The sequence below is a fragment of the Peromyscus californicus genome, unplaced genomic scaffold, assembly GCF_007827085.1.
Source record: "Peromyscus californicus insignis strain IS unplaced genomic scaffold, ASM782708v3 Scaffold_7__1_contigs__length_154581171, whole genome shotgun sequence".
In the NCBI taxonomy this organism is placed as follows: Eukaryota; Metazoa; Chordata; class Mammalia; order Rodentia; family Cricetidae; genus Peromyscus; species Peromyscus californicus.
The window spans coordinates 140,155,973-140,296,707 of NW_026294595.1; the positions used below are offsets into that span (position 1 = coordinate 140,155,973).

Consider the following 140,735-nt stretch of genomic DNA (forward strand, 5'->3'; position numbering starts at 1 on the left):
TTGGGCTTTTGATTCCAAAAGGGATAAAGAATCCACCACCATTTAAAAATAAAGAATATAAGTAATGGTTTGCTTTTTAATCATCTACCTCTCCTAAGGGTTTGAAAGTAAATGTAAGTAACAAATATAGGTACAAAATTGAACCAAAAAATTTAAAAATCTCACCCATAACAAAAGAGAAATCTCTGAACAGATTTTGTTTATAGCAGTCTTCAGAAATTCCTGATCTACATTATTTAGCGCTAACCTTCGGTAGGACCCAGGATGGGTGGGCCACCCTCAGGAGTGGGAATTGGCATTCTCTGTGGAAGGCATCACTCTAATGTTACCTCTTTAATTTTCCCAGTGCTATCTTGATGTATTTAGTGTTTGCTGCTAAATTAACTGCACAGTGCATTACATTGCTTGTTTAAGTGTCTTTGTTGTGCATTATGGCACCTAATTTCCACTTCAAAGTAATTGGCCTCCGTGAGTCTTTTTGTTTCAGGCCCCTAAAAGCACTATCACTTAATGACTTTGAATGAGGCTGGTGTAGTGATGAAGTGATTTACAGTTTTAGTAAAAGTGAATGCTAAAATGATTAACCAAGTTACTGAATAACTCAAAATATTCCAAGACACCGGCACAGTGGGTTCCTTGATGGCAGTAGCACTCACGGGCCCAGCTGCTGAATAGGTGCATCTTGGTTTATACTAAAGACAGGCAGTCACGCGTCACAGCACACACTAAGCTCACAATTATCGCTCATTGTTACTTTTATATTATGGTTCTACAGGAGCGTGGGAACTTCCAGGAACTTGGGAAGACTTGTGCTGAGTTGGAATTTGTACCCCAGGACCAGACATGGCCATGCCTTGGTATCATTTCCAGTCTGTACACCTGGAATTCCTGGGCACTAAGTGGCACTGCCCTCCATATTTTCTGTGGTGCCATTCCAATGTGTGGATGCAAACACTTGGAAGTAAAGGAGAATGGGTACTGACCTTGTGATAGTCCTTATCTCTCTGCAAATGACTGACTGTCGATGGTCAAGGGGACTGTGATAGTTAATACTGCCAACTACACAAAACCTAGACCCCCCCCCCCCCCGGGTGATGGGCCTGTAAGGATTTTCCTGACTGGGGTGGGGACCCATCCTGGGTGTGTGTGGTACTGTGTCCTGGACTGAATGAAAAGGAGAGAAGGTGCTGAATGGTGACCCTGCAGTGACCCTTGCTTTCTGCTTCCATACTGTGGGTGTAATTCGGCCAGTTCCCTCACGCTCCTGTACCTGGACTGCACCATGATGGGCTGCACCTTGAACCGTGAGCCGAAATAAAACCTTTTCCCTTTAAGCTGTTTGTGTTCAGATATTTTTATCACAGAGACGGGAAAAGAAACCAAGACAGAGACTGATGACCGATGTTTTACTTTTTATTGGCAAAAGTGCATTTATTGGTGTATACAGGTATGTGCCACATAATATGCTTCGATTGACAGAGGCCATATAGACAACAGTGCTGTGGGCCGCAGGAATATCATAAGAACTCAGCTGGTTATGGCAAAGTCACTACCTGGAGGGATCAGGAATTCCTCCAAAGGAAGCCAAATTCCAAGGAGCTTTTGGTGTTACTTGACTTGTTATATATCAGCTGTCTTCTGTTATGAAAATCATGTGTGCCTTCATAGTTTTCCCAATTGACTTTTCCCTAAGAAGGGCTAACTGGGCTAATCACTCTCTGGACATACACATTCAAGGTATGTGGAGAACAGCCTCAGGAAAGGCTTTCTCTGGAATCAGATTATCTCCCTTAGCCACTTTCAAGGACTAACAGTAATAACAGTCCACATGCAAGTCTCCTGATTTAAGGTAAATTCCACAAGGAGACATCACCTAAGTCAGGTGGACGTTAAGTAATAGCTTTACACAATTTAGCTTGGACCCTCCTTTCTTACAGCCTTACTAACTTTATAGACCTCTAATTCCTTACCTAAACACTTTTAGGAATATTTAGATAATCTGCGCTGACAGCTATGCTCAACCTGAACCCCAGTTCAAGCCTCCCTGTAATTATCATCATTGGCAGCATCCGGTCAGGTCCATCCCCAGATGGAGGAAAGTACTTTATCAGAGATACCTCTGTACTCTCTAAGAACAGACTTAAGCATCCAGGCTACCTGTTTGAGAAGGCCTGGCGGATGTGCCAATTAAGTTTAACTTCCTCCTTTCCCAAATCTTACCTCTAGTTCCAGATCTCCCTTTAACTATCACCAGAGGCATCTAGCTGTACACAGGTTGCCTAGCGACTGAGCTAGGGTAGCACACTTTCCCCTACCCTGCAGAAAAACAGCAGATAGCTTGAACAGATAGGAGCCACAGGAAAAAAGAAGGCAGTTTTATTTTCTCCCATTGACCTAGGAACTTATAGATTCTTAACATTTTCTACCAATCACGTTTAAGACTATAGTTGAGCACATAAGATCTCTCTTCTTAGATATTACCCAAATTTAGCCTTTAGTTAATTCATTTCCCCATTGGTCACTTCCCTTTGGGGTTGCAAACGATGATTAATGGTTATTGCCTCCCTATGTGATTCTTATCACCCCTCCGTTTGACCCTGGAAGCCTGTCTTTGCACTGCCAAGGGAATACTGCTTGGAAGTGTATATGTACCAGGACTTCCAGGGCACGTGGAGGACGGAGAAGAGAAAAGAGAATGGAAGAACTAGATGGGTAAGAACTTGAGAGGAACAAACTGAGATGGGGAAGAACTAGATTGAAGGGCTAGAAGAGAGTACTAGAGGAATGAGATGGAAGATGAGGAAGAGCCAGATGGGGAAGAACATGATGAGAGAAAAGGAGATGGGAGAGGAGCTGATATGGGAAAGAACTAGATGGATAAGAACCTAGAAGGGGCAGAACTAGATGAAGGAATTAAGATAGAACCTGGAGGGGACAACAGATAAATGTAGAGAGAAATTGGGCAAGAAAGGAGCTAAAAATGAAAGCAGAGTATAAGCTTGTAGAAAGAGAACTGACAGAATAATAAAGTGTATGGACTAAAGAATTTTGTGTACATAGATTCATTTCTTTTCTTCAAAGATTAATTATCAGCTGGTTGTAGATTCTTCCCGGACCCTAGGAGGGGACTATCAAGGGGCTGGACCCCCATGGTCCCCGATACAACAGTGGGCCCACAAGAATGTAATGGAGCTGGAAACTCCTATTGTAGTGTCAATGTGAAATGGCCCCTATTGGCCAATGTGGCTGAACACTTGGTTCCCACCTGGCGGTGCTGTTTGGGAAGCTTCTGGAACTCCCAGGAGGTGGGACCTGACAGGAGGAAGTGGGTCACTGGGCACAGGCCTTGCAGTTTCATAGCCTCCAGCTCCTACCACACCAGCTGCCACATCTTCCTGACCATGGTGGACTATGTCCCTCTGGAACCTAAGCCAAAACAAACCTTTTCTCCCTTAACTTGCTTTTAAAGGATGCTTTGTTACAGCAATGGGAAAGTAACTAAGTCAGGCAGCTCCTTTCCTGCGTCTTTTTTGTTTGGCTACACACAGTTGTTAAACTGCATACTGTGCTCCGCACCGTGTCTCTGTTGGCCTCATACTGCACAGGTTTGTAGCCTGTGATATATAGATTAGGTGTGTGGCAGGTGACATTATCTGGGCTTCTGGAAGCGTTTTCTAGAATACCAGCAATGGTATTCCGGTCCTCAGTTCTGTCTCTCTGGTGCTTTCTAGGCTGAGGAAGTAACTATAGAAACAGCTTTGAGCGAACCTTTGAGGGGACTCAAGGCAACTGTCCCCTGTCCCCTGGTCACTGCTTAGGTCAAGTTGTTCAGTGTGTCAATGTGTGGTTTAGGGACTGTCCCTGCTCTAGAACACTCACACCATGCAGTTTGAAGACACAAGTTCATCCGTCTTTGTGGGGCTGGTGCGACTTCGTCATCCGACGCTCACTTTCTCTTCCTGACTGCTCAGCCTGTAGATTTCAAGCCAAGCGTTAGACGTGGGCTCAGTCATGTCACAGCTCCCCCACAGTTGCCTACTGCCAAACCTGTGTGTGTGTGTGCGTGCGTGTGTGTGTGTGTGTGTGTGTGTGTGTGTGTGTGCATGTATACATTTTTCAAAAGAAAAAAGCTAACAAATTTCAGCAGCTTCTGGGATGAGAAGGAAGGCAGCCGTGCATCTGGAGTTAGGGTCAGCACCAGACCCTGCAAACAACTGTAGTCTCTGCTTTTGACTAAATCTAGAATAGCACAGGAAAGGCACAACTTGGGGACCTAGAGAGAGCTCAAACTATAGCAAGGTTCTGACTGGGACACCCAATCAGACATCTGGTGGCCAGCGATCCATTCTGATACAGCTCCTGTGTGTGTGGAGCAGTTCTAGGGGACAGAAGGCATCGGATGCAACTTTTGAACACTTCACACTAGATCTGCTGTGCAGGAGGAACTCAAGACTTTCCTAAGTAGACCCACTGACTTCACACCCAGTCCAGACACATATTGCGAGCAAACAGTCCGTTACGGGGCGCTGTGCCCATCTTTAGACAAGAGAATGATTGGTCCATTAAGCTAGCTTCCAGGTGAACCACAAGGAACGATGAGATCATCAAGTGGTTTCAACGTGGTCTGTTTGTAGTTAGTGGACAGTGTTCTCCCTGCATTCCTGCAATCAACAAGGCACTTAAGGCATCCCACGAAAACATTAGCTGAGAAAATGGAGACTTCCCTACACACTGAGGGACTCTCCACAGTAGCATGCTATGAAGGATAGGTGGATTTATAAATGCAAAGCAATAGGGCAGAACTGAAGGCTGTCAGCTGCATCAATAATGAACAATTTCTAAAACCAGCCTCCTGCTTTCAGAGACTCAATTTACTCTCCACTTCACTGACAGATTAGGAGCGATTGTAATGGGAGTCCACCAGCTTCCTCCCTGTCCACCCACTCACTGCCAGTGTGCATCATGTAGATGAACCGGCAGGGGACACCATTTCTATCATTAAGACTCCTCTCCCCAGGCACCTGTGGTGACATTGTGTTCCCCAAAATATTGTGCACCCTAATAAACTTATCTGGGGTCAGAGAACAGAACAGCCACTAGATATAGAGGCCAGAAAATGGTGGCACACACGCCGTCTGGATCTCTGTGAGTTCAAGGCCACACTGGAAACAGCCAGGCATAATGACTCACACCTTTAATCTGCAGGAAGCAGAAAGATATTTAAGGCGTGAGGACGAGGAACTAGAGCCTGGTTAAGCTTTTAGGCTTTTGAGCAGCAGTTCAGCTGAGATCCATTCAGATGAGGACACAGAGGTTTCCAGTCTGAGGAAACAGGATTAGCTGAGGAACTGGCAAGGTGAGGTGGCTGTGGCTTGTTCTGCTTCTCTGATATTCCAGCATTCACCCCAATACCTGGCTTCAGGTTTGTTTTTATTAGTAAGACCTTTTAAGATTCATGCTATGCTACAGGCACCAGACTCCAGCTACTCACCACTCCATGCAGGACAACCTTCCACTCTTGTGCTGGTCAGCTTGACACAGACTAGGGTCATCTGGGAGGAGGGAACCTCGGTTAGAGGTTGCCATCACCAGACTGACCAGTGGGGAATTTTGACTGCTGTGGAGGGGCCTACCCCACTAGGAGTGGTACCATCCCTGGGCAGGTGGTCCTGGGTGGCATAAAAAAGCAGGCTGAGCCAGCCAGTAAGCACTGCTACTCCATGGCCTCTGCTTCAGCTCCTGTCCTGACTTCCCACGGGTATGGACTGCAAGCTCTAAGGTGAAATGAGCCCTTTCCTTCCCAAGTCGCTTTCGGTCATGGTGTCTTTATCATAGCGACAGAAAGAAAACTGTGACCCACTCCCTTCCTGGAATGTCCTGTCAGCACATAAACATGCAAGTAACCCAATCTTTATGAAGAAACCTTCATTTAAAAAACTGCATTTACTTGTGTACATGGGGGGTGGATACTGGCGGATTTGGATGTGTGTACCAGAGTTGGGCGGGGGGAGTGGATGGCAAGAGGACAGCTGTGCAGGAGTTGCTTCTCTGCCTCTACCACGTGGGGCCTGGGGATCAAATGTAGGTTGTCTGGCTTGGTGGCAAGTGATCTTACCCCAATTTTATACCACATTGTCCAGGAAAGCTGAAACTTGGGAGAGTCTCAGATTCTTTTTAGATGCAGTTTAGAAGTAAATGCTAAGGAGACTGAGCAGCCACGCTGCAGATTCTGACTGCTCAGCTGCCTGCAAGCTGTGCCGGGGGCTCCAGGGTTACAGCTTTCAGGCCCATGCTGGGGTGGGATTCATCACCCATGCTTCTGGGTCATCCCCACTCCCCCAACAGACTCACTGGCTCACCAAGCTGGACTTTGGTGTAATGGTTACTTTGGTTTGGAATAGGTTTCCTTTCAAGGGTGAGTAGGTGTGCTGCATCTCCCCAGTAAAAGTCTCACACAACAAACATCTATTGTTATTTTAATCTGGTTAACATGGGGGTCATTTTTAGGATACCAAAAGATACCTCACAGCCTCTAATACTTCCGAATGTGACCTTATGGAAATAAGGCTGTTACAGATGTCAGTCATTAAGGTGAGGCCATGCTGGAGTAAGATGGGACCCTGATCAGACGTGTCCTGATAAAAGGGAAACGTAGACAGATATCCACATTGGCACAAGCTGCAGGCAGACGATGCAGCAAAAACCCAGGCAGTCTCTAGCAGTCACAAGAAAGCAGGCTTGCAGGACTGGGCCTGACTTGCTGCCCTGGGTCCTGTGAGATGAGATCCACTCTTCTGATCAGTGTGGCAGTTTCTTCCAGTAGCTGTAGGACTCTTGCAGACCCTACATGTGACTATTCTCTTCAGCTGCTTTTAAAGACTTTTTTCCATTTTAATTACTTTTGATTTTTGTATCTTAAAGGTTTTTTTTTTTTTTTTAAAAAAAACAACTTAAAAAATATATTGTTGTTGTATGTGTGCATGGGTGCACCACAGTCCATGTACGGTCAAAGGACAACCTTATGGAGTTGGATCTTTCTGTCCACCTTTCCAAGTGACCTGGGTTGCTGGCTTGCAGAACAAGCCCCTTTACCAGCTGAGTCCTCTACAGGACCTTCAAGTTTTACTTGGATGTGTCTTGTTATTTTGTGTTTGGGGCTCACTGATCCTCTATTTGCGGACATACATTTTTTTCATCAGTTCCCCCCAGCATACAGCACCCCTATATACTAAGTCACACTAATAAAGGCCAACAATTCAGTAATCACAGAATTGTGATTTGCTGCATCACTCAATGGTAAGCAGAAGGCACAACTAGACAGCTAGGGCACAGATCTTCAGAGGGCAAAAACATCTACACAAAACAGCCCACAGACTTCCTTTATACAGAGCTCAGAGCTCTGAGTGTTAGAAGACCAAGAAAAGAAAAGTAAGTATAAGGGACATATTCTGACCAACTTGATAAAAATGCTTAAGAATTCTATCAGTGAGTTTTTAAACTTTTTTTTTTTTTTTTTTTTTTTTTTTTTTTTTTTTGGTTTTTTTCGAGACAGGGTTTCTCTGTGTAGTTTTGCGCCTTTCCTGGAACTCACTTTGTAGACCAGGCTGGCCTCGAACTCACAGAGATCCGCCTGGCTCTGCCTCCCGAGTGCTGGGATTAAAGGCGTGCGCCACCACCGCCCGGCTGAGTTTTTAAACATTTTAACCTTTATTTATCTATCAATGAGTTTTTAAACATTTTAACCTTTGTTTATTTTTGTGTGTGCATGCCATACCACACCTGTGGAAGCCAGGGTAACTCTCCTATCATGTGGGGCCCAAAGATTGAACTCAGGTCGTCAGGATGCTAGTTCTATCGGGGCCTCTGTGAGTAATTTTAAACAGATGATAAAATTCCATTCGCAACAGCAACCAATCTTTAAGTAATTATTAAAAATCTCAGGAAATATTACTATTGATATACACATATATTCATGTTTCAGTATATATTATATACATCGAATACATGTGCATTCACAAATACGTTAACCTTACTGAAGGATATAAAATACAAACTGAATAAATAGACCACTCTTGTTCTCACTGGGATTTCTGATGAGTCTCAAACAAAGGGCAGCTTTCCCCACCCAAGAACCCAACATCACAACTAGAAGCAGCGGACAAGCCAGAGAGAGACTCTCATTTCCAAGACTGAGTTGGATGATACAACTTAGTCTGGCCACTTCAGGGGCTGTTTAGCCGAGTGACAGCATTTTGTCACTTTTCCAGCTTCGTCACAGGCAAGGCCCAGGACAGGATACCCAGTGGCCCTTCTTTGTCAATGAAATAAACTCACTTCACTGTCCTAGGATATGACAATACATCAGAGAGCAGGACTGGGTTAGTAGAAAATTCCACTTGTGGCTGGCTACTAGGACTTGACATTAGCCTCACATGAATGGCATTCTGGCTGGATGCATACTATGAGACTCTATTTGGCACCATTGAGACCTTTTCTCAGAAGCTGATAGGTAAATTCTAAATAACACCTCTATGGACATTTAAAACAAACAAACAAACAAACCAAAACAAACAAAAAAACACTGACACAATCAAACCACTAAGGGAACAGAAGTATTTAAGAACACTAAACGGAGAGACACTTTTGATTCGAACACTCCCCAAATCCTCTTCACTATTCAAACCTGCTTGTTACATCTTTGCTGTTCTTGTTACGGTACCTGCAACTGCTGTTTTCCTTAGCTCTCCTGAAAGCTCCAGGAGGCCCTTACATGCTGCATTGCGCCCCTCATTGGAAAAACCCAGTGACTGGCTGCAGCAAATGCTCGCTCACGTGAGGAGTCACTGCAGGTAGGCAAAGGACCTCCTCACTTTTGCAGATAAAGGGAACAGGGTCTGTCACTAGACAACAATGAGGACAGAAGACGAGCAGCTTGAATAGTCTGAGCTATAAATACTGTAAATTCATTTATCACAGTAACAACTGGTGGTGGCCTGGAATCAAGACTGGATCCTCACATCTGGCAACACACACCATAAACTGACTGTGGAGGGTAATGGAGTAGGGATTAATACTTGTTTCATGATCTGAAAGGGAAGCAGGCACACCTGGTGTAATGTTTGAGATGCTGAATGTTCTCATAGTAACACTGAAAGTTTGACATTCATAAAATAAACTGTGTATCTTGCCTATGTGAGCTCTCTAGTTACAGGGCTGAGGTCAGCAGACAATCTTCCAATAGTCCACCTGCTGACGAGGTCTCACTCCTTTATGCATAACTCAGGATTTGAGCATTATGTAAATTAGCTGTGGCCTTGTTGGAGTTTACTTCTTGTGAGTTTTCTGATGTAAAAGGAAGTTTGATTTATGGCGAAATGTTTTCTTACATATGCTACACTCATAGGGTTTCTCCCCTGTGTGTATTTTCTGATGTTCAGTCAGAGTCCAGAGCCGACGGTAGCTTTTCCCACATTCATTACATCCGTATGGTTTCTCTCCTGTGTGAATTCTCTTATGCACTGTGAATGCTGACTTGTGGCGGAAGGATTTCCCACATTCCTTGCATTTATGTGGTTTTTCCCCAGTGTGAGTCCGCTGATGCTCGGTAAAGGAGACTTTCTGACAGAAGGTTTTCCCGCACTCTTTACACTCATAGGGCCTCTCTCCCGTGTGTGTCTTCTGATGGTGCCTGAGAGCTGACTTCCGGCAGTAGGTCCTCCCACACTCGGGACATTCGTAAGGTCTCTCCCATATGGTTCTCTTATGTGCGAAGCGGCGGGAGCTTTTGTGGACTGTGCGCTTGTGGTCGTGACACTCATGACTCTCCTTTGGGTCCATTCTTTTCTGTTCGCTGCAGTTTGACTTCACAGTGGATGGTCGACCCCATTTACTGAGCACACCAAGCTTCTCTCCTGTGTGAGTTCTCTGATGTATCGTGAGTGTTGTCTTAAGGTAGAAAAGCTTCCCGCATTCATTACATTCGAAAGACTTCTTCCCTCTGTGGATTACCTGATGGGCCACGAGAGCAGACTTAGTGCACAAAAACTTGCCACACTGGCGGCATTTGTAGGGTTTCTCTCCGGTATGACTTCTCAGATGCACATTGAGGGCCGACTGACAGAAGAAAGTTTTCTCACACTCACTGCACTCATAGGGTTTCTCCCCCGTGTGAATTCTCTGATGTGCCGTCAGGGCTGACAGACAGAAGAAGGTTTTCCCACACTCCTTACATTCATTCGGCTTCTCTCCTCTGTGAGTTCTTTGGTGTACAATGAGGTAAGACTTCTTGCCAAAGGCATTCCCACATTCCTTGCATTTATAAGGCTTCTCCCCTGTGTGTGATCTGAAATGCTCAGCCAGGGCTGACTTCCGGAAGAAGGTCTTCCCACATTCGTTACACTCGTAGGATTTCTCCCCTCCATGGATTCTCTGATGCACAATGAGGGCAGATTTGTCAATGAAGGCTTTCCCACACTCTTTGCATTGATAAGGTCTCTCTCCAGTGTGAATTCGCTGGTGTCGAGTGAGGCTTGCTTTTATACGAAAAGTTTTCCTACAGTAATTACAAGCATAGGGTCTCTCTCCTGTATGGATTCTCTGATGGACAATGAGGGTGGACCTCTTAGAGAAGGTTTTCCTACACTCAGCACATTCATTTCGCTTTCTTTCAGCATGTTCCTCCATTCCTGCAGAGTGGGCTGACTTCTGGAGGAAGGGTTGCCCACTCTTATTAAGCTCAGAGGGCTGACTTACAGACTGGATATTCTGGTAGGGATTAAGATCTTCACCTTGACTCCTAACATCCCTAACTTGATCACATTTGTTCTGTTTTGTCCCAGAATGGCTCTTGTCAGGCCTTGTGTGGAGCAGTGGCTTCTCACACCCACCAGGCTCAGCAATTACCTTTGCATTTGCTTGGCTAGACTTAGCAACGGTTTCTTCTGAATTAGTTTTCAAGCCATTTCCCCCTGGATCATATTTATGGAACATTTTTTCTGAAGAAACAGTATTCATGTCAAGAGCAACTGTTTCCTCAAACAGAATGGCTTTTTCTGGCATCTTTTTGTTACTGAAGACTAAAAATTGCTTCAAATGTTTGTCTTGTATTCCCTTGTCCTTCTCTAAGGCATCATCATCTTCTGGAAGGAAGGAAGGAACAGAACTGACATTAATATGTGAGTTCTGTGCACCTCTGAATGACAATCTGTACAAAGTCTTCAGGGCTGGCTTTCCATTGTTAAAGAGATTCAGGTGTAAATATCTCCTACTTGATGCATTTATAAGGAAAATAAAGAAACAATAACACAAAGGATGAGAGGAAGGGGGCAAGCAGATTGAACTATACCAGCTTATTTAACTGTGTCAAAGAAAGAAGAAACTGGCAAAGAATACAAGAGCTTTGGACACTGACAGAAACATTCCAACATGGAACAGTCCCCAACATCCCCTGGAAGGATGGCTGACGGGGTGACGTGCACAAGGATCTGGTGGGCACCAGGCAGAGACCAGGTGAAGCAGACCTCAGGAAGCCAGTGTCCAAAGACCCCCAGGAGGAAGGGTGACCTGGAGATGTTCCCAGTGACTTGAGAACCTTGGAGTTTGTACACATGCAATGGATAACAGGAGGCACGAGTGGAGGTGAGTGGAGGTAGACTGCAAGGAGGCGGGGCACTCTGGTGGGCATGGTGGGGAGAAGGAAGGCGTCAGTGTGTGCTGAGGGGTGGGTTCTGTGGACAGAGAGCATAAAGCCAAACGTTTTTCTATGAATACATTTATTTGGGAAGAACATTTAGGTATATACAGCACAGGTCCTAGAAGATTCTAGACAAAGGATCATACAGGGGCCAGCTGCGATCACTGATCAGCCTGGGACTCGAATTCTTTTGTTTTTACCTGCTTGGTCAACACACTTGCCTGCACGGTTCTGACTCGGTGATTCTTCCACTATCCAAGGCTCTTTTCCTTGCTCCAATTTTAAGATCACATCTGGTTTGCTAACACGAAACCCTGTTAATGAGAAGTAGTATGGAACTTGGACCAAGCTCTGTGGACTTCAAGGACTTACGGATGGGGAAACTGAGCAACAGAGATGCCCAACAACAGCTCAATGAGGCCGGTACAAATTAGTGAAGGGCAGGTACATGCGTGCACATGCATGTGCATGCAAACTATCATCTTTCTCCCTTGTTATTCAAGGAGAGAGATTTCAATTCTAATATTTGCCCATGTTCTTGTGACACAGAAGAAAGGCTAGCCCTGGGGTGCCATGTGGAGACTGCACTCACCCACTGAGAGGAGGTTCCTGTAGTTCTCCAGCATCACATCCCTGTACAGGAGGCGCTGTGCAGGGCCCAGATATTGCCACTCCTCATGGGTGAAGTCCACGGTCAAATCTATGAAGGAAACTGACCCCTGAAAGAACATGTTTCATCTGAGATAATTAGAACTGAGCAACAGCAAATCTGTGGGACTACCAAAGATCAGGAGGGCACTGCCATGGCCAATGTTAGGCTATGGAGAGATACTTCATGGGAGAACAGAAATCACTCACTATTTATGAATGAGATTTTTAAATGTGTGGAGTTTATATTGTGCCCTGGAATTCCCAGATTACTGGCTCATGTGCAATATGGCTCTTGTTCTCCAGGAGCGCCCAGCATGACAAGTGACACAAGCAGACACCGCACTTCAGACAGGAACACACATGCCAGACAAAGGGGACCACAAATGGCTCTGTTTTGTGCCATCAGACTTCTGGGAGATGATCGTTTTAGTCCGCACATAGGTGTGTCTTGCCACAGTGTGTTCATTGAGAAATACACTGAGGCAAGCCGCAGACATGACAGTCGGGGAGCTAGTGCTGCAGGGAGAGACCCACAGGGCAGAGCACACAAGCACCCTCCCCGAAAATCAGTCATCCAGTTGTTGCTACGGCAACCCATCAGTAAAGCACTCCTGAAGTACAAATGACCCATGTGTTTACCTGGAAATCATAATGTAACTCGAGGTTAAGCAACATGTTAGTACCGATAACCATGTCAGTACCATTAACGATCTGTTGTTTTCCCATGCTCCTGGCCAAGAGATCAAAATGAACAGAAGTACAGGGGCTGCTGGGGTGTTCCTTGTCCCCACTCTGGAGACCACTAGTGTAAAACATGCAAATCTGTCACAGAGGTGTTTGTACACACCAGAGCAGCAGGCCCCGTGTACACTCTGGAAGCAACACTGTAGCATATGGGTGATGGCACGCCATTGCCTAGGGACCAAACCAGCCACAGCCGCTGAATCTGCCCGTGCCTGGTTCACACTTCGCCCATGACATTTTCACACAGCAACTGCTGCACTCAGAGCTAAAGAGACTGTACCCAAGCAAAACTGTAAACAGTACTATCTGCTCCCCTGGAAGAAGTTTGCTGTTCCATACCTGAAAACAGGGGAAATGGCTAACAGGTCCAAGCAAAGGGGGAGAAAGCCAGGATGGTCTTCTACAGGAAGCATCAGGGTGGTGAGATCAAAGGACTCCACTCCCTGAGGACCAAGAGGGACTGAGCGCATGTGGGCTGGGGACCACCAGAGCTGGGCACATGCCAACATCATATGCCAATGTAGGAAGAAGGCAATAAACACCCCCACCTACTCCCCAGCACAGGAAGCCAAGGCGACAACCTGCAATGCTGAGCTCAACGAATTTGTGGAGAAAAGGGGTAAAGACAGCTATCCTGGCAAGTGGACATTTGGTTTTGGCTCAAAGGAGAAAGAATGGTAAAGGGAGACAGTATCTGAGAGCAAAGGAGGAGGTCTCTAGACTGACCCGGAAGGAGCTCTAGGTCGCACTGTGAAGGGGGAAAAGGCGCAATGATCTCCACAGGGTAAGGTCATGTAAGAAAGGAGGAGATGAGAGAAGACACACATAGAAAGGGCCAACCAGGAATGAGTAACTTGTCACCTTCAGGAGGACGACAGAGGGAGAAAACGGGGTGGGGAAGGGCAGAGGAGAGAGGGCAAAGGCATTTCACTACACAGACTGCAGTACACAGGTCTGACTCAGCTCTGCAGCAATGTGCCCCCACCACCACCAACCTGAGTAAGTGAAATAAACAGGATATGGAGGGGAACTACAAATAAGACAGACAGCAGCTGCCTGGCTGGACAAGTCGAGAGTGCAGTGACGAAACAGAGGAGTCCCAGGTAAGGACAAGGGACAGTCAGGATGTGCTCCACAGGGTAACCGGCCACTGAAAGGTCATGAGAGACAAGGACCATCCCAGACTGCAAGAGGCCATGGAGACCTGTTATGGTACGGCACTCGAGAGGCCTTGGCGGGTGGAGCTAAGGTGACCCATGGCGGGTGAGAGACAGAGACACCACGCAGACAGTGTGCAGTGGAGGGTTTTGTTTGGTGAAGGTAAGAGAGAAGGGAGAGGGAAAGAGAAAGAGAAAAAGGGGGAGCAGGGGGGTACTACCTCATGGAGAGGGGGAAAAGAGAGAGAGAGCCAAGGGGGAGGAGTCCCTTCTTAAAGGGAACAGGAACGTAGGATGACGTCAGGACGCTGGGCAGGCCAGGTGTGAATGCTAACAGACATGACAACCAAATGTAACCCTGGACCCCTGAACTGAAGACAGTCCGGTCTGTGCTGCTGTCTGTACAGTACCAGGACTGGATCAACAGTTTTTCCTGGTCCTGATCACTGCACTTTGGTACTGACAGGCCAAGGGAAGCTGGGACGTGTGTAGAAAAACTGTCTGTGACTTGTTGGTACTTACACTTGTCTGAATTCATTTTGAAATGCAGTGGCAAGACTTGGGCTTCCCCCAGCTCTGCAGAAGCCCACATGCTCCCTGAGCACGAGGCCTGCTACATGCTCCACCTCACGCATAGCTATTGCGGGTCACTGAGCCTTTTCCTCATCTTGCCACACATCTGCACATACGCAGCATGGCACCTTTCCTTCAGGATGGCATACCTCTCTCCTAGAGGTAGCTTACTACCCATATTAAAGATTCTCTATGAATCACTCCCTCCAAAATAAGCACCCTGGTAATAAACAGTACTTTAAAATTTCCATTATAGCCTAGGCAAGATAGTGAATACATACGCTCCTGATAACCACAAAGGGTGATTGCAAGGAATGGTAGAAGGAAAAGGCCAGTGAAAGTCGGATGAGGAGAGCTGACTCGTGAGTCCTCTGCCACACAGACAGACTCAGCTGCCCTTAACAGCATACAGCCCACCGCAGAAGAGATGTTTCCAGTGGGAGAGACTGAATGGTGTCATAACAAAAGACAAAAAACATACTCTGGTGACTCAGGTCAACCTTATGCACTCTGGGAAGAAAACAAAGGAAAGCTAAAAAGAAAATGAGAAACCTCGCTACAAGGAGCACAGGGGTAGAGAGGCAGGCAGAGAGAGAGAGGCGTGGCCACAGCTCCTACTTTCACATGGAGGGAGCCCCACGGGTGATGTGCAGACCCTACACGGATGCAGAAATGGAGACAGCGACTCTGCTCCATGAACACACAGCCTGGAGGATAGAGGGAAGGGACAGGAATGGGTTCTACAACAGCTCTGTCCCTGGTCTCAAACAACATGAAGTACTAAGGATCATTTAAATAGGAGGGGACCAGTTCAAAGTAAAATCTGGTGCATGATCTGGAAACTAGAGGCACAATACTACCCTTCAGCACTGGGGCTCAACATGGCTGAAACCTGCTTCCCGGGGCACAGTACACAGCTCTGCACAAATGTCTGGCTGTTGCAGTTCAGTGGGATGTAACAGGCTTCTGGTAAAGGGACACAGGGCAAGGGATGATAGGTGTGTGGTATGTCCCACAGTGTGTGGAACATTCTTACAGAGAAGAGGTGCCCCAGGTCTCACGTAACTTTCTAATGTCCTGGTCATACCAACAGCAAATCTGTTTATTATGAACTGAACCTTGCCTAGGTGTCAATCACAGGAAAGCCACTCCTCCACCAGCTTGAGCTCCACAGGGCAGAGGTGTTAGCTTTTGCCAAACTACAGGTACAGCATCTGGTGCAGTGTTTGATACATAACAATATGGTCGATACACAGTGCTTGGTACATAACATGATTGACACACAGCTGTTAAACGAAAGGTCTGGAGTGGCAGGGACTAAAGAAAAGTAGAAAACTGGCCTTGCTAAGTCAAACGTAGGATGCTGAACTTTTATCCTGTAAGTAGTGTGGACCTGCTGGGGTACCTCCAGCACTGAGACATTAATGGGTATTGCTAGCAAGACAAGTGCAAACCACACACTTGAGAAAGGTGGGCAGACCATTGAAAAACCTATCATGATAACTCTGAAGACAGGAATTGAGGCAGGGGAAGTAGGGCCAGAGAACTGATACTCATGATACCTTAGCAAGGCTTGACAATTGCCTGTGACTAGAAGTAAGGAACAAGAGACTTAACACATACTCATCCCCCGCCCCCGCCCCCTGCCCCCATTTGAGACAGTTTCACACTGTAGCCCAGGCTGGCCTCAATCCATAGCAACTCTCCTGCGTTAGCTTCCTGAGTGCTGGAATCACACGCATAAGCTGCCACATCTGGCTTTGTGTCTCATTTTCTTTTGAGTCCGTGTAACTGAAGGATTAGTGACATTGGCAGGGACCGATGAGGAAGAAGCACACTGAGCAGACAGATGTCAACATCATTTCTTTTCTGCACAGCAGGACTCCAGGTGCCTTTCGAAGACCCTTGCAGAGAAGAACAGCAAAAATCCCACACAGAGATTCTTAGAGGAAGAAGATTTCAGAGCTCAAAGGGCTGCAAGTGAAAACTCTAAATGAGAGGAAAAGAGAGTCGTGTGAAGGCTAGAAACGATCAGAAGAGCATCTGAGGAAGGGATGGTCACACTGCCAAGTGCAACAGAGTTTGGTGAAGCAGAGTGGAAATGTTATTGGGTTTGAAAATGTGAGATCTGATCACTAATTCTGATCACAACAGGGGTCAGACATGGAGTGAGTTGACAATAGACAAGTAAGTGAAATAGTTTTACCACAGGTTGAAAGTCAAATTGAGCCCTGGATACCTGTTTCAAAAGTAGAGTTGAAACACTCAGGAGGCCGCAGGAGAATTATCAGTTTGAGGCCCATCTGGGCTTTATAATAAGTATCTTCCTCTCTCTCCCTCCCCGCCCCCCCCAAAAGAAAAAAACTACTAAAAAGAAATAGTAACAGGGCATCATTTGAGGCACATGCAACCCATTTATTCTAGGTTTTATCACCACACCAAGGAGAGTGAGCAGAAGGCTGTATATGCCCCTGACAACAGACTAGAGACATCTGTAATTATGAGGCCTTGCCAAGGTGTAAATCACAGGAAACCCACAGCTGTTGTTGGTAAAGCTGACTTGGCATCCTCTGCTCAAAGATTCTCTAAAAACATGTTTATAAACAAATGACAAAAAACCATGGTAACAGCCTATTTCCTATCACTTGGGTCTTTCTTGTACAACCCGAATAAACATACAGGGATGTATAACTTCTCTTTATTTTTCAAGACATGTTTTCTCTATGTATCCCTAGCTGTTCTGGAACTCTATAGACCAGGCTGGTCTGGAACTCAGAGATCCACCCACCTCTGCCTCCCAAGTGCTAGGATTAAAGTCATGCACCACCATGCCCCGAAATAATTTCTGTTTATTCTGTTTATTGAGGTTCATTTTTCTGGTACTGATCTGATTCCCTTATTTTCCTTGATGTTGAATTTTATATATTCCTATCATTTTATCTGAGTGTATACACTGCAAATCTATGACAAGCCGCTGCCCAAGATGAGAAGTGACTCTCTCAGTGACTTACCTGGAAACTGTCCATTTTCAGGTACTCTCAAGGGCCAGGGATGGTGATCGAAGGGCTGGGTGAGGAAGAATGGAGAATAGAATCAGCAGACTGACAGCTCTTAGTGACTCACAGACACACCATGGAAGGAAAGGACCCTTTGACCAGTATTGTACAGGAAGCAACTGCTTGAGGGAATGCCCACTAGTAGCTCTGAATGGACCAGTCAGAACTTTTCTTACTGTGTGAATGGAAACAAAGGTGTTAAAGTGAATTACTGTTTTACTTAAGCCTCCTTAAAAAAACAAACAACACTTACAAGCGGTCCAGCAAGAAAGAAACTCTAAGATTAAGATATTAATTAATTTTTGGAGTCAATTACCTATTTTCCTACTGATGCGTTCAGCAGATGAAATCAGAAAACCCAGACAGAAGGAGTGAGGGTTTTTTTTTTTTTTTTTTTTTTTTTTTTTTTTTTTAAAGATTTATTTATTTATTATGTATACAGCATGTATGACTGCAGGCCAGAAGAGGGCACCAGATCTCATTACAAGTGGTTGTGAGCCACCATGTGGTTGCTGGGAATTGAACTCAGGACCTCTGGAAGAGCAGTCAGTGCTCTTTAACCTCTGAGCCATCTCTCCAGCCCCCCGGAGGAGTGAGGGTTTTAAGAAGGTCACCACTCCGCTCCCCTGCCCTGACCTTAACTGCAGTTTCACGAGAGGCCTCTGCTTAAATGTAGCAGAGGACAAAGGCCCGACCTGGCAACCAACAGACCAGAATTAAATTCTTGACTCTGTCACCAGCAAACTACCTAATAGCTGCCTTGCTCATTTGAAAAGAAGTTTTAATATCTCCCAAACCTTCTCTGTAGGTACACTGTGTCATTCTATATGAAGGGAGTCAATAAACCCTGGGGTGGGGATGGATGTGGTTTGACAACTCAGGAGAAACGGAATGGGGACTCTAAGAAACGACATACGGGTGGTGGTGGCGCACGCCTGTAATCCCAGCACTCGGGAGGCTGAGGCAGGTGGATCTCTGTGAGTTCGAGGCCAGCCTGGTCTACACAGCTAGTCCAGGACAGGCTCCAAAGCTACAGAGAAACCCTGTCTTGAAAAACCAAACAAACAAACAAACAAACAAAAACAGAAACGACATGCGTTTGTTCGAAGTGATGGAGAGACCCTGTCCTCAGTCATGGCTGGCATCCCTTCCCTCCAAACGACAGACCCTCCAATGAAACGCCATTCTGCCTAACATGGACCTGCTCATCCCCTCGAAGATTTACTGGTCCAAGGGCATCCGCAGGACTTACTGCGATCCTGTTTTTGCACGCACACACACACCTCTCCTTCCCAGGATGCCCGCCCGGAGGCCTGCAGCCCGGTGACATCCGGTGGCCTCGCCCGGCCGCTGGACGCCTGCGAGCCTCCGCAGGCCCCGGGTAGGCTCCGGTCCCTCCGATCCTGCCCTGAGCTCGCTACCCGGTCTTTCTGTGGCTCCCGGGAATCCTCGCTCCTCTTACAGTTCCCAGGAGGCCCCGGGGAACCCTAGGAGCACTGGGAGCCTCGCCTAGAAGAGCTCGGAGAACCGGAAGCGCGTCCATCGAGGCTAGGAGACGGCGCATGCGCAGAGCCTCGGTGCCGCCATTCCCACGGTTTGGAGAAAGGCTCCTGCAGTCTGTCGGGGACTACATTTCCCACAAGGTGCTGCGGCCTCCGCCCAGCCGATTTCCTCTCAGTCGCTTGGGTTTAATCAATGGGCTGTGAAACGTAGTACAAAGGAACTGTGAATAACTGCAGACCTGGAAAGAAATTCCAACAGTGTATTAAGAAAAAAAATAATGATTAAAGAGTTCTCTCAGAATGAAAAAATAATGGCGAGCTTCCCAAAATTACAGAAAACACCTAATAATTAAAGATTAATCAAACCGTCTCTAAATGTCTTAAAATAATAGCTGTACTGCTTACTCCTAGCTGTCTGAGTTTATCAACAGGTGCACACTTTTCTGCCAATTTTACAGAAGGGGAAATCACAATAATTAACGACAAAATATCTTACCAGTATACTTGTTTCAACTGTTTTATTTTATATGTATGGGTATATTGCCTGCATGTATGTCTCTTCATCACTTGTGTGTCATGACCAGTGCTTGAGGAGGCCAGAAGAGGGTATCATGTAGGTGCTGAAAATTAAACTCTGGTCCTCTGGAAGAGCCATCAGTGTTCTTAACCACTGAGCCATCTCTCCAGTCCCTTAACGATATAGTTTAACAGCACCAATTATATATAATGCAAGAAATGTAGAAACTAGACCTTCGTCCATTGGGGACAAATTGTATACACGTATACATATTAGAAGAGTAAAGCTATGTAATATGTTTTCCTCGCTGGAGGGCCTGGAGGTTTCTGACACAGTTATCTGTTATCATTAATACCAAAAGGAACACCGAGGTTCGGAGGCTGAGAGTGAGCTAGACTTCCAGGGATTCAATGCTTGTATATTGGCCCCCACATTGAATGTGGCTGTGTCGTGATTTTAAACAAAGGGGACATCAGAAGGGACACCACCGGTTTTAAAAAAAAACAACCTGTGACATCCTGGCAGTCAGGTTTGTCTTCAATGTTTCTAGAACCTGTGCAAGACTTTAAATTACCTAGTTACCAGAGACCAAGCGGAAATCAAAAGAAGCAGAGAGGCAACATGGAGAAACAGGTGAATTCTTCCCAGCAACCCAGCATGTCTCACCTTCCAGGCATCCTTGTCACAACTTCAGACTCAAGGAGTGAGCCATCTTGAGCACTGTACACAGTCAAGTCCTTGGGCGGCTTCAGCTGCATAGAGAATTACGTGAAGCAGAACCATACAGGCAATACCAGTAAACATATAGCAAAAATAAAATAACCAAGGCCATCATTTTAAGTCACCAAGTTTTGAGGGTAGTTTACTATGGAGCAATAAATAACATGGTGGACCTTGGAGATGATGCAGTGGGTAAAGGCACTTGCCAACAAGCCTGGTGACCTCAGTTAGATCCTAGGGACCGACATGGTGGAAGGAGAGAACCGGCCCCTGAGAGCTGGCCTCTGAGCTCCCCAGGTGTGCCCTGGCCTTCTCACAGTAGCATGGGCACACATATACATACCAAGCAAATAAATAAAGATTTTCTTAGAAAAAGAAAACCGGAATGTCTTTGGGGAAAGATGGATTTCAAAAGCAAATGTATGGGGGAAACACTGTTTGTGTCTATATGGAGTAAATGTAAAAATGTGTCAATTTATTAAAATGCTTTTAGAAACTGTTTAAAATTAGTATCTTAATTATTTTTAAAAGGTGGAGTAAGGTATGAACAAGAAAATTAATTAGAAGATTTGGAAATGAATTAGAAATTAGCCATATATATGTGTGTGTGTGTGTGTGTGTGTGTGTGTGTGTGTGTGTGTGTGTGTGTGTATATATATACACATATACATGTAAATGTATATATAATGGCCAATCACACTATAGGTCAAAGAAGTGAAAAAATATTTTTAAAATTACATACATTTTTGGCAAACTAGCTCGGTAAGGATAAAAAGAAATCAATTTGGTCACAGAATTGGGAAAATGTTCCTTGTCAGGTTGAGTAGGGTGGCCGTTCCTGTCACATTTCTGGAACACATTCTGCACCCAAATTGGAGGTCACATGCCTTTTATCTAACAATTCAGGAGAATATTAAAGAAATAATTGAACTTGTGTATAAAGATATGTAGCAACATTCCCAAAATGTTGTGTTTTAATTTTGAGCCAGAGTTTCACTATGCAGCCTGGGCTCCCTTCAATTTAGGATCGCTTGTCTCTGCCTCCCGGGGATTAGGAACTGAACAGTGATGGAGTGATGCAGTTTCCCACAGTGACCACTAGATGGCAGAAGACTCCCCTGCCAACTTTCCTGGGAGGCTCCTCATGAACTTCATTGGCTAGGAAGGCCTCTGTGTGAAGTCTCAGTAGCTTAAGGGTCTTAGTCAAGAAGGCCTGATGACAGCCAGCCTGAGGAAGGCTGTGGTTCTTCCTGATACTTCAGACAATTTACCCAGCTGCTGTTAATGTGGGTCAAGCAATTTGTGGGGATTTTTTTTCCTAGCCACATGAAACTGGCACCTTGTTCTGACAATACTTGACCATCGAGGACTACCCCAACCTTTACTCAAGAATGCCGATTTCCATTGTATGAGAAGAACCCACTAGACAGAGCTTTACTCGACCTGTAAAACTGTCAAGATCATCTAAAAAGTGATGGCCTGTCTTTTTCCTAGCCAAGCATGTCATGAATCTGAACTTGAACCCTGAGCAGAATGGGAAACTGATTCATTCTGGCATGGATGCTGTAAAGCCTGCCCGTGATCCTTGCTCATGGATCTCCAGGACTCTGCAGATTCTGGACCTTCCCAACGCCTACAGCTTGCCTTTTCAGTCACTCAGAGATACTTTCTGTTACCGGCAAACAAGGAGCCCCTGCGAGTCAGTCTACACTTCAGATTTGCTAAGACAGGAGCCAGATCTGTGTGAGAGGTTCTGTGTTAGGAGGAAGGCAAGTCTTCATTCACCACACCCACTTATTCATCCGATCGACATTCGGGATGTCTGTGCTCAGCCCTGCTGTAGTCCATTTATTTACTTGTTATGATATTCTGATTTAATCGTTGGGAATTTCATGGGTATATACAATGTATTACAAACCCAATTAGTGCTGCCAGTAAGAGCATGGTGTGGGGCCATCCTCTGGAGTGTGGGCAACCCCCAGGAGCCACGCCCCTGAAGAAGAACTCCCCCACCCCAGTAGCCACTGGCTGCTAATAGCTCCCCCTCCGCTAAGAGTGAGGCCTGTGTGCCCCTCCCCAGTCCATTCCAGGATGTTGATAGGCTTACTTTGGATAGGCAACCACAACTGCTGTGAGTTCAGGAATGCAATGCATTTATTTACCGTGGTTTTTTTTTTTTTTTTTTTTTTTTTGTGTGTGTGTGTGTGTGTATGAGTGTGTGCACACGCACGTGCCATAGTAAACATTTGGAGGGCAGAGGTCAACCTCAGGGGAGTTGGTTCAATTCTTCCACCTTGCGAGAGTTTAGAATAGAGCTCATGTTGTCCCAAAATGTCCCCCTGCTTCCCACAGGACTGTCTAGCTATTGTAAGGTCCCTGAGGTGACTGGTCTGTGTGCCCCAAATTCAGATGCTGATATCCTAGCTTCTCAAATAATGGTGTCAGGAGGCGGGTCTTCAGGGATTCCTGTGGGAAGGCCTCCATGGATAGGTTAGTGGCCAGTGAAAGGCAGCCTCAATCGCTCTTTCCCAGCTCAGTTGTGCAGTGGATCTCAGACTGGCAACCACAAATCTGTTTATCTAGTCCGAACTTATTCTCCTTTTCATTTTCACTTTTAATACTACTGGATGTACTTAATTCAGAGAAGTTATATTAAATATAATAATCTGAGTCTATACCGGAAAGGAAAATATCTAAACTTTCCCCCTTTCTTCCTTAACTCCTTCCTTCTCTTTTCTTTTCCCTGTGTGCACAGTTTGTGTATGTATGTGTGTGCGCACATGCACACACAAGGTCCTATGAGCACCTCTGGGAAGATGCAGGGCACAGCACGCATGTGGAGGTCAGAGGATAGCCTCTGGCCTTGGTCGTCCCCTTCCCCTTGATTGAGGTTGGCTCTCCCTTCCTCTGCTCTGTATTCTGGGCTAGTTGTAATTCTAGCATGTGGGAGGTGGAAGCAGGAGGATCAGGAAGTTCAAGGTTATCCTTGCCTGCATGGTGAGTTCGAGGGCAGCCTGGGTTACATGAGACCCTATCCCAAGACAAAATAAACAAAGAAAAGGGAAAGAAAAGAAGTGATACCATCATAGTTACTTTCCTATTGCTGTGATAAAACACCTTGACCAAGGCAATTTATAGAAGAAAAAGTTCATTTGGGACTTAAATTTCCAAAGGGTCATGACGGGGAGCATGGCAGCAGGCAGGCAGGCAGGCATGGTGCTGGAGCAGTAGCTGAGAGCTCACAGCTTCATCTACAAGCATGAAGCAGAGAGAGCTAACTGGGAATGGTCTGAGTCTTTTGATACCTCAAAGTCCACTGCCAGCAACACACCTCCTTCAACAAGGCCACACCTCCTAATCCTTCCCAAACAGTTCCACCAACTGGGGACCAAGCATTCAAATATATGGGCCCATGGGGCCGTTCTCTCTCAGGTCACTGCAGATGCTAAAGAATCTGTTGTAGCCACAGTCATAGTGATGTGGTTCATCGCCTGTATGTTTATTATGGTACTGATGCTGTGAAAATAGATATGAGCCTCGTGTTTGCACAATATACAGGCTTTGGGGCTACTTCTCCTTATGTTTCCCATCCTGCTTTTCTCATACCCTCCCTCTCCACAGAGCCAACTCAGAACACTTGATTCTCACTTGAAATTTGTCATTTTATTATTATTCTACTATGGGGAACTCAAGGCCATGCATGGCTAACCAGAGGCCAAGTTCATAGCCACGTGTCACTGGATACTAAACAAATGTGTCCCTTCTCTGAAATTCAAAATTGAGCATTGTTGAACAAATTCCTAATGGGTCTTAAAATAATAAACCCAGAGCTAGATATTGGGGTAAATGCTGAGAGATCAAAAGACAAAGAAACAAGTCATTGCCATGTCTCACCTCGCCAACTCCACAAATCCTCTGAATGAATGTCTCTAAGTCCTCAGCCAAAGGGGTCCAGCGGAAAAGCCTTTAGTTCCTGTCTCCTCACACCTTATATACCTTTCTCCGCCCAGCCATCACTTCCTTCTTAGTGCTGGGATTAAAGGCATGTGACTCCCAAGTATTGGGATTAAAGGCATGTGCCACCACTGCCTGATGGATCTCTGCCTCCTGAGTGCTAGGATTAAAGGTGTGTGCCACCACTGCCTGGCCTCTATGTTTAATCTAGTGGCTTGTTCTGTTCTCTGATCTTCAGGCATATTTTACTAGAGTACACTACATATCACCACAGAGCATCTTGTATTTTTATTTACTAAACTTGGTAAGTCTAGACAGAAAGGCCCCGAAGGAACAGGAAACAGCAAAACTATTTACTCTTATATTTAATAAATATACTCATTTATAAACTCAAACTTTTAGATTACTGTAAATTCTGAGGATTCAGAGGCTTCTAAGTCAGAGGAGTGCTGAGGTAAATCCACAGGCATAATCTCCACATGGATGTTACCAGGTCATTTCTCCATCTACTGGGAAGGAACTGAGCTGTCCTGGTCCTCCCAGCCTTCCCAGCCTCTTTACTACGCAGGTGCCTTCCCTACTCTTCCAGGCCTTCCACTCGCCAGGATTTCAGCACATCCCACGTGAAAAGCAGATCAAGGTTACCATGCATGATCATTATGCAGATGCGGAAAGCGAGGCTCCAAGACGTGCAGTGACCTACCCAAGGTCACACGGAGGCCAAAGAGGGGCCAAGCGACTGAGGTCCCTGTGACTCCAGAGCTCTCATCTCCTGCACGGGTTCCCTGGGTTCCCAGGTGCCCATGGTGCAGGCCTGTCTGTCCAGGCGGTCACTCCGGTCGTGTCTCCTCTGGAGTCGGTCCTTCAAGTGGCTAACCCTCCTGGCTTCCTGGGCCGGGAAGAAGGAGGCGGCGATGGCGTGCCGCAGGCGCCAAGCGTAGGCCTGCAGCACTAAGGTGGCACCTGCCAGCAGCTGCAGGGCGCCCGCGGCCAGCGCGGCAGTGACTCGGGGCGGCTGAGCCGGAGGCAGGTGGCAGTCGTGGGGCAGGGAGTACAGTTCCCATTGAAAGGAGCTCTGTGCTGAGGCAAACACGCTCTCCACCGGAGGCTGGTTGAGAACGAAGTGGATGAAGTCTAGGAGTTTATAGGAGGCCTTCAAAACAGAAAAGGATCGAGTCAGAGGTGCCCTCAGGCCGTTCCCTATCCCTGCCACCTACAGAATGGGTTAAGAGAGGGGCAACTGTGACTCGGTAGCCACAAAACCGGAGCCACACAAATGTTACCTCTGTTATTCTTACTACCTTTGAGCCAAGTATTTTAGAGAAAACTAAAGCTGGGGTGTATCAATGACTAGCATGTAGGAAGCCCTGGGTTCCACCCAATCACTGGGTATATCGGGAGCAGTGGTGCATGCTTTTAATCTCAGCACTCAGGAGGTAGAGGCAGGTGGATCTCTGTGAGTTCAAGACCAGCCTGTTCTACATTACTGAATTGTAGGTCACTTACTATTTATAGTGAAACCCTGTCTTTTTTTGTTTGTTTGTTTTTTGGAGACAAGGTTGTTCTGTGTAGCTTTGGAGCCTATTCTGAAACTCACTTTGTAGACCAGGCTGGCCTCGAACTCACAGAGATCCACCTGCCTCTGCCTCCCGAGTGCTGGGACTAATGGTGTGCGCCACCACCGCCCAGCGAAACTCTGTCTTTAAAAAAAAGAAGAAAAAAAAAAGCAGAAACAGCCCCACCCATCAATGCTTTGGGTGTTGTGATGGTCTAGTCAGTTTGATGGGATTGTCTGCAAGGTACAGAGTGGGTGTGTCTGTGAAGGTGTTTTCAGGGAGGATCAGATCATGGGGCTCAGTACCAATCAATGATTCGATTCTTTGATGGGTCTACAACACAAAGGCCTTGTTGGAAGGAGGTGAGAAGGGAGGCGGGCCCAGCTGGAGGAAGCAGTCACGGGTGTGTGTGTGTGTGTTTGTGTGTGTGTGTGTGTGTGTGTGTGTGTATGTGTGTACCTGGGGGCTGTAGCCTGCCCTGGCCCCTCCCTGTATTTTAGTCCTGCTTACCTCTTCCCCATGTCTCCATATCATGGCTCTGACACCTAGGAATATCCAAGGATGATGACTCAGAGAGAAACGAGCAGACCCCTCCCGCCTGAATAATTCCGAGAACATTCCCCTCCGTGCACTGTGCACTTACGTCATACTTCACTGTGAGTGTGATGGGGACAGTGGGCAACTTCTGAGCCCAGGCCACAGCTGCCTGCGCCAGGAGGAAGGCCCCATAGTCTGTGGCCACTGTCACAGCCGTAGATACTAGGAGCAGTGTCAGTAGTCCCAGCCTTAGGAGACAGCTCAGCAGTTCCTCGTGCGACAGCTTTGGCTGGGCGGCTTGGAGCAGCCAGGGAGGTGGAGAGGCCAGCAGATGTGTGGCACCAGCCTGGGCCAGCTGCCGAACCAGCTGCCGAGTGGCATAGATATTGTCGAAGCGCAGGTCAGTGAGGTAGCGGTGAAGGTACCAGGCAGACTCGCCCAGGAGGCCCAGCATAAACAGCCCGGTGACTAGCCGCTGAATCCCCAGGGCTGCCTGAGCCAGGAACTCCAGGCCAGAGAAGTCCTCCAGGATCTGCTGAGTGACCATGTGCATGTGAAGGCGGAAGACTGAACCGTTGCCCTGTGCCTCAAACGCCAGGCTCCGGCCGCCGGCATGGCCGACTGAGCCCAGTGCCTGGGATGCCAGGCGCAGCTGGTAAGTAGTGTTAAGCAGACTCTCCAACGAGCCCTTAGTAACACAGCGCAGCACTCGCCCAGCGGCACCCACATTGGCTAAGACATTTGGCACCACAGCGACAGCCAGGTTGGCTACACTGTAGGACAGGAGCAGCCGGCGGCCCTGCTCGGAGCCCAGGGTAGGCACACTGAGTGCAAATAGGCAGCGTATGGGTGGCACCAGGGCCAGGCTCAGGAAGACCAGGAGACCACAGACAGTGGTCACCAGGGCAGGGGGTCCCCGAGGATAAAGCTGTGAAGAGATCAGCCAGTGATGAACCAGGCCTGCGGTGACACTGGCCAGGGAAACACACAGGAGCAGCTGAATCAGCAGGTCACTGCAGCTGGCTGGGACAGGCTGGGAGAAGGCTTTCCAGGCCCTCTGCAGTGGGACAAGTGCCTTGCAGATTCCCAAGCGCCAGAACTTCCACCTGCACACAAGGAAACAGGGGAGCCCCGTGTCAGGAGGGTGAGGGTGTCGTTTGTCCCAGGCTGCTCATAGACTCCACTCTTAGAACCACAGGAACAAGCACACTATCCAGAGAGAACAATCAGAGGCATTCCGTCCATGGGGGTGGGCGTAACACAAGCGGAACCAATCAGAGCCTTCCCCAGAAGTCTACAGGGCTGTCAGTCAACAGCCTAATGTCTATGCAATACTTGAGGATGTGGGCTAGGTATCTGGACTGGGCTCTGAGAGCCGCGGCTAAGTAGTGGAGGGAGGAGAAACGTGGCTGAAAGAGAGAATGCAGTAAAAGGAGAGAACGAGGGGCGGCAATGTCACCCTCCCTCCCCCCAACACAGTCGGTGGGGCTCACTGGTGGTCCCATTCATACTCTTCTTTACAGATCTCAGTATCCCCTTGTCATTTACAGACAAGGAGGGACTCTTAGGGACCTTTTCTCTTCAACCAGCCTTATATTAATCATTGAAATGACATTTATTTTTATTTATTGTGTAAATTTGTGCCTGCATGTCAACATCATTCATTCTGCACCTCAATTTTTTAAATCACATTTTAATTTTGTGTGTAGGTGCTTACATGCCTCTGTGTATGTGTGGGTGTGCACATGTGTGTGTACACACATGCTCGTGTGTGTATGGGTGATTGCATGCCTCTGTGTGTGCGTGTGTGTGCATGCATGCGTGTGAGTGTGTGTGTGCATGCGTGCACATGTATGCATGTGTGTCCATGTGTGTAGAAGTCAGAGGACAATTTGCGAGAGTCACAGAATGACTTACTTCCAGGATCTGCTTCTTCCCTTCCATCACTTGGATTTTAAGGATTGAACTTGGGTCTCCCAGCTTAGTGTCAGGCACTTTCACTGACTGAGATTTCTCACAGTCCATCACATTTTTCTGAGACAGGGTCTCTCACTGGCTTATCTAAACTGGCAGGCCAGCAAGGCCCTGGGAGCCGTCTCCACCTCCCAGCGCTGGGATCGCAGGTGTGTTCTCTCACACCCAGGCTTTCTCACATGAGTTCTGGGCATTGAAATTAGGTCCCCGAGCCTGTGCAACAGGCACGTCCCTGAGTGGGGCTGTCTCTCCGGCCCTCAGGGAATATTTCTTCAGCAGTTGCCGTGAGCTCAGCGTTGGAGACACACCTACTCTGAACTCCTCGGTGCTCACACTAGTGACAGCAGGAGGGAGGTCACACCACAGCTGGATTCAGGGGTCAAAATGAAACATGGACATCTGGCTTCTCACTGCCATCTTTGCTGGATGGAGCTAGACATCCAGGGCCTCAGGGCTGCACGTCACAGGGCGCCCCCTACAGATGCTTGTCACTGCTGCACACCCAGGAGTCTTCAACACCTGTACCCCCTTCCTGGTCCCTGAGAACACTGAGGGGTTGGGACTACACACTACTCTACACACAGCATGGTTAGTTTTGGAACAGGGAACTGAAATAATATCGAGGAACATAAATGCTTTTAAGAACTGGAAGCCATGTCAGGTACTCAGCAGGACATTACCAACAGCAGGGGTGACACACTCTCTCTCTGAGCCACATCCTCTGCACACCCCCTCATTCTGTTCCCACACAGCCTTACAGCCATTGCTATTATTTCCATTCTACCAGGAGGAACCCGAGGCCTAGAAAGGTCAGGATTTATTGGCGGTCACAGCCAGCGGGTAAGGGGAAGGCTTGAGACCGGAGCTCACGCCCATTGCGGGGAGCTGCTGACTTTTCTTGCATGTCCCTTGTGTCCCACTCCCCAAACCTACCCCAACCTGAGGAGGTGTTCCATGGCTCCTCTGTTGTCCCTCATGGTCTTTGAGAGCTGTGTACAGGCAGCTGCTGTGGCAGCCACGGCAGGTCGAGAGGAAGTGTGGGGACCGGAGAGTCCGGTCGCTTCTGCTTCTTCCCTTTAAACAAACCCTCCTGGCTGCCTCATCCTGCCCTTCAGAGGCCCACCTCTTGGGGGCTGGGCCAGCTGCCTCATCCTCTCCTGAAAGGCAGTCAGGAACAGACAGGGGTGGGAGGAGACATATTTTCCAAGCGTTGTCTGTGATCTTGAGGAAGGTAGAATTAGCCCATTTCACAGAGGAAGAAACTGAGGTTCAGAGAAACCATGCAGTTCATTAACAGTAACACCAGACTAAGAACTCCACTCTACTTCCCTGCCCCTTCTCCCATGGTTAAGCCCCCCAGGAGAATCCAATCCCTGACTCTGGGGATAAAAATCCACACGAGTCCCACAGGGACCTTTGCTAAGGCCACACTGTGCTGTTCTTCGCCACCATGTACAGCCACGTAAAGGGAATAATAAATGCAGACTGCACTGAAAACAGTAGGTGCTCAATAGGTGCACATGTCCCTATGGTGATTGCCCAGAAAGTGTAACTCCAGGCCATTCAAGAAGCTCATTCCCACCTGGCGTGCAGAGAGCGCTCCCCGGCATCAGTCACCGTCACTGTCTACACCAGGACTCTGTCCCCAAGTGGGATGTCATTCCCCCCACCCTGCAAGGGACACCATTGACAGCCATCTTCCCTCACAAGGATATCCTGCTGGGCCACAGGCCAAGGCCTGATAGCGGAAGTGACTTCACACAGTACATAATTGAAGGAGACATCTGCAACCAGACCCTCAGAGGGCCGGCCATGAGCCCCTCTGGGAAGCCAGGAGCCCTCACAGGCACCAGCTCCCCATCCAGCCCTGAGACAAGCCTTGGCACACAGTAGAGCCCAGAAGCAGCCAATCCTCAGGCTTTATGGAGCTGCTCTCTCTCAGAGTTCACAGCATGTTGCCTAACCAGGTATCTCAATGGGACACTCACACTTTGATGCCAAAATGACCAAGGTTTTAAATCCAGGAAAGAAGGAAATAGTAGGAAACAGGGAAGGCAGGAGGGGGGAGGGAGGGAGCCGACACACCACACATGCGCGCGCGCGCGCACGAGCACACACACACACACACACACACACACACACACGGGAAGCGGGGGCAGAGAGACATTAACACTATTTTATTTTGCTGGTCAGTCTTATAGGAGGTTTGGGTCCTCTGCTGTCTAGTGGGCTGCAGGAGCTAATCAGCTGGCCTCTTCGTAGAGGCAACGGATCAAAATCAAATGCAGGCTTTCACACTACTGTGCTGCGTGACCTGGAGCTAGACACTGCCCCTTTCTGAAGTCTCGGCATCCTCCGCTATGTGAAAACAAAACTCCTACTCTGTGAGCTTGGAAATGCACACGAAGTATTCAGCAAGCAGTACATAAATGTTCATGACATAAACCCTTCCCTCTGGATTCTAGCCTTGCCTGAGTGGGATCCAGGCTGCTCAGAATTGACTGCTCAGGCCAAATGTCCTCCATGCCCCCCACCCCATCCCTATCCCCTAGCTTGGGTCTCATCAGAGTTTGGGACTGCATCCCATAAACCACGGGCAGCCTTTGCCTAGCTCTCAGAGGCCATTTGGGGGAAGCCTCAGGTGGCTGAAGGAGAGTGGAGCACAGGGCCTAGGGAGCAAGGGGCGGGAGATATTTTGGGGTTCTTTTGGTATGTGTGCAAGTCTGGCCTGGCTTCAAGGCCCACGGCATCCGGAAGGGCTTGAGTCACCACGGTCAACAGGGCTGGGCTGGGAGTGGGAATTGAATCTCCTCGGAATCAGAGCCACGAGACAAAGAGGAAGTGGGGAGTCTTCAGCTGTCCCCAGGGTCACTCACCTCACAGCCCCACAGTGTGCTGTGTCTCTGTGCTTGTCAGCATGGCGGTGGGAAGGTGGCTGCAGTGCATATGGCTGAGGACACACAGGTGGCTAAAATCTTCCCAGCAGGCTGGGGAGATGGCGTGAACTATAAAGTGTTTTCTGTGCAAGCCTGAGGACCTGAGTCCTAGCCCTGGAATCGGGGGGCGGGGGGGGGGGCAACGGGGTGGCGTGCACTCACAGTCCAACCTGGGGAGGTGGAAACAGGGGGTTCCTGGAGCTTGCTGGCTGGCTAGCCTGGGTGAAGTGTGTCTTGAAGCTCAGTGCGGTCAGAGGGACAGCTGCTGAGGGTTGTCTCTGGCACTCACACGAACGTGGACACACAACACGTCTTACCACAGCCAACCTAACAGAAACAGAATGGGAGCCGCCAGCAGGAGCCATAGAAGTTTCTAGTAAAGACATAAAACCTGAAAACCATTTTATCAATATGTGTGTGTGTGTGTGTGTGTGTGTGTGTGTGTGTGTGTGTGTGTGTATGTGTGTCTCCAAGGACAATCTGAAGAGTTAGTTCCCTCCTCCCACCATGTGGGTCCTAAGGATTGAACTTAGGTCAGGAAGCTTGGCAGCCAGCTCCTTTACCTGCTAGGCTATTGGGCCTGCCCTGAAATCCATTTTAATAAAATATTTGTTCCGCTGAATTTATCCCAGATATGAACCTGCTTAGCATGTAAGAAATATACAAAAACATGACAGGATAATTTATATTTATTTTTTGCATAACTGTAAGTACTGAGGGGAATCACTCATGTCATGGCCTAAATGTTAGGTGGGCAAATGGCGACCACCTCCATCACCTCGGAAAGTGCTGTGGGCAGTGCTGCTCAGGAGAGCCAGAGCCAGTGACCACTGGAGCTGAGACAGAGCTTCCCAGCTCAGACTGTGGGGCCCGGAGGTCATATTCCTTCACAAGCCAGAAAGGTGGCTGAGTGGAAAGCAGAGAGCCAGTGACAGTATGCAGAGTTGGGGCCTGGGGAGAGAGGGGTGTTTACGGTATAACCTGTTGTGGAATAGAACATTTGTTTAACTATGTAAAGACGTGTTGCATTTGTTTTTACCTTGCCTGCCTAAGGCACCTGATTGGTCTAATAAAAAGCTGGATGGCCAATAGCTAGGCAGAAGAGGGACAGGCGGGGCTGGTGGGCAGAAAGAATTAGTAGGAGGAGGAATCTAGGTTTGAGAAATAATGGAGAAAGACAGAGGGAGACACCAGGGGTGTGGGGTGTTTACCCACCAACCCCACAGCTCCCCAGAGTTTTCTTGAGTGCGAGCAGCAGGAAATATAGATAGAAGGATTTATATGGCGGAGATAAACAGATAGAAAATAAAGGATAGCCTCGAAAGGGCCTGGAACCTATTCCAACGGGCCCCGACTGTCTCTGCCCCAGGGTTTTTATAGAGACACCAAGGGGTGGAGCAAAAGACCTCCTCCCCCAGCACAGCCAAGTGCAGACCATCTCAGACACCTGCACTCAGGCCCGTGGTCCTAATCATCCTCTATGCGGACATGCTGGGTAAAGCCACGAGGAACCCGAGAACGGGCTCCCACACAGGGGCCAGCCAGACATGGAGGAAGCAGGAAAGTAGGACATACAGAATGAAAGAAAAGTCAAAAGCCCCAAGGCAAAACATAGATGAAGAGAGACACATTAAAATAAGTTATGAGAGCTAGTGGGACAGGCCTAAGCTAAGACCAAGCATTCATAATTAATAAGAAGTCTCTGTGTCGTGACAGGGGGCTGGCACTCTGACAGGGTAAGCCACGTGCTGTGACTGCGGGGTCTGTTCCTTCCACACCCCACTCTTCCTCCCCACCCTGTGCCCAGGAGTGACCCAGAAAGGCCACACAGAAGGCTCCGTGCGTTCTGGTTTCTGTTGGTGGGACATGTGGGATTGTATGTGCCAACTTGGCCAAGCCATGGTACCAATGATGGTCCAACATTATTCTGGATGTTTCTGTGAGGGTGTTTTTGATTAGATTAACTTTTAGGTCAATGGACTTGGAGCAAAGAAGATGGTCCTCAGAACAGGAGCGGGCCTGGTCCAATCAGCAAAAGGAGGGTCTGAAAAGAAGGGCCGGGTGAGAGGGCTGCCACAGACCGCAGTCTTCCAGTTCCAACTGTCACTTTTTTCTACTCTCAACCTGCCGGTCCCCCATTCGCCATCCCGTCAGGTGTGGGAATTCCCCAAGTCTCCACAGCTGTGAGCCCACCCCCAAAACACATCTTCTTTCTCTTTCCCCTTCAGTGAGATGCAACAGCCATCACCACCTGAGATTTCACTGTCTGCAGTTTCTGTCAGGCTCAAACCACAGGCCAAAAACATTCATCAGAGCCGACAACCTCAACTCCTGTTCTGAATGCAGTTGCTTACCAAGATCCAAGCTGGGAGCTGGGCAGTCACCTGAAGAGGGACCCCAGAGGGTTAGTAACCACTGGGAACATTCCAGCAGCAGCCAAGTTCTGTGACCTGCTATCACAGTTTAGTCAGCCCCCAGCGATGCCACGGGGCCTTTGCTCATGTTCTTGGAGGTGATGAGGTGCCGGATCTCCACAGAGCTCTGCCCAGAGGCAGAGAACCAGCAAATCAGTCCCATGGCCGCAGTGCTGGGTGGGTTACTGAGCAGCTGTAGATGACAAACTGGGCTGGCATTGGCTTGTTTGTCCTTTCTGACTTCTGGTACCCCTGGCAGGCTCCAGATGAGCCCTAGTATATTTCCTGTGACTCAGTCTCCCCTGTTCCCACACCACCATGGTGAGTGCCTCTGTCAGTGCCCTGTCCTCTTGCCTCAGGTCTTCTGCTGAGAGTGCACAGCCAGTCAGTAAAGGGGACCAGCGACACCCTGGGGTCCTGTCCTGGCAGAAGTGAGGATAGCTGCCACTGGAAGACCCAGGTGATAGCCCAGAACCTGAGGTCATTGTCCCATGCTGTTCCTCCTCCTCCAGAGTCCCCACAACTTCCACATTCTCCTTCCCAGGGAACTATGAGTATCTTGCCATTGTGTCCGGCTTCAGCCCAATGCCACCTCCTCAGGGAAGCCCACCCGAAACCCACGGCCTGAGTCAGCTCATCATGTGGCCATTTAAATGACTGTCATTGTACTATGTTTACTGTCCCACTGCCTGCTCCTCCTTCTACATCTGAACCAGCACATCACAGGCTGAGTGCCTGCTGAATGGACCACGGTGAGGAGTGAAGAACAGACGGAGAGCATGTTCAAACCTGCGGTCAGTTCATGGATCAAGAACTTACTGAGCACTGGCTATGTGCTGGAACCTGGTCCAGACATCCGAGTTACATCAGGGAGCCAGAGAATGGCTTTTGTTGTTTATACTCTACAAGGTGAGGTAATGGAATAAACAAGAAAATAAATCTTCCGGGTGGTGGGAGCTCATGCCTGAAATTCCAGAACTCCAGGAGACAGAGGCAGGTGGATCTCTGTGAGTTAGAGGACAGCTGGGCTACCAAGTGAGTTCCAGGACAGCCAGGGCTGTTACACAGAGAAACCCTGTCTCGAAAAAAACCAAAAACCAAAAAAAAAAAAAAAAAAAAAAAACCATAAAAATAAATACGACAGCGTCCTGAGAGCTGAGGAAGTGTGAGTGTGCATAGGGGTGAGACAGTGTGGGAGGGGAAGTCAGAGGTCAGTTTTGCAGAAGTTCTAGACCAGGAATCTAGGGTTTCATTCTGAAAATCCAAGAATCATCATATCCAGTATTGACCAACATTCTTTATTTGAGCGCATTTTTGATCAGCAGGATCAGAAATCATGAATCTTGTGGTCACAAGGCCATGGGCTTCTCAGTGCGTGGTCTGTCCCTGTCCCCTGAGGGACACCCCCATCCATTCCCAGAGGGCTGAGCTGATCAGTCTTGTAGTGCCACCGCCAGTTCAGGGCCCCCAACACCCCAGCTCTGGGAAAGCACTCTGACTCGCTTGTGCCTTATCAGAAAGGGTCCATCTCTGGAATGTCCACCCTGGGAAGGCAGTGAGGGCTCCGCCCCCGGGGGTCAGCAGAGTTCCAAGTTGCCCGCTGTCCCCACCCTGCTCCATTCACGGGATGCCAGAAGCTTATGCTAGGAATAAGGACAGCAATTGTCTGCTTCCCGGCTCCAGCTTCTGCTGGCAGGCTAGCTCAGGGTCTCCATCTGCAGAACATATTACAGTATGCTTCCTTTTTTGCCATGGTTTTCTTCAAGGCCTCCACTAACCTCCAGATTTTTCTCTCACCCCTGAAGACTGTGGCCTTTGCAATTTAGACATATTGACTACATGAGCTGGAGTGGAGAGGCCAAACCCAGTGGTGGGGGTGAGAAACAGCAGGTGGTCTGCAGCCACAAGAGCCCATCACAAGGGCCACAGATGGGAGGGTCCTTGACGGATAATGGGGGCCCAGCTGGGCTTGACCTGGAGTTATGACCTAAGGGAATCAGATGAGAAAAGAGAGCCCTAAGCATCTTGGGTAGACATGTGAGCTGGGGTTTCTCAAAGCCCCATGGTGTGTGTGTGTGTCGGGGGTGGGGGGGTGGGTCGTGGTGGCTGGAGAAGCAGCAAAGAGACTCCAGAAGCCTGTGTCCTCCAGGGAATGGAGGACCACCTCTGGCTTCTGGGCGTCTACAGGGGAGATGATTAAACAGAAATGGGCAGAATCCAGCCTGCAGTGAACAGCTGTAACATCTGGCCTGGAGCTTTGCAGCCACAATGCCGCCCCCAGCAGAGTGGTGCTGTCTTCAGAGACCTAAAGCCAGTGGCAGCCATAAGCATGGATAGCTCCCAACCCCAGGTGTGCAAGAGAAATGCCATTTCAGGTTTGTCCCTTGTGGCTCCAGTGGACTTCCCTGCACCCTGACCACAGACCAGCTCAGTGAGAAAAGCCTGTTCCTCAGGCAGCAGATCCAGGAGACAGGCTTTGAAATGCATGAGAAAGAAAGAGAATGCAGACAGTGAGCTGGAGGCCCAAGGGGACCCCTGGAGGCCACCCTTGCTTGCTGCCTCCTATCAGATTACAGAAAAGAATCGCTCGATCAGCTTGTGGGGTCCTAACAGCAAGTGACAACAATAGCCCTTGGGGAAGGCCCAGCCCAAAGGGAAGTCCCCAGCAGGACTCAGAGGATCTGAACCGTGCTGTTGGTCGAGGTGGGTGGCAGGGCGGTGACGTTGGCAGAGTGGGTGTTGGCCCAGTCTGGGAAGGTGCCCAGCTGGAAGATGCTCTGTGCCCAGGTGTTCATGGCCAGGCTGAGCAGCAGGACGCCCATCAGGTTCATCAGGAGGCCGGTCCGCACCTGCAGCGGAGACCGAGTGAGCAGAGCAGCACAGGCCCTCAGAGCCGATGGGAGATGGTGGCTCAGCCCACAGCTGGCAGCCCACAGCTGGCAGCCCACAGCTGGCAGTGCTGGAGCCAGCTACAAGTGTAGGACATGGATGCTTCCCAGGACCCAGGCCAAGTGATCTCCTTCACAGAGGGTCTCTAGCTGCCAGGCATCTGACTACAGAGTGGTCTTGGGTTATGCCCATTAACCACAAAGTTCACTTCAACAAGGTTATCAATTCCCCTTTAAGACAGAGAAAGGCAAGCTTGCCCAATGGTCCCATTTGATCTTAGGCCCCTCCCCATATTCAGCATACCCATGCAGACACACACGACACAGGTACACACACTGGAGGAATTAAGGAAATTCTTCTCAAAGAGAAGAATTGAGACAGGGTCTCATGTAGCCTAGACTGGCCTCACATTCACCATGTAGCTGAGGCTGGCCTTCAACTCCTGATGGCCAACAACTTGCCTTTGTCTCCCAAGAGCTGCTATTACAGCTGATTTTCTATATCCTGCCTAGCTAATGTTTCCATCAACGTATTTAGACAGCACCTTTGTCTATGACTTTCTCTGTTCTGTTTCTATGAAACTGCATGAAGTCGCACACTGCCACATGCATTCGGGGTACCCGAAAACTGTGTTCCTGGGCCATGTTCACTCACATTTGGCTCCAGAATAAACCTTCTCTTCTCCTCACTGAGGTAAGAGCTATTTTTGCTTTGACAGCTGCAAGTTCAAGGCCAGCCAGGGTCACAAAATGAAGACATCTCAATTGTTTCAGGCCTGCTTCCTGGAAACCCAGACCCCACATCTAATAATGTCATTCCTCTCAAAACCTACTCAGACCCAGAAGCCCTGGCTCTGTGGATCTGATGACATGGAGTGAAGCCATTTCCCCACTTTAGACTTTTGCAGGAGCTGGACTCTCTGCCTGGACAGTCTCCCCGCCCTCCACCCCCGCCATGGCTCCTCGCAAGGCTGGTGAGTCATTTTCACAGAAGGGTCATTTTGTCCATCCCATCACTCTCTTTTGATCCCCAGTACCTTGCATCATTTTTTCACTTAACAATTATGAAATTCACATATTTTTAACACATGAGGAGTAGTCTTCTAGTTGGCCTCCAGTCACAGAAAGCACCCTTCCTGCACTGCTGCCCCCCCCCGTGGCTGGAACCCAGATTACACTGGGTAAACCCAACTATGAAAGAGGCCTGGAGGGACTTCTTTCCTCTGCCTCTGCCTTGCTCTTCCTCTGTCCCCGTTTATCCTGTTGGGGTCTCATGTCTGGTTCGGTAGGCTGACCTCAGCTGTGTGAGCTGAGGATGCATGGGGCGGTGGTGGCTGGGGACAGAGGAAGAGGAGGAAGAAAAATTCAGAGAAAAAGGAGAATAGAGGAAGAGGAGAATGGAGGGGGAGGAGGAGGTGAGGAGGAGGAAGAATAAGGTTTCGGTTTCAGATGTTTCAGCATCCAATGGGGGCGTGGGATAGACTGGCCATGCTGGCTCCTCTGGCCCTCCACTCACCCCTCTTCTTGCCAGGCCACTGCTGGGAAGGCCCACACTTACCATGTCTTTGACCAGCAAGTGTCCACTGGCGAAGGCAATAGAGTTGGGGGGTGTGGAGACCGGCAGCATGAAGGCATAGGAGCAGCCGACTGTGCCAGGGATCATCAGGTACAAGGGGTGCACGTGCAGCCGGATAGCCTGGCCCAAAGAAGTCACAGTTAGAAACTGAGACTGTTGGAAAGAGAGTGTCAAAGACAATAGAGATGGCCAGAGTGACAGAGAACAGCAGAGGCACATGAGGAGAGAGGGACAGACACAGAAAAATGTAGCCAGACACAAATGCAGGACAGGCACTCCTACAGAAACAGAAGAACCTTCTTAAGGTCAGTGATGACAGGGCCACACTGCAGTTTACCAGGGAGCAGGCAAAAAAAAAAAAAAAACTTATTTAGAACGCCCCTTCCCACGTGAGTGAGCTTGCGGTCTTCGCTCCTCCAGAGTAACTGATCCAGAGGTCTGAATGGGGCCCAAGACACTGCATCTCTCATACACTCCTAGGTACCCAGGCTGTAGCTGGTCCAGGGCCGTAGGTCAAGAACTAAGGCTCACATAACCAGGCTTGGCCCTGCCCTTGGCTACACTATCCTAGAAGTTGCCATGGGCCACCTTTGGTCAGAGCCTGGATTGAGTTGAGAGCCCAGGGGGGTGTCCCCTTGGCAAGCACTGCCATGTTCCTGAGATGGAGAATTCAGTGTGAGCCGGTCTCAGGTTCTACCTACCGGACCCAAAGTGTAGACATTTTCTTGACAGGCTCTACCATCATCCCTGGTCAGTAGATATTTTGATTTTGATGAGAAGCCATATTTAAGAGCAAATGTCCTTTGCTGGTATCTTTTCTAGAAACTCCCAGTTTCAGACTTGACAGGCTTGGAGCTTCCTTCCCTCCTCCATACCACCTCACACCATCCTATTTCCACCTATTACCAGGTATCCTAGACTCTAGAACAGGGTCTGATTAACCCAGTCCTACTCCAAAAGAGCCTAAGGACTCCCAGATGCCCTATGGAGGACAATTTGCTCTCATCCAGCACTGCTTCCAGTGCCCATGCTCTTTCACCTAGGAACTCCCAGGTGAACCTTGTCTTGATGTAAGTGGCCTGTTCATACAAGGGAGGACCGGCGGCCCTGCTGGTGATCACTTTCTGGAACTGTCTGCGTGTCCATTAGGACAGTGCTTAAACAGTCTCCCCATTTACAGTGGAATTTGTTTCAGGGGTTGAAAAACAAAACACACATAGGCCTGTGGTGGGTGGAAGATGGGGCATGCTGACACCCCACAACGTGCAGGGCAACCCTCCTTGAGAAAATTCTTGATCTAAAACAGGAGGCAACAGTTGGGTTGTTTGGACTTTCTTCTACGCTGGTCTGGCAACTCAAGTGAGCCAAACTTGACAATCTTTCTCTCCCTAAGAAACACAGCATGGCCTCGTGGTTACTTCTCCCATAAAGGAACTTGCTGCGCTTTGAGAATTACCCCACTTTGGTGTTCCTTTGAGGAAGATGGCCCTGTCATTTACAAGCAGGCTCTGCGGTTCAGACTCTCTGTGAATTCTAGAAGCAAGCAGGGCAGCTGGAGCTCCATTGCAGGGGACTCTAAGTTGGGAGTTGGGCCAGAGGGTCCATTCACCCTGCCCCACGGGGATCCTCACCAGCTCGGCTAGGACAGGCAGGAAGATGATAATGGTGGCCGTGTTGCTGGCGAACTCTGTGAAGAAGGCGATGACCACAGTGATGAGCAGAACGGCCAGCACCGGGGGCACGTGTTCCAGGGGGTGCAGCTGCCCGCCGATCCACGCTGACAGCCCCGACTCCTGGGGGCAGACATGCCCTCAGTCTCGGTCCAACCAGTACCACCCTTCCCAAACAGCCACTAGTACAAACTCCTCCACCACGTGCTCTATGGGCCGTAGCCCAGACCCCTGCGATCCCAGGATCCATTGGGCTAGAAAGCAAATTCCATTTGGGTTCAGTGCCTAAAGTTACAGCTTCAACAGGAGAAGGAACCAGATAGATCTTTACAGCTAAGTCTCATTTCTCCAATGACAGTCTTTACTTAAAATGCCTACTATTCCTTCCATAAAAGATTAACTATTGTTATTACATGGTGGCACATTAATATGTATAAAATATATTATATCCCATATACTATTCATAATATGAAACATATGTAATGGTTAGTTTTAATTGTCAACTTGACGCACTCCAGAACAGTGGTTCTCAACCTTTCTAATGCTGTGATACTTGAATACAGTCCGTCATGTTGTGCTGACCCCAACCATAAAATTATTTTCTTTTCTACTTTGTAACTATAATCTTGCTACTGTTATGGATCATATGTAAATATCTGTGTTTTCTGATGGTCTTAGGCGACCTTGTGAAAGAGTTGTTCAACCCCAAAGGGGTTTCATCCCCCAGGTTGAGAACCACTGCTCTGGAACCACCTGGAGAAAAGTCTTACTAGGGATTGTCTAGATCAGGCCGGCCTGTGGGCAAGTGTGTAGGGGATTGTTTTAATTATGTCAATTGATGTGGGAAGAAATAGCCCACTTTGGGCAGCGCCATTCCCTGGGCTTGGGTCCTGGGCTATGCAAGAGTGGGGAGAGGAAGCTGAGCACAAGTACACATACATTCATTGCCCTCTTCTGACTATGGAAAATGGGACCAGCTCCCGTAAGCTCCTGTTTGACTTCTCGGCTATGATGGGCTACAATGTAATTGTGAATAGAAACAAACCCATTCTCCCTTAAGTTGCTTTTGTTGGGGGTATTTTTTTTTTAAATCACATCAACAGGAAAGGAAACAGAGACAGCATATGTCTAATATATCAAATACGATACAATGTGATTAATGATAGACTTCTGAGCAGCCCGATGGATTTTTATCACAATGACAATAACATAGAAACCAACATTAATATGGTATCGTTAGTCACCATCCTAAAAATCCCTGTTATCAAGGCTGGGCACCTGCTGGCACCTGCTGGCTCCTCCCTACCATCCTGTCCTTATTTTACCGAAGAGGAAAAGCCCTTGTGACTTGCCCATGGCCCCATAGCAGTGACTGAGATACCCGTATGAACTTCTAGAAAGTTCCCTACCATTTCCATCTTCCTCTGGAGGAGCTGGTCTGTCACTTGACTCTTTTTTTTTTTTTTGGTTTTTCGAGACAGGGTTTCTCTGTGTAGCTTTGCACCTTTCCTGGGACTCACTTGGTAGTCCAGGCTGGCCTCGAACTCACAGAGATCCGCCTGGCTCTGCCTCCAGAGTGCTGGGATTAAAGGCGTGCGCCACCACCGCCCGGCCACTTGACTCTTAATTAAGAACAATGCCCACCTGGGTGTGGTAGCACACCCTATAATGTCAGTGTAAGGATTCGGTCCTTAATTACATCACCATCCTGTGACGGTGTCCCAGCCTAAAAATCAGGTGCACCCCCCCCTTCTTCTCTTTCCGCTCTCTCCTTCCATCTGTCCTCTCTCTCTCTCCCTCTCTCTTCCCTGCACCCTCCCTCCCAATAAAGCTCTAAAAAGGTAACCATGGCCTGTGATTCTTCGGATCAGCACTCTCCTCCACTAGCATGGCTGCTGCGGGCGGCGGCCAGCGGGCAGCAGCCAGCCAGAGCAGTGCGCCCTTTAACCAACAGTCAGTACTTGGGAGGTGGAGGCAGGAGGATCCCTTGGCAACATAGAGAGTACCAGGCCAGCTTGGTACTGTCTCAAAGCGAACAAACAAACAACGTAAATCAAAGCAAAATGAAACAAAGGAAGAACAATGTCCAAAGTGAACTGTGGTTTCTGGGGGCACAGAAGGTCAAGAAGCCCCCCCCCACTTATCTCTCTAACCAATGCTACACAAATGTCAGGGTACCCTCTCTACTGACCTCTCTAGGAACTATCTTGGTTAACAATGTATCACGCACACTCTCCCACCATCAGATATATCCAGGCCAGCCTCCTTAAGACCTCAAAGCTGCTGGTCCCTCAAATTCCTTGCCGCCCCCTGGTGGCACCACTCAGCAAGGTCTGGATAACAGTGCAGCCAGCAGGGACCCCCAGCCCCACCTTAGGGCTTTTTCTGAGAAAGGTAACAGAGCTGTAGGTTCAGGAGTCAATCCAAGGCAGAGCTGAATGAGGCCCAAACGCTGAGAAATAAATGCCTTCCTACCATTGCCCGATAACAACCTGGCACCCTCAGGTGCGGGGTACATCATCCATGAAAGGTGCTTGATGCTTGCTCTGTGTTGAGTGAAACATTCACTGCTCATTCTGAAGTTATATTTATTGTTGATTTATTTACTTTTGCAATACTGGACACAGAGCCCAGGACTTCACGCATGTGAGGCAGGTGCTCCACCACTGAACTCTACCTGAAGGTCAGACTTTCCTTTTTACTTTGAGACTAAGTTGCCCAGGCTAGCCTTGAACTCACTCTGTAGCCCAGGCTAGCCTTCAACTTTTGATCTTCCTACCTCAGTCTCCTGAACAGCTGGGATTGCATGCCTGGGTCACGATATCTGATTTCAGAACCTGACATTTCTCCATTGATTCTGGGTCACAGCAGTTATCTAGACAGAGCAACACATTAGCTTCTCCGATTTACCTTAGAAGTTATTTTCAGGGCCCGAGTAATAAGAGCTAAAGAAGCTATGTGTGGTGGCTCATACTTTTAATCCCAGCATTTGGGGAGTAGGAAACAGGATGATTGGGAATTCAAGGTCAGCCTTGGCTACATAGCAAGTTTCAAGCCATCCAGGGCTGCAAGAGTCCCTGTCTAAACAAACTTAAAACCAAAGAACCAAAATCAAAACAAAAACAAATGACAGCTTAGACATTTTTCACTCCAGGAAAGTCCTTGTAGAGCTTAGGCGCTTTCTGCAACCTGCAGCGTTCTGAGAGGCTGGGCCAGCCCTCCCTGCTACAGGGAATGCAGGGCAGCTGGTGTTCCCTCAAGCCATGGCCTGGCACAACACGCACAAAGAGACTGGCACAATTAACCAGAGGGACACTGCTGAGAGAGACTGTTAATGACCAGGCGAGTGGCCAATCAAGAGCTTCCTGTGGCCAGCCTCTGAGTGAGAGGCCTCTTGCCGGCATCCCAGTGCCTGGACTTGGGCTCCTCAATGGAGGGACTCTTTTTCCTCTAAGTTCCCTACAGTTCTGTTGGGGACACTAAAAGGATTTCCCCCAGCCCTTTTTAATTCCCTGAGGAACAGCGGACTTGGTTTCCTTGGAAACACAACCCCCAGAATTCCCAGGTCCCAGAGACCAGCAGCAGCCAGAATCAGCATGGGTAGAGCTAAGGGGAGGTGCTTCCCAACTAACCCCTTCCTGCTGTGTTGTTCTGGGTTAACTCCCTTCCCTGTGCCTCAGTTTCCTTATCTGTAAGCCAGAGGTCACAAGGGAGAAAAGTAGCTGATCTAAAATACGTAGTAACGTGTCTGGATACCGTGAGTGCTATGTGACCAGCTGTCACCAGCAGTCACCTGTGGGGGGATCTCAGAACTGACTGATCAGTCAGTGCCTAACCGGACTGTCTAGGGTCTCTTCTCTAGAGACCCAAAGGTGACCAGCAGACCCAAGGCCACTTTGCAGATGTGGATGGAGGGAGACTGAGCTACCAGGGGAGTCTCTCTTCCCCATTTTTCTTCAGCTAGATCCCCTCTCTTTGCTCTCACTACACAATGCGGACATGTTTCTTAAGGAAGGCTGAAGTCCAGGTTTCAAAATGCAAAGTCTCCCGGTGAGGGACTAGGAGCTGGACAGACAGGCAAACAGAAAGAGGGGCCACAGATAACAAGAGTGACAAGCTTCCACTTCTTACTCACCCTCCTGACCTGAGACAAAAGCCCCGAGGCTTAAAACAAAGGCCTGGTGGGCTTTTCCTCCTGAGAGTAGCCCTACCAGTCTGACAAGTTCAAGGCCAGACCAGGACATGCTTACCCCCAAATGGTGGGCCTGCCAGCCTCCCTGTCTTTGTTCAAACAGACCAACCCTCAATGGGGGAGGGGGGGGAATCCTTCAAGACCTTTAAAACCCTAGCCTTCAGGGAGAGACTGGATCTTAGCCTCCCAAGTCCCTGCTATGCTCCTGCTCTGCAGGGGTTTCTCTCTGTCTCTGTGTCTGTCTCTGTCTCTCTGCACGTGTGGGCATGCGTGCGTTCGTGGTGCGCGTTTCCTCGCCCCTACTAAAAGCCTTCTTTTACTGGCTGATTCTGTCTGCCGCTGCTGTCATCTGTGTCTGAGATTTTCCCTGCTGCTACTTGCGCTCAATCCTTTCCCTGCCTTTTAATTCTTTAAGTGGCAAAGAAAACGAACCTAATCAAGGCCCCAAGAATGTAACACTGGGGCCCTGGGAAATCTCTCCAAAGGCCTCATAAAACACAGTAGACCCAGCTCTGTGAACTAATTCTTAGAAGAGACAAAGCAAGTTTGAGCAAAGAGAAGACTGTTGTGTTTGTGTGAGCATTTAACTGCTGCAGCACTTAAGAGCTCTGTGACCTTACATAAGTTACTTAACGTCTCTGCTCCTCCATTTCTTTAAATGACTGTGAGGATTAAGTGGATGCATGGAAAAATGGCCATCCCTGTCTGTAAGCAGCAAGAAGGATTTATAGTTAAGTAATCTGATAAGCAATGGAGTGTTTTCCTCGATGCTGGGCATTTTCCCAAGTACTTTGCTAATATTAATTTAATTTCTATGACCATGCATGAAGAAGGTAGTGCAATCATTCCCATTTCACGGTTGAAGAAACTGAGGCACAAGGAGCTTGTGCTGGCTGGTTTTATGTCACCTTGATACATGCTAGAAGTATCTGAAAGGAGGGAACCTCAATTGAGAAAATGCCTCCACACTGAAAGGCATTTTCTTAATTAGTGATCAATAAAGGAGGGTCTAGTCCATGGTGGGTGGTGCCATCCCTGGGCAGTGGTCCTGGATTCTGTAAGAAAGCAGGCTGAGCAAGCCAGGGGGAGCAAGCCAGTAAACAACACCCCTCCACGGCCTCTGTGTCAGCTTCTGCCTCCAGGATCCTGCCCTGTGAGGTCCTGTCCTGAGTTCCCTTGGCGATGGACTGTTTCCTGGAAGGGTAAGCTGAAGGTGCTTTGGTCATGGTGTTTCATCACAGTGATAGTGACCCTGACTAGGAAGAAGCTAAAAGACACGTTCTGAGCCCAGATGTGGAACCTCAGCCATGCTCTTAGGCTTGCACCACCATCGCCAGGGCTAACAGTCACACGTAAGAACCAGCTCTGATTTCCAGGGCAGAGTGGCTGACGGAGGAGGACGTCTCTGTCTGCCTCCGGGATTCACTGCCTCTGACTTAACCTCAAGCTCCCAGAGGTTATGTGGTGGGTGTGACTTACACGATTTACACACACCAGAGCAAGACCAGACACGAGACGCTCACCTGCCAGCAGCTATGGCAGCTGCGAGGTTGCGTGTGCTCGTGGCAATGGCAGGGATCCACTCTCTTCTGGAAACTTCGCTGGGGTGTTATCATGCTCAAACCAGTCCCTGGCTCAACATGGGCCTTCTGGGCACTGGGATGGATGACCTTCAAGTCAACTCAACTGGACTTGGAATCACCATGGAAACACACCTCTGGGAGTGTCTGTGAGGATAGTTCTGGAAAAATTTCACTGAGAAGACTCATCCCCTGGGCTGGAATCCTGACTGAACAGAAGGAAAGTGAGCTGAGTACCTTCCCCTCTCTGCTTCCTGACTGTGGACACCATGTGACCAGCTGCCTCAGGCTCCTGCCACCGTGTCCTCTCTGCTGCCATCATGGACTGCGTCCTTGAACCATGAGGCAAAGCAAATTCTTCCTTCAGTGGCTTTTGCTAGGTCATCTGTCACAGTACTGAGACAATGACTAAGTCAAGCACTGTTAAGTGTCAGGCCACTCCCGGTTGTCCAGACCAGTGGTGGGGACAGGTGGCTTCACAGTTTCAAGAGGGAGCGGGCACCAAGAGGCAAATGGTTATTTGGGAGTCACCGGGCGCTAAGAGCAAGAGGGACAGGGTCAGGGAGCAGAGCCTTAGGGAACAGGGCCCCAGTCTCTGAGGAGTCAAGACCTGAAGAGTGAGGAGGACTCAGATGGCAGGGAAAGTTCATTAGAGAAAGTCCGGGGGTGGAAATGAGTCTGACGAGGATGAAGAAGAGCAAGGGGCCAGTGGACTGCCCGGAGAAGGGAGAGGGAGGTGGGTACAACAGCAGGGGAGGGGGAGGGAGGCAGGGGCTGGGTGTGTATAGTAAGGGAAGCCTTTAGACTAGTGTGGAAGTATACGGGGCGTCTAGGGTGCGCTCTGCAGCAGGTGGCCTGAGGAAGTACTGCTATGGCTTCTGGGTAATCCACATGTCCAGGCCCACCTATGCTCCAGCCAGGGATCCTCAAGCCTCGGGTGGCCCAACTGCAGCCTGGTGAAGGGCCTGGACAGGGTCTAGAAGCCAGAGGTATCACAAGCATCTTGGTGGCTCCTGGGCCAGAGTTTGCCGCCTGAGGACAGAGGCTGGGGTGAGGGGCAGCTGGTAGACAAAGGCCCCACTGAATGGAAACCCTGGCTGACTGCCCAGCACTGGCCTCCCAGCATGCACTACGGCCCTGCATCCCAGCCCCAGGGACAGTGCCCCACCACCAATCCCCCAGCTTGGTGAAGCCTCTAGGGTACAGTTTCTCCAGCAACCCCAGCCCCAGGGCCAGGCTGCACCCAGTTCCTGTAGCAAAAGGCTTTAACCACTGAATTGTGCAGCCTGAGTTGCCCCATTACCCTCCACTGGCCCTTTCTCTAATGTCCACTCCAAATAGCCAGCTGTGTCAGGCTGTGTCCCAAGTATTGTCTCATTTTATAACACTATGTGACAGCTCTAGCAGGTGGCTGTCCTGTCATTCCCATTTTATAGACAAGGAAACTGAGACCCAGAAGATTTAACAACTTAACCAAGGTCACACACAAGAAAATCTGTGATTCTAATGGAGACAGTCTGGTCCCACTGCGTGGCCTGACCCTCCAGACCTGAACAACATACTACTTCCTCCAGGAAGCCTTCCCAGATATACCATGTGTCTTAAGTTAGGGTTTACTATTGCTGTGAAGAGACACCATGATCACAACAACTCTTATAAAAAAAAAATTTAATTGGGGTGGCTCGCTTACAGTTTCAGAGGTTCTGTGTCCATTATGACCATGATGGGGAGCATGGCAGCATGCAGGCAGACATGGTGCTGGAGCTGAGAGTGCTACATCTTGCAGGCAACAGGAAGTCGACTGACTGTCACACTGAGGGAAGCTTGAGAAAAGAGACCTCAAGGCTTGTCCCCACAGTGACACACTTCCTCCAATAAGGCCACACCATGTAAGAAGGCATTTCAGCCATCCTTATTTCAGAGACACCCTTAGCTGCCAGTGGTTTTGAATGCCTGAGGTTGAGCGAATTCTCAAGTGCTTGGCTTGAAATCTCTTGTACACCGCCCTCCCCTGGCTGAGCAAACGGGGGGCAATTGGCCTCTTCTGTCTTTGTCTCCTGTCTTTAAAATGGGGACAGCAGCTGAGGACATACTTCAGATGCACAGTGTCCTGGGTTTGATTCCCAGGACTACACAAGACAGACATGGTGGCACATGCCTGTGGTCCCAGAATTTGGGAGGTGGAGATGGAAGGTTCAAAGTTATCCTGTATAGCAACTTTGATGACAGACCTGGCTACATGAGACCCTGTCTCAGCAGGATGGGGTGGGATGGGACAGCAGCAGTGAGTAGTCTGTGTTGGGGGGGTGGGGGGGTCTGAAGATGAGTCACTACTTGGGAAGCACCTCAGCTCAGCATCCAAGTTCTCTCAAGGGTACAGTGAGGCTTCTAGACTTCAGAACCAAGTTCTGTTTCGGCCCCTGCTCCTATGTAGAGCTCCTGGAGACTTAATTGTCTCCTGCCTCACTTTCCCTACCTAGAAAAGGGGGATAGAAACTTCACTTCCATCTCAGGGCCAGAGGTCAGGATTAAATGAGATGATGCCTCGGCTGCGCTGCTGGGGTCAGGGCTGGCTCACCGGACCTCACAGGTGAGCAAGCACAAGGCTGAAGCTTGAAAATGCTCCTGTGAGCTCCACTTGCCTGCCCTGGTCCCAGCCTGCCTCTGAGCTCAGAGTCACGAATCATGAAACCAGATCAGGAGCCACATTGTTGTTAAGGAGCCACCTTGTTATACACTGTTATGTATACATTGTTATGTCTTTGTACCTTCCAGGAATACGTTTCTGTTTCCCAAACCTGAACAACCCTGCAAAACATGTTTTTCATTCTGCACTGAATGAATGAACCCATAATGTATGACTGTCCTTGGTCTTGTGAAAGTATGTTTTCAAGATACCTTGGTCGATACCCATGACCACCTACCCCAGGATGTATGACTCCCCTTCCCTATATAAGGGACCTCAAAAAGGCAGTGAGGGACTGCTCTCTGAAATCCCAACTTACGGTGAGCCGGCTGGCCAGTCCGGGGTACACCTCTAATATAAAGCTTGCTCCAGTGAGATGCTTGTGGAATTGACCTTTCTCCTTATATATTCAGATTTAACAGAATGGCATTCGGAATGGCATGCGTTAGTCACCATCGACATCTAGGCTTCATGTCACTGGCATCAAGGGCAAAGACTTTGGAATCAGACTGCCTGGATTTCAATCCCAACTCCACAGCTGCTGTGTGACCTTAGGCAACTTACTTTCCCTCTCTGTGTTCTGACTTTGTTGCACTAAATGGGGGTAACAGCAGCATCGGCCTCAGAGGTTTGTGGGGAGGTCTCCCTAGGGCCATATGTCAGAAGTGAGGTGACTCATGAGCTCTGTGTTACCCCAATACTAGTGCTAGCCTTGGTGCATGCTTATAAGGAATCCCAGGAGCTGTACCAGACCTATTCTCCATTTCTCCACCACCAGGCATGAGGGTAGACCCAGAGGCTAGAATCAAGAATTGTCCTAACCTAGGTGACAAATCCCGGCTGTCTCTTCACTTGTTCCCTGGAGCTGCAGTTGGAGGCTGGTCACACTTTCCAGCCCCACAGCTCCAGGCCTTGCTCAACAGAACACCACGTCCCCTGGGTCCACAGTTGCCCACAGATCCTGGGCCTGCAGCATGCCTCCTGGGCTGCAGTCCTCACCCTTCTCGTGCACAGTTCCTCTTCCTCGGAAGCAAGCCCACAGCCTCCATTCTTCTCTGGCTCCTCCCTTGCCACAGTGGCCCCTGCTCCCCGGCGAAGCCTCTGTTCCTCTGGTGTCTACTGCAGCTCCTCCAGGCTTTCACTTCACAGCGCCTACTCCTTCCTGGCCAGCAGTCCCTCCCTCCCTCCCTGCAGCCCCCTGATCCTCCCAGCCCATAATCCTCCCTCCTCTAGTCCAGTGCCCCCACGTCACCCCAGCTCTCACCTCACAGCCTTTGGCCATGGCGAAGCCACCTCCCAGGAGAAGGATGATATTCCAGGGCACTGTCTCCTGGGCTTTCTTCCAGCTCAGCAGGGGCTCAGTCTCTGAGTTGGGAGCTAGGTAGAGAGAGAGAGGGACCCAATCTGGCTCGGGCTCAGGGCTGCTTGACTGTGGGGAGGGATGGCAGCCCTGAACCCTCATCTTTGTGGGGACTTTCAGGGACCCCAGGAAGCCAAGCCTGCTTCTAACATCTGCCTTGGGGCTTTAGGGAGAAACCTCAGCCCTCACTTCAATCAGAATGGAAATCATTTTCAAGGTTCCTATAGTTAAGGATATTCTGGACCCAGGCTCTCCACATGCCTGGTTTAAATGTCTCACCAGCCTTTCCGGCAAAGGGCTATTTTTGTCCTCATTTACAAGAGAAAAGGCTTTTCTCTGTGTTTGAATGTGGGGACTGGGAAGCCAGGAGAAGTGATTTGGCTCTGGGTCCTGAATGCCCATTCTCTAGGAAGAGAGGAGGTCTCTGTACAGCCTTCTGGGTCCCAGACTGTAGCCCAGGAGATCTGTGGGGACGGTGGACCCAGAAGTGCTGGATTTGGTCTTTTGGTTTAGAATGCCCTTTCTCAAAAACAAAGGGCAAAAAGAGGAAGGAAATTGAGAAAAATAGACCTCAGGGTCCTCGAGTCAATGGCATTGTGGGGTGACTACTATTTCCTGGAAAGTGGCACTGGACAGCAGTGGCTACAGTGGGGTAGGTGGGCAGCAAACCACTGGCCCTGGGGTTGGAGGGAGCTGGGCTGTGCTCGGTAGGCCCGACCTGGGATCGGGAGGAAACTGCAGTGCCGAAGGAAAGGCAGGTAACAGCCAGACTTGGGACACCAAGTTAACATTCCCTCTATAAGCTGGGTGCCTTGGGCCAGTGACTCCACCTCTCTGAGCCTTGATTTCCTCATCTGCAAGACGGGATGGCAACACTTCCTTCAAGGACTCAGGAGTGTGAGGGGCTTAGCCCACAACAAGCCCTGGTTCTTCATCTGACCAATACATCCCACATGTCCACCATGCACTTAATGCTCTTCTTGACACAGAAAGTGTATGGAGACCAACTCTTTCCTTGGAGAACAGACATATCCCAGGGAAGACAGATAATAAATAAATACATATCAAAGATGGAAAATATCATGTGTTGTAAGGAATAATCAAATAAGTAATAGAACAGAGAGATGGGAAGGAGATGCTTCTGGATGGTGTATTCTGGGAGGGTTTCTCTGGAGAGGTGGCATTTGGGCAGAGCTCTGAATGATGTAGTTGAGTAAGCCAGGCAGACATCTAGAGGAAGAGCTGGTTGGGCAGGGAGGAAACAAGAGCTATATGCTGGTCATCATCATTGTCATTATCATCGCCATTGTCCTCACCATCATCAACATCATCATCAACACCATTGTCAACATCATCATCAACACCATCATCATCAAACCATCATCACCATCACCATCATCATCACCATCACCATCATCATCACCATCATCAATGCCATCATCAACATCATCACCACCATCATCACCATCACTCATCACTATCACCATCAGCAGCAGCATCATCAACATCATCATCACCATCACTATCATCAACGCCATCATCAACATCATCACCCCCATGATCACTATCATCAACATCATCAATACCATCATCACCATCATCAACACCATCATCATGATCACCATTGCCATAATTATCTGCCTATCCACCACAGCACAGTACCTAGCTACTGAGGCCTTAGGCCAATACTGACTGACTATTAAAGAGATACACGTAAGTGCCGCTGAGACCCATGAAGGGAAGGCAGTTGGTGTGATAAGGACACCCATGTGGCCTGGTTTCTGTAGCTTATCTCTTTTTAACTAAGTCTGTGATCTTTATCAGGTGACTTCTTCCCATGGAAACACAGGGGCCCCTTGCCAAGACTCCGTGGAGATCCTGCTCCATAGAGAAACACTACAAAATGTTGCCTCAGTCACATTTGTGTGAACCAACTGATAGCCCAAGGATGGCCATGCATGGAGTCTCCATCCCTGCCACACACTAATTCCCAAAACTCCGTACTGACAACCCTCTGCAGAGGGGACAGGGTAACTTCATCAACCTGACCAATCACACTAAGTGACTTCATGCTACTGTTATGGCCCCATGTATTGGCTTTGCAATTTGAATTATTTGGCAATATCTAAAACTAGGGAGATTTCATGCAGAAATCTAGATTCTTTGCTTCTCAGAAAAATCAGATGGAAACTAGTTCAGTTTTTGTGTATGGTGACAAGGAGTGAAAACAGTGACATCTTCCCTGGAAAGTGGAATTGTCAGGTGTGAGTGTGAACAGACCTTGATGTGCTCAGGGCTGGAGGTCCAGCTTGACTGGCTTTAGGATCACCATGGCAACACACCTTTGGATATGTTTGTGAGGGTGTTTCCAGAGAGGTTTAACTAAAGAGGGAAGACCCACCCTGAATGTGGGCGGTGCCATCCCATATAAGACCCACCCTGAATGTGGGTGGTGCCATCCCATATAAGACCGGCCCTGAATGTGAGCGGTGCCATTCACATAAGACCCACACTGAGTGTGGCAGCACCATCCCATGAGGTGGGGTTCGAGATTGAATCTAGCCACCTGCCGATTCTGCCACCATGTGTTCCACGCCTTGCCCAACTGTTTCCCCTCAAGTGGGACAAAACAATCTAGTTTCATTGTGATGCTGTGATAAAACACCCTGACAGAAAGCATCTGAGGGGAAAAGGGGTTGCTAGCTCATGATGTGGGGTAGTCAAGATAGCAGGAACTCAAGTGGCTGTGTGCTACAGGTGGGGAGGGAGTAGGCTGGAATCCGTGAAGACCCAATAGAGAAGATGCAAAGGTGGGCCCTGGAGAAGAGCAGATGCGTCCAGGAAGGAGACACAGGAAGGAGGCTTCAAAACAGAGACACAAGCAGTAGACTCTGAGAGAAGGGAGACCCTGAGGGGAGGGAGACCTGAGGAGAAACCCTGAGGAGAGAGAGACCTGAGGGGAGGGAGACCTGAGGAGAGAGACACTTCATGGTTTTTAAAAACCTAGCCCAGCTCAGGTTTGTCTGTCTGGTTCTTTAGGTTCTTTAGGCATCTGAACTGCAACTCCTACCTTGAGGAGAAGCTTTCTATAAAATACCCGAAAGTAATACAGTTGGCTTTGTGGACCGAGAGATCAAATTGTCCTTGTCTTTATCCTCATGTAACTAAAAACATACAACTTCCAAGATCTTCTGAGGAAATGCAAAGCCTTTTAAACAGGCCCTGGAAGCTGAAGTACATGGAACAGACATAAGTCAGGGTATAGTTTTTTTCTGGCTTTTTCACAACCATTTGAAAATGTGGCAAGGATCCTTAGCTCCTGAGTTGCAGTAAACACACAACAAAACAAAAACATATCGCTGCTAGATCTTTCCCAGGGACTGTAGCTGTTAATACCTGTCCTGATCGGTCACCCGGGCAGTCCCAAGTCCTCAGACAGGTAGCACACTGACCTTGTGGGTAGCAGCAGAGCTGGAGAGCTGCTCCCTGATTCCCAAGCCCCTGAGCAGTCCTCATCAGGCCCACAACTCCAGCTGTGACCATCTTACCTTTGAAGTCAAACCACCACTTGAGGGAGGGCTTCTGGGACGGGAAGAAGAACAGGACAATGACAATAGCCACACCCGTGACGGCATCCGAGACAAACCTGCAGGGAGACGGCCACAGCAGGTCACTCCGGCGACTTGTCAAAGGATCTGCAGATGGGACACTGAGGCCTGTGGGACCACCATCCTGCATCCTGCCCAGGGCAGATGTGGCTACCCAGGTAGGCCCAAGCTGTTGTGGAATATTAGTTGAAGATGTGTTACATTTGTTTATGCTGTGGAACATTTGCATAATGATGCAAAGATGTGTTGCATTCTTTTATGTTGCATTTGTTTAACTCTGTGAAGCTGTGTTACTGTGCCTAAAACACCTGATTGGTCTAATAAAGAGTTAAACAGCCAATAGCAAGGCAGGAGAAAGGATAGGCGGGACTGGCAGGCAGAGAGAATAAATAGGAGGAAAAATCCGGGAGGAGGACTCCAAGGGCCAGCGACCCAGCTACACAACCAGCAGCTACACAACCATCAACGGAGTCAGAAAGAAAGAATGGGAAAAGCCCAGAGGCAAAAGATAGGATAATTTAAGAAAGAACTGGCAAGAAATAAGCCAAGCTAAGGCTTGGCATTTATACGTAAGAAAAAGTCTCCATGTGTGATTATTTGGGAGTTGGGTGGTGCCTCCCCAAAAAGAGCTAAAGAGTAAAGAACAAAAAAAAATTTAAAAACCCAACAACACCAAGCGATTACCCGGGATACCCTAGGGCATTTTGCTCCTGTCAAACAAAAGCTTGCCCTCCTGATCTAAGGACCTAAGAATAGGGACTTTGCATAGAGCACATATAAATCACCTAAACTTGGACCCCAAGAAGAACCCTGTATGTGTGTGTCCAGCTTTTGCTTCGGTTCCTCCTGGCACAGGCAGCTCACCACTAGAGAGACAGCTATCCACACCAGCCAAGACCAGGCCCACCAGCCTCACGGCTCCTCCAAACCCAGCTTCCACATTTTTAAGGACTCATGCTATGTCTTTGTGGGGGCTTGGTAAACATGAGGCCTTCAGAGCAGACTTCGGGGGTTTCCGGAAACAAAAATGACCTGTTTAAGCAGACCACGGCCTGTGGAGGGAATGAGCCTTAAAACCTGACTTTCCCAGCTCTTAGTTCGAAGAAGCCCAGCACCCATTGCTAACTCTTGCGGCTCACACCGAACAAGAGTATTTGAAATTGCCAAGAAGATGGAGGGGCGGGGCCAATCGCACATCCTACGTGGAGCCACTTTTCTGCCACCTTCACAGGGGACAGGCCTGGTGAGGGCAATGGGGACATATAAGGAGTGAGATGATCTGTGGGGTTAGTCCTGGGGAGGGTGGTCGGTAGCCTGTTTCACACTCCTACATATGACCACTCCTCTACCCAGCATTCTACCTCTAGACATTTATCCTCAAGAAATAATCAGACTTGCATACCCACCCTCCAATAACTGCGCACTGCTCCCAGGGAAAGGCCTATGCTTAGCACACCTGAGAAGGGCTTAGATAGGTGCTTATCCACCCTTCCCACCACAGTGTCTGTCCTTCCTTCCCAGCAGCTCAAACAGTTGAGTCTTTCAGGCTCCAGCTTCAGAGGACATCCCTTTCCCGGTCCTGAGTTCTTTCCAGAACTACTCAGTGTTTTATGAGGATAACAATGCCCCACTCCATTGTTTTACAGTACAGCCCACTCCCCTTTTCGACACACCCAGCCCAAGCTGCAGTCACTTGATTGTCTAGAACCTGCTCTTGTCTATGCCCATGGCACCTGCTTAGCATGTGACATAGTCTCCATAAGAGAGTGGCTGATGGAACCAATGGCCACTGAGTCACATCGCTCATAAAGGCGTCTGAGCGCTTGTCACCTGAGGTACCAAGAGTTATCCTAACCTCTTTTGGGAGGTACTTCTGCCCCTCCAGCTCCACATGGCCCACTTCAGAATCCTCCCACCAAGCCTTGCCTTGAGGGTCTGCAGAATCTCACCCAGGGGCGAAGAGGCTGGCCCAGCCAGGGATGAACTTCGGGTCCCGGGAGAAGAGAAGAACGGCAAATGTACAGAACAAGACGAAGACCGCCTGTTCGGCGAACCTGTGGTGCAGAGATGTAAGCATGCTCATCATCCTGGGCTCGGACAGGAGCTGGGAGGGGCCATTCGCTCGAAGCCCAGAGTGAGAGAGGGTGCCCCAGGGCGGAAGGGATTCCCATCTTCCCAGGGTTTCCAAAGGCTTCTACCATTGTTAAGGAGAACTGGCCAAGGTCCTACAGAAAATGCAGACAGACAGAAAGAGAGCCAAAGAAAGAAAGAAAAGCAGAAAAGGGGACAAGCCGGGAGTGATGGAATACACTTTTAATCCCAGCACTCAGGAGGCAGAGGCAGACAGATCTCTTTGAGTTCAAGACCAGTCTGATCTACATAAAGAGTTCCAAGATAGACAGAACTACATTGTAAATGGAGGCAGAGCCTCTCCGTTCGGATGGCTGGTTCCAAATAAACATACAGAAGCTTATATCAATTATAAATGCTTGGCCGATGGTTCAGGCTTGTTACTAACTAGCTCTTACATTTAAATTAACCCATTTTTATTAATTTATTTATTGCCACATTGCTGTGGGCTGCAGGAATATATCATAAGAACTCAGCTGGTTATGGTAAAGTCACTACCTGGAGGGATCAAGAAATTCCTCCAAAGGAAGCCAAATTCCAAGGAGCTTTTGGTGTTATATATCAGCTGTATTCTGTTATGAAAATCATGTGTGCCTTCATAGTTTTCCCAATTGATTTTTCCCTAAGAAAGCTAACTTTGTGAACTGATCACTCTCTGGACATACACATTCAAGGTATTTGGAGAACAGCCTCAGGAAAGACTTCCTCTAGAATCAGATATCTCCCTTAGCCACTTTCAAGGACTAGCAGTAATAACAGTTCACATATAAGTCTCCTGATTTAAGGTAAATTCCACAAGGAGACACCGCCTAGGTCAGGTGGACGTTAAGTAATAGCTTTACACAATTTAGCTTGGACCCTCCTTTCTTACAGCCTTACTAACTTAATAGACCTCTAACTCCTTACCTAACCACTTCTAGGAATATTTGGATAACCTTCTGCGCTGACAGCTATGCTCAGCCAGAACCCCAGTTCAAGCCTCCCTGTAATTATCGTCATTGGCAGCATCCAGCCAGGTCCATCCCCAGATGGAGGAAAGTACCTTATCAGAGATACCTCTGTACTCTCTAAGAACAGACTTAAGCATCCAGGCTACCTGTTTGAGAAGGCCTGACGGATGTGCCAATTAAGCTTTACTTCCTCCTTTCCCAAACCTTACCTCTAGTTCCAGATCTCCCTTTAACTATCACCAGAGGCATCTAGCTGTACACAGGTTGCCTAGCGACCAAGCACACTTTCCCCCACCCTGCAGAAAAACAGCAGATAGCTTGGACAGATAGGAGCCACAGGAAAAAAAGAAAGCAGTTTTATTTTCTCCCATTTACCTAGCAACTTACAGATTTTTAACATTTTCTAACAATCACATTTAAAATTATAGTTGAGCATATAAGATCCCTCTTCTTAGATATTAACTGAATTTAGCCTTTAGTTAATTCATTAGTCACTTCCCCTTTGGGTTGCAAATGGTAATTAACAACTATTGCCCCTCTTTGTGATTCTTTTCACCCCTCTGTTTGACTCTGGAAGCCTGGCTTTGCACTGCCAAGGGAATACTGCTTGGAAGTGTATATATACCAGGACTTCCAGGGCACGTGGAGGACGGAGAAGAGAAAAGAGAATGGAAGAACTAGATGGGTAAGAACTTGAGAGGAACAAACTGAGATGGGGAAGAACTAGATTGAAGGGCTAGAAGAGAGTACTAGAGGAACGAGATGGAAGATGAGGAAGAGCCAGATGGGGAAGAACAGGATGAGAGAAAGGAATGGGAGAGGAGCTGATATGGGAAAGAACTAGATGGATGAGAACCTAGAAGGGACAGAACTAGATGAAGGAATTAAGATAGAACCTGGAGGGGACAACAGATAAATGTAGAGAGAAATCAGGCAAGAAAGGAGCTAAAAATGAGAGCAGAGTATAAGCTTGTAGAGAGAGAACCGGCACAAAATAAAAAAGTGTATGGACTAAGGAGTTTCGTGTACATAGATTCATTTCTTTTCTTCAAAGATTAATTATCAGCTGGTTGTAGACTCTTCCTGGACTTTGGGAGGGGACTATTGAGGGGCTGGACCCCCATAGTCCCCAATACCACATGACCCGTGGCTTACCAATCCTCTGGCATCTTGTTCCTTGGGCAGTTGGCTCACGTCTGTCTTGACTCTCCCCCTCTTCCTCCCAGTCCTCAGTTTGATTCTTCCACCTAACCTTATCCTGCCTTGCCATAGGCCAAAACAGCTTTATTATCGACCAATGATAGCAACACACATTCACAGCATACAGAAGGACCATCCCACAGCACTACATAAAAGAGAGACCCCGTTAAAAATAAAAACAAAGGGAGAGACACAGAGAAACAGCCATAGAAACAGACTGACAAACACACACACACAGAGTGACAGATACTCCAAGAGGGGTATACACAGAGAGAGGCATGGCCAGACACAGAAAGGGGGTGCACAGAGGTGGAAAGACAGACTCCCCGAGTCTAGAAGCAGCAGCTAGCAGTGTACTTAGTTCAGAGTGAGGAATGGAGTCCTAAGGCACCTAGGAAGTAATGGCCAAACCACTCCTTGAATTTGAGCTCACTGAAGCCTGCATGTTTTTATCACATGGGAAGCATGCATTAGACAGGCAGACAGCTTTGGGAGGTAGCCTGTGTACTAGAAGGAAAAAGGTATCTTAGGTAGGACAGGGAAGATGCCCAGCCAAGTCCACCCTGAGCTCAACAGTCCCTAAGGTGTCTCTGCCCCAGCACCAGGGCAAGGCAGGAGCCATCTTCTGGCCTCTGTCACCACCACCCTCAGCCACTGGCCCTGAGGCACACCTGGGACTCAGCCAGGGCCAAGCTTGAGGTAACTCCCCCGAAAACTCAAGGACCAGCTCACTCACACCCAACACTCGCTCGTACTTGATGGGCCCCAGGTTCTGGAACTCTTCTCGAATCACAGCTCGGGCGTTATCCTCCGCATCAGCTCTTATCTCAGACTTCTTCTTCCTCCAGCCCCTGGGCGGAGAGGGCAGGTTAGGAGGGGTGGCAGCAGAGGGGGTTACTTTACACTTTAAACTACTGTTTTTGTTTAGTTATGTGTATGTGGGAGCCTGCAAGTGTCCTGGTGCACATGTGGGGGTCAGAGGACCACTCACAGGAGTCAATCTTTCCTCCCATGTGGCTTCTGGGTATTGAACTCATGTGGCTTCTGGGTATCGAACTCATGTGGCTTCTGGGTATTGAACCCATGTGGCTTCTGGGTATTGAACTCATGTGGCTTCTGGGTATTGAACTCAGGCTATCAGCCTTTACCTGCTGAACCATCTTGGTGATCAAAGGTTTAACTTCTCAACTACCTCCCCGGCCCCTGCCCAGCTGCAACATCCCCTTCTGAAGACTGTGACAGCCTGATGTTTGACCTCCCAGCCTCTGTCTTTCCTTCCTAAAACTTACATTTTTATGTCCAACTGACCTTTTAAAAATGTGAAATGGGATTGGCTATGTTCTTGGGTTTTAAATCCTTTCACGAGTCAAACACACACACAATGAACAAGAAGTCAATAGAACAAAACAGAAATAGACTCCATCACAAGCGAGAATTCAGCCACGGTGAGGACAACATCTCAGACTGGCATGGAGAAGACGGCTCTTCAGTCACCATGCTGGATGTGTAGGTCAGTGGACTGAGTCCAGAATGTTTCAGTTCTGGAATTAGGTGATACTTGTGCCATAAAGTATTTACTTGTTTTTGTTTGTTTGTTTGTTTTGTCTCGGTTCACCCTACATGACGGTTCCTGTCATCGGCCTGACAGGATTTAGGATCACCTCTGGCCATGCCTGTGAGGCACTGCCTTGACTAGGTGGGAAGACACATCTTAACTGTAGGTAGGACAATTCCCTGGCAGGGAATCCTGGACTGCATAAGATTGAAAGTGAGCTGCTGGGCATCTGTTCATCATTGTCTGCTCACTGACCATGGATATGATGTGACATGCTGCTTTAAGTGTTCCCTGTCTTGACCTGCCTGCTATGGTGGACTGTGTCCTTTGAACTGTGAGCCAAAATAAACTCTTTCTCCCTTAAGGTGTTTCATTGGGGCATTCAGAGGAAACGGGCACTGAGATGTGGGGCCTTTGCTGTGACAAACCTGACCATGTGGCTCTTAGGCCTTTGGAACTGGTTTATGGGAAGAATGTGGAAGAGTTTTGGAGCTTTAGGCTAGAAAAGCCTTCAAATGCTGGAAGACGAGTTTAATGAGCCATTCTGGTGAGAGCTTGGAAGACAAGAATACTAACAGAAATGTAGATGGGTTCAGGTGGGGAATAAGGGCTCCATCTGCACCTGGAATAGGGGCTGTTTGTATGATATTTCAGCCAAGAGAAGTCGGATTGAGAGATCGTGGACTAATGTGTTCAGCAGAGGATTTCAGGGCAGGAGAGTGTTCAGGTGAGCCCTGAGAAAGCAGCTCTAATTGGTAAGGAGATCAGCACTGTAGAAGAAAGCCTAAGGTTTAAAGACAACTCCCTCAGAGGGTCAGCATACAGGGATGGACACAACTGGGGTCCAAGGGGGCAGGCTACATCTCCAGCTGGCAGCAGAACTTGGCAGCATCGTCTATGTGGAACTGGTTGGCCAGACATGAGGGATGGACAATGGGTGTGTGTGTGTGTGTGTGTGTGTGTGTGTGTGTGTGTGTGTGTGTGTGTGTGTGTGTTGGAGGAGCTGAGGCCTGGTAATATGTGGCAGGGTTGGTGTTCCTGGAAAGAGGCCCTGAGAGGCCGCTGCGCAAAGCTTGAAGGTGAGGCCTAAGTTGTGGTGGAGATTTAGGGATGTTGGAGATGACAGGACCATAGGGCATCTGCCGTGGGGTGGAGCTTTCCTAAGAGAGGAGCTGTGTGTGCCACAGGGGGCAGGGCTGGAAGAGTGGGGATGTCCCAGCCATTTGGAGCCTAAAATAGTGTAACATGAGCCCCAGGTCCCAGGCATGGAGCTTCAGGGTTTGGCATTTGCCCTACTGGGTTTTAGTTTGGCTTAGGTTTGGTTGTTCTTGGCTTTGCTCTGATATCTACTTTGAACTCGGTAGATTATATGTGGTGTTACACGATGCATATATGTAAGCTCGCTGCTTTGGAGTTTTCAGGAGATAGGACTGGTAATGATTATGGGAATTTGAAAGTTGTCTGGATGTATTTTGTGTTATTATAGGATCATAAGCTCATGGGGGCAAAAAGTAGAAGATTATGGGTTAAAATCAAGGTGTTTGGTGTCAAGTTGACAAAGGGCATGGTTGTGATTGTTGATGTTCATTATTAATCAGACAGAATCTGGAATCACCCAGGAAATAGACTGAAGAGATAAATAACCACCACTCACCACTTTGTGTTGATTTTTGAGTCATGTATGTGTGTTTTCTATTCAAATGGAACACACATATTAAAAAAAAAAAAAACCCAGCCAGGCATGGTGGCTCACATCCTTAATCCCAGCACTCAGGAGGCAGAGGCAGGTGGATCTCTGCGAGTTCGAGGCCAGACTGGTCTACATAGTGAGTTCTAGGACATCTAGGGCTGTTACACAGAGAAACCCTGTCTCAACAAAAGAAAGGGAAAAACAACCACCACCACCAACCCCAATCATTCCGGGAATGGTGGTGCACATCTTTAATCCTGGCACTCAGGAGGCAGAGACAGGCAGATCTCTGAGTTCTAAGTCAGCCTGGTCCACACAGTGAGCTCCAGGCCAGCCAGGCTGAATAGTGAACATCTGTCTCAAAACAAGAAACCACCAAACAAACAAACAAACAAAAGCAACCCACAGTGGCTATCTTGTGTGAGGACCAAACCCCCACAAGGCCCTCCACAATCTAACTCAGGGCTTCTTTGTTCTGGGGGTGTCTGCACACGTCAGAATGTTGAGCAGTACTCCCGGCTCTTCCCAGGAGATGCCAGCAGCCCTTCTTCAGCTGAGAACCAAAACGTTTCCAAATGTCCCCCTGTGACTGGTTTTCCGCCCTTGTTTCGCGCAGATCTCCCTCTCGTTTCCGGAGTCCAGTTGCTTGGCCTTCCAGCAGCGTCAGATCAGCCCTCGCCACCCCTGCCCTGGGTCCTGAGCACTTGCTCTTTTAGCCCCCTGCAAGGCCCTTCTTCCTGTGCCGATCGCTGCCTGCCTGCCTTCCTTCCTCAGGTTAATTCTGCTCACTCTTCACATCCCAGTTCAACTATCACTTCCCGGGGGAAGAGCTCCTGGTTAGGTCGGAGACTCCAGTCCAGCACTGACTCTCACTCTGCCCTTCTGGAAGCTCCACCATGCTGTGCTGCTCACTGAGCCTCCCTAACCCAGAGTGCAAGCTCCCCACGGTCAGGGTCAGCTGCTGCCTTGTGTCCTCGGCACCCATGCTGGGCACACAAGGCTCAGAGGCTATTTGCTAAGTGAAGACGGAGTCACGGGGACTGACCGGAAATGTCCTGTCGTCTCTCAGATATCTCACTGTCTCCCTCTACATGCACTTCCTCCCTCACAGCCTATTCTGTGGTCCCCCAACCCCTAAACCTCTCAGGTGCTAGTCACACAACGGAGGAGATGAAGGGATCCTGGCTCAGCCTCATTCTTGGCATCTTGCCCGTGACCCTCACTGAGAGTTTCTCTCAACTGTAGCTGATTTTATCTACAGGTCTACCAGACACAGAATTAAGAGCTGGGAAGGTAGCAGAGTTCAGACTTGCACAGAGTGGGACTGGGACCCTGGCCACGTGGCTAAGTCTGGCTGTGCGTTCCTGGTTGAGCTGGCTCTCAACCTGGGCTTCTGCCCTCAGAACCTTGGAAAGTGCCTGAGGCCAGGAGCATCCCACAGGTGCCTCTCTCTGTTCAAAGTGTTCACACCTCAACTCCAAAGTGGATCCCATTGGTCCCACTGCAGAGAGGGTCCAGTCCAGCCTGGAGGTGAGGGGAGGGCACTGGTTAGAGAATGAGTAACTGTACCACGCCGCCGCCGCCTCCAGCTCAGGTCCTGTGTAATGACTCCCTAATTCTAACCTATATCCGCACAGTACCTGGCTCACATTTTCAGTCTTGCCCTCTAAATAGACTCACCACTTTGATTAAAGAAATGGATTTCCAGCCACTTGGGGTGCCACACACCGTAATTCCAGCCCTGAGCAAGTGGGGACAGGAGGAGGGCTACATAGTGAGACTCTGTCTTAAAAAGACAAAGGGAGGGGCGGATAGCTCAACGACAGAGTGTCTGCCTGGTGTGCACAAGGCCCTGGGTCTGACTTCAGGAAGCACACACAAAAGAAACAGACAAAAATGAATTTAAATCTCAAACTTCATATCACATTCATAAATGGAAGATAAGAATCACTGTCAGGGGCTGGGGAGATGGTCATCTGGTAAAGTCTTTGCCCTGTCAGCACAAAGACCTGAGTTTGATCCCCAGAACCATGTAAAAAAAAAAAAAACCTGGGCATGGTGCTGCATGCTTTCAAGCCCAGTACTAAGGATGTGGAGACAGACTAACCCCTGGGTTCTGCTGGCCAGCCAGTCTAGGTTATTTAGTGAGTTCCAGCCCAGTAAGAGATCCTAGGGAAAAAAAAAAAAAAAAAAAACAGACATGGGAGGGGGTGAGGTAAAGGTGGCACACGCCTTTAATCCCAGCACTCGGAGGCAAAGGCAGTCGGATCTCAATGAGTTCAAGGCTAACCTGGTCTACACAGCATATTCTAGGACAGCCAAAACTGTTACACAGAGAAATCCTGTTTCAAAAAACTAAAAAAAAAAAAAAAAAAAAAAAAAAAAGAAGGATAAATGGCTCCTGAGGAATGACACCTGAGATCTTCAGGCCTTAACACACGTCTGAAAATGCATGTACCCCCAAACTCATGCAGACGCACACACACCGCCATCGTCGTAAGCAGAAAGAAACCATAAAGATAAACATGAGAGCCGAGCACAGGGTTACAACTTGATTCGACACCATCACTGGCCCAAGCCATCCTGGGAACCAGAGTCACCTTCTCTTTGTTCAAAGGGCAACAGGTGGGGCCCATCAGGGAAGCATGGGCTTTCCCATCCTCCCTCTAGAGGAAGGTCCCACATACCTCCAGCTTATTCCGCCATAGAGGAAGGAGATCCAGAGCCAGCCGGCCAGTAGGAACAGCAGCATGAGAGGGAAGGCAAAGATGAACCAGGAGCCGAAATTCACCACATCGCACTGTGGAAAGAAACTGGAGAACAAAAGAAAGTAAGGGAAGCCATCAGACAGGACCATGGGGCCGGCAGGTGAGCTCCAGGGGCCAGGACAGAGCTAAGGGAAGTACAGGGCGAGAAGACTCCTCCCCCTTGACAGAAGGCACCTTTCCTTCTGTAGGGGGCCGGGTTCTGACTCAGTGGAACCACAGTGCCCTGTGCATCCCTGGGGGCCAGACAGGGAAGTAGGCAGGTGGCACCACGACAAACTCAAGGTCCATTGGTCACCATTCATGAGACAGCACGCCCAGCCCAAATCTGAGCGTCACTTGTTTTTATGCGGTGGTTAAGTGCTGGCATCTTTTTCAAATGTTTCTGGTGACTCTGACAGCAAATACACCACATCTTGGGCAGGACTGGGTGGCAGAGGCAGGCAGAGATCTATGAGTTCAAGGCCAGCATGGTCTGCGTAGTGAGCTCCTGGCCAGCCAGAGCTACACAGTGAGACCCTGTCACAAATAAAAATGATAAAACAAACAAAAAATATGGTATTATATTGGAAAGGAAAAAATGTTTTTAAATGCTTTGGATAAAAGAGTATGGACACATAACTACCAGCAGCGTGTTATAAATAAATAAACAAGACGGAACAAAACATGAGAAGTTATTGTCTGACAAATAAACAAAAGTATCAATAAACTGAAGAGAGATCCTGGGAGGATTTCATCCTTGGTTTTCTTTATCTGATTTTCTATAATAAAAATATATGTCTTGTAATCAGGCCCAAGAAAGAGCATAATAGTTAAAAAATAAATTAACATATTAGTGGATATGGGGTAAGTTGCATAAATTCCTAATATCAAAATAATACTACAAGGAAAGTAATCAAAATGTCCATAATTGATTAAGTATAATACCCGAGATAGGATCATTTCTAGCCTTTAGAATTGTATTTTCTGTAACATTTTATGATAAAATCAGGCTATAAAAGTGCACAAACAGCCTGACAAGAATAGTATTAAATAGAACGTATGATATAGATACACTCATAGAAAAGACTGGAAGGAAGCCTTCTGTCATTGGGATTGAAGGTATTTCCAATTTTAAATTTTTCTGTATTTTCTAAGAGTTTACAGTGCGCGGGTTTCATTTTGTCGCCAGAATAAACCAGTAAAATGTGTTTGTGCAGAGAGCAGCTATCTTTCGATAGCCATTCCAGTCTCCCAGGTTCCTGTGTGGGCTCAGGGAGCCTGAGGGAGTCCCTGTCTCTGCCTCCCAGTGCCGGGATGACAGGTGTGCACCACATCTGGATTTTTACCCAGTGCTGAGGGTCTAACTCAGGTCCTCATGCTGGGCCAACCCCAGAGACCTTTTACAACCACCCCCCATGTCCTTCCTCCCTCCCGCAGGTCCACGCGTTTTACTGAGATCAGCGTGACTGGTGGTCAGTCAATGTGAGGAAGCCCCAGTGCTTCCTCCCTGCTTTCTCTCTTCAGGCTGGACCCCAGGCCTGCTCGTGAGTCACAGCCGAAAGCCCTAGACATCATCCACCCCCTTATTATTCCTCACTGCCCAATGCAGGTGCTGATGGCAGCTCAGAGTCCATGGTTCCCCATCTGTCTCTAACGAGGGGCCCCGTGGACCTATGCCCAGGACCAAACACCCAATGGGAAAGCAAGAACCGAAAGGCTAAGTCCAAATCACCCCAGACCTGAAGCAGGACCATCTTAGCTTCAGGCTTCGTGGCTGCTGACAGAAAGCACGAGGCACAGCCAGGCCTAGTGCCAATCAGAGAGATGGACAGATGTCCAGAGTTTGTGCAAAAGTCAGTGGTCAAGGTAAGTGCCCAGAATCCTGGGATCTGAAAATCAGAGAGAATCTTTTTTTTTTTTTTTTTTTTTTTGGTTTAGTTTTTCGAGACAGGGTTTCTCTGTGTAGTTTTGGTGCCTGTCCTGGATCTCACTCTCTAGACCAGGCTGCCCTCGAACTCACAGAAATCCGCCTGGCTCTGCCTCCCGAGTGCTGGGATTAAAGGCGTGCGCCACCACCGCCCAGCAGAGAGAATCTTGAAATAAGATTTACAGATCACAGCCTGGGCCATCAGAGGGAAGCCCTTCCCTCCTGTTCTCAGGTCTGGGAACAGCCACCAGTCGGTGTCTAGAGACCCTGTCTGCTTGGCAGAAGGACGCCCCTACCAGAGCTGGCTCAGAGCTGAAAGCCTCTCTCTGCTCATTCTTGCCTTGGGCCAAGGCCTCCAGCTAGGATCTGAGTTGGGCTTTTCTTTCTTTCTTTTTTTTTTTTTTTTTAATCCTTGCTTCTTTTTAATTATGTATACAGTGTTCTGTTTACATGCATGCTTGCAGGCCAGAAGAGGGTACCAGATCTCACTACAGATGGTTGTGAGCCACCCTGTGGGTGCTGGGAATTGAACTCAGGTCCTCTGGAAGAGCAGCCAGTGCTCTTAACCGCTGAGCCAGCTCTCCAGCCCCAGGATCTGAGTTTTATGTCCTGTCACTCCCGCGCTGGTCTCTCAGGGTCTCCCTGTCTTACTTCTCGGGAAGCTGAACGCTGGGGTCCACACGCTCTGCGTGTGGACCACTCCCTCCTCTTCTTTAAAACAAATCATTTGCTTGTCGGTTTTTGAGACGATGTTTTGCTAGTGTCTAACCTGAGAGCTACAGCGGTCCTCCGGCCTCAGCCTACAGGGGTGTCCCCGCCCACTCTCCCTGGTCTTACTGTTCCCTGAGACTCCCAAGAGCAGTCACACCTCAGAGCCTCTGACTTCTGCGATGCTTTCTCAGCCTCCAGAGCTCACACTCGCGGGCTCTTTCCAGATGTCCCTGCCTGACCTGTCACCACAGGGCCTGGTCTTGTCACTTCCGTACTCCCATCTCCTTCACTTGATTCCCATGCCATGTGTGCATACAATAATTTGCTTTTTGCTTTGTTTTGTGTTTTTGAGACAGGGTCTCAAGTAGCCCAGGCTGACCTCAAACCCTATGAGGGTGACCTTCAACCTCTGACCCTCCTGTCTCTAACTCCTGAGTGTTAGGATAGAAGACAAGCCATGCCATCCAGCATTCTTTTGCTTTTTGCCCATTGCCTGTCTTTTTTCCAGAATGGAGGCTCCCCAAAGATGGAGATTTGATGATACTAGGTGTTTCTCTGTCCCCAGAGCTAGGCCAAGGGGGCTTGATCACCATCCTTGGCTGGGAAATAAGTAAAAAAGGGGAGGGAGAGAGGGACAAACCCTTAGCCCACAGATCTCTCTCTGTCTGTCTCTCTGTCTGTCTGTCTCCCTCTCTCTCTCCCTACCTCCCTCCCTCTCTCTCTCCCCCCTCTCTCCCCCTCTTTCTGTGTGTGTGTGTGTGTGTGTGTGTGTGTGTGTGTGTGTGTGTGTGTGTGTGCGCGTGTGTACATGCACATGCACATATGTGTGCATGTGGGGGTCTGATGTCAATGCTGAGTGTCCTCCTCAATCACTCCCCACCTTACTTTTTGAGGTAGGATCTCTCAATGAACCTGGAGCTCATGGACTCAACTATGCTGGCTGGCCAGTGACTCCCCAGGGATCTATCTGCCTCTACCTCCCCAGAGCTCAATTACAGGCATGTACCACCACGCCTCACTTTGAAGTGGGTTCTGGGGCTCCAAACTCAGTCCTCACGCCTGCACAGCAAACACTTTGCCCACTGAGCCATCTTCTCAGCCCCACACTTACCTCTTGAGCTGGCCAAGCAGGATGAGGTTGGGGGCTGTGCCTGTGAGGGTGGCAGTGCCCCCGATACTGGCCGAGTAGGGGATGGAGATGAGGAAGCCCTTCCAGATGTTTCTGCGGTATTCTTCTTCTTTGGAGTCAACGGGCAGCTCCAGTGGGGCCTCTGCCTCCTCAGGGTGGCCTCTGTGGGGAAGTACACAGAGAGAGGCCATTCAGAGCAGTCAAGAGCTCAGGCCCCAGAGGGAGCCAACCACCCGATGCCCTGCTTGCTGCTTAAGGATTCTTCCTCGAGTCAAAACTGCCATGGACCCTGAAAGCCTTCAGCTCAGATACTCTGCTCAAAGAATTTACTCCAAGGAAACAAGATAAGCATCTCAGTTGGTAGCCAGGTGCACCACAGCATTAAATATCCATCCAAGGGGAACTGGCTAGATGCAGAGTCTCTATCTGGATGGGATACCCATACAGCTGTTACAAGGTGTCATTTCAGGGCCAGTGAAATGGCTCAGCAGGTAAAGGCCCCTGGGATTTCCATGGTGAAAGCAGAGAACTGACTCCTACAAGATGTTCTCTGGCCTCCACACTTGTGCGTGGCATGTACACTCATGCATATATGCACACAAACTCAGACAAAATGAAAATTTAAGAATGTAATTAAATGGGTGAGTTGAGAGGCATCTGTCAAGGTAAGTGTCTGTATCAGGAATCACAGGAGTGGCAGCTCACATCATTGCCCGGGCTTTTGTTGTACAAATATTCATGGAATACTGTGTCTCGTGGATGTGCAAGTATTCTAGTCTCCAATGGCATACACAATCCTCTTTCATTTCCTTCCTCGAGAATGGAATTATGGTGTTCCCCCACTTTTATTTCTTCTTTGAATTTTCTGTATTGTTTCCCTTGTACAGTTTTGGAAAAGAATGAAACAAAGTTACTAATGGTTTCTTTGAGAGACTGTGAGGAAGCCAGAGGTAGAATGGCCTGCGATTCCAGTGCTCTGAGGCTGAGGCTGGAGGATCCTGAGTTTGAGGTCAGTTTGGGCTACACAGTGAGAACCCCTTGTCTCAAAATCAGAGATCTTGATTCGGCTGGACTGGCTCACCAGTTAGCCTCGGGGGTTATCTTGCCTCCATTCCCCAGTTCTGGGGTGATAGGTGTGCACTGCCATGCCTGGCTTTTATTTACTTAGATTCTGAGGATTTGAACTCAGATCCTGAGGCTTACATGAGAAGCCCTTTAAAGACTGAGCTACCTCCCATCCCTTAAGGGGGCTGCTTTCTGTCTAGGGGTGCTATGAAGTGCTTATATGTGGCTAGAATTAGGAATTGCATGTACAGGGTCTGAGGTGGGGACAGGGTATGCTGACCATCTTGACTAAGGCATTCAGTTCACCACATGCACGTGTCTCAAAACATCATGATGTTTGTCAATTATTCATCAATAAGTCGGGAAAAGAAAAACGAATAAAGACTTAAAGAAATTGTAGAGTTCAACAGGCTTGCCTAACGTGCACAAAGCCCTGGTATGAGCTCTAACACTAGAATGGAGGCAAGGTAATTGCCCAAGCAGTTTCCAAAACATATATTTGAAACTTTATTTTCAAAAGTAAAATTGTTCGATTGCAAGAGGACCTGAGTTTGATCTTCAAACCCACATGGTGGAAGGAAAGAACTGAGTCCTGCAAGTTGACCTCTGACCTCCACATGTGTGTGGTGCCGTGAACACACAGACACACAGAGGCAACCATGGAATGGGCAAGAGGCTAACTCCAAGGCTGCAGGGCTTGTTGCTTCCCTCTGGAAAGGAGGGACCCAGGAGAGTAGACCGTGAGTGTGCCTGTATGTGCACTTTTCTGTTCCTGTACATGCACGTGTGCCCATATATGTGCATGCTTGCCTATATGTGCACTTTTCTGTTCCTATACATGCACGTGTGCCCATGTATGCATGTGTGCCTGTATGTGCATGCTTGCCTGTATGTGCACTTTTCTGTTCCTGTGCATGCATGTGTGCCCATGTATGTGCATGCTTGCCTGTATGTGCACTTTTCTATTCCTGTACATTCACGTGTGCCCATATATGCATATATGACCTGTGGAGGTCAGAAGTCAACCTTGAGCATCATCTTCAGGTGTCGTCCAGCATTTTTGAGTGGCATCTCTTGTTGGTCTGAGCTCACCAAGGAGGCTAGGCTTGCTGGAATCCAGCCTAGGAATCTCCCTGTGGCCACTGTGCTTGGCATTTTCTTTCTTTCTTTCTTTCTTTCTTTCTTTCTTTCTTTCTTTCTTTCTTTCTTTCTTTCTTTCTTTTCTTTCTTTCTTTCTTTCTTTCTTTCTTTCTTTCTTTCTTTCTTTCTTTCTACGTGGATTCTGGGATCAAACTCATTTTCGTGTTTAACAGCTACCTCCCTAGCCTCATGGCTGCCTTCTAGTTAGATATAATTAGAAGTCTTGAGATAGTGTCTTGCTATGTAGCTCAGGCTAGCCTCCAAGTCTTCATCCTTCCTCCGTCTCCAAAGGGCTGTAATTACAGGTGTGTGTGTGTGTGTGTGTGTGTGTGTGTGTGTGTGTGTGTGTGTGTGTTTCTATATCTGGCTACTGGTTGCTTTTTAAAAAACAGGGCCTTAACTCAGCCACAGCAGTGAAGGGCAGAAACCTGGACCCTGGAACAGCTGGAGAGAACTTGGGGCTGGTGTGGCACCCAGGCCTTGTCAATCACCCCTTGAATCAGGCTTAGGATTTGCCAGGAATGTGGTCAGAGCTTACCCTTCTGAGCTGGCGAGAAACTGCATCTCCGTGGGCACTGTTCGAAGTCCATTTCCCCGCACAGTAGCTGGGAGACAAGAGTAGACACGTTAGTGACTCCCAAGGAGACTAACTGGAAGTTTCCAATTCCTGTGCGGCCAGTCAGGAACGCGATTTCACTGCCAAGATGGTGTGCTATTCACTGAAGAAAACAGTGAGGCAGATCAAGAGACAGCCAGGGGAGACGGAGGAGGGAGGGAAGGAGAAGAGACAGAGAAAATAATAATGATGATTTCAGGCAGTGATGAATGTTATCAAAGAAATAAAACCAGGCTGGGAAAGAGAACGTGACAGTCAAGTGCCACGTCACTATGAGCTGATGACATTGGATGATGCCTGCAGGATGACAGTGGCCAGTCCTATGAAGCTCCATGGGAAAAGGCTACAGGAAACAGGAACATCAAGTGCAAAGGCCCTGTGGTAGGAAAAGCTGGCAGAGCTGAGCAAGCCTGGCTGTAGGTGGGGTTTTCCATCAGGACCGCCAGCTCCCCAGTAAACAACACGGTGACTTATTATTGATTATAAATATGTGGCCTATAGCTTAGGCTTGTTCCTAACTAGCTCTTACAAAATTAAGTTAACCCATATTTATTAACTTATGGTTCATGGCTTGTTACCTCATCTTCTACACGTCCTGCTTCCTCTGCGGCTGGCTGGCAACTCCGCCCTTCTTCTTCCCAGCATTCTCTCAGTCTGGCTCTCCTGCTTAACTTCTTGCCTAGCTATTGGCTAGTAAGCTCTTTATTAAACCAAAGAGAGCAACACATATTTACAGTGTACAAAAAGATGGCTCCACAATACCTGGCATCCTGGGACAGTGATGAGTCAGGAAGGGCTAAAGGGTATGGAAAGTCAAAGGTGACAGAATGCCCTGCAGGATGAGGGGCCTGAGAAGGAAGATGTGGAGTTATATTTTCCAGGTTTCTCTAGGTTTGGATGAACTGCAGGGAGCTGGCTGTCCAGCGTGAGTCAGAGGACAGTGGTTGGGTGACACCGGTGGTCACAGACACTGAGGTTGGGCAAACTGTGTGTTTCTCTTCTTTTGAAATCCAGACCTCACTGCTAGCAGGAGCAAGGGCTGGGATTCAAGTACACACATTTCACAAAATGGGCCAAGCACAAAATCTCCTGTGTCTCTTGTGTGCCTAGCAGTGAACGATGAGACAGGAAGAGGCTTGTCACAGGGTACTGCCCTCTTCTTCACAGGGTACTGCCCTTTTCTTCACAGGGTACTGCCCTCTTCTTCACAGGGTACTGCCTTCTTCTCACAGGGTACTGCCCTCTTCTTCACAGGGCACTGCCTTCTTCACAGGGTACTGCCCTCTTCTTCACAGGGTACTGCCCTCTTCTTCACAGGGTACTGCCCTCTTCTTCACAGGGTACTGCCTTCTTCTTCACAGGGTACTGCCTTCTTCTTCTCAGGGTACTGCCTTCTTCTTCACAGGGTGCTGCCTTCCAGCACAAGGTAAATGGGCAGGACATGTAACGTGGGTGGGTGTCACAGGAAACAGCACAGGGAAGGGAATGAGACATCATCTTCAGGAGTCTGGCTGACAGATGGGAGGGACATCTGTCATATCTCAGAGGTGTGCTGGAGGTGGGGACAGGACAGTGGTGCAAATTCCAAGGGTGGTGAAGAGGGATCGTCAAGGTCCTGAGGCAGGAGGGTGCTAACGTGTCAAAAAAGGAGAGTGGGACTGGAGGCTCTGTCTCTCTCATGCACACTCATGCACACACACACACACACACTCACTCACCATTTGATTTTTTTTTCACACAGGAATTTCCTTCTAGATATAGGTTACTCAGTCAGCCCTGTGTGCTGGGAGGAAGGGCACACAGTCAGCCCTATGTACAGGAGGAAGGGCACACAGTCAGCCCTGTGTGCTGGGAGGAAGAGCACACAGTCAGCCCTGTGTACAGGAGGAAGGGCACACAGTCAGCCCTGTGTACAGGAGGAAGGGCACACAGTCAGCCCTGTGTACAGGAGGAAGGGCACACAGTCAGCCCTGTGTACAGGAGGAAGGGTACACAGTCAGCCCTGTGTACAGGAGGAAGGGCACACAGTCAGCCCTGTGTGCTGGGAGGAAGGGCACACAGTCAGCCCTGTGTACAGGAGGAAGGGCACACAGTCAGCCCTGTGTACAGGAGGAAGGGCACACAGTCAGCCCTGTGTACAGGAGGAAGGGCACACAGTCAGCCCTGTGTACAGGAGGAAGGGCACACAGTCAGCCCTGTGTGCTGGGAGGAAAAGTCTGGACTCTTGCTTTGGCCTCTCTCAAAGACACCCCCTAGCCTGGGGACACCCTTCCTTGCTCCATTGTCTTGCTGGCACCAAAGGAGAACAAGACTCTGTGGTGGCTGATGTCGTCATTTCTGCTGTGTCCTGGGGTGCCCCCTCCCTGCTGAGCACAGCAGGGGTTTCAGGTGAAAGGCCAGGTCCACTCCCCCAGACTGCTGAACAGCTCACAGCCAGGGCAAGGGGACACATGTCCACATGCAGTACGTGAGGCCAGGGCCCAAGGCACTGAAGCAGAAGTAAAGGACTGTTAATAGCACACAGGTCTGGGGGTGGAGTGGAGGGGGGGAGTGGAGGTGCCCCTCCCCAGGGGATGACCTCTGACCCAGTGACCCCTGGCCCTCACCATCTCTAGTTTGCCTTGTATCTTTCCCACTGGGCCCCACGTATCTGGGGGAAGCATCAGATACTGGCAGAGTTCCCCGATACTTGGGGCAGAGCCCCCAGCCCTGGGGACTCCCTCAGGTGTGGGTCCCACCCAGAGGGTCTGGAGGGACTCTGCAGTGAGCAGAGCCTTGGCAGTTTTGACAACGTTGGCAGGAGATTCTTTTGTGAAGCCGGGGTTGAGACCAAGAGCTCTGTAGCCACAGAAGGGAAACTGAGACCTGCAATGTCTGCCCAGGCCCTGGTGGTGGGCATGTGCACCCTGGTGGGTACCATGTGGAGCCCGGCTGCTCACTGCCTACATCAGAGTTGGGGAGCTCCGTATGAGACTGTGTGATTCCACCAGACGTAAGAGGCTTCGTGTGTGCACCTGTGGGTGGGGTGGGGTCCCTCCCGATGTCAGAATGATCTGGGCACTAGTTTTGATGATGGCAATGAAGATGAAGGAGAAGTTGAAAAAGCAGGAAAGCCAAGGCAAGTGTTCCTTGCTTGCCATTTACTCTGGCTGTCCCACGGCATTCCTTTGACCCAGGTGGCCTTAGAGACTGAATGGAAACAGCTCTGTGGGGCAAAGTCTCTGGGGAACCTTTCTGGGTCCTAAAGACGCAGGTCAGCCCAGAGCTTGGCGCTTACGTAAGGGCCGCACAGGTAGCAAACCTTGAGTGTACACTACGTGGGAGGGCCGGGACCTGCAAGCTTGCCATCACACAGCACCCAGCAGCCGTGGAGCTGGGCTGCTACAGTCCTCTGCGTTTGGAAGTGAGGCCTGGAGAGGCAGGTCAAGGTTGGGGACACAGGGACCCAGTGGGTTAGTGGCAGAGCCAGGCCTTTACTGTACCTAGGACTGATGATTTACCCAGAACTGCCAATCCCCTCTCTCACACACACCTCCCTAACTCTCACCCCATGTCCAGGGCACTCACACCGGCACCTAGTAGGTCTGACACAGAACTAATGAGTATTCTAATTTCCCAGTCCAATCTCTTAAATTTGCCTCAGAAAAGAGCTAGCCTGTTGAGTTAGGTAAAGAGGACCCCATGGAGGGTCAAACACTCCCACATTAGGTAGTTTAATGAACACAATTCATTCCGCACACCCAGTAGCCTGAAGGTAAATACTGTTATCTCCATAGGATGAAGAGAAACTGAGGGATACCATAGATGCTAACTGGCCTGTTAATTTGCTTACTCATTACCTATGTGCGTTTATTGAGCACCTACTATATCCCAGCACCAACAAATGTCATTCACAAAATGAGTAGGACTGGCCCAAACTTTCCTGGGCTTGGAGACAGACCACAGACTGAAGGCAGATGATCACATGACCCCTCTCCCAGGATGGGAAGGAAACATGTTGAAAGGCAGAGAGGGCCTTACCTCCTACCCTGCCAACTTGTAGAATGTGCTTTTGTTGTTGATGTCTTTGAGTTCTGTGTGTGTGCATGTTCGTATGTGTGCACAGGTTTAGAGGCTAGAAGTCAAGGTTGGATGTCTTTCTCTGTCACTCTCCACCTTGGCTCTTTGAGACAGAGTCTCTCCCTGAACCTGGAGCTCTGGCTAGCCTGGCCATGAAACTCCAGGGACCTTGCTGTCTGTCTCCACCTCCCCAGTGACGGGATTATAGGTATGGACCACTCTGTCTGGCTTTTCACCTCAGTGCTGTGGATCCAAACGTATGTCCCTCCACCTTGCACGGCAAGTACTTTACCAACAGAACCATCTCCCCACCCTAGTTTTGTTTTGTTTTGAGACAGGATCTTGCCAAACAGCCCTGGCTGCCTCTGAATGTGACATCTTCCTTTCTTGGCCTTCTAAATGCTGGGGTTACAAGTGTGAGCCATCCCAGCTGCCCCATATTAGCCCCTTCCTCTGTCACAGGCTCTTGTTTCATGCATGTCACAGGCCACACACAAGATAGACTAGTCCTGACTTTCTAGAGAGGCCCAGGAGGCAACTGGTAAGTGAAGAGTGGGGGAGGGAGCCGACGACCTCAACCTGAATGGTTGCTATGACTACAACCATATTGAGTGACACATATGGGTAGCCTCTTCCAGGCAGCGAAAAGGCAGAAGAGTTGAGGTTCAAAAACCCCTTGCTGGCTGAGGGGAATCTCCTTGACTGAAGCCGGGGTTAGAACAGCGCCCCCTACAGGTGGAAAGTGCAATGACAAAATGCCATGGAACATTCAGACAGCCCCAGCAAAATGGAAAGGAGAGGTGGCAGAGACCCCCTGCAAGGTGGAGGACCTCCTGGGGTCTTGTCTAGTGATCCCCACCCTACACCAGCATCTTCTCCCTTCTGTCCACATGCTCAGAGCTCTGCCTTTATGAACCTCCATCTCTTTATCTACAGAATGGGGACCGTAAACATCACACAAGCTAATGAGAAATTGAGCCAAGTTGACATTCGGATCTTCAGGAAAGGACAGTTTGTGTTGACATTGTTGTTGACCTGGCTATCGGTGACCCTCATGAACTTGGAGCCTCTGAGAAACTCCTTGTTCAAAGAGTCCACTAGTGTCCTCCCGCTTGTCTACAGCACAGAGACTGAGTGGAAGTGACCTCTTTCTTTACCCTGGAGTCAGCACCGCCCTGAGCCTCTGAGGCTGTTCATTAACTTCCAGGCCTCTGATCCTGCAACCTGCAGGCAGATGTCTGGCCCGGGCTCCAGGGCCTCAACCTCCCCACAGCCTGCAGAGTAGGAAGAGAGGCTATGGGTTTCTTTTCATAACCATCACTGTATGTGACTTCGGGTGAGTCCCCTCTCCTTTCAAGGTCTTAGAGGTTTTGGCTTTTTTTATAAGGGACTGGGACATCCAAACATTCGTGTGGCCATCCTGTGGGAGGCAGGGGGATGGGATAAAAGGAATACAGCCACAGCCAGCCAGCCCAGCTCAAACACCTAGTACTGCAGGTCATCCTGCCATGGCGACCGCTGGGGTCTTCCCCACCCTCTCCTTATTTCTACCTCAAATACCATTTATCAAAATGAGGACAATGGCGCCCACTCCATTCAGACGCAGACCCTTGGGGTCCTGCAGTACAGTAAGTACTCAGTGGGCACAGTTCTTCAGATACAGCGGGTGAAGCAGCAGGGGACAGGTTCAGCTGGGGTTGAAATGAGAGAAGGGTAGTGTCAGCTGTTTGATGCCACCCCAGGGTGACCGTGAGGCCATCCTCTCAGAGCCCCACAACTTGGGAGGGAACAGTTTGAAGGCCAGTAAGCCAGCACCACAGAGTGGGGTCAGTAGCCCCGGTTCTGTAGCCTCACCCTTGTCTTGGTAGGACCTGCCATGTAAGAACAGCTCTTACATTTTTTAATAGTTCAAAATATCCAGAGCTTGGGAGATGGCTCAGTCAGCAAGATGCTTCCTGTACAAGCATGAGGACCTGGGCTCCATCCCCAGTGCCCGATAAAAGCCAAGTGTGGCATGTGTCTGTAATCCCAGAGCTGGGGAGGTGGAGACAGGGTTAATCTTGGAGCTGGCTGGCCAGCCAGTTTGGCTGAACAGGTTAGCTCCAGGTTCATTGAGAGACCCTGCCTCAGTGTGCACCCCCCTCAAACACATATGAACATGTACAATACACACAGAAACACACAAGATCCATAGAAAAAGACCATCGGGGGATGGCAACATTATAGGAAATCTTAATTTTGGCTCCCGTACATGACTTTTTCTTGGCGTATAGTCAGCCCTTGGCACTCTGCCACCTTCTTCAAAGGCAGAGCTGGGAAATTGCAACAGAGTGGCCCACGAGCCTAAAATGTTTACTGTCTGGTTATTTACGGGGAGCCACTGCCAACCCCACTACCTGGCAAATCCTCCGTGTTACCTGGAAGACTCTGGCCTTGTGACAATCCATCTCTGCTGTTTCACCAACAGTGACATTCTGGATGCGTCACTTGGCCTTCCCAAGCCCATCTGTAAAGTGCTTCTAAGTACTTCCAGTTTTCAGGGCGTGCATGATGTAAATAACACACATTGTCAGACATGGGCATTCTGTGGATGGCGAATGGATAGATGTGTAATTTGTGTATGAATGTGTGTGTGTCTGTATGCAGTGCACATGTGTGTGCAGGTGTGCATGTGTGTGTAGCGTGCATGTGTACAGTGTGTGCAGGTGCGTAAATGTGCACGTGTATGCAGTGTAAATGTGTGTACATGTGTATGCAGAGTACATGTATGTGCAGGTGTGCATATGAATGTGTGTATGCAGTATATATGTGCCTGCAGGTATGCATGTATGCATATGTACATGTATATGTATATGCAGTACACATAAATGTGCATATGTACATATGTGCCATGCATGTTTGTGAATGTGGAAGCCAGAAGTAAACCCCAGGTACTGTTTTTTAGGAGTCATCCATTTTTTTTTTTTTTGAGACAGTCTCACATGCAGTGCTGACTGGACTGGAACTCCTTATGTAGACCAGGATGACCTTGAACTCATAGAGATGAGCTGCCATCCGAGTGTTAGGGTCAAAGGCATGTACCATGATGCCTGGCATCTTGGTATTTTTGGGAGAGGGTCTCTCACTGGCCTAGGAATCACCAGTTTGGCCAGGCTGACTGGCCAGCAAGTCCCAGGGATCCACCTGTGTTCACCTCCCCAGTGCTGGGATTACAAGCATGTACCACCTCACCTGACTTCTAACATGGGCTCTGAGGATGGAACTCAGGGCTTCATACTTGTGGGACAAGTCCATTCTGGGCTTTTTAACATATTAATTCATGTTTGCAAAGAACACAGCTAGCATGGTTTCATGGATAAAGCTTGCTACATTTATTGGCATGAATGACTGTTGGGGAATATTATTTTAAGGTGTGTTACTTTTGTTTCTGTTGCATTTGTTTAACTCTGTCAAGCTGTGTTACTGTGCCTGTCTAAAATACCTGATGGTCTAATAAAGAACTGAATGGCCAATAGCAAAGCAGGAGGAAAGATAGGCGGGGCTGTCAGGCAGAATATATAGAAGGAGAAATCTGGGAGGAGAGAAGAAGGAACAAGAGAGGAAAGAGGACTCCAGGGGCTAGCCACCCAGCCACCCAGCCACCCAGCCACCCAGCCAGACACTGAGTTTGAAGGAAAGAAAAAGCATACAAAAAAAGAGAAAGGTAAAAGCCCAAAGGCAAAAGCTAGATGGGATTATTTAAGTAAAGCTGGCTAGCAACAAGCCAAGCTAAGGCCAAGCATTTATAATTAAGAATAAGCCTCCAAGTGTAATTTATTTGGGACCTGGGAGGTGGGCTCCTCAAAAGAGCTAATAGTAAAAATCAACCAACAATAAATGGCACCTGTGTGGGAGTGATCAGGCATTTCTGTCAAGGTAGAGTTTTCATCCCTCATCCCACATGGTGTCTCTCACTCTCACCATCCAGTCACACCCACTCAACAGGAGGTAGACACTGGAAAGGCAGAACCCCAAGAACTCCATATTTTCACGAATGTTCATGGACCAAACTTAGACACCTGACCACCTAAGACGAAAAGGAAGGTTGGAAATTCAGCCTTCCTCAGCATGGCGTGTGCAGAGTGTAGGTTCTGTGATCAAGGAAGAGACAATGCTGGAGATGAGCAGGCAATCTCGGCCCATGTGTGGATGGATTTTAGGCCTCTCTTTTTTTTTCTTTTTTTTTTTTTTTTTTTTTTTTTTTTGGTTTTTCGAGACAGGGTTTCTCTGTGTAGCTTTGCGCCTCTCCTGGAACTCACTTGATAGCCCAGGCTGGCCTCGAACTCACAGAGATCCGCCTGGCTCTGCCTCCCGAGTGCTGGGATTAAAGGCGTGCGCCACCACCGCCCGGCATTAGGCCTCTCTTAAAGACATCAACAAAAAGTAAGACATTTTAAAGCAGAGGTGATATGGCAGTCACTTTTTTACCATGAGACACACACACACACACACACACACACACACACACACACACACAGAGAGAGAGAGAGAGAGAGAGAGAGAGAGAGAGAGAGAGAGAGAATGAGAATCACAGGGTTGCCAATGAAAAGTCCCTGCGTCCTTGTGCCTCCAAAGTGACTCACAATGCCTTTCTCTGATTCTGTCATGTCTGAATAAAATAACTCCCTATGTTTTAAGCTACTGGAAAGCAGACGTGCTTGCTATTGCTGCCCAAATTCTCACTGATGTAGCCCTTTTCTGGTCACACTGCCTGGGTTCAAAGTCAGGCTCAGCCACCTTCTCTGTGTGATTTACAATAGCCACTTCCACCTAAGCAACCTCCACCACCACCGCCACCAACACCACCCCCCCACACACACACATCTGAAAACACAACAGCTTCTAAGAGCCCAGTGTCAGAGGGTGAAGAAGCCAGACCCCTCAGGTCAGTGTGATCTGTGACAGGAGTCCTTACATCAATATTGCCCCTCCTGCCAGCCCCTACTCTGAGATGGAGTCTCACTATTTAGCCCTGGCTGATCTGGAGCTCACTATGTAGACTGGGCTGGGCTGAAGCTCACTGGGATCAGCCTGTCTCTGCCTCCTGGGCTGGGATTTTAGAGGTGAGTCACCCCTATTCCCTGTATCCCCTCCCATCATGGGGGATGCTGCAGGAACAGCATAGCGTTGCTCTCTTTGCAGTTGGCTGGAGAATTCTTTGAGCATTTGCATCTGGGAAAGAAACTGCAAACATTCATGTAACTTCATTTAATGCTCACAGAATGCCCTCAAGAAGGGCTAGCCTGGACCATGCTCTCTCCAGCACTGGCTGCCTGGGAATTTGCACAGCCCTTGTTCCCACTAGTATGGGGAGTTGCTCATCTGATGTTTGCTGGCCTCCTTGTTTCCCTTGGTGCTTCTCTGGGTCTCGGGGTCTATGGGCCCCCATTCAAATGCTTGCAACAAAGTTAATGCCAGCATCTGCTTCCAAATGTACAGGAAGAGTACTTCACCCATTGCTTAGTATACAATGAACGCAAGTCTTAAAACTCCAGGGTACCATGGTTTGGCATATCGGATTCTCAATCAACTGTCACCGTCAAAACACTTAGCCCACAGCATGTGCCAGCACGTGTGTGCGCCCTTGGCCTCCCCCAGTAGCCTGTGGACCTTGCTCATCCCCTCAGCAGTGGTGTGGTCCTGAACCCTCCAGCTCACCTGCGCTCTCTTCACCTTCCTGATGAAGGTCCTTCTGAGCTTCCCGGTGGCCAAAGAGGCTTTTGAGGATGGCGTTGGCAATGGGCAGCATCATGGCGGTGGAGGCTGTGTTGCTCAGCCACATAGACAGGAATGAAGTGGTCACCATCATCCCCAGAATGAGCCTGGGTGGCAGAAAGAGTTAAGATGGGATCTAGAACACTGGATCAAAGAGGGGATGTGGTCTAGTTTCCTGACCCTGGGAAGCCTGGGGGCTGGTTTTACAGTAGAGAAATTGGGGTCCAGAGAAGGCAGAGGGGTAGCAAATAGGCGAGCAACTGCCAGGTTTATCTTATTTGGTGTGTGTGTGTGTGTGTGTGTCATGGAGCATGCTCAGTTCTCTCTTTCCACTTGTAGGTGGCTTCTAGAGATCTAACTCAGGCCACCAAGCTGGAGCAGCAAGTGCCTTTACCTACTGAATCATTTGCCCTCCCTTGGCTTGTTTTTGATTCGAGGAAAACTGGGTTTCTTATGCTTAAAGGGGCCTGGCCATAAAGTCAGTCCGAGCCTAGGATTTCCCTGCCTTCCTCCCAGGTCCTTAAAGATGCCCATTCCAGAACGAAGTGACCCAGCACTAGAATCTGTCCCTTGGTCCCTCCCTGTTCGGATCCCACTCCTTCCTGCACCCACTGCTCACGTAGCTGGGCTTCTTGCCAGCATAAGTCCGCCTGGCTGCTTCTGTTCCCAGTCTCTGATTGGTCCGCGCCGCGCCACCCCCCCCCCCCCCCCCCCCCCCAGAATCTGTCATGGGCTTTTCCACCTGGAGCTAATGTAATACACAGTATTAAATGGGAGGTAAGTGGAGGCTTTGCCGTAGATTAAGCCATATCTTCGGGATAGGCCATCTCACAGGCCTGGATTGTTATTTTAAACCCCATGAGTTGTGCATCATGCAATTAACAACCTTCTAGGAAGAGTGAGAGCCACAGGGGTTCATGGGAAAACAATAATATGTCCATCTACATATATTAAAAAAAAACTTTCTTTTTGAGACCGAGGACCTTGGCCTCAGTCTCCAAGGTGCCTGATCACACTATTCTAAAATCCTGTGCACAAGACTGAGGAACCAGGAGTCCAACTCCATCTCCGGTGACACTGTATTTTATTTTATTGCTTTTTTGAGACAGGATCTCACTATGTAGCTCTGGCTGTCTTGGAACTCACTATGTAGACCAGGCTGACCTCAAACTCATAGAGACCTGCCTGCTTCTACCTCTTGAGTGCTAGGATTAAGGTGTGCATGACCATGGCTGGCTTTAGATGACTTTTAAGCATATAAAGGGGCATTGTCACCAAATCAATTGTACATTGCACGTACGAGGAACCCACCAAATTGTCAAGGAACTAATAAACCAAAACATGTGGGAAATGACAGCTTCTTGGCCCAACGGCCAAACAGGAAGAGCTTGTTTGCCCCCCCCACCCCACCCCACAGGCTGCCTTGTGGTCTTACCTGGCAGGCTGGACCCCAACCAGCATGAGGACCTTGAGGGCGATTCTCCGGTGCAAGTTCCATTCCTCGATGGCACTGGCCATGATCAGGCCGCTGAGGAAGAGGAAGTTGGTGTCGAGGAAGTACTGGGGGCAGACTTTGCTGGAAGGTAGAATGCCCATGAAAGGGAAGAGGATGATGGGTAGAAGAGCTGTCACGGACAGGGGCAGGGCCTCTGTGCACCAGTACACGGCCATGAGCAGGATGACATACAGGCAGCGGCCTTCCTGTGGGGGGCAGGAGATGAACACTTAGTCAGTGGCTCCTGCATCAGGCCAGAGGTGTCAGGGCGAAGGAGGGGGATGCGCACCGAGGCTTGTGCTCAGGGAAGCAGTGGACAGCATCATCCTGCTCAACTACAGAATGGGGAAGCTGTCTCTATGCACCACAGACGCTGTTGGAGATATGTGAAAACACCCCCATTATCTCTGTGGGAAACCCTGAAGAAGAGAACGTTCACAATTTACTTTTACAGAATCCCAGAAAGTGGGAGATGAAACAGAAGGAAACCAATAGAAAGTACTTAAAAGGTTCCCCCAGTGACACCTGGAGCATGATCCTGGGGGGAACCCTGGTTTTGTGTGTCAACTTGACACAAGATAGAGTCATCAGAGAGAAAAAAGCCTCAGTTGAGGAAATGCCTCCATGAGATCCAGCTGTAAGGCATTTTCTCAATTAGTCACCAATGAGGGAGGGCCCAGCCCACTGTGGGTGGTACCATCCCTAGGCTGGTGGTCCTATGTTCTATAAGAAAGCAGGCTGAGCAAGCCAATGGAAGAAAGCCAGTAAGCAGCACCCCTCCATGGCTTCTGCATCCGCTCCTGTCTCCAGGTTCCAGCCATGCTTGAGTTCCTGTCCTGACTTCCTCTAGTCATAAACTATGATATGGAAGAGTAAATCACGTAACCATTTCCTCCCCATCTTGCTTTTTGGTTATGGTCACATGTGTTTGGTCACAGCGATAGAAATCTTAACTAAGAGAGTGGTGCAGCAGATGTGTCCCGTCTTTTGATGTTAGGAAAAGATGCTGTCTACAAAGGTCATGCTTGAAAGCCACGTAGCCCAGTTACAAAGGAAGAGGAAGAGGAGGAGGAAGAGGAAGAGGAGGAGGAGGAGGAGGAACCATCTCTCAGTGTTTTAAGTAAGTTGAGAAAATTTGCAAATTTGCATAGGACTGCACTGACGGCTATCCTTGCCGGTTCTACACAATGGAACATGTCTTGAGCTGTTCTCTGGGATATAGGACGGCGGGGTATTTTACAGCTGATTGCCTGTCATCCCTGATTGAGGACTGCTTTTAGGAGCATGGACTCCCCAAGGGGCAGACTGAGCATGCCCCTCCCTCCAGAGAAGCTCGCCATGGAGGCAGGCAGATGCCACTGGTGTTGAGTGGGATTGGCCAGCAGTGATGGCGACTGCCATCCCTACAGGACCCTCAGAAGTGCCCAGTGCAAGCACACTCTTGATATGGAATGAAAGAGCCTACATTCATTGAGCTGTTCCGTGCCATTTACCCTGCTCTGTGCACCACCTGACGTGAGTCTCCGGTTTGGGAAAGGTGGGTCCTGGGATGCCTGGGTGTAATGTCAGTGACTCTTGGATCCCCTAGAACCATCTTACATCTTTGCATTTGGGAAAAGACACACGTATAAGGTCCTTCACTTTCATCTTGGGTCAGATGCAAGACATTCAGACGGCTAGACAGTCACACACCCTCCAACATGCTGCTTGGACATGGTGCCTTGCTATCCCCAGATCCACTTCTCTAGGAGAGAACATCTAGGCATGGCAGTCGCCTCCAGGGAGGTATGGTTGGGTTTCATGAGCCGTGGGAATAGAGAGAGTGGGAGCTGAGTGTGAAAAAGGCAGGTGCTAGCATCTGAACTCTGGTGCCCTCTCCTTCCTCTGTTGACACCCAGTCTCTACTGTGGTGATAAGAGGTGGGACCCTTAGAAATGGGACCAGCACCCTTGTGAGAGGCCTCAGGTTCCTTCTTCGGCTCTGGGAGGACTCCAAAGCAGGGCACCTCTCTGAGGCTGAGTGCTGCCTTTACTAGGCACCCCATCAGCCAGCATCTCCATCTTGGACATTTGCAGGGCTACTAACCAGAATCGTGGAGGTTTCCAGCCTTCGGGACTATGAGCAATAAACCTGTATTGTTTATAAACTACCCAAGCTAAGGCATTTTGTTACAAAAGCTCAAATGGACTGAGACATCCTCCTGCTCAGTTCACAGCCGAGATACATTGAGCTTCTTCTGACTTTAGAAGCACACTTGGCCAAGACTTCCAGGGGAACAGCATTCTGGGACCATTTCCCACTAGGAAGTTTGGTGGCCTTTCAAGCAAGATGACGGAGGCATATTGAATGCCATCACCCAAGCTTCCTAGTGAGATGCCATCATCCTTTCCCTAAGCTCTTCATCTTGGGTCACTGTCACACCTCAATTTCATATCCTGTCTCCAAGTCCTTTGAAGAACCATTTAAAGAATGAAGCCTTCCAGGAGACAGCAGCAGCTTTCTGAACTGGGAGTTGAGAGGTATTTGGCATGGGGAAGGAGAGGGGATGCCTTCTGCCTGTGCTGGAAGCTTCTTTTGTGTGTGAATCAAAAAGGAGTCGCATTCTCCAGCTGGACCCAGAGCCTGTCTAAGCCAAACGTAGCTAACAAGGGCTAGCATTGTTTACCCAGCATCCATCTGTAATGTTCTAAGGTAGGCAGATGGGAACATGGGTTGTTCTGTTGTGATTTGGCTTTTGATTTTGTGAAGTACCAGGGACTGAACCTAGGGCCTTGCACGTGTTGGAAAACCTTCTGACTCTGAGCTGTGTCTCCAGCCCTCTTCTTACCTCTGTAGATTTCAAGACAGGATTTCATTAGTTGTCTGTGTTGGCCTTGAACACATGTCAAAGCCAAGGCTGGCCTTTAACTTCAACTCCTTCTGTCTCAGCTTCCCAGGTATCTGGTATTACAGGCCTGAGTCATCACATCTGGTGAGAAATATGTGTGTTCTTCTTTTGTTTTTTTTTTTTTGTTTTTTTTTTGGTTTTTTCGAGACAGGGTTTCTCTGTGTAGCTTTGTGCCTTTCCTGGAACTCACTTGGTAGCCCAGGCTGGCCTCGAACTCACAGAGATCCGCCGGCCTCTGCCTCCCGAGTGCTGGGATTAAAGGCGTGCGCCACCACCGCCCGGCTGTGTGTTCTTCTTTAAAATGCATGTATGTGGATGTGTGTACACATGTGCTTACTGATGTGTGTGTAGAGGCTAGAGGCTAACCTCAGGATTCATCAGTAATGTGGTCTACTTCTTTTGAGACAGGGTCTCTCATTGGCTGGAGCTCATCCATTAGGCTAGACTGGTTGGCCAGTTCACTCTGGGGCCTTCCTCTCTCGCCTCCCCAGTCCTGGGATTATGAGCAGAGGCCTCAATGCCCAGCTCTCCGTGTGCATTCTGGAGATTGAACTCAGGTCCTCACGGTTGCAAGGCAAACAATTCACCAGCTGAGCCATCAGCCGCCCCCCGTCACTGTTCTTGAGTAGGGACACCAATGTGGTTCAGAAAGAAAGGAGCTTCACGCCTCACTCAGGAAGTGCGTGGTGCATTCCACGTGGGCAGAACCACTGTAAAGGAGGATTTGCTAGGGGCTGATCAGGCCTCATGTAATCTCCATATCAGAAGCCCAGGCACATCATCTCAGGCCATGTAAGATACTCCCAAGGAGGGTTCTAAGGCTAGAGAAGTTTCAAACTACTGTTCCCCTTGGCATCCACTAAAACTCTATGGCAGATGCATTCAAAGCTGAGAAGTTACAGAACCATATTTGCATTTGTTTAATGCAGTTTCTCGAGATACATTCATCCAAAGATTAAAACACTCCTTAAATCTGCCCATCTTGTACTCGATGGAAATAGTTAGGAAACCGGCCTGACTATATGTAACCTGGGGAGATTCCAGCATTCAACAAGAGTGCCTTATGCTGTCTTCCCAGTTAGGATCAAAATCCCATGAGAAGAGGGTCCCTGTTTGTTGTGTCTCATTCTCTTCTGTGTTCCAGAACCTAACACAGTCCCCTACATACTTAGTCTCGGTACCTTTAGGGAAGAATGGGTAAATAAATGTATAAATGAGCAGGTGGAGAGCTAAATGGATAGATAGGTAGATGAATTACATAGAATGGATGTATTGATGAATGGATGAGTGGATGGATAGGTGAATAGGTGGGTTGATGGATGAGAGGATGGATGGGTGGGTAGTTGGATGTGTGGATGGGTACTCTTGGCTGGGCCCTAGGCTGGAGCTTCAGGATACAGAGATAGGCAAGCGAACATCTGTCCTCCACAGCTGCAGTGGGCATGTGGCTGCAGAGGCAATGGTGGCAGGCTCCTAGCTGCAGACAAAGCTGCCCACTTCGTGGCATGAGTAGCCCTAAGTCTTGTAGGAGATTCCAGAGGAATCATCAGCTCCAATCCAAACAGGGAAATCGGGACAACCTTTCAGGAGCTCTCAGCTCCGTTTCAGAAGATGCACACCTCCACAGAGTCCGAAGGCCAGGCCCTCTGCTGTCCTCAAGCCTTTGAGTATTTGTTTCTCACTGTTCGCTCAGATCCCAGATGTGACCTGTGGGGCAGTAGAGGACTCCTGCGAGTAGGAGCCTCTGACGCATCAGAAGTTGGGGGGCGGGGAGTGTTGGAGGAGCTCACATACAACACCCAACCTAAAACTTTCAGGTAACAATGTGGCTTCCTGGCTAGTTGACATTCAGGTTGAGACTCATCAGACAGAAACCAAGGGGAGGTGCCACAGGGCTGAGAGCGTCAAAGAGACGGTGAAGAGAAACTGAACAACATCATGTCCACAACTTAAGAGACACAACTTGAAAATGTAATTCCAACATCTCCTTAGGAAATCACATCAGACGTTAAAGCCATCCCCTAGCCTTCTCCCCGCTCCCCCTGCTCTGCTGGTTTCACCATGACTGCTGAACAGAAATGGTATTGGCAGGCTTTGTGTCTTGCACACAATTCTGAGACCAGACAAAGAGGGGCACTTCCTGTTTCCGTCCACGGGCTCAGTATAACCTGGTGCTGCCTTGAGAAGGGCGTTACAAGAAAAGAAATTAGAATCCATAGTCGAGAGCAGGGGGCACAAAATTACCTGGAAATGTCTGAGTAGCTGAGTCCTGTTTCCTTCTCTGACCTGATTCATGTCAGGAGGTCAATGTGTCATGACAGTAGTAATGACAACCAGCGACATTTCCTGAATATTTCCTAAGTCCCAGGCTCCTAGCACACAGACTCAATTAATGCCCCAGAAACTTTTCTGGGGCCACTATTACCTCCCCCTCTTTTCAGAGGACAAAGTCACCAATTTCAGTCATGCCCAGAAAGCCAAGGCCACATCTTGTTGCAGCTACTGGGCTGCTGAGTCTGGCCAGGAGTCTTGATTTCCCAGCTCTTCTCTCCTACAGAGACTCTATCTCCTCTCCAGGCAAAGATCCTGGCAGGAAGCTGGGAACGAAGCAGGGTTTGGGCAGCACAAGGCCAGACTTCATTATTTTTCTGGTTAGCAATTGGAGCAGCGCGGGTGACCCCAAATATCTTCCCTTCCCCAGCTGAGTATCCTAAGTGCAAATGGGTTCGTGTTTGCCAGGGAATTGATAAGGGCCACTATCCCTTATCTCCTCCTGACCCAGCTGGGCCTGGAAGACAGAACTGATTCAGAGCAAAGCTCTCAAACAGGTATAGATAGGAGAATTAGCACACGGACATAAGCCAACAATGTAAAGCCTTTTTTACTGTGGTCACCTTGCTGGAGCAATCAGGGATCAGCCACAAAGAGGGACAGTGGAATGAGATGCCACCTTTGAGGATGAAAGAAAAGAGCAAAACCCCCCTCCCCCAGGCATGAAGAAGAGCTGGCAGCGATGTGGGATTAGACTTTAGCATCAGGCGGAACCTTGTATCGGCAGATACATCCTCAGAGCAGTGCAGTCTCTGGGAACAACATCTTTACCACTCAGGCACCTGGGGAGGGAGCATCCTGAGATACGTGACAGTACAGAGTCCATGTTAGCTGACTGTAGAGACTCCAGGACCCTTGACAAGAAACAGGTTGTCTGAGTGGCAGGTGTAGGGCAGCATTGTGACTGATGGCTCCATTGTGGGGTCCCACAGAGGCTCCCTAGTAAGGCCTTACTCAAGGTCAGAAAGTCTGAGTTTCATTTACCCAGCAGGGCTGCATAATAGGATGATTTGTCCAGGGGCGTGTTTACCAGGTGTCTTGAAGGGTCTACACTTGTTGATACTTTATACCTCGACCTTCAAAGGGGGAGGTATTTTGCTCCTCTCCTTACCGATGTATAAAAAGCCCATCATGAATAAAGTCGAGATGGCTGGGTACTGACCCAGGGCCCTCCCAAAGCTATCCTGTGTCTTCTTTCCCATCGTCTCCGTCCATATTTCTATCTAACACTGGTTCATTCCTCACTCTTCCCGCCAAGAACAGGTCAGGTCAGAGCTGATCTCCTACACTCAGTGTTCTGGTAGTCACTGATTTTAATTGTTTTGAGGTTTCGGAGTAAAAAACAGGGCTCAAAACCACTATGTATCCCAGGCTGATCTTTAACTCAGCGTCCCATGTTGCTTGCCTCCGTCTTTTGAATACTGGGATGACAGGAGTGTGTTATCATGCCCTGCCCGGTGGTGTGTGCATTCTAGAAGACAAAAAAGCCAGAACCTCACCTGAGCATGTGGCATTCTTCACACTGGGTCCCAGCCTGCCTAGAGGAGAGGAGTCCAGGGACAATACTGATGAGAAAGGGTCCTGAGATGGCCCTGGCCCCACACTTCCCTCCAAGACTTGGTTCTAAAAGAATGGCCATAGTCTGTGGCGAGCAGCCAGTGAGGCACCTGAACAAGGCTACTGTGAGAAATAAGGAGACAGAGGACAGCGTGGGAAAGGAACCAAACACGGGAAGAAGGGTGCCCCAGAGCAGGTGCCATAGAGCAAATGCTCCTCTGTGAAAGGTCAAAGCAGAAGCGATGGTCTCCCGAAAACCAGTCTCTAAATAAGAAACAGGAGGCCCAGACAGGGTGCCACAAGCTTGTCATCCCGGTGCTGGGCAGGCTGAGGCAGGAGGATTAGAGTTAAGTCAGTCTGGGCTATCCTGCAAGCTCCGGGCCAGCCTGGTGGGACCCTGTCTCAAAAAGAAATAAAGGCACCATGAAAAATACATTGACAAATGGGACTAAAAATAAGCATTCAATAGAGGGTGATGAAAACCAGGGCTCAGCAGGAAGTGGCAGCATAAAGCCAGCCTGTTAGAGACAGGGAGTAAGGGGAGGATTCAAAAGAAACCAAAGGCAAGAGGACCCCACGAAGTGAGAGTCAGGCATGATGGATGGTGCACACCTGCAATCTGAGCACCTGAGAGGCAGAGGCAGGAGAATCACAGTGAGCTCAAGTCCAGCCTGGACCACAAAGTTAGAACCCATCTCAAAAGCTCATGTACACACTCCACTAACAAGTACATATACCATGTATCTACACACACACACACACACACACACACACACTACCTGTGGAGACTTAGAATAAAGCAATGAATAAGTAAGGTTTTTCTATGAGTTTATCTCTAAGATAATTCTCTATCAACTACACACTTCAAAATGCATTTTCAAGCACTTAAAAAAATAATTTATTTTTTATATGCATTTGTGTTTTGTCACATGTATGTCTGTGTGAGGGTGTCAGATCCCCTGGAACTGGAGTTACAGACAGTTGTGAGCTGTCATGTGGGTGCTGGGACTTGAACCCCAGTCCTCTGGAAGAGCAGCCAGTGCTCTTAACCTCTGAGCCACCTCTAAAGACCCCATTTTCAGGCTTTTTATCCCCACAGGTTCCTATGAGATGCAGACATCTCAATTTGCAGAGGAACAAACGGAGGCACAGGGTATTTGGTGGCTCGTCTAGGGGATTCTGCAGCACCCCATCCCTGTCCCAGGCCTCCAGACAGTAACTGTACTCACTGCAACTTTCAGTGTCTTCTGGGTGAGACCAGCAAGTGCTTGAAATGTGGCGAGTGCCGCCGAGAAACTGGAATTTCACTTCTTTAATTTAAGCTTGTGACATGGGACTATGATATTTGGATGGGATGCAGTAGAAGCCTCTTTTCTTCCTGTGCTAGAGACCGCTTCCCACTTTGACTGCTTCCCAGTCATCTGTATCAGCTTCTTCCTAGCTCTGGCCTGGGACATCTTTCTTGCTGTGGCACCTGGCCTCTCAGACTGCCATCTTCTCCAGGCCTCATTCTCTGGGTCCTCCGCCATCAGTGTTTTGTTTTGTTTTGTTTCTGAGTCCTCTGGTCCTTCAGCAAACTCCCCCTCCAGAGGCAGAACCTCTGGGCAGAACCAGTGCAAAAGGCAAAGGAGTTACCAGAGCGACCCAGGAAGGAAGCTGGGAAGATGAGGTGCCTCCTCAGTGACCTCTAAGCAAAGTCAAAGGAACTGTACTAGGGACCATGTGACCTACAGCTGCTACCACAACCTGCCTTGAGGGGTGAAGGGAAGCCAGCACTCCCAGGTGTGGCTGGCAGATGGTGGTGTGGCCATGCAGCTGGCCTGGGCTCAGGAAACAAGGGGCCCAGAGACAAATGCAATCGATCTGCTGTGAGGTGCAGTGAAACTGTGACCCCATGGGTTCTCCACCTCAGCCCACTATTCCTTTGGTGGCCAGGATGGTTGTGGGTGCTCTCCATGGTCCTGAAATTTTCCCCAGCCTTTCCAGGCCTCAGCTTTTACATCTGTAAGTTGGGGATTTTAAGACAGAGCAGGCCTTTTTAGCACAGGATCCTGGGATCCTTACAGTCCATTTGTGTATTTATATTACCTTCAGTATCGAAGGTGTGAGCACTCCTTCAGCATGTCCAATCATTACCAGAGGTGTTTCTGACCACCAATTTAAACCATTCCAGACTGGACATAGTGATACATGCCTGTTATCCCAGCACTCAGGATGGCTGAAGCAGGAAGACAGAGGGCCAGCCTGAGCTACATAATGAGACACTATCTCAAACAAACAAACAAATAAACAAACAAACAAAAAATCTGGAAGAGGCAGGTCCTCTCTTGTTTGTTTTCTAGTCCACAGGGTCTTTTTGATGAGCAAATTTTTTAATACTATGAAATTCCACAGAAGAGCAGTTTGAAGCATCTCTTGGGAATTCAGGTACACTCTGGCACAGTGGAGCCCACATCCACACTGAACAGCACAGAGCTGAGAGCAGTACTTTCTGTCCTAGGAGCCTGTACCCCACTTTATCACCACACCCCTCCCTGTGGCCCTTGAGACACTGAAGTCCAGCCCCGGTTCTAAGCTACCCTCTGGTGGGGCATTTCCCCCTGTAAAGAACGTTCGTTCTTCACCTACAATACTGTCAGAAAAGCAAGTCTGATCTATGCAGGGGCTGTGCCTTTCCCCCCTGCTTACTCTGCTGTGCCCTGCCTTCGACCCCGAATGGCCTGGTTTGTACCATTTCTTCCTCCCTGTAGCTGGTATCTAGTGACCTGAGCATGGGGATGAGCAAAGCCCTGTCTGTATGGAGCTCGGGGCTAGAGGGAGGAGAGATTATGGACCGTAGACCAGCAGTCAACTCCAGCTAGTGAGAAGAGGCTTAGCCTGAGAGAATCCCACCAAGAGCCCACATTACATGAGGGAAGATAAACTCTCTAGAGAGAGGCCTTTGAAGTGAGCCTGAGTGACAAGGAGCTGAGGAGGGGCTCACTCGGCATGGAGCAGGCCTGTCAGAGCTGCCCCTTCTCAGTCAGAGCCTCCACTCTTATCCTGACCTAAGCCCTGGGACAGACCTTTGCTCTGGTTCTCAGTTGGTAGATCAGTTGAGTTTTTGAGTCAAGGGTCTCGTGTAGCCCAGGCTGGCCCCAAACTTACTATGTAGCCGTTGTTGGCCTTGAATCTCCCTTCTACTTCCTGAGTGCTGGGATTCTAGGCATGCACCACTGTGTCCTAGAGCACAGAATTTGTACCTTCCCTTGACTAGGAGGCCCTTTCCCAACCTGCTCTGTGGGGTGCCCTGGTGACTCTTGTCCTAACCTGGTTAGGAGCAAGGGCAGAGTTGGCAACCTGTTACCATCCTGGATTCAGCCCAAGTCATGCCAGGGCTACCCCGACACACTGGCTAGAGCCTGGCCTTCTCACAGGAAGCATTGTAATCCCTCAGCCAAAGAAGACTCAGATGCAGTGCTTAGGTCGAACCTCGCCACAGGGATTAAAGTCTTTACACAGAGCATGCAGGGGGAGGGGGAGAAAATGCCCTGTCAGAAAGTTAATTTTTGATCTGGGGAATGATTTCCAGGCAGCCCAGGTGACTTTTCCCCCTTGCTCCAGGCTGGCCCCTCTGCCCATGGCGGGAAGAAAAGGAAATGGCCAAGGGCAGGGGCTCACCGGACACCTAATCCACACTAACACCTCTCTCCCTCTCACCGGCTTTCCTGGGACCTTTGTCAGGGTGTGGGGGGGCAGCAGCCAGGATGGTGGTAGAGAGCCAGGCAGCCCTTGGGGAATCAGGAAGGGGACCAGCTGCCCATAGTGGTTGGTAGCTGCTGCCTCCTTGAGCTCATGTAGACTTCAGGAGTGCACAGCTATTGGGAGGGCCTGAACCTGGGGCTCCGGCAGGGAAGAAGCCAAGCAGGGCTGCAACTGTCAGGCTTAGGGGCTCAGACTGCGGTGTGTGACCTTGGCCAAGCCACCTCCTTCTCAGGTAGCGTGGGAACAATGGCATCCTGTTACCACCATAGATAGGTCTGGCATCTGGAAGACATGTAGTCCCCAACAAAGCAGGTTTAGGACCCCCAGGGACAGCAGTAGATAGGGAACTGAGAAGGAGGGTTTAGGACCCCCAGGGACAGCAGTAGATAGGGAACTGAGAAGGAGATAAAAACCTGAGCCCATAGGAACCTGTGACTTAAGAGGTGGTGTCCAGTGCCATGGTGCCTGGGTTTGAATCCTGACTCTATCACTTAACTCTTTTCAAAAGAATTTCGGTGTCCTAGCACTGCTGTCCTGAGGGTCCTCTACAACTGGCAGCCAAGCATGGCACAGAGTCAGCCACCAATGTTGGGCCACCTCCTGCAGATGGCTGTCACTTTGTGCACACTACTTGCCTTTTACGTTAGGTTCGTCCTACCTGGTGGCCTAACACTCTGGAAGCTGAAGCAGGGAGATTGAAAATTTGAGACCAACCTAGGCTACATAGTAAGACTCCTGTCTCAAACAAAACCAAACAAAAGGAGGCAGGCCTCAGACTTTCCTTCCGACATCTGCAGGGGACTTGATGTCTTTTCTGCGGGGTGAAGGTGATGGCCATGGTACCATTGAGACACAGACACTAAAGGGAAGGATAAGTGGAGCACAGACCACTGGTCTGGTTTCAGGCCCGGGCCTGACAATACAAATAAGACCAAACAGAAACACTTCTGGTCCACCAAGCTGAGAAGTATCCTAGTCAGAGGCTCCCAGTAATAAACAAGGGACCTGTGAAGACCTCAGACACCCAGAGACGAAGCCAGGAGACGTCTATCCAGTCCTAAGTGCAGACTCTGTGCCACAGCTCCAGATGTCAAGAGCTTTGGGGCAAGTGTTGCCTCCCTGTAAGTGAGGTATGTGGGAGGCTGCTCTCTGAGTACCAGCATCTGTAAGCTGCCTCTCAGGTTCCCCCTGTCTGTCTTAGAAAACACCCAAGAAAGCAGCTAAGCCCCACTGGGCTCTCAACAGGGGAGTGAGGAGGGATTGGAGGACTGGTTCAGGGGAATGCTGCCCCCTGCCCCCACCCAGCACAGTGCTGACCCCTGGACTCATTAGCAGATGTCCTGACAAGTTCAAGCTTCTGGAGCCATTCATTAAAAGTGTTCCTGGGGCAGCTCACACTCTGACTGCCCAGGGCTCACTAATCATTCACAAGCCAGCAGGCAGGCCGGCACCAGTCAGGAATGGCCCCAGATCAGGAGCCTCAGCAGCCTGACTCAGCCCTCAACTGTGTCCCTCTGGGAAAAGAAGCTGACTCACTGTATGACCTTGAGCAGCGCCTCCCCTGTCAGTGCCTCAGTTTCCCCAACTGTTCCACAATCTCATCAACCAGGAGGTGCATTCTACCCTTAGCGGCCCGGTTCAGTCAGGAGGTCCACCTTCTCTGGCTTGGGTGGAACCCGTCCCTGGTGGGATAAGCTTCAAAGCCCATCTAGGCTGTTCCATTCTGTGACCAGGGTCCCAAAGGTTTGGAGGTAGAAAGGCTAGGCATTCGAAGTCATCCTCAGCTACATGGGGCGTTCGAAGCTATCCTGGGCTATATGAGACCCTGTTTCAAAAACAAAACAGAAGAATGTTGACTTTGCATTCAGAATATGTGTTTGAGGTACCTGTGTGCTGGTACTGGGTGCTGGCTTCTGCTCAAAGTGGGGCGCTCTTAGCCCAGCCCAGATGCTCTGCGGGTCTTGTGTCCGTGGCTTCCTGGCATGGCGCCACTTGCCCCACTCAGTGACCTACCCAGGAACCTGGTCATGCGCTCCCAGGCCCGGTCCTGGGACTCTCCAGCCCCCCTTTGACAGGGGGCCTCTACTACTCACAGCCCCTCCCAATCCAGGGCTCTGGGCTTTGAGCCAAAGATAAGAAGGACAAGAGAGTGGCGTCTGAGGTTTTTCTCCACATGGGCACTCTCTCCTTTGACCTTCCAGGCAACCCACCAGGGCAGAGCAGCCTATTCCAGCTTAGAGGGGAGGTAAGGAGGGCTCCAAGAAGGGGGGAGGCCAGGAGGGTACAGGGACGAGTCCCATGTCCCATCAAAGCCACCAGCCACAGGCTCACTGTGATGCAAATGTCCGTGCTAGCCCTCGTACTGCAGAGGGCTGCCCAAGCACCTCTCATGGGCCTTGCTCCTTGCTCCTTCCGTTTCTTAGATACACAAGCCAGTCTCCCCCACATCCCCGCCAGCTCCTTATCAGAGTCTCTTTGTTTTAAAGAAGTGGAAACTGCAGCATAGAGAAGCTGAGTAGCTTTCCCAAGTTCAAACAGCCAGGAAGTGGAAGAACAAGACCTGCTCCAGCCACTATCCCACCTGCTGCTGGAGTCCATACCCCACTCGGAAGTGATTCTGCAGGATGCACCAGCTCATGAGAGGCAGGCCCCTGCTCAGTCCACAGTACAAGACCCTCAGCAGAAAAGGTTCTACGTGCGCTTCACTTACTCCCTGGGCGGCTCAGCTTGGAGGGCGGGTAGAGCCATCTATAGGTTCCCTCTTGCTGGAAGGGGAGACTGAGGCAGGGAGGGCTAGGCCAGAAGCACACTCAGGGTGATCATCTCAGCCTCGGCAGCTCTGTCAAGTAGATGAGCTGGTTTCAACCCCAGCCTGTGCCTCTGGAGTCTGTCCTCAGTTCCACTGTGTGATTCCTGGAAAGATGGACCCATTGTACGGAAGGGCAAGCCGAGGCTCAGAGCGGGCAGTAACCCACCAGTGTTGCTTATCTATCACCTGGAGGTGTGGCTTCAGGCCAGCTCTCGATGGCTGCTCCACTGCTTGGCTGCACTGGAAGATGCAGTGAAACGGGAATTTGTGCTGGACAGGGTGGGGGCGTTGAAGCAGGCTACCCCGGGGAATGCTAAGCTGGGACTCTGTCTTAGTGTCTGGGGTTCTCCAGAAGACAGATTTTATGGAGAGTGGAATGGACATAGGTAGTCGAGTCAGAGGTGGGGAAGAGAGCTTAGGCTTGGCCGTTGGCTTGAAGTCCTGGTTTTTCAGCCAGCTGCATAACGTTGAGCCTCTCTCTGCTTCAGTCAGTCATATCATCTGGTAAGTACAGGGTGCCCAGTGCCTGCCAGGTGCCCTGGGGACACAGTCCTGTCTCACACATGTCAGTTCTTTGGTCTCCCTACAAGTCTGGCTTTGTCGTTAGCAAAGCTGGGCCATAGTGGGACCAGCAAGCTTTGAGTATTGCCTGGTCTCAGAGGGTCATGGGAAGGTAAGGGCTGGGAAGTGGGGTCATCCTGGCTCTCCTTGCCCTGGTCATCTCCAGGCTCAAGCCTCCTCTGTCTTCTGGGCTCCTGGGAGCTAGATGGTGCCTTCCTTGAAGCGGAGGAGATAACGAAAGAAAGCCTTGTTCCACCTTCCACCACCCAGCTGTGCCCTGTGTGTTCGTGGTCTGTCTCTGTGTCTCCGTCTGTCTCTGTTTCTCTCTTCACTGAAAACTGTTGGTTCTGGGGAACTGGGGTAAGGGAAGTGGGAGGGAATCTTTCTCTGCCCCCTTTAACGCCTTCTTTCCCTGCGTGGAACCAGAATCAGCCAGGAAAACCTCTCGTGCACTGAGCAGGGCACTCAAGAGAGACACAGAGGCCTGGTGGGCTCCTGAGCCAATACCCACTGTCGATGACTTCTGGGATTTGAACCATGGAGTGGTAGGGTCCGGGGAGAAGAGTAGAGACCCACCATCTGTTGTATAACAGGATGACCCAGACGAACTTCTCAACCATGAACCTTGAGTGTGCTTCTAGCCTAGCCCTCCTTGCCTCAGTCTCTCCTTTCAGCAAAAAGGAACCTGCATTCAGCTCTGCTGACCCTCTCCACCCAGGGAGGAAGTGGAAGCGCACATAGAACCCATTCTGCTGTGGGTCATCTGTTCATTTCTCCTACCAGAACCTCCCGGTGTGAGGAGTAAAGACCGTGGAGGGCTTAACCCAGAACTGCACACAGGGCACCCGAACCCACTGCAGAGGTCTGAGGCTCGAGGGTACAGAACACGGCTTCATCTTGTGTCAACTGTACCTGTGGACAGAGGAGTTGCTGAACTTGCCCCATGCCTCAGTTCACCCATTTCTAAACAGAGTTACTGTGATGAGTGAGGGAGACAATGCACGGCTAAAGTGTAGCTTGGGGTCTGGTACGTCCTCAAAAGACTGACCTCATTATCCCCATTCACCTTTCTCCAGGAAGACAGTGACCCTAGTTCCTCATTCACGCTGAGCTTCTGTGAATGGAGACTGTAGGGGGAGCTTTAATGAAGGAATCCATAGACCAGGGCCTGGCACAGGTCGTGTGGTACCGAGGTGACAAGGCACAGCTGTGGGCAAGGCTGAGGGAGAAGTGCTCCCTGGGTTACATGCCGTCGAGGTGGGGCCATACCCCTGTACCTTATTCTCTTCTGTACTTCCCAAGAAAGAAACTAGGAAAAATATCCCATTCAAAATAGATTCCCCAAAATTAAGTACCTGTGAATACACTAAACCAAAGAGGGGAAAGGCCTCCACAATGAAACATCAAGTCACCAAAAAAAGAAATCACAGATGACACTAAAGGATGGGAAGACCACCATGCTCCTGGATTGGCGGGATTAATATTGTGGAGATGGCTATTAATTAATGTGTGGGTTTAATGCAATACCTATCAAAATTCTGGTGCCACACCTCACTGATCTAGGAAAAAAAAACCACAAAAATTCACACGGAAGCACACATAGCCACGTAACCCTAAGGGGTCGAAACAGTTGGAAGGATCACCACACCTGACCTCAAATTATACCACAGAGCTATAGCGACAAGACAGCCTGGTGACGCGTAAGAACAGACGGGTAGACCAGAACAGAACTGGGACCCTGGAAAGAGACTGACAAAGCTATGGCCACCTAGGTTTTGACAAAGGAGGCAGAAACGCACATTGGAGAAAGGACAGCTTGTTCAGCCAGTGCTGACAAAACTTGATATCCACCTGCGGAAGACGGAAATTTGGTTCCTAGCTTTCACCTTGCCCAAAAATCAGTTTGAGATGGATTAAAGACCTTAATTTTTTTTTTTTTTTTTTTGGTTTTTTGAGACAGGGTTTCTTTGTGTAGTTTTGCGCCTTTCCTGGAACTCGCTTTGTAGACCAGGCTGGCCTCGAACTCACAGAGATCCGCCTGCCTCTGCCTCCCGAGTGCTGGGATTAAAGGCGTGCGCCACCAACGCCCGGCCTAAAGACCTTAATTTTAAAATTCGAGATGTGGCGTTCTAGACAATAGCCAAGGGAATACTCTTCGAGGCAGCAAGGACTTCCTGACCAGAGCACCTACAGCCTGGGAGCCAGCCCCAAGTACCAACAGCTGGAACTCTGGAAATAAAAAGTCAGCGTACGGAGAAGGGAACAGCTGGTAGAGTTAAAGGTCAGCATGAGAGGTTCGCGGAATGGGCGGCAGGGAATCTTTATCAGCTCCACTTCAGACAGGGGCTAATGGCAGAATTTACAGAGAATTGCAGAAGTTAACTATCAAGGCAATAAAATTGCCAATCAGCAAGTGGGCAAATGAAATGAACAGGCAGTTTTCAAAAAGAAAGAAACACAAATAGCTAATCCCTAATTTTAAGTGTTCAATATCCCTAAATCAGCAAAATGCAAATGATAGGACATGGGGTTTTGTGGGTATATCCCAGGAGCAGAATAGCTGGCTCATGTTAGTTCTATTTAAAATGTTTTGAGGAACCTCCAAACATGTCTCCACGATGGTCCTATGAACTTGTACACCCACCAGCAGTAAGTAAGTGTTCCTCTCTCTCCCTATCCTCTCCAATATTTTGTCAGATTTCTTTACTATTTGTAACACTTATTTATTTCTGTAATAGTAGTGAGTGCTCTTAACCACTGAGGCATCTCTTCAGCGCCCATGTTGTCACGTTTCTTGATGAAAGCCTTTGTGACTGGAGTGAGGGACTATCTCAAAGCAGTTTTAATTTGCTATGAGCCAGCTGCAGTGCAGCTCAGTGAAATGCCTAAACCGTTCTATACCGATTGCTTCACACATTCACATGTGGAGCTGTCCTGAACATCCCTGAGCTGGCATGTGAGTCTTGAGCTGTGGTTCTTAAAGGACTTCTGGGGAAAGGGGAGAGGTCCCTCCCTGCAGCCTCCTGGGTTCCAGCATTTCCCTGCAGAAAAGCACGGCATATTGAACCCTGAGGCCCCTCTCAGTCCAGCCTACAACTTAAGGTATCCTTGGGAAACTGTGGGTCCCACTGGGCTGGGTGGCAGGGGCATGCTAGCCTGGAGGCCCTTCTCCGGTATCTTTATCCTTTGGGCTACTGTCACGCCTGGCGTGGGTTTCAGAGACACAAACATGGACGCTGGCTCCCTTGTCTTGCAGGCAGTGGCATCCAGCCTTTCCGAGGCACCAGGCATTTCCCTTTTCCTGGCAAGTGGGTTTCACTGAGCCACTCTGCAGGGGAGGAAGTTGAGGCTGGGATATGGGGAGGGAAACAGCTCATCAGGAGGCTGCACAGCCACGTGCGTCTCTTCCCAAGCCCCTGGTGCGCCTGCACTGGGGGTAGCCGTGTGGCACTGGCATGCTGACTGTGTCTTCAGGGTCTGGGGGTAACAGAGCCCTCGGCCCATCAGTGAGAGAGCACCGTCCTGTGGGGCTGGGTCAGGACACTCGATCTAGCCCCCTGCCGCGCCACCAAGAACCACGCAGGCCTGTTTACACACCTGGCAGAAGTGTGGAGAAGCAGAAAGCTGGCCAGGCCTCAGAGGACTACGGCTGAGGCCCAGAGCTACGGGTGCCCACAAGGGGAGGGAGCTGGCCACCTAGCGGGGAGGACTCCTAGGATGCGCTGGGGTTCCCCCACTGGGGAGCCCAGGACTGCTTCCCTCTGTCCCCTGACCTCAGTCTCCCAGCTGAAGAAGCAGAAACTGCTGTTTTCAGTTCAAATGTGCCACAATTCAGATGTGGGCAGGGGTTTTAAGAGGCGTACACACTCTGAAACCAGGTCCTGTGTTTAAATCCAAGCTTGCCCACTCTGGTGTTGACAAGCGCCCTCCATGTGTCAGGCGAAGTTCTAGACCTTAGGGACACAGAGGGAACTGTAGCAGATGAGGCTTTGCTCGGATGCTGCCCACAGCCCAGGGTGAGAGGACACCGGACAAAGCAGCAGTCCCATATGGGACTCTGTGCAGACAAAGAAGCAGAGCAGCTCTGGAGAGCTTCTGCGGGGGTGAATGGGCCAAGATCTTTCAAAGTGGTCATACAGGAGGACTCCCTGGAGGTGGTGCCCTTGCGCCTAAGACCTTAATAACCACAGGCATCCAGCTGCAGCAGATTGGGGCAAGAGAGTTCCAGGGCAGAGCGAGTACAAAAGTCCTGGGGCAGGCACAGCTGGGCAGGTGTGTGGCACAGCTGGGCAGGCTTATAAGTGGCTAGCAGAGAGTAAGAAAAGCCGAGAGGGCAGGACAGAGTTCCGATCATGTTTTCTAGTTTCTACACCTGGTGGTCTGACACCTGGAGGGGCTGTACCACCCAAGATGCATGGATTCCCAGAGAGAAGAAGCCTACAGCATTGTTCACATAACAAAGTAACCACTGCAGAGCTAACACTCCAGCCGCCCGCTCGGAGGGACTCACACACCAGGCTGCTGTTCACCCCTACAAATCTCTCCAGGGCCAAACACCACCTGGGGACAGCCCTGTGTCCCAGAGACCAGTGAGGTTCTCACAGCGGCCAGGCTAGACCTGCAGCCCTGCCTCAGCTTTTATTCCCATGAAAAAGTGTCCCTATGCCCTTCCTCCCTGCCCCCCTCTGCCTCCTGCAGGCCCTGGGCTTCCTGGGTACCCTGGGTGGCGTGGTGACCTGCTCCTGTTTCTAGGCACCCATGAGTGTGACAAGCTTCTTCTTCCATGACAATCACCCTGGGTCTGGGAGTTCCCTGATAAATCCTGGCACCATGGGGAGAGGTGGCAGGTAGGTGACAGCCCGGTGCAGGGCAGGATGGGAGAGCGACTCAAGACTGCTGCTAATGTTCATGTTGAGCAAAGCCCCCCTTGAGCCCTGGGGGCTGCCTTTTCTGATGTCATAGGATCGGTTCTGTGGAATACAATGTGTCCCCGCACACAGTAGGCTCTCAGCCAGACTCAGAGTCGGTGCTCGGCCAGTGTGGCTTCTGCCAGTTCCTACTTTCTGGGGTCAAGGTGGCCTGAAGCCTAGTGTGGGACAGACAGAGGTCCTCTTCCCTGCCTTTCCCAGCATTGTCCTGCCCTCCTCCTCCTCCTCCTCCTCCCTGCCCCTACTCCATCCAGGCCAGGAACAAGCAACAGGACAGATGTTTTCCAGCTTGCCAGCCTGACCCAAGGTAAAAGCTTCCCAGTTTGTCCCTGTCACCCCAGCACCTTGGTACATAAGGCAAAAGGAGGACAAAACAAGACCTCGGCTCAGCCTGGGAAGCACCCTACAGCGGGCACCGGCCAGCGGGCACCGGCCAGCGGGCACCGGCCAGTGGGCACTCCCAGAGCCAGGCCTCAGGGTCTGCACGGGGCGGGCAGAGAGGGCCACGGGAGCTCAGGAGCTCCTCTCCAGGGTCACCGGAGGATTTGTGAGAAGTGCACCGCGAGAGCTTGGCTGGTGACCAGCATTCCTTGGTTCTCTTATGCAACTTGCGTTTGCCGAGTGTCTACTACACGTCGGGCCCTATGCTGGGCTGAAGACACCGCGGACAGGGACAGGGAACCCTGCCCTCGTGGGGTTGGCCTCCCTCGGGGGATTGTAGATGGCATGCACACTGATACATCTGATGATAAAGGTTGTGAGGGGAGGGGGCAGAGAACAGAGCAAGGTGCGCAGATCTTTCGTTTTTCTCTTTCAGACAGGACCTGAAGGCAGGGGAGGTGAAGGCCTTGGAGGAGATGAGCCACATGGGTGAACTGAGGGAGTCAACCTTGAAGGCTCCTTAGGAAGCAGTGGTTCAGACAGAGGGAAACACACTGCAAAGACCCTGGGATGAGAGCCAGTTCTGAGGCCACCTTCTTCTCCTTAGTGTCTGCCATCATGTCACCTTCCAGCTCCAATCCCACCTGGTCCATCCTATCTGACTCACGTAAGGATGACTCACCTAGATAATGGACAAGGGCCTTCCCTTCAGTGGGTCACCTCCATGAAGTCCCTTTCCCATCCAACACACGACGACTTTGGGCCCCACCTTCTTTGCTGACCACTTTAGAGCTACCGACCATCACGTGAGTGGTCCCTACATTTCATGGGAGGACAGGGAGCAGCCAGGGCCCCCAGCACTCTCACAAGCCGCCCAGCGGGGCAGATGAGGTACAAAAGGTCAGCACAGAGACTGGATGGGACACAGAGGCTTGAAGGCCGACAGGCTATCCTCACACTGCCTCTTTTTCCCTCCTGTCTTCTGAAACCAAGCCTGGGCCTAGTGCTGGTGCATGCTGCCACCTCTCCTAATGACTTGGCACCCTGAGAGACCCCTCTCAGGCCCTGGGTTTCACGGAGGCACCGCATGGCCGGGATCTCCAGGCCCTGGAGTCTGCATGTGCATTATCTCTGTTTGTACAGTCATCAAGATCCTGGGCTTTCACACATGGACCCCCTCATAAGGGCTCCCCTGTAAGTAGCTGTGTTACGTCTTCTAGAAAGGAGTGGCGGGGTGGGGGTGGGGGCAGTCTGGGACTTTGTTCTGAAAAGTAAACAGGAGGAATGTGATCAAATAAAATAGCAGAGTCATGAGGGACCACTGACTGATGTATTTACAGCGGGAGGTAAAGTCAGACCCTGTTCCTAGCTTTCTGGAATTCAGCACTTGTGTGTGTGTGTGTGTGTGTGTGTGTGTGTGTGTGTGTGTGTGTGTGTGTGTTCATGTATAAGCAGGTGCACACACGTCTGTCTGCTCACCTGGAGGCTAGAGGACAACCTTAGGTGTCATCCTTAGGAAGGCTGGCCACCTCCTTGAGACAGTCTCTCAGTGGCCTGGAGCTCGCCAATTAGGCTTGCCGGGCTGGCCAGTGACTCCCAGGGAATCCCCCTGTCTCTGCCTCCCACAGTGAGGGACCACAAGTGCACACAGCCATGTCCACATTTTCTCATGCATTCTGGGGATTGGACTTAGGTCCCCACTATTCCAAGATGAAAGCTTTGCAATCTGAGCTGTCTGCCCCACCCCCCACGCCCAGCCCTCTCTGGGCTTCAGTAAAATGCTGTAAATGTAGCAGGGGCTGGACACAGAAGGCGTTGACCCACAGGACTGGACTCCTATGGTTGTCCCAGGAATCCCCACCAGGGCCTTGCACAGCCTGGTCACCTTGTCTTCTAATGCCCAGGGCCTAGAGACAAGGGACAGGCACTAGGGTGGTGCTCAGCAGCTGTGTGATGTCAGGAATGTGACTCAACTTCCCTGTCATCTCCTCATCTGTGAAGATGACGATGGCCATCATACTTCCTTCTTAAGACCAGTGCGGGAAGGAATGAGCTGTGCTGGTCAGTTCAGCTCAGGTGGGAAGGGGCGATGTGCTGGCGTGGTTATGACAATGAAGGCCACATTTGTGAGAAGCCTGTATTGCCTCTGTGCCTTGCCTGAATTCTGCTCACAGCCCACTGAGATAGGGAGACTGGGGCTCAGGAACTCAGCCTCGGAGCCAGGAGGCATCCCTCTCTATTCCTTCATTTCAGAGTCTCTATTCTTTTATCCCTTAATCTTCTCAGAGCCTCAGTTTTCCTTATCTGAAAATGGGAGCGCCAACATCCTTGAACTGAAAAGTCACGAAGTGCCATGCTTCCACAGTTGTTATGTCATGGGGCCCGAAGGACAAGCAACCATGTTGAAAGGGAGGTGCAGAGGAGCCAGTGACTTGAGAGGGCCTGTGGCATGAGAATCCAGGCCTGATTTCAAATCCCACAAGCAGCGAAGGAAAAGCCTTCTGTGGCCACCCACTGGCATTAAGAAGGAGCCAAACGAAAGAAATACTTCTGAACTTGCAGATGAACTACCACCCCTGAGAAGACCACCACCCCAGGTCAGCCTCTCCAGAGGCACACCTATGGACCCTGGGGGTGGGGTCCCAGTGGCATCCAGCTGTGCCCCAAGGCTCAATTTAGCCTGGATTGCTGCTTGCTCAGTGCACCCCCTGTGCAGCATTCTGTGACTGTCCTGCCTGGAACATGCCCAGCCATCCTTCCTGAGCATCCTGAGCATCCTCAGGTCACCCACTGGCACAGAGCTCACAGTGGCTGGAGGTCCAGAGCAGCTGTTTGCTCCTTGTGGGGACCAGAGGGAAGGAAGTTACTCTGCAAGCTGACAGGCTGGCGTTGATCCGAAAGCATGTTATAATGGTCCCAGCCACACTTGCTAGCTGTCCGGGGCTACCTGTACACCTCCATCTCCTGAGATGGCGATTGGTGGAACACATGGCAGGCTCTTGACTTCCAGAGTTGCTAACCACCCCCGGGGTCATGGAAAAAGATCCCCCAGGTGCTGAGAGTTCTAGGCTTGCTCCATTCCTCTCAGTTCAGACCTCACACCCCACTATAAGACATAATGCCGGGCTGGAGAGATGGCTCAGAGGTTAAGAGCACTGACTGTTCTTCCAGAGGTCCTGAGTTCAATTCCCAACAACCACATGGTGGCTCACAACTATCTATAATGAGATCTGGTGCCCTCTTCTGACCTGCAGTCATACATGCTGTATACTAAATAAATAATTAAAAAAAAAAAAAAGACATAATGCCAGGAGCCTCTCTGTTCCCGACCCCAGCTTCCCACAGTGGACCAGCTCCATCTGGACCAGTGACTCCTAGCACACCAGAGACATGTGACCTAGAGGAATCACAGAGGTTGAATCCCAGGGCTGAGCTGGGGCGACCTCCATTATTCCACAACACACCAAGCAGCAGAGGCCCGGGCCTCTGGGTTTCTTCCTTGCCTAGTACCTGCCACTCTCAAGCACTTCCAGGCCACGTTTGCCCAACGCCACCTGCATGGTGGCCTCGGCATGCCTTGGGCTCAGAGACTTCCAGGAGGCCCTCTGACCAAGGAAAGGGGGCAGACACTACAGATGCTCTGAGCTGCAGTTAGCATTTTCAGATCGGCCCACCAGCCTCGGGGAGGCCAGGTCTACCCCGCCTACAAGCAACAAACCCAGACTTAGCAATAAAAAGAGAGGCCCTCCATGGAATCACGGTTCACTTCTGAAGAAGAGTAGAACAGGCCAGTTCTTACCAACCAGGGGCTTGAGGAGAACTATGTAAATCACTCTGAATGCACAGGGGCCAACCCTCCTCGCCCAAGCCGACGACCCATCTGCCTCCCCAGAGGAGGCCCTGGCCCGTCAGTCACTTAGAGGCAGTGGCATCTACATAGGGCCACATAAAGAGTTCTCACCAGGGAGCCACCACCAACAAGGTCCTTCCTGGATAACTAAGGTACCAATCCAATGTGCATAGTCCCACTAGGCATGCGTGACCTTCTGACACTGCCACATGATGTCATCTACAAACACTTGAGAACCCACCATTGAGTTATCCAAAAAATAAAATAAAAAAAATCTCATGACACTTTAAGTAAGTTTGAAATTCGTGTTGGGCCACACTGGGCAGGTTACCCAGCCTTGATGAGCCTTTACTTCCTCACTCGTCCAGTGTGAAGGCAAACCCAGGCACCTCCCTGGTTGAGTGGACCATATAGGAAACTGATGCGGAGCCTGGCCTGAGACACGTCCTCATCAAGCTGGCCAGTCCGCCATGCTCCCTGCTGTCCACTCATCCAACACAAGCTCAGGAGGCTGTGGCAGCCGCTGTCAGTTACAGCCAGGGTGGGAATGTCCTTTCTCTTGGTGAGACCTCCTCCAAGACCCATGCTGGTGGATCTGCTCCTGGGTTTACAGTTTTGCTTCTGGGCCAGAGCAGACAACAACCGTGGGGCCCTTCAGGGATACAGCTCCTATATGTTCGCCGCTTCTGTCCAGACCTCTGCCGGCACCGAGACCAGCATCCCGGCTTGACCTTCCACCTTTCCCACGCCAGTTGCACCAGCTTTAACCACCCTCACATTGGTCCCCAAAGGCAAAGAGAAGATCACCCCATTTTAAAGCCAAAGAAAGTGAGAGCCAGAGAAAGAAGGAGGCTCGGGAGCCCCCAGGCCAGCGGTTAGCCCGGGGCCCTGTAGGGAGTACAATGACCTACTCCTTCTGAGGTCATTTATTTGCTCTCTTCAATGTCAACAGGGTCTCATGGGCTGGACAAGTTAGCACCAAAGAACTCCCTGTACACAGCCAGCCTGGGGTCACTGTTCCTTGTCAGGCATGCTGGAGGCCTTCTGCAGGCAGCTCCCGGGGCTCATCTGCTTGCTTTTGGGTGTCACGTATTAAATGACACCTTCAGCTTTCCTTTATTTTGTGAACATTGACTAGTTCATTTACTACTTAGGTAGCCAAGTACCTTCTGGAACAGGTGACTTCTTGTGACCGCCCCGTGCCCTCTAGGTACTGGTGCCTGAACCCCTAGGAACTGACGTGAGCCCTGAGCTCACCCCAGTCTTCCCTCTGAGGTCCCACTGAACTCTGGAAACAGCATTCGGGTCCTCACTTGGAGTCACCCTAAGAGTGCCCCTTGCTGTCTCCACGCCTTAGCTGTCCCAGCTTGAGCGGGACCTCTGAAGGCATTTTTCAGAGGTGACGCAGGTCGGGTGGCACCTCCTCTAGGAAGCCCTCAGGAAGGTGTCGGTCTCCAATCATTGAGTAACTTGGTACAGAACAAAAGCAGCTGGCACGCAGTAGGCGCTTACTACATACCAGACAAGTTCTAAGACGCTGACATACACTGACTCCTTCATATTCACCGTGAGCCGCTGTTGCGTTATCACATCCCCACTTTTTAGACAGGTGTAAGCAGGCCAAAGTTCAGAGAGGTTAAGTGACTGGCGGCAGGTCACACAGTTGTCCTTCAGAAGACTGTGGCGGGAGATGCCCCGGTAGCACCAAGCAAGCGGTGAGAGCTCAAAATCTAGAACTCCTTTAGAAGTGGGAAGAGCTGGAGAGGCAAGGAAGGGAGACGAGGAGCCGGTGCTCCCAGTGGGAGGCAGGCTCAAGGGGGAGGGTCTCGGCCCGGGGCCACCGTACCTTGGGCGGCAGGGCGAAGAGCAGGGGCAGCAGGGCCAGCGGCACCAGCAGCAGCACCAGCAGGCGCCGCGCGCTCCACACCTTCTTGGCCAGCGCCGCCAGCGCCGCCATCCGCGCGATCGCCGGGAGACCGGGCGGCCCGACTGCCCCTCAGCGGCCGGCAAGGGACCTAAAGCCCCGAGGGGTGGGGGAGGAGCCACGCGGAACCGCCCCGGCCGCGCCTCCTGGGCCGCAGAGTCCAGGACAAGGAGCAGGGAAGGGGCCCCGGAGCCCGTCCCCCCACTCCACCCCTGCAGACCTGCACCATGCTAGGCACTCTGGACTCAACGTGGGAAACGGGGCAAAGGCCAGGTGGGGCTGAAGGCCTCAGCACTGTCACCCCAGTTCAGACCCTTTGGGACAGACCACGCTGCCGCGACCCACAAATGGACTCGAGTGACCGTGGTTTGCAGCCTCTTCCAGAATTGGAGGGTGGTGGGGAGTTTAGATGAGACAGTGCTTCGTGTCCGGTGGGTGGGAGTCTCCCCTTTGCAGTGACAGCTGCCATGGCCTGCTTGGTTGTGTGTTTTTGAGACAGGCTCTCATTTAGCCCAGGCTGGCCTCTCTCTCCCTATGCAGCTGAGGATAACCTTGAACTCCCATCCTCCTGCCTCCACTTTCTGAGTGTGGGCATTATGGAAGTGTGCCAACACTCCGAGTTACATATGGAGTGTGAATATCTGTTGGAGCCCCAGAAGGGCAGCTGCTGGGTCAGCTTATGATCCAACCTCTACTATTTTAAGAACCGGGGAATCTTTCCTCCGACTTTGCACTTTGTGCGTTCCCGCCAGCAGCTCATGGGGCGCTCCTCCACACCATCTGGGGACCACTGTGTGTGCAGAGTCAGGAATCCGGACTCCTCTGTTTCCCCGGAGGTGCTGGGAAGGGACCCGAGGTTTTGCACACGCAAAGCAAGAGGCACGAGGCACGAGGCCTGACTATGCGCTCTACACTGAGCAGGTCCTCCACCCTCCTTGGGAGTGTGACATGCTTCCCCAATGGCTACTATCGCTGGACACCTTGTCCTGGCTTCCGGGCTCTGAGCGACTTCAGAGAGAGCCTTGGTGGGAAGTTTCTTGCTTTCTGTCATTTTTGTGGTTTTTGGGTTTTTTTGGTCCAGAACAGCATTGAATATACACAGCTTAGTCTATAGGCACCGTCATTTTACCAATTCTTGTAAAATATGAAAACCTTATTCATCCATGTGCTCCTTTTCCTCATCTATTTCTAATGTCGCCGCTATCCTGCACACATTAAGAATCACGGCGGAGCTGCGGTATTTGTCTCAACTTCAGACTTAGAAAACCCAAGATCTTATTAACACGACTGACTTCAGTATAGCCACATTAATTTAATATTCTCTCAAACAAGGGAGAAGGTGACAAGGAACACCAATGCTGACTTTTGACCACACATGTGCTGTGGTTCACGCGTGCCCACACTCTCACATGCACACACACACACACACACACACACACACACACACACACACACACACCTGTGCACATATGCAATGATTAAAAATACATAAGATGAGCCGGGCGGTGGTGGCGCACGCCTTTAATCCCAGCACTCGGGAGGCAGAGGCAGACGGATCTCTGTGAGTTCGAGGCCAGCCTGGTCTACAGAGTGAGATCCAGGACAGTCACCAAAACTACACAGAGAAACCCTGTCTTGAAAAACCAAAAAAAAAAAGAAAAGAAAAGAAAAAATACGTAAGATGGCTCGGCAGGTAAAGGTAACTCCAAGCCTGGGGACATGAGCTTGATCCCTGGGACCCACAGAGTGGAAGGAGGGCAGTGACTCTGGCAAGTTGTCCTCTGATCTCCACACACAAGTGGTGACACCCCCCCCCTCTCTCAATAAAACATACACAAGAAAGAGAAATAGGAAGGGAGAGGGCCCTTGTGCTTATGTCTCCCACGATTCCAGTAACAAATTTGCCACTTTTTAATCATCATTCCCTGCTGATGGTGTCCATCTTAACTCTGGCTGTTGAGGAAGATCTCTCAGTGTCATGGCCTTAGTTTGAGCTTGGCCCAGGGTTCCTCTGTGTCTCTTTCTTCGAAGTCCACTGAGGTTCTCTGACCTGTGGAGACATGTCTTCTCTGCTGTGGGATGGTCTGTATGTCAAATGTGTTGCTGATTAGTCAATAAATAAATCACTGATTGGCCAGTGGCCAGGCAGGAAGTATAGGCGGGACAAGGAGGAGAATAAAGCTGGGAAGTGGAAGGCTGAGTCAGAGAGACACTGCCAGCCGCCATGATGACAAACAGCATGTGAAGATGCCGGTAAGCCACGAGCCACATGGCAAGGTATAGATTTATAGAAATGGATTAATTTAAGCTGTAAGAACAGTTAGCAAGAAGCCTGCCACGACCATACAGTTTGTAAGCAATATAAGTCTTTGTGTTTACTTGTTCGGGTCTGAGCTGCTGTGGGACTGGCAGGTGAGAGAGATTTGTCCTGACTGTGGACCAGGCAGGAAAACTCTAGCTACACTTCTCCAACTATGAAATTCTCCCCCAAATGTTTCCTTCCAGCTGTGACATGGACCCAGCCATTCTTCCCTCAAATGCTTCCTTCCAGCTGTGACATGGACCCAGCCATTCTTCCCTCAAATGCTTCCTTCCAGCTGTGACATGGACCCAGCCATTCTCCCCTCAAATGTTTTCTTCCAGCTGTGACATGGACCCAGCCATTCTCCCCTCAAGTGCTTCCCTCCAGCTGTGACGTGGACCCAGCCATTCTCCCCTCAAGTGCTTCCCTCCAGCTGTGACATGGCCCCCCCATTCTCCCCTCAAATGCTTCCCTCCAGCTGTGACATGGCCCCCCCCCATTCTCCCCTCAAATGCTTCCCTCCAGCTGTGACATGGCCCCCCCCATTCTCTGCCAAATGCTTCCCTCTCCCCACGCTTTCTCCGTCCTTCCAACCCTTCAGAGTGCCTGGTGTTAGCGTGCGACTTTCAGGTTCTTCCCCACTTTTCTGCCTTTCCCCTCTGTGTGTTCCAGTCTGGGGACCCTAAATGTCCTGTCACTGGTTCTCCTGGCTTGTCCTTTACTGTATCACTTGCTGCGGGGCTCAGTCCTTGCGCGCAGGATCATGCATTTGACCCTAGCGTCTTCAGCCTCATCGGTTTGCCTCAAGGGAATTGTCCCCTTTATTTATGAATGTTGTTCTTAAAAAGAAAATCCGGGCGGTGGTGGCACACGCCTTTAATCCCAGCACCGTGGGAGGCAGAGGCAGGTGGATCTCTGTGTGTTTGAGGCCAGCCTGGGCTACAGCGCGAGCTCCAGGAAAGGTGCCAAAGCTACACAGAAAAACCCTGACTGTTGATGGTCACATTTTTAAAATATTTACTTTTATTTCTATGTCTATGTGAGTGTCTGCCACAGGAGTGTCCATAGAGGCCAGGAGAGGGCATCAGAATTCCCTGGAACTGAAGTTACAAGTAGGTTGGTCATGAGCCGCCTGGTGTGTGTGCTGAGGACTGAACCATCTGAGCCTCTGCAAGAGCAGTGCGCACTATTACTAACAGAGCTAGCTCTCCAGCCCCAGTCACATTTTGTTTGTTAATTTTCTTTTTTTTTTAAATATTTATTTATTATGTATACAGCATATATGACTGCAGGTCAGAAGAGGGCACCAGATCTCATTACAGATGGTTGTGAGCCACCATGTGGTTGCTGGGAATTGAACTCAGGACCTCTGGAAGAGCAGCCAGTGCTCTCAACCCCTGAGCCATCTCTCCAGCCCTTGTTTATTAATTTTCAAACACACTGTGGACATTCTGCACGAAGGGTCAGCAGAGAAAGGTGTTCGCCCCATTTCCCTTTAGAAGGGGGAGCTCGGTCTTCACTGACCCCAGCTGAGCCAGGCCTCAGCCTCTGTGAAGCCTCAGTTGCCTTTGGCTTCAAATGCTTGGAGGAAGGAGCTGGACTCATCCTGCAGCAGGATGGGGCCTGAGCACAGGGGAAGCCAGCATGTGCATTAGGAAGGGCGGAGGTGCCTCCCTCCTGTGAGGCTGAGTGGCCATAGGTTTTTATGATTGTTGGGAGGTCACCTGTTCCCACCAAGGAACAGCCGCCTCATTCATATCCTGGCGCTGGAAGAGTCTTCTAGCTAGCACTGCTGTCATTCATTTGATAGTGGCAGGGATGTGACCCTGCGCGTTTTTGAAGGCCTGAAACACCGTGCCCGAAAGAAAGGCTGTTTCTTAGATACACCACACTTGACTCAGCCTCTGGTCGCTGCAGTTCTTGGGAGCAAGGACACCTCTTAGCTCCTCAGTCTCATTCTTCATGTGTTGTAGGTGGTGTTGGGGGATATTCGATCACACTGTGAACCCCGAGTTTGCATTTGTGTTAATTAAATAAAATTAACCTTGGAGGCTGCATTAGTAACTAGTTGACAGAAAGTAATCGTAGAGCATCAGAGGGCATCCGGGAGAGACAGAGAGACACAGGAAGTAGTAGGGTGGGGTTTGGAGTGGTGCAGCCTTTTCTGGTTTGGCAAAGCAGAAGCAGGGGTCTTTCAGAGACACCAGCAAGGAGGGAAGGTCAGCTAGTTGCAACCCAGCCTCTCTGAGCTAGCAGGTTTTCACCCCAGCCTTTGAATCTTGAGTCTTATTTGTAAATAGAATGATAGAGATTTAGTTAAAGATACCTTTAGTGGTACAACAGAGCTGGTGCTTGCAGGAACAGGATTCCCGCCAGGCTGCAGTCTGGGCAGCCAGGTCTGTGAGTGCAGAGCTGCAATTGTGGCTGAAATAGCAGTAGACTAAGGCCGGCCACTGTGCCAACGTTAAAACAACAAGGTGGATGTGCACCACTTCAGCCTTCCCCTCAGTTCTCAGGTCTCTTTGCCCCCTCCTGTAGTGCCTTGCTCTTGAGAGAAGCCCCTTCCTCCCCAGGGGTCCTCACTCACTCCATCCCTTCCCTTCGGTGTCTTGTCATTTTGCATGGTGAACCCACAATACCGGGCAGCAGACCTCCTTTGTAAGTGGCCTCTGTCCGTGCCAGTCTGGCAGCAGGGCACATGGCTGGCTCCTTGGCTGCCTGTGGCGAGGGTCTTGCTCTTGGGCAGCTGGTCTGGAACAGGAGCAGCAGGGGCTTTTCTCTGTTGCCATGATCTTGCCACTTCTGCTAACAGGCAGTTCTGTGGGTGCTGACTCAGTGGATAGAGCATCTGCTATGCAAGCTTGAGAACCAGAGTTCAGATCCCCAGAACCCATGTAAATATCAGATGGGGATGACGGCTCAGAAGGTGGAGACAGAGGGTACCCAGAGTAAGACTAGCCGTATGAGTGAGCTCTGGGGTCAAGTGAGAGACCCCACCTCAGTGAGTAAGGTGGAGAGTGACAGGGGAAGACTCACAGTGCAACCTCAGGCCTCCACACACATGCACCCAAACACGTGCACATGCACCATAGACACAAGTTCACCTACACATATACACATGCACACAAACCACACACACGTACGTGTTCAAAATACTATTTCCTTTAGGCTCCTTCATGTCCTTGGCTTCCTGCCAATTGTTGTCACTGGTTATTTTGCGTCCTAGAACGCCTCTTTCCTGGTGGGGTGGGGGTGGTGGAGTGGAAGCCAACTCTCTTGGTTGTGAGCCTCAGCTTTTTTGGTTGTGAGCCTAGCCTTTTTAACGGCTGAGCCATCTCTCCAGCCCGAGCCTCAGGTTTTAAGGGCTAAGCCATCTCTCCAGACCCTACGTAATATCTCGCTAACTTCCTGTATCAACCAGAAGTGCAGCATTGCCAAAGGTGACTTTCAATATTGCTACGTAGAATAGAGGGACTTTAGAGCATCTCACGGGGCCAGGTGAGACTGTATCAGGCGTGGATGCGTGAGCTTGTGGCCCCAGAACTTGTGAGGCTGAGGGAGAGGATGGAGAGCTCAAGACCAGCCTGGTCTACCTAGGAAGACCCTGTCTCAGGGGTGAAAAAGGAGGGTATCCTGTTGCTCAAGCTCAAATGACATGGGAGTATGGGACTAGGCCCAACCAGGTGGTGTGGAGTGTGTGTGTGTGTGTGTGTGTGTGTGTGTGTACAATTAGTGTGTGTGTATGTGTGTGTATATGTGTGTCTGTGTGGTGTGTATATGTATGTGTGTGTGTGTACGTGTGTGTGTGATGTGGTGTGTATGTATATGTGTGTATGATGTAGTGTGTGTGTATGTGTGTGTATATGTGTTTGTGTGGTGTGTATGTGTGTGTGTGTGTGTATGATGTGGTGTGTATGTATATGTGGGGGGGGTGTGTGTGTATGTGTATGATGTGGTGTGTGTGTATGTGTGTGTACATGTGTGTCTGTGTGATGTGTATATATATGTGTGTGGTTGTGTGTGTGTATGATGTGGTGTGTATGCATATGTGTGTGTGGTGTAGTGTGTGTATGATGTAGTGTGTGTGTATGTGTGCGTATATATGTGTTTGTGTGGTGTGTATATGTGTGTGTGGTTGTGTGTGTATGATGTGGTGGGTATGTATATGTGTGTGTGTGTTTGTGTGGTGTAGTGTGTGTATGATGTGGTGTGTATGTATATGTGGGGGGGGTGTGTGTATGTGTATGATGTGGTGTGTGTGTGTGTGTGTATGATGTAGTGTTGTGTATGTGTGTGTATATGTGTGTCTGTGTGGTGTGTATATGTGTGTGTGTGTGTGTGTGTGTGTGTGTGGTTGTGTGTGTGTATGATGTGGTGTGTATGTATATGTGTGTGGGGTGTGTGTGTGTGTGTGTGTGTGTGTGTGTGTGTGTGCAGTTGTATGCAGGTGCCTGTGCACACATGTGTATGTAGAGCCAGAGGCTGACATTGGTGTCTTCCTCAATTGTTTTCAGCCTGGAGTTCATCAATTGGTCTGCTGCCGGTGAGCTTGAGGGATTCACCTCTTTGCCTCACCAGAGCTGGATTCGAACTCAAGTCCTTATGATGTCATGAAAAGCACCTTTTTAAAAATTTTATAAAATTAGAACCTAGTGAAGTTCTAACAGGAAATAGAGTAAAAGCTTGCTGTTGTGTGCACACGTACCTGCACTACCAGCACTTGGGAGGTAGAGGCAGGAGGATCAGGAGTTCAAGGCCAGCCTCAGCTACAGGGTAAGCTTGAGGCTAGGCTGGGCCACATGACACCATCCCCCACCCCTACCCCCAGAAAAAAGAACAAGTAAAATGAAGAAAGTAGATTGTTGCACAAATCCTAAATGGTCTTATAATAAAAACCGGGAGCCAGATATCAGGGTAAAAGCTGAAAGATCAGAGAAGCAGAGCAAACCACAGCTACTGCCTCTTACCTCACCAACTCCTCAGCCTGAAAGAGCCAGAGTTCCTGTCTCCTCCTGCCTTATATTCCTCTCTCTGCCCAGCCATATCACTTCCTGTTTCAACCTTCCTAGCGCTGGGATTAAGAGTGTGTGACCCCAAGTGTTGGAATTAAAGGTGTGTGACACCACTGCCTGGCTCTGTTTCTCTTTTAGACTGAATCAATCTCATGTAGCCCATTGTGGCCTTGAACTCACAGAGATCCAGATGGATCTCTGCCTCCCGAGTGCTAGGATTAAAGGTGTGTGCCACCACTGCCTGGCCTCTATGTTTAATCTAGGGGCTTATTCTGTCCACTGATCTTCAGGCAAAATTTATTTGTTCAAAATATCACCACAGTAGATTTTATGACTTTGACTCCTTTGTGCTGGCCATGGTGTCAGGGTCCTCATGAGTTTTGTCACAAGGGGTCTTCTCTATATTTAATACATGTAAGAGTTAGCTTTATGGGAATATGTAACCACAGTTCAGGCTGCTGGAGGGAATTGGCAGAGTCAGCTTTGACTGTCCACTTGACACAGCTTAGGGTCACCTAAGAAGGAATTTTCAAGTGAGGGATTTCCCAGATTAGGATGGCCTGTGGGCATCTCTGTGAGGGACTGTCTTGATTGATAGCTGATATAGGAGGGCCCAGTCCACTGTGGGTGGCACCATTCCCTAGGCAGGTGGTCCTGGGATGTATGAAAAAGCTGGCTGAGCATGAGCCAGCAAGCAGCATTCTTCAGTAGTTTCTGCTTCAAGTTCCTTCCCTCAGTGACGGACTGTAACCTGGAAGTATAAGATGAAATAAACTCTCTTCTCCCCTAAGCTTTTTTGGCCAGAGTGTTTCATCAAAGCAACAGAAAGGCAACTCAGGCAGGGATTAAATGATACTTCTGATGTGTGTGATGTGCTCCCGAGTGTCGATTTCAATCTTTCTTACTCATGAATACCAACAGCCAGCACTCCCTGAGTGTGTATGTGGACCCCTCATTTTACAGAGGGGAAATCAATACAAAGAGCTCAAGGGACTTATCCAAGAACACAAAATGGGGACTCAAAGCAAAGTGGTATAGCCTGAGTTCATATGCCAAGCCCTGTACAGCCATGGACCCACAGTGTGGCTGACTCTCTATATTCATAGGCTCATGATGTCCCCATTCAACCACCCATCGTGGTTCCAGAGCCACAGGCACCAAGGGACAGTTCCGTGTGTGTTTCTTAGGCACGAGGTCACTGATGTGAGTGATAGCGTGCACAGTGCCCTTGCAGCTAGCGTGTGTGTCCCCATCCCGGGTTTTTGCAGGTACTGCAAACTTCAATAGGCTGTGTGTGCTCACCCTCAGGCTGATCCTCACCTTCAGCACCCTTGAAATGTCCAGCATGGTGGACCTTGCTTGCATGTGGGAACCTCTGGGAGATTTAGAGATGCCCATGCCTACTTATCCCCTGCCATGAAGCTCCACACTGTTAACAGTCATCCCCCAGCCCTTGGCAACTGGGAATGTACTTTCCATCTCTAGAGCTCTGTTTGTTCTGGACTTTTCTCATCAATAGAATCAGATAGTGTGGGCCCTTTGCTGTCTGTGTTCCCTAATCAACATACTCTCCATACTTACCCCTGTCTTAGCGTGCATTGGCACATCATTCTTTTTCATAGTTAAATAATATTTCACTGTGTGATGTAACACTTTATTATTCATTCATCGGTTGGCAGACATTAGGACAATTTTCATTTTTGGCTGATAGGAATGGCATTACTTTGAGCATTATGTGCCCAAGTGCATGGTGTGTGTGTGTGTGTGTGTGTGTGTGTGTGTGTGTGTGTGTGTGTACGTATGTACACATGTGTGTATGGATGTGTGTATGCACTTGTGTGTGTGTAGAGGGCAGAGGTTGACACTGTTCAATTACTCTTTAATTTTTGTGATTGATGTCTCACTGGGACCTGAGGCTCACCAATCAGGACATGCTGGTTGGCACAAAAACCCTCTGTTTCTGCCTCCCTGGCACCAAGATTACAGGACATGCCAATAAGGCTGGCTTTTTATGTAGGTGCTCAGGAGCAAATTCATTCCTCAGTTTACACTGGCAGTGACTTTACTGACAGATTTGTAGATCAGGTTGGCCTTGAACTTACAGCAATCCTCCTGCCTCAGGCTCTTGAGAACTGGAATTACAGACTTGGACTGGGGCTGTGGAATTTGGTCTCTTGCCAGAATCACATGGCACTGTGGTACATTCCTTTATTCGTGTGTGTGTGTGTGTGTGTGTGTGTGTGTGTGTGTGTGTGTGTCCCTGATTGTCCTGGAACTCTATAGACCAGGCTGTCCTCGAACTCAGAGATCCCCCAGCCTCTGCTTTCAGGGTGCTAGGATTAAAGTTGTGCGCCCCCACTGTCCGGCAATGTTCATTCATTCTCACAGTTACCTTTGACTTTGGACAAGTGAATTTTTAAAAATTTATTTCATCTGGGACTTTTCAAAGCCCCCTTTCAAATAAAATTTACTTAAGTCTATAATGCCAAGTGATATGCAGGAAGGGACCGACAGCACAGCCCCAGTGTCACAGTGAACTCACCGGCCTGAGAAGCCTTGAGAGCCCCAGGCTCACCCCCAACCCAGCCAAGCTACAGCATTCCTGTAAATCCCAGGGGGCAAGGGACTTCCCAGTGGACCTGTCCCAGGCTGTGATGAAACCTCCTCCCATGACCCCAGCCAGCCCAGTTCGGCATCATCAAAGGGAACAGACAACCTCGAGGAGGGAGGCCAGGCCTGCAAAGGGCACTTTGGATCTTTCAGGCTGAGGTGGGTGGGCGGATACAAACTGACCCACTCCCTAAGGTCCAAGTGCACTTAGTTGGGACCAGGGAGTATCAGAAGGAACCCTGGGTGGGCTCCCCTGTTCCAGAACAAGCTGAGACATTAGAATGGGGTGTCTGGCCTTAGAACAGAAGTTTCTGTCCTGTGGCTCAAATGTAGCAACAATAACTCTGTAGTAGTGAGCTCAGGAGCCTATTTGCAGATCCAGCCTGCAGCTGAGGGACACCCAGAGCCAGCCTGCAGCCGAGGGACACCCAGAGCCAGCCTGCAGCTGAGGGACACCCAGAGCCAGCCTGCAGCTGAGGGACACCCGGGGCCAGCCTGCAGCTGAGGGACACCCAGAGCCAGCCTGCAGATGAGGGACACCCGGGGCCAGCCTGCAGCTGAGGGACACCCAGAGCCAGCCTGCAGATGAGGGACACTCAGAGCCAGCCTGCAGCTGAGGGACACCCAGAGCCAGCCTGCAGCCGAGGGACACCCAGAGCCAGCCTGCAGAGGAGGGACACCCAGAGCCAGCCTGCAGATGAGGGACACCCAGAGCAAGCCTGCAGAGGAGGGACACCCGGGGCCAGCCTGCAGCTGAGGGACACCCAGAGCCGGCCTGCAGATGAGGGACACTCAGGGCCAGCCTGCAGATGAGGGACACCCAGAGCCAGCCTGCAGATGAGGGACACCCAGAGTCAGCCTGCAGCCGAGGGACACCCAGAGTCAGCCTGCAGATAAGGGATACCCAGAGCCAACCTGCAGAGGAGGGACACCCAGAGCCAGCCTGCAAATGAGGGACACCCAGGGCCAGCCTGCAGATGAGGGACACCCGGGGCCAGCCTGCAGCTGAGGGACACCCGGGGCCAGCCTGCAGCTGAGGGACACCCAGAGCCAGCCTGCAGATGAGGGACACCCAGAGCCAGCCTGCAGCTGAGGGACACCCAGAGCCAGCCTGCAGCTGAGGGACACCCAGAGCCAGCCTGCAGCTGAGGGACACCCAGAGCCAGCCTGCAGATGAGGGACACCCAGAGCCAGCCTGCAGAGGAGGGACACCCAGAGCCAGCCTGCAAATGAGGGACACCCAGAGCCAGCCTGCAGCTGAGGGACACCCAGAGCCGGCCTGCAGCCGAGGGACACCCAGAGCTGGCCTTCAGATGAGGGACACTCAGGGCCGGCCTGCAGATGAGGGACACCCAGAGCCAGCCTGCAGCTGAGGGACACCCAGGGCCAGCCTGCAGCCGAGGGACAGCCAGGGCTAGCCTGCAGCCAATGGACAGCCAGGGCCAGCCTGCAGCTTATGAACATTGGGAGACGGCCTACACTGAGGGAGAACTCTTGTCTCTCTCTGTCTTCCCAGGTTGGGTGGTCAGGAGGCAGATCAAGCCCTTCCAGCCCCTGCCTTCCTCAGTGATCCCTGGCTCCTCTTATTTCATGGGTCCATGGCCTCCCAGGTGGCTTCAGAGGCCCTCTTTACAGAGCAAGAGCCTGACTCAGAGACTGCTGCTGTGACTCAGGCCTGTGCCGCTCTCTCGGCCACACTGTCCCAAGAGGCCCCTTGAGCCAGACCAGGCTGGCCCTGTGACACCAGGACAAACTAGAAGTAACTCAAGGCATCTGTCCTGCTACCATGCTGGCAGTGTCGGAGAGAGGAATGCCTACGTCTTCTGAGGGACTCCGCGATCGATCGATCGATGAAACTGTTTCAAGAACGCTGAAGCACTTCCCATGGGAGACGGAGGGCTAGGACAGCACTTGGAGAAGTGGGGCAGGGGAATCACAAGTTGGAGGCTAGTTTGGGCTACACAGTGAGACCCTCCTCAAAAAGAGAGAGGAGTGGGTAGAAAGGGAAGAAAGGAGACCAACCTGGGACTGTGCAGCAAGCCCGACAGCGCTTAACGCAAGAAGTGTGTGGGGGGGGGAGGGGGGCACTGGCAGCCACTTCGGCTTCCCTTCCCAGGACGACCGACCGACCGACCGACCGCCCCTCCCCGCCCTACCCTGTGCCACTGTCAGCATCCCCCAGTGTGACATTGCTTCAAGCTTCCAAGAGCAATATTGGCTTTGAGGCAGGTCCCAGCAGAGCCCTCAGGTGGGGGCTGGGATTAGTGGCCCCCCTAGTGGCCTGGGGGCCCAGCGGCTCATCCTTGGGGGCTTTCCTTCTATGGGGAGGGCTGTACTCTGGCTCCTGGTAGAGGGGGAGGTTACACACAAGTGGCCTTTGATCGCATCAGACCCTCAGCATTCTCATTGTTTTTTGTTCCAAACCCCAGGCCAGGATTACATTCTGCTTGGCCTCCAGCAGAGAAGTCAGTGGGTAGGCGGGGCCTGAGTATGTGTATGGCTCCTGCTCTCTCTCTCTCTCTCTTTCTCTCTCTCTCTGTATATGTGTGTGTGTGTGTGTGTGGTGTGTATAAGTTTATATGTGTATTATGTGATGTATTTTCATTTTCAAGTATGTGCATGGTATGTGTGTGGTGTATATTTATATGTGTATATATATATATGCATTTATGTGTATGTATATTTGTGTGTACTTGAATGTGTTATATATGTGTGTATTTTTATATGCATTCATGTGTGTATATAATGTGTGTATATGCATGTGTGTATATAATGTGTGTATATGTATGTGTGTATATGTGTATGTATATGTAAATGTATTGTATATACATGCAAATGTGTATGTGTGTGTATATGCATGCATGTATGTGTATGTGTCTGAATGTGCATGCATGTGTGGGAGGAAGGCTCACATCATCAATCTTTGATACTCTCCAATAAGCAGTGGTAGGTCCTGTTCACTTCCTCACAAGTTTTGGTAGCAGAGAAACACAGAGAGAACACGTGTGATCTATGGTCAACCATCACCAAGTGCAGGACACAGAACCTGCCCATCCTTCCTGGAACAGTCAAGTCACTGTCCTTCCTAAGCGGCTGGTCTGGCTGCTCTCAGCTGAGGACAGCATCACAGGAGTGCTGGCACAACACCGAGATAAAACGCAGCTTAGGGGAGAGAGGGCGTAGTTTAGCTGCAGTTCCAGGTTTAATCTATTATTTTAGGGAATTCACAGCGGCGAGAGTGTGGGGCAGCTGGTCACATCTCATCCGGGCAGAAGCAGAGAGTGTGCTTGCTCCCAGTGCTCCGCTGGGCGTCTCCACGTAGTGCAGGTCCCCGGCCAAGGGAACAGTGCTGCCCACAGTGGTCTGGGTCTTCACATGTCAATTAACTGTGACAAGCCCTCACCCTAGACACGTCCACATGACCCAATGTGTATAATCCCTCACTAAGACTCTCTTCCCAACTGATACTAGGTTAAGTTCACAATGAAAGCTTACCCTCACAAGGGTCCAGGGTGGGGGCTACCATGATGAATGTGGAGTGAGACAGAGAGGAACTGTGGAACTGTGAGGTGATTTAGAGGCACCTAGGAGACCCCAGGAAGGCCTGCAAAATGCCTTCTCTCAGAGGCTCCTGAGGAAGAACCACACAGGTGAAGAGGTGCAAGATGGGACAGCTTCCTCTTCCCTCTCACATTCTGTGAGGACACTATGGCAGGACTGTTGGTCCCAGAAATGGCCTGAGTACAGGACAGGGAGGAGGGATGGAGCTGGGGTGAGGGGAGCACACAGCACCCTCACAAAGGGGTGAGTGGGACATGGCCCACAGGGCTCTCTCCTGATGCTGTTTCCATAGGAACTGACTCCCTGGATTTCTGCACCCACCCAACCATCCTACATTGGCAGCTGAAGACAGCCTGGGTCCAGCCAGGAGGTCTGCAGGTGCAGGATTGTCTGACCCCCACCAAATGCTTCACCTCACAGGTGGGAACACTGAGGCCCAAGGAAACCCGAACTCTCCAGCTCACAGAGGCAGCTGGAGACAGAGACTGGCCAGGCCTTGAGTGGCCGTGATCTGAGTCTGGAATGTCTGGAATGGTCTTCCTTTGCCCCTGACTTGGATCTAAATGGATGTGACCATTTTTCCCAAAGTCCCAACACAGCCAAGCAAGACAGCAAGTGCTGGGGACAAGCATGGCTCCTCAGGCCTGCGAGTTCTCTGCTTGGGTTCAAATTCTTTGGACTTCAGGTCACCAAAAGCCTACCAACAATGGCCTTTACGTGAGTAATAAGTAGATGCTTACTTCCATGTGCCGTGAGACAGAGAATAGAGCTGGGATGAAGTCAAATGGCAGAGGGCAGGTTCACTCTCCACCTGCCTCTGCACACCATTATCTTCCCCTCCTTGACTACCTTTGCTGTGCTCTCAAAATCTCAAGATGGCAGCTGGGCAGTGGTGGCGCTGGCCTTTAATCCCAGCACTCGGGAGGCAGAGGCAGGCGGAGCTCTGTGAGTTCAAGGACAGCTTGGTGTACATAGTGAGTTCCAGGACAGCCAGAGCTACATAGTGAGACCCTGTCTCAAACCCTGCCCCCTAAAAAGAAAGTAAATAAAAGCAGGAATTGTTGAGGGGCATATGTCTGGGTAGGGAGAGAGAGCCCTCGTGTCCTCTCCTACCACAAGCAAACCCTCCAAAGGAGGCATCTCTGCAGATCTGCCCTGGTGTCTCATTGGAGAGTGGTCATGTGCCACCCCTCTATCCAGGACGAGCCTGACCCTCCCCAATGATTTCCCAGACAAGTAGTGCGTTGTGCAGTGGCAATTGGGGTTGGCTCTGTAGGAAGCCCAGGGTGTCTGCGAACTCTGGGGAAGGCTGACTCAACTCCATCTGGAAGATGCTATCTCCTGCCCTCGCAGCAGGCATTTCAGCTTTCCTCTTGGCATCCCTTTGCTTCTCAACTTGTTAGAAATGCAGATTCTTCAGCAAGGGAAACAGGAACTGGCCTGGCTACTCGGTTTACAGTGGACTGCCATGGCCATCTTCAGTCTGTAAACACCACCACCTGAGTGGCTTTACAACAATGCTTACTCACTGCAGTGTGCCCAGCATTGTGGCCATGTACCACGCAAATGGTGACATCAGTTTTTGTGGTGTATACTGATATATGACTCAGCTCTCCTTCAAGGAAGGACTGGGGTTTCAGGCAGGCACAGCAGTCAGCCTCCAACTGTCAAGCCCTGAGGTGTAGGTCTCCTGTGTGCAGATGGCAGCCTTGCTCAAGCTCCCGCTCCAACCCAGGGAGACCCACTGGAGACTCTATGATGTGGGATAGCAAAGGCCTGGCCACCTTGTCCCATCTTGGGACATCTCCGATGGCCATCCACCTGTGGGTGTTATGCTCTACCTCCTGGCTCACCTCTCCCAGCCCTTTCCTGTTCCCTCCTGCTCAGGGTGACTCCGAGACATGCACCACACACAGACACAGCCGCCTGTCCTCCCTCCAGGTGGGGACACTGGGGCTCACAGGTGCAGGACGGGGTCCATACCGGCAGCTACACGGATGGAAAGTCCACCAACTTCCTAACATTGGAGTGGCACAGCTGGATTGAAAAGGGTCCAGCAAGATGGCTTAGCAGGTAAGTGCACCTGCCACCAAGCCTAAAGATGATAGTTCAAGAGCCAGAACTCACTTGGAGGAAGGTCAGCACTCACGTGTCCCGACCCCCACATGTAGTGGTACAGCACACTCCACCCTCAATGTAAATTTCTAAAAACTTTTCAAAAATTGTTCATCTGCCTGCTGAGTGTGGAGGAACGTGGGGCCAGGCAGGAGCAGGAAGCCCTGGGAGGAAGTCCTGGTGTTCAGCAGGGACCAGGGGCCCCAGGGCCATCATTGGGACTTCCCCATCACTGGGGCTGCCCCATAGTCCAGCCAAAGTGCTCTCCCAGCCCCTAGGTGAGGACCAAGCGAAGAGAGGGATGGCACTGAGTGACCGCTCAAGTGCTTGTGGCACTGAGTGACCGCTCAAGTATCTGCCAGGGAGGATGATGAGAAGTGGTGTCTGCTCAGCTGAGGTGTGAGGTGAGCTGAGGAGCGGGTTCAAGGGAGGGGAGGGAGATGAGGGATGGAGAATGTCAGGAGGGAGGAGGGGAGAGGGCGAGGGAAGCGTCATCTCTGTTCCACAGAGTGACGCTAACAGCGACCTCTGGTGGCACAAGACAGACACTGTCTGGAGTCAGGTTCCCCCATCATACTCCAGTTGCCCAGAGGGTTGGTGAGGGCTGCTAGTGAGGGGCTTGTCCATCAGGGCTGGGTGGGCAGCGCCCCCCGACCAGGAAGGCAGTGAGGGGCTTGTCCATCAGGGCTGGGTGGGCAGCGCCCCCCGACCAGGAAGGCAGTGAGGGGCTTGTCCATCAGGGCTGGGTGGGCAGCGCCCCCCCACCAGGAAGGCAGTGAGGGGCTTGTCCATCAGGGCTGGGTGGGCAGCGACCCCGACCAGGAAGGCAGTGAGGGGCTTGTCCATCAGGGCTGGGTGGGCAGCGCCCCCCGACCAGGAAGGCAGTGAGGGGCTAGTCCATCAGGGCTGGGTGGGCAGCGCCCCCCGACCAGGAAGGCAGTGAGGTGCTTGTCCATCAGGGCTGGGTGGGCAGCGCCCCCCGACCAGGAAGGCAGTGAGGGGCTTGTCCATCAGGGCTGGGTGGGCAGCGCCCCCCGACCAGGAAGGCAGTGAGGGGCTAGTCCATCAGGGCTGGGTGGGCAGCGCCCCCCGACCAGGAAGGCAGTGAGGGGCTTGTCCATCAGGGCTGGGTGGGCAGTGTCCCCTGACCAGGAAGGCAGTGAGGGGCTTGTCCATCAGGGCTGGGTGGGCAGTGTCCCCCGACCAGGAAGGCAGTGAGGTGAGGGGCTTGTCCATCAGGGCTGGGTGGGCAGTGTCCCCCGACCAGGAAGGCAGTGAGGGGCTTGTCCATCAGGGCTGGGTGGGCAGCGCCCCCCGACCAGGAAGGCAGTGAGGTGAGGGGCTTGTCCATCAGGGCTGGGTGGGCAGTGTCCCCCGACCAGGAAGGCAGTGAGGGGCTTGTCCATCAGGGCTGGGTGGGCAGTGCCCCCCGACCAGGAAGGCAGTGAGGGGCTTGTCCATCAGGGCTGGGTGGGCAGCGACCCCGACCAGGAAGGCAGTGAGGGGCTAGTCCATCAGGGCTGGGTGGGCAGCGCCCCCCGACCAGGAAGGCAGTGAGGGGCTTGTCCATCAGGGCTGGGTGGGCAGTGTCCCCTGACCAGGAAGGCAGTGAGGGGCTTGTCCATCAGGGCTGGGTGGGCAGTGTCCCCCGACCAGGAAGGCAGTGAGGTGAGGGGCTTGTCCATCAGGGCTGGGTGGGCAGTGTCCCCGACCAGGAAGGCAGTGAGGGGCTTGTCCATCAGGGCTGGGTGGGCAGCGCCCCCCGACCAGGAAGGCAGTGAGGTGAGGGGCTTGTCCATCAGGGCTGGGTGGGCAGTGTCCCCCGACCAGGAAGGCAGTGAGGGGCTTGTCCATCAGGGCTGGGTGGGCAGTGCCCCCCGACCAGGAAGGCAGTGAGGGGCTTGTCCATCAGGGCTGGGTGGGCAGCGCCCCCCGACCAGGAAGGCAGTGAGGGGCTTGTCCATCAGGGCTGGGTGGGCAGTGTCCCCGACCAGGAAGGCAGTGAGGGGCTTGTCCATCAGGGCTGGGTGGGCAGCGCCCCCCGACCAGGAAGGCAGTGAGGGGCTTGTCCATCAGGGCTGGGTGGGCAGTGTCCCCCGACCAGGAAGGCAGTGAGGGGCTTGTCCATCAGGGCTGGGTGGGCAGCGCCCCCCGACCAGGAAGGCAGTGAGGGGCTTGTCCATCAGGGCTGGGTGGGCAGCGCCCCCCGACCAGGAAGGCAGTGAGGGGCTTGTCCATCAGGGCTGGGTGGGCAGTGTCCCCCGACCAGGAAGGCAGTGAGGGGCTTGTCCATCAGGGCTGGGTGGGCAGCGCCCCCCGACCAGGAAGGCAGTGAGGGGCTTGTCCATCAGGGCTGGGTGGGCAGTGTCCCCTGACCAGGAAGGCAGTGAGGGGCTTGTCCATCAGGGCTGGGTGGGCAGCGCCCCCCGACCAGGAAGGCAGTGAGGTGAGGGGCTTGTCCATCAGGGCTGGGTGGGCAGTGTCCCCCGACCAGGAAGGCAGTGAGGGGCTTGTCCATCAGGGCTGGGTGGGCAGTGCCCCCCGACCAGGAAGGCAGTGAGGGGCTTGTCCATCAGGGCTGGGTGGGCAGCGCCCCCCGACCAGGAAGGCAGTGAGGGGCTTGTCCATCAGGGCTGGGTGGGCAGTGTCCCCGACCAGGAAGGCAGTGAGGGGCTTGTCCATCAGGGCTGGGTGGGCAGCGCCCCCCGACCAGGAAGGCAGTGAGGGGCTTGTCCATCAGGGCTGGGTGGGCAGTGTCCCCCGACCAGGAAGGCAGTGAGGGGCTTGTCCATCAGGGCTGGGTGGGCAGCGCCCCCCGACCAGGAAGGCAGTGAGGGGCTTGTCCATCAGGGCTGGGTGGGCAGTGTCCCCCGACCAGGAAGGCAGTGAGGGGCTTGCCTGGGTGCAAAGTTAATCAAGCACTGGAAGTTCAATAGCCAAGACAGATCATTTACGTTTTAAAAATCAAATCGGGAGCCAGGTGTGGTGGTGCACACCTTTAATCCCAGCACGTAGGAGGCAGAGGCAGGTGGATCTCTGTGAGTTCAAGGCCAGCCTGGTCTACCGAATAAGTTTCATGATAGCCAGGACTACGTACAAAAACTGTCTCAAAAAACTGAAAAAAAAAAAAAATCAAATTGGCAAAGTATGGCTTATGGCAGCTCACAGCAGCCTGCTTTAGTAAAGCTCGTTGGAGCCAGTGTTAACACTGACTCTTGCTTTTGAGGTTATGGCTCACACCCCACCCCCACCTTCACAAGTAAGACCTTCCCAATCGAGTACAGTAGCACTGTGTGGGCATGGCCCGAACATCTCATTTACCAGCATACTTACCAGGAGGCACACCACCACGCCAAGTTTTAAAGGGGCAGCCACCACTCATGGACCCAAGGACTGGCTGTAAGAGCAGTTACAGTAGGAGATACCAGCCAGGGTCCTCTCAGGGCTGGGCAAGTGTTGGTGCCTGGCTGTACTTCCCTGGCCCTGCCACTCAGGGACTTAAAGCCCGCCTTCATTCCTCTGTGCCTGTTACCTACTGCGAGACGCTTTTATTATTTTCTTTTTTTTTTTAATTTAATTTATTTTACATCCTGGTCACAATTTCACCTTCCTCTTCTCTTCCCAGTTCCTCCCCCACCCCACCCCTTCTGTTCCCACATCCCAATCCACTCCTCCTCTGTTTCTGTTTAGGAAAAGGCACGTCTCCCATGGACATCAACCAAACATGGCATATCAAGTTGCAGTAAGACTAAGCACCTCCCATGTATTAAGGATGGGCAAAGCGACCCAGTAGGAGGAATAGGGTCCCCAAAGCCCGTCCCAGCTGTTAGGAGTCCCACTAGAAGACCAAGCCACACAATGTAACATATATGCAGAGGGCCTAGGTCAGTCCCATGCCGGCTCCTCGGTTGTTGGTTCAGTCTCTGCAAGCCCCTGAGCCCAGTTAGTTGATTCTGTGAACTTTCTTGTGGTATCCTTGACATTCTGGCTCTACAATCCTTCCTCCCTTTCTTCCACAGGGTTCCCTGAGCTCTGCCTAATGCTTGGCTGTGGGTCTGCATCTGTTTCTCCTGTAAGATGCTTTAATATGTGCGAAGATTTTAGTGACTCTCAACCGGGCTGGCGCTGTCAAACCTGGGGTTTGAGTGGCAGCCACACTTCCAGTGACCTGAGGACAGATTTCACAAATGGGTAGGGTTTTGTACCCAGCCGTTGACTCATCCCAGCAAAGACTTCCTGCTCCCATGTAGACAAAGGATCTGCAGCTGGGCAGGTCCCCTGGGCCCTCTGTGAGCCTCTCCCATGAGCTAGTTCACTCACCATCACAGGCAAGGACTGGGTGCAGATGGACTGAACTCCTGCGGGCCACCTACTGGGTTCATCACCTCCAGCATCAGCCTCTCTCCCTCCCGACACCTGCCAAGATTTGTCCTCAGTGCTGCGGCCACCATCAGTGCCACACGGCGCTAGGTGCACCTGGGTTAAGCAGTTCACATCACGCTTAGCCCAGCTTCCTCTCCAGGCCACTGTCACAGATGGGCAGATGTCAAGTGTGTCACTTCCACTCCTGCCCCATGGCTCTCTGCATGCCAGTAACCAACGCACCCAAAAAGAGTGAAGCAGTCACCCTGTTTAAAACCCTAGGAGGGCCACAAAGGAAACTGTCTCGACAGGGGACCCTGAATGAAGTGGCCCTTACCCATCTCCTCACACATTTTTCTGCTCCTCCTCCTCCCCTCCTCAGGTGCTGCATGCCAGCCACACTGCCTCGTCCCACAAGACTCCTCACCAACTTAGCAGGTGACCATCCTTCCCCTGGAATGTCCTAAGTTGCTGGTTTTCTTCACACCGTCCCTTACCACTGAGCCGGTCTGTGTTGTGTCCTACAGGAAAGCAGGTACAGCCTTGCCCCTCCTCTCAACTCTCCAAGGCCAGCACAGTGAGCGAGCGCTAGGATCTGCTGACAGTGTATGTGTGCATCCGTCATTTCTCCATGCAAGAGCTCTTATTGTGAGGGAACTGAGGCAGGCCATTTCAGCCATGGTGGAAAAGTTACTGCCAGCTCCTCTGGCCCTCAGAAGTTTTTGAAGATGTTACACAAATTGGTGTCTTATGACGTCCATCATATCCAATGTCTCATTTCTTGTCAAATCAGTGGGAAGCCAGATGTGGCGGCTCACACAAGCCAACTCAGGCACTGGGGTGGTGAGGCTAGCTTGGGCTCGTTTTAGATCTTACCTCACAGAAAACCCCTAAAACTCAGTGACAGAACACTGGCTCTGGCGTCCCGCAAGAGTACCTCTTGCTTCCCGTGGTGCTGGGCTAGCAACCTGTCCACACACCACCGTCTTTAGTGAAGACATCCAGAGCTGCTTTACAGCTGGCTATGGAGACTCCTGGCACAGAACAGGGCGGGCATGAGCAAAGCAGGCAATGTTAATCTGCACTAGTACAGCTACCCGGGAAGGGGCATCTCCACCCTCTCCCGGCCATCGGTCACACGCTGGGCACTCAGGCGGCAGCAGCTGTGGTGAATGGAACACAGTCCGGGTCCGGTTAGAACTGTTTTCACACTCTGTAAACCCGACTTACCAGCTTCATTGCAAGGCACTTCATCTCTGCTCTACCTCCCCACTGCCTGAGATACACCAACTCCCTCCTTGACCTCCATGAGCTTCCAGACCTATGGATACAGAGCAGTAAAAACGCACACGCTGCTGTGTTCCAGCTGTCTGAAAGCTGCATGCCTGCTTTTCTATAAAAGAAAAATTGGGAGTACTGTTTTTTTTCATCTTTTTATTGCAACTTTCAAAAATATTTCAAGAATTTATCCTTACTATCTTTAGTTATGTGGATGTGTTTGGGAGGAGGGACAGGTTCACGAAAGTTTAGGTGTCTGAGGAGGCTGAGGCAGGCACTGGATTCCTTGGAACCTGAGTGCTGGGCACTGGAGTCCTTTGGAGGAGCAAGCACCACAAGGCCACCTCTCTAGCCCCTCAAAACACCTTCTATAACAAACTCCAAACACACCCGTGTAAAAATAACACACCTGAAACAAGCTTCAGAGAGCAGTCCACCGTGTCCCAGTCAGTGTACTCTGCTCTCTGAAAGTGATGTCACACCCCAATGAACTGGCTTTAAGCAGTCTTCATGCACACAACGAAACCCCACCAGGTTAGAGGGCAGAGAGAAACGCTATCCCACACTGAGTCCCCATTTATCCCTCAGGACGAGAGTGTTGCTCTCCGCTCACGGCCACCTGCCATGCGTGAGGTCCACAGGCCGCTGTTTGGGAAGCTTGTTTGGACTGATCTCAAACACCCAGTTCTAGGGCTGGGGGATGCTACTCAGTTGGTAGAGTGCTTGCCTATCATGTGTGAAGCCCTGGGCATCGATAAACCAGGTGTAACGGCACACACCTATACTCCAATGGATGCAGATCAGTTCAAGGCTATCCTCAGTTACACAGCAAGTTTGAGGCCAGCCTGGGCTACTCACCCAGCTCTGCCTAGAACAGGCCTTATGTACATTAAGCTCCTGAGAACAGTGAACCACAGGTGACAGTGGCACAGCACTGTCACAGGCCACTTAACACAACCCCCCAGCCTGCGGTCCAGCCTCGTCCACAGTGTTCTCCCTGTGAGACCCCCCAGCCTGTGGGCCAGCCTCATCCACAGTGTTCTCACTGTGAGACCTCACAGCTTGTGGTCCAGCCTCGTCCACAGTGTTCTCCCTGTGAGACCCCCCAGCCTGTGGGCCAGCCTCATCCACAGTGTTCTCCCTGTGAGACCCCCCAGCCCGTGGGCCAGCCTCGTCCACAGCGTTCTCCCTGTGAGACCCCCCAGCCTGCGGTCCAGCCTCGTCCACAGCGTTCTCCCTGGGAGACCCCCCAGCCTGCGGTCCAGCCTCGTCCACAGCGTTCTCCCTGGGAGACCCCCCAGCCTGTGGTCCAGCCTCGTCCACAGCGTTCTCCCTGTGAGACCCCACAGCCTGCGGTCCAGCCTCGTTCACAGCGTTCTCCCTGGGAGACCTCCCAGCCTGCGGTCCAGCCTCGTCCACAGCGTTCTCCCTGTGAGACCTCCCAGCCTGCGGTCCAGCCTCGTCCACAGCGTTCTCCCTGGGAGACCTCCCAGCCTGCGGTCCAGCCTCGTCCACAGCGTTCTCCCTGTGAGACCTCCCAGCCTGCGGTCCAGCCTCGTCCACAGCGTTCTCCCTGTGAGACCCCCCAGCCTGCGGTCCAGCCTCGTCCACAGCGTTCTCCCTGGGAGACCTCCCAGCCTGCGGTCCAGCCTCGTCCACAGCGTTCTCCCTGGGAGACCTCCCAGCCTGCGGTCCAGCCTCGTCCACAGCGTTCTCCCTGTGAGACCTCCCAGCCTGCGGTCCAGCCTCGTCCACAGCGTTCTCCCTGTGAGACCCCCCAGCCTGCGGTCCAGCCTCGTCCACAGCGTTCTCCCTGGGAGACCCCCCAGCCTGCGGTCCAGCCTCGTCCACAGCGTTCTCCCTGGGAGACCCCCCCAGCCTGCGGTCCAGCCTCGTCCACAGCATTCTCCCTGGGAGACCCCCCAGCCTGCGGTCCAGCCTCGTCCACAACGTTCTCCCTGTGAGACCCCCCAGCCTGCGGTCCAGCCTCGTCCACAGCGTTCTCCCTGGGAGACCCCCCAGCCTGCGGTCCAGCCTCGTCCACAGCGTTCTCCCTGGGAGACCCCCCAGCCTGCGGTCCAGCCTCGTCCACAGCGTTCTCCCTGGGAGACCCCCCAGCCTGCGGTCCAGCCTCGTCCACAGTGTTCTCCCTGGGAGACCCCCCAGCCTGCGGTCCAGCCTCGTCCACAGCGTTCTCCCTGTGAGACCCCACAGCCTGCGGTCCAGCCTCGTCCACAGCATTCTCCCTGGGAGACCTCCCAGCCTGCGGTCCAGCCTCGTCCACAGTGTTCTCCCTGTGAGACCTCCCAGCCTGCGGTCCAGCCTCGTCCACAGCGTTCTCCCTGGGAGACCTCCCAGCCTGCGGTCCAGCCTCGTCCACAGCGTTCTCCCTGTGAGACCTCCCAGCCTGCGGTCCAGCCTCGTCCACAGCGTTCTCCCTGTGAGACCCCCCAGCCTGCGGTCCAGCCTCATCCACAGCGTTCTCCCTGGGAGACCTCCCAGCCTGCGGTCCAGCCTCGTCCACAGCGTTCTCCCTGGGAGACCTCCCAGCCTGCGGTCCAGCCTCGTCCACAGCGTTCTCCCTGGGAGACCCCCCAGCCTGCGGTCCAGCCTCGTCCACAGCGTTCTCCCTGGGAGACCCCCCAGCCTGCGGTCCAGCCTCGTCCACAGCGTTCTCCCTGGGAGACCCCCCAGCCTGCGGTCCAGCCTCGTCCACAGCGTTCTCCCCGGGAACCAGTCATTACAGCTACCCGACCATGGACCGCTTTCTCCCTCTCAGCCGCACCTCATCTAACTTCTTCAGCACTGGACTGGACTTCTTGGAGGAAGCACCGTAGCTCTTCAGAAAGGCTTCAAACACAGCCTCGGTGTGGGGGTGGGTGCTGAGGAAGGCCTTCTCTAGGACATAGAGGTCGACGCCTTTATCTTCCGGCAGTCCCGAAACAAAACTCAGGCCGAAGTCGATGAGCACAATGTGCAGCTGCTCCAGGGGCCGTTTCAGGAGCATGTTGGAGGTGGTGAGGTCCCCGTGAATGAGGTCTTCATCGTGCATTCTAGCCAGAACCTGCCCCATTCTCCTGGCCAAGCCCATGAGGCACTGGGGGTCTTTCTCAGTCTCCATAGTGGACTGAATATAATCGCGAACAGTCACCGAGTCTTCGATTTCTTCCATATATAAGCAGTTAGAAGCATAGTCCACGAAGAAGACAACTGGAGCAGCTATCCCTGTAACGAACACACACGTGGTTAGTGAGTGTGTTCTTTATGAAGGCAGGCGTCACCTGCACAGGGGAGCCGGTCTTTATGAAGGCAGGCGTCACCTGCACAGGGGAGCCGGTCTTTATGAAGGCAGGTGTCACCTGCACAGGCAGAGCCAGTTTTTCCGTCTAAATCTACTTACTCTGGAACAGGTGTAGGAATGCTGTGGAAATGACATCTTAACCAGAAGCTTGCCCTGCTCAAACCCTGCAGGACTAGGGCCTGAGACCAGCCCAGGGTACATCTGCAAGTGTCAAAGCTTGCTCCTCCTTTCTCAAGCCACCTTAGGACTGGAATTCATTGCTACAAAAAACCAAACGAAACAAGAAGCCAGAAGGGAAGCCTCCTCCAGTCTGACAGCTTCTTCCTGATGAGGAGGAGGCTAAGTAGCATGTCATCTTACGGACTCATCTTTTTTCTAGAACGGCGGGTTCAAATCCCACCTCCCTCCTCATTAGCTGTGAAACCTCAAGGTTCCATTAGCTTCTCTGTCTGAGTTTCCACTACTGTGATGTGGTAACAAAAGCTCCAATAACTCCAGGAGTCTCTCCTGAATGTCAACCTCGTTCAGGACCTGTTAATGATGGTAGCCACCATCTGCGTCTGATAAAACTTATAAAAGGTGAGACAGAAAATATGAGCACTACTTTATAACTCCATTAACTCCACGAAGGCAAGAAAATACCGGCCTGGTCATTGTGGAGTCTCTCCAGATGGCCCTGCACCTATTAGTGCCCCATGAGGAGTCTACGCCTAAAAACCAGTAAGTGTAAAAGCAAAGGGCCAACGCTTCTGAGCCACAGATAGCCCACCTGGTGGCTGTGGAACCTTGGGCACTTTCCCTTTGTGCTTCAGTTTCTCTGGAGGGCAGTTTTGTCGGTGGGGGTGTAAATAATGTTAAGAAAAAAAATAATCATTTAATGAAATCAGACGTTTATTGACTTCTTTGTCAGCATACAACATGTGACACATAGACCTTCTCTAGTGATCACAACATCCCTGAGATTCCCACTACACACAAGGAAACTGAGGCGCCCGGATGGGGGGGTTCTAAACGACTTGCTGAAGGGCCAGGAGGGAAGCAGCGCTTAGAATCTGAATCCGGAGAGCCTGGCTTGTCCAGTCCCGCTTAAAACTTAAAACTACCTGCTTAAAACTACCAAACGGAAGGGGGAGGACGGTAGGCAGAAACGGGGAAACTGAGGCTAAAGGACAAGTTGAGAGACAGCTGCGGAGCTGCGCGCAAACCAAGCAGAATGGCGTTCCCGCGCTACGTTTTGAGTTCTTTTTTTTTTTTTGGTTTTTCGAGACAGGGTTTCTCTGTGTAGCTTTGCGCCTTTCCTGGAACTCGCTTTGGAGACCAGGCTGGCCTCGAACTCACAGAGATCCACCTGGCTCTGCCTCCCGAGTGCTGGGATTAAAGGCGTGCGCCACCACCGCCCGGCTCGTTTTGAGTTCTTAAGCATCGCCGTTCCGTCCCTTGTCCCGGACCTCGGAGCCCTGTCCTGTCCAGTCCCGTCCCGTCCGGTCTCCCCGGCCTCGGAGCCCTGTCCAGTCCCGTCCCATCCGGTTTCCCCGGCCTCGGAGCCCCGTCCAGTCCCGTCCCGTCCGGTCTCCCCGGCCTCGGAGCCCCGTCCCGTCCCATCCGGTCTCCCCGGCCTCGGAGCCCCGTCCAGTCCCGTCCCGTCCGGTTTCCCCGGTCTCGGAGCCCCGTCCCGTCCCGTCCCGTCCGGTCTCCCCGGTCTCGGAGCCCCGTCCCGTCCCGTCCCGTCCGGTCTCCCCGGCCTCGGAGCCCCGTCCCGTCCGGTCTCCCCGGTCTCGGCGCCCAGTCCAGCCCCGTCCCGTCCGGTCTCCCCGGTCTCGGAGCCCCGTCCCGTCCCGTCCGGTCTCCCCGGCTTCGGAGCCCCGTCCCGTCCGGTCTCCCCGGCCTCGGAGCCCCGTCCAGTCCCGTCCCGTCCGGTCTCCCCGGTCTCGGAGCCCCGTCCAGTCCCGTCCCGTCCGTCTCACCCGCGCGGCGGCAGCGGAGCAGCGCGCGCGCCTCCTGCACCGTCCTCCGCCGGCCGAGCCGCGCCTCCAGCGCCGGGTGCCGGTAGCTCTTGGGGAAGCGGTGCTTCACCACGGCCGCGCGGCCCTGGAAGCGGCCGCGGAAGACGCGCGCCTCGGCGCCCTGCTGCACCAGCTCCAGGCCGCTCAGGAAGAGGCGGCTCCGCTCGCGCGCCGCGGCCAGCGCCTCGGCCTCCGCCTCCCGCTCCGAGGACGCCTCGGCCATGCCTCCGGCTCGTCCCGACCCCGGCAGCGCCGCTTCCGCTCGCTTCGGAAATCCTCGGGCCTCTTCCGCCACACGACACCGTCCCGCCCCCCACTTCCGCCCTCCCGGAGCCGTTCCGCCTGGCGACCGTCTTGAGTTCGGGCCCTCGGGACGCGCGACTTGACCCTTCCCGCAGTTCTTCGTCTATCTCCGTGAGCGCTCGGCAACTTTCGGTCAACAGCGTCTCACTTTCGGCTTTCTCCGGAAAGCCCGTTGGTGATACTCAGGCTTTGAGAGCCGTCTCCAAGTTGGAAGCTCTTTGGGGAAAACTCTTTTGTGGATGCTCTGCTCCTTTCTGCTAGGGTATTTTCCTTTTTCCTTCCCTTTCTGTTCTTTTCCTTTTCTTTCCTTTCCTTGTTCCTTTTTTCTTTTTCTTCCTTTTTGAAACAGGGTCTCGCTGTGTAGCTCAGGTTAGCTTCGAACTCATGATCTTCCCACTTCAATCTATGGAAAATTGATCTTTAAGCGGAGGGAGGAAAGGGCTAGGCAGACCTAGCCTGGACCTGGTGCCTGACATCAGCGTGTCAGCAGCCAGCACCATCCCTGATTCTGCTGGGGCCAGGGCTTATCAGAATAAAAGAGGCTGATTTCGCGATGCCGGCGGTCAGGAGCCACCTCCCTGCACCTGGCCCATGCTCCTTGGGGTCCTGTTGAAAATACAGAAGAGAAGCCCTTTGGACCCGGGGTTGCTATGGCACCAGCATCCCGGCTCTGTGGTTTCGTTCATACTCATGACAGGACCCTTTCCACACATCAGACCCTGTGTGTAGGCAGGATGTTTTCCAGCAAAGCTCACCCAGAACCGGTTCCCTTTATATCCCCCAGTGCTCAAGTTTGTAGCTTCGTTATCATAATTGTTTGTGTCCGCACAGCCATTGCTATGGTGACCAAAACCATTGGAATCCACAGTGCAAAGGCACTGACAGAGCCAAGCTTGCTAAGTCAGACTGGGTTCAGCTCTTTAAACCCGAATCAAATTTTCAATGACTCGCTACTGTGCTGCGGATAGAGTACCCGAACCTTAATTCAGCCCGTGAGGCCCTGCAGGGAACTCCTGCATCTCTTGTAGACCCTTCCCTCACCAGACGACCCCCCACCTGCTCCCTCTGCATAGAACCTTTGCATCTGCTTTTTCCTCTGGGAGAAATGTTCTTCCAGCCCCTCATCACCTAGATCCGTGTAGATATATCTTTTATTCACAACTCCAGGGTCACTTCCTAGACAAGCCCTTCCTGGCCTCTCTGAGGAGAGGGAGTCCAATTTTTATCAGCCCTAGTTTTCTGGTTTCCAACCTGTCTCGGATTCCCTTTGGTTTTGGCCATGAGACTACTTGATTGATTCCTATGTCGCTCTATGTAGCTAGCAGCCAGGCAGAGGACTGTGTGGATCCCACGGTTTCCCCCAGCGCCAGAGAAGTGGGTACTGGCCTCTTTGGGATGGAAAAAAAATAGAGCTGGTGCATGCCTGTGATGCCAGTGCTCAGAGGCTGAGGCAGGAGGCTGCAAGCCCGAATTACTTAGTGAGACTTGAGGTATCTAAATTCAAATTTTGACCTTTTAAAAGTGTTTTAGTGGCTGGAGAGATGGCTCAGTGGTTGAGAGCACTGACTGCTCTTCCAGAGGTCCTGAGTTCAATTCCCAGCACCCACGTGGCAGCTCACAACTGTCTGTGATGCCAGTTCCAGGGACCCAACACCCATGGTAAAACACCAATACACACTATAAATAAATAAATAAATTCTCTCTTTTTTTGAGAATTTCATATAATATATTTTGTGACTTTTAACTGCCGAACGGTGAAGGGGAGTTGATGACTTCTTATCTCTCTGGGTGCTGAAAGGGTAGTTTAGAGATACAGGTGGAGACCTTAAAGGTGCTGAATGAGAAAATGAATTGCCTGGAGAGATGGGAGACAGGCTAGTCCTCAGGTGGCCTCTGTAACTTTGCAGAAGAGCAGGAAGCTGATGACTGATGGTGGCAGGGACCCTCTTCATTTGGTTATTTCTGGGAGCAGACAGTAGTAAAGTGCAAGTCTGAGTGTAAAGTCGTGTCAGAAAGGAGTGTGGCAGGGACGGGAGGCTACATCCAGTGAGAAGTGGGTTGGCCAGCTACATTCCATGAGGGGCAGCAAGTTCCTGCTCAGAACAAGAGCCAATGCAGAGAGCGAGTGTCTTCTATAATGGGGAGGGTCCTAAGAATATGGAATTTCATCCAGGAAGAGGGGTGGGGATGGGCTGCAAGCCTGCAGCAGAGAGCGACTCCCTCCAGGACAAGGGCTGTCCTTAGCAGCTGTGAGCTCTCCCCTCACAGCCAGCTCTATGCAAGCTCCCAGCTCGTTTCATCCTTTCAAGAATTCTACCACGGCAGAGAGAAGCGGAGAGTTTGTCTCTCTCTAGTTCTTGCCCAGACTGTAAACAAACCCCTTCCATTCACTAATTCTTGCCTCCTAGATTTTTGACAAAGCCTGCAACAGTGACCCTGAGACCCCTGGGTCACTGAGGCACTGCTTCCCAACAGCCATGGGTGAGGGCCACCCACCCCGGGGTGACTTACAAGGTGCTCCTGGCCTGCCCCAGTGGCAGAGCGGGGACAGAACATGTCTCCACATGGCTTTTGTTACTCTGAGTAGACCTTTATAACTTTACATTTTTACCATCATATACAGTATATTCTAAACCAGAGGTGAATTGCATATATAGTATGTTGTATGTAAGTTCAGATGGTGCCAAACGTATTTCCCTTTCCTTTTTTTTTTTTTTTTTTTTAATAGTTTTTCATGGCAGGGTTTCTCTGGGTAGCCCTGGCTGTTCTGGAACTCGCTCTGTAGATCAGGCTGGCCTCGAACTCACAAAGATCCACCTGCCTCTGCCTCCCGAGTGCTGGGACTAAAGGCGTGCGCCACCACCACCTGCTTATTTCCCCTTTCTTTAAGCTTGCTTGTTACTTGTTACCGCCCTAGTCATGAGTAATGAAAATGTCCCCACCCTGGATGGCACTATACCCAAGGGAGGCCTCTAATCTCCCCCCCACACACACACACACACAAGTGTACCCTCAGAGATCCCAGGGCAGCATCAATCTTCAGCCACCAGGTCGAGTAGATCTGACAGACTTTCCTGTGGAGGAGGAATTTGGGGGACTGGCTTACCTCATCTAGGCAAAGTGGGGCAATCTGTGGTGATATATTGTGTCCCCCAATATATTGTGCATCCTAATAAACTTACCTGGGGTCAGAGAACAGAACAGCCACTAGATATAGAGGCCAGAAAATGGTGGCACACACACCTTTAATGCTAGCATTCTAGAGGCAGAGATCCGTCTGGATCTCTGTGAGTTCAAAGCCACACTGGAAACAGCCAGCCATGGTGCCACACACCTTTAATTACAGGAAGTGATAGCAGGAAGCAGAAAGGTATATAAGGCGTGAGGACCAGGAACTAGGCCTGGTTAAGCTTTTAGGCTTTTGAGCAGCAGTACACTGAGATCCATTCAGATGAGGACTCAGAGCCTTTCAGTCTGAGGAAACAAGATCAGCCGAGATGTTGGCAAGGTGAGATTGGATCTGGCTTGTTCTGTTTCTCTGATCTTTCAGCGTTCACCTCAATACCTGGCTCCGGGCTTGTTTTTATTAATAAGACCTTCTAACAATTCATGCTACAGCAATCAACTCCCCAGGTGTAAAGGTATAAGAATGTGATTGAAGATATATGTAAAAATGAAAAATTTCAGATTTCTTTCCCTCGCTATGCTATTGTTATATTAAGACTTCAAAAGTTCAGAGTTTTAACATTAATCAATGGCGTTCTGGTAAGCTATTAATTTAGCTCTGGTAAGCAATGGCTTCTACTATAATAGTCACAAGCTCAGGATTTTAAATTTCCTTTGGTTGTCTTCTAAGTATAGAAGACTTAAAAGTGCCTCTCATTGTGCTAGAAACATCTATCTAACCTATAAACACCCAGTCTTCTGGATAGAGGAAAAGGTATTCATGCTTTTAACCCAAAACCATTTTGGGTCCCCAAGCTTCTACAATGTCTCAAAGGCATGAGTCTACTTCCTTTCCTACAGTGTGGGTTTCAGTACGGATTACAAACTGTGGTAACACTAACATATCTGAAACTTTTGCCTCTTTTTATACTCAAAACTTCTTGTAAGCTTCAGGGAATCAACTTGAGTCTGCCTCTCACAGGTCAAATGGACTCCAGATAAGTACTGTCAGTCAGCAGCTGGTTTCCTCACTTGCCTATCCGACTTATAACTGAGGGTGGGATCTCTCCCCCTTCCCTGGTCTTGGGACTTGCCTCCTCCAACTACCAGGACTGGGGGCTGAAAAGTTTCAAATAGACACCTAAGAAAAAGATTTTCCCCTGAACTCCTTCACTTTGCCTTTTGTCACTAATATATATAAAAACTCACCAGCTCCAGGTGTTCCCTCGAAGTCTGCCTGCACTTCCCTAGCCCCAGATGGTCCTGCAGAGCCTGGACAGCAGATGAAATGGCCTGCTCTCCCAGGACTTGGCCAGCATCCCAGCTTTCTTGGGTCCCCAAAGATATCAATGCCTCCAGACAACAGGAAGCACTCTAAAGAGCAAGTCACCCCAATTCCTGCCTCACCAGCCACCCCCTCCTATTTCTTCATATTTTATAATATACAAAAGGGAGGAATATTAGGAATCACCCACATTCCAGAACCAGGCACTCCCCCCACCCCCGCAGCCTGCCTTCAGCAACTCAGCACCAGCAGCCACGTCATCACCAGCTGCCAATGCGACATGATACCCTTTGTAAAGTCGCTGCCATCACGGCCCTCTCTCTACTTAGAGGCAGCCCCCCCCCCCCCAATAATCTGTGTGAGGTCTATCGTGTGGTGTGCTCTTTGTGGCATTCCTTGGCCCCAGCCCACCAAGGTACTCTTATGCTGCAAAGCCCTAGCACTGGAGACCCTCTCCCTTTCCCTGACTTTTTGGTTTCTAGTGTCTGGCAGCCTTCCCAGCACAACTCAACAGATGCATCCTGAGCTAATCACCGAATGGATAGATAAAGGAAGCATTCCTCTTGGGTATGAATTAGGTCCTGCTCACCAGCACACCTCACCTGCCCTACATTGCTGGTTTGCAGATGCACACACACATCTCAGGCATGCCCAGTGATTCTCAATTCTGACACTTTGGTGGGGTGGTATTTTACTTGTACTGAAATGTGATTTTAATTGTATGTTAATAAATAAAGTTGCCTGGGGATCAGAGCTATTAGAGCCATAGCAAGTACGTGGCGGTGGTGGCGCACGCCTGTAAGGACCTGGAGGGCGGTACATTCAGGCAGTGACGAGGCAGTCACATGTTTGGGTTTACAACCAATGAGAAGGCAGAACAGCTAGACTATATAAAGACATACACACAGGAAGTAGGCCCCTTTTTTTCGGAGAGCTCTCTTGACTGAAGAGGATCGCTGAAGCAGGAAGGGTGAGGCTCTTAGCTCTGACCTCTTGGCTTTCTTCTCTGAATCGGCTCTGTGTTTCTTATTTAATAAGACGGTTGGTTACATCTACACTTTGGTCTGGAAAGAGAAGTTCTTTATCACTAGGAACGTGAGCTATGAGCATGTGAGTGTGGATTACTCCAGAGATCTGCCTGAGAAGAGGTAGAGAGAGAGAGAATCACCATGCTCTGATGACGCCATTTGAGAATGGACACAGCTGCGCCCAAAGCACCTTAAGACTCTGATACTTGCAGGGTGAAGTATCTTGACCTCTGGGGTGACAGCTAGGTGACAGGGCCATTGACAGATAAAGGAGAGGTCCTCTAACCTCACACAAGTGAGGGGAACCCTCAAGGGATGGGAAATAGGTAAATATCCTGATGGACCCCCAAGATTTTACGGGGCTCTTTTGTTTTTTTGTTTGTTTTTTGTTTTGTTTTGTTTTGTTCTGAGCTGAGGACCGAACCCAGGGCCTCGCGCTTGCTAGGCAAGAGCTCTACCACTGAGCTAAACCCCAACCCTACAGGGCTCTTTTGTGCTTATATGCTGTGCAGCAACTTCATGGCAGAAGTCAGCTATCCCACAGCTATCCCGCACACACACACACACACACACACACACACACACACACACACCTATCTCTCACACACAGGGTAGATGGAAGCTGTGTAGGCCACCACATTCTTCCCCTCAGTCACATCCGACTTCCAGGGTCTGCCACTCCTGGTTGCTGCTTGAGGAAAGTGGGTCTCAGGTCCAAAGGAAACTCCACGTCCCCAATTCTGGTGGTTAGATAAAAGCCAGAATTCCTCAGGAACTTGGGAAGCTAGCCCCCCTCTACCAAAAGGAGCCACTTCCTTACCATTGGCGGAAAGGACAAAAGGGTACTTGTGGTACCTGTGAGCACACCAAAGCCCATGCTGGCCTCCAGGCTCCCTCAGTACCACAAGGGCCTGCTCCACACTGCAGAGGCCATGCTGGAATCCTGGGTCTTCTCGGGTCTTCTCAACTCCTCCCCTTAAACTTCTCCAGCTCGTGGGCTTGATCGGCATGAAGGCCTGAGTTGTATCCCAGCACTGCTTAAACTGGACAAGGTAGTACACACCTGTAATCCCAGCACTTGAGAGGCTAAGGCAGGACAATCAGAGTGTAAGTCTTCCTAGGTTATATAGTGAGGCCGGCCTGAGCTACAGGAGACCCTGTCAAGGACAGGAAAGGAGGGGAAGGAGGGGAGAAGAGAGGAGAGAAAAGCAGAAGACAAAGGAAAGGCAAGACAAGAAAAAACAAAACAAAACACATAAGGCTCCCATGATGGAGGACTGGACGCACTGGACACAGGTCCCCTGATCGTGACAGGCTGAACGCCAGCCCTGCTGCTCAGCTGCCCAGGGAGTCCAGACTATGGCTGTCAAATGTCTTCTGTGATGGTCTAGAAGTTGGCCACCATGCAGACTGTCCATCCAGGCCTTCTGTGCAGTGCAGAATCCACAGGGCACTGTGTAAATGAGTGGCCATGGCTACATGTTTCGTGGACAACACAAACAGCTGGCTGTGGGTTGCTGCCGCCTGCTGTGGGCCTGTGGCCTCAGTTCGCTATAGTCCTCAGCACTCCACATTGCCCAGCTTGCTCCCTCATGTGTAGCACCATAGACCTGCACAGATACTGTTTTATATGAATTTACAGTGCCTGTATCACCGATCAGCTGGCGGGGTCCTTTGGCTCTATCAGAGCTCACAAGTAAGTGAGGAGTGGCTCTTCTGGTGTTGGC

General features: G+C 50.7%; 5 protein-coding genes across 15 annotated transcripts in view; all 5 read right to left on the reverse strand.

Annotated features, from left to right (window-relative positions):
- Positions 1 to 1,286, reverse strand: part of LOC128100597 (zinc finger protein 33B-like) — a 20,132-nt gene extending 18,846 nt beyond the window's left edge. For all 4 annotated transcript variants that reach the window (XM_052722938.1, XM_052722937.1, XM_052722940.1 and 1 more), the window contains exon 1: positions 1 to 1,286. This exon is cut by the window's left edge and continues 3,757 nt beyond it. The gene's annotated coding sequence lies outside the window, so the exon portion shown is untranslated.
- Positions 1,287 to 1,397: 111 nt separating this feature from the next.
- On the reverse strand, positions 1,398 to 19,457 carry LOC128100596 (zinc finger protein 334-like). 6 transcript variants are annotated; one of them, XM_052722936.1, is made up of 5 exons: positions 19,126 to 19,457; positions 17,829 to 17,883; positions 12,285 to 12,392; positions 11,914 to 12,006; positions 1,398 to 3,972 (listed from the first exon to the last, which is right to left on the reverse strand). In XM_052722936.1, exons 1-5 carry the CDS (start codon positions 19,201 to 19,203, stop codon positions 3,968 to 3,970), a joined length of 339 nt encoding a protein of 112 aa, XP_052578896.1. In that variant the 5' UTR covers positions 19,204 to 19,457; the 3' UTR covers positions 1,398 to 3,967. The 6 variants fall into 6 exon arrangements, with proteins under 6 accessions (XP_052578896.1, XP_052578893.1, XP_052578892.1 ...); XM_052722933.1 differs by lacking the exon at positions 1,398 to 3,972 and adding an exon at positions 6,461 to 11,138 and having other exon boundaries at positions 12,285 to 12,411; positions 19,157 to 19,457; XM_052722932.1 differs by lacking the exon at positions 1,398 to 3,972 and adding an exon at positions 6,461 to 11,135.
- Positions 19,458 to 25,171: 5,714 nt separating this feature from the next.
- Ocstamp (osteoclast stimulatory transmembrane protein) lies at positions 25,172 to 28,603 on the reverse strand. The gene is made up of 4 exons (XM_052723731.1): positions 28,577 to 28,603; positions 27,995 to 28,068; positions 26,766 to 27,765; positions 25,172 to 25,719 (listed from the first exon to the last, which is right to left on the reverse strand). The coding sequence occupies exons 1-4, from the start codon at positions 28,601 to 28,603 to the stop codon at positions 25,276 to 25,278; spliced, it is 1,545 nt and encodes a 514-aa protein (XP_052579691.1). The 3' UTR covers positions 25,172 to 25,275.
- A 6,657-nt stretch (positions 28,604 to 35,260) lies between these two features.
- On the reverse strand, positions 35,261 to 106,752 carry Slc13a3 (solute carrier family 13 member 3). 3 transcript variants are annotated; one of them, XM_052724581.1, is made up of 13 exons: positions 106,606 to 106,752; positions 81,652 to 81,917; positions 80,160 to 80,323; positions 70,326 to 70,392; positions 67,565 to 67,744; positions 63,756 to 63,881; positions 58,579 to 58,674; positions 55,493 to 55,597; positions 53,484 to 53,581; positions 49,840 to 49,952; positions 40,079 to 40,240; positions 38,430 to 38,567; positions 35,261 to 36,832 (listed from the first exon to the last, which is right to left on the reverse strand). In XM_052724581.1, the coding sequence occupies exons 1-13, from the start codon at positions 106,714 to 106,716 to the stop codon at positions 36,656 to 36,658; spliced, it is 1,803 nt and encodes a 600-aa protein (XP_052580541.1). In that variant the 5' UTR covers positions 106,717 to 106,752; the 3' UTR covers positions 35,261 to 36,655. The 3 variants fall into 3 exon arrangements, with proteins under 3 accessions (XP_052580541.1, XP_052580543.1, XP_052580542.1); XM_052724583.1 differs by lacking the exon at positions 106,606 to 106,752 and adding an exon at positions 106,279 to 106,586; XM_052724582.1 differs by lacking the exon at positions 55,493 to 55,597.
- A 23,800-nt stretch (positions 106,753 to 130,552) lies between these two features.
- On the reverse strand, positions 130,553 to 133,599 carry Tp53rk (TP53 regulating kinase). The gene is made up of 2 exons (XM_052725210.1): positions 133,189 to 133,599; positions 130,553 to 131,148 (listed from the first exon to the last, which is right to left on the reverse strand). The coding sequence occupies exons 1-2, from the start codon at positions 133,448 to 133,450 to the stop codon at positions 130,670 to 130,672; spliced, it is 741 nt and encodes a 246-aa protein (XP_052581170.1). The 5' UTR covers positions 133,451 to 133,599; the 3' UTR covers positions 130,553 to 130,669.
- Positions 133,600 to 140,735: the final 7,136 nt, after the last annotated feature.

What these genes read in the sequence shown, in the direction of transcription:
- LOC128100596 (XM_052722930.1), bottom strand. Translation starts at nt 19,203, where the DNA reads ATGTCACCGGGCTGCAGGCCTCCGGGCGGGCATCCTGGGAAGGAGAGG. An exon ending in TGAAAATGGACAGTTTCCAG is followed by an intron (nt 12,393 to 17,828) that starts GTAAGTCACTGA and finishes TTTCCTTCATAG; the next exon opens with ATTTGACCGTGGACTTCACC. An exon ending in ACCGAGTCAGAACCGTGCAG is followed by an intron (nt 11,139 to 11,913) that starts GCAAGTGTGTTG and finishes CCTTCCTTCCAG; the next exon opens with AAGATGATGATGCCTTAGAG.
- Ocstamp (XM_052723731.1), bottom strand. Translation starts at nt 28,603, where the DNA reads ATGGAAGGGAAGAAGCAGATCCTGGAA. An exon ending in GGAAGAAGCAGATCCTGGAA is followed by an intron (nt 28,069 to 28,576) that starts GTAAGTCATTCT and finishes TCTCTCTTTCAG; the next exon opens with CCACGTTTCTCCTCCCTCCA. An exon ending in CACTCACAGTGAAGTATGAC is followed by an intron (nt 25,720 to 26,765) that starts GTAAGTGCACAG and finishes TCTGTTTTGAAG; the next exon opens with GCCTCCTATAAACTCCTAGA.
- Slc13a3 (XM_052724581.1), bottom strand. Translation starts at nt 106,716, where the DNA reads ATGGCGGCGCTGGCGGCGCTGGCCAAGAAGGTGTGGAGCGCGCGGCGC. An exon ending in GTTGGGGTCCAGCCTGCCAG is followed by an intron (nt 80,324 to 81,651) that starts GTAAGACCACAA and finishes TCTGCCACCCAG; the next exon opens with GCTCATTCTGGGGATGATGG. An exon ending in GCCAGCCTCTTCGCCCCTGG is followed by an intron (nt 53,582 to 55,492) that starts GTGAGATTCTGC and finishes GTCTCCCTGCAG; the next exon opens with GTTTGTCTCGGATGCCGTCA.
- Tp53rk (XM_052725210.1), bottom strand. Translation starts at nt 133,450, where the DNA reads ATGGCCGAGGCGTCCTCGGAGCGGGAGGCGGAGGCCGAGGCGCTGGCC. An exon ending in GCTCCGCTGCCGCCGCGCGG is followed by an intron (nt 131,149 to 133,188) that starts GTGAGACGGACG and finishes TGTTCGTTACAG; the next exon opens with GGATAGCTGCTCCAGTTGTC.